Source organism: Talpa europaea (genome assembly GCF_964194135.1).
Source record: "Talpa europaea genome assembly, chromosome: 6".
NCBI lineage: Eukaryota > Metazoa > Chordata > Mammalia > Eulipotyphla > Talpidae > Talpa > Talpa europaea.
Genome location: NC_140072.1, coordinates 57,259,517 through 57,403,695, shown reverse-complemented (window position 1 = coordinate 57,403,695; position 144,179 = coordinate 57,259,517). Strand labels below are relative to the sequence as shown.

The 144,179-nt window shown below is 41.2% G+C and overlaps 5 protein-coding genes across 15 annotated transcripts; 1 reads left to right on the top strand and 4 right to left on the bottom strand.

The window, feature by feature from the left end:
* Nucleotides 1-20,547: 20,547 nt before the first annotated feature.
* LOC311172231 (uncharacterized protein C2orf42) lies at nucleotides 20,548-44,332 on the bottom strand (the record flags this gene model as incomplete). 2 transcript variants are annotated; one of them, XM_084235473.1, is made up of 8 exons in its annotated part: nucleotides 20,548-20,788; nucleotides 30,345-30,507; nucleotides 32,430-32,530; nucleotides 34,317-34,424; nucleotides 38,379-38,483; nucleotides 40,016-40,120; nucleotides 42,426-42,536; nucleotides 43,510-44,332. In XM_084235473.1, the coding sequence occupies 8 exons, from the start codon at nucleotides 44,330-44,332 to the stop codon at nucleotides 20,580-20,582; spliced, it is 1,725 nt and encodes a 574-aa protein (XP_084091599.1). In that variant the 3' UTR covers nucleotides 20,548-20,579. The 2 variants fall into 2 exon arrangements, with proteins under 2 accessions (XP_084091599.1, XP_084091600.1); XM_084235474.1 differs by having other exon boundaries at nucleotides 42,426-42,506.
* An 18,024-nt stretch (nucleotides 44,333-62,356) lies between these two features.
* TIA1 (TIA1 cytotoxic granule associated RNA binding protein) lies at nucleotides 62,357-92,937 on the bottom strand (the record flags this gene model as incomplete). Of its 9 annotated transcripts, none has more annotated exons than XM_084234604.1 (13): nucleotides 62,357-62,483; nucleotides 63,764-63,909; nucleotides 64,761-64,884; nucleotides 66,406-66,490; nucleotides 66,596-66,691; nucleotides 67,069-67,177; nucleotides 73,506-73,581; nucleotides 76,636-76,723; nucleotides 77,969-78,001; nucleotides 78,174-78,228; nucleotides 78,706-78,804; nucleotides 84,121-84,223; nucleotides 92,912-92,937. In XM_084234604.1, the coding sequence occupies 13 exons, from the start codon at nucleotides 92,935-92,937 to the stop codon at nucleotides 62,357-62,359; spliced, it is 1,167 nt and encodes a 388-aa protein (XP_084090730.1). The 9 variants fall into 9 exon arrangements, with proteins under 9 accessions (XP_084090730.1, XP_084090731.1, XP_084090732.1 ...); XM_084234605.1 differs by having other exon boundaries at nucleotides 84,127-84,223; XM_084234606.1 differs by having other exon boundaries at nucleotides 63,764-63,906; nucleotides 84,127-84,223.
* Nucleotides 92,938-93,128: 191 nt separating this feature from the next.
* On the top strand, nucleotides 93,129-111,001 carry PCYOX1 (prenylcysteine oxidase 1; the record flags this gene model as incomplete). The annotated part of the gene is made up of 8 exons (XM_084234844.1): nucleotides 93,129-93,147; nucleotides 93,357-93,416; nucleotides 100,645-100,767; nucleotides 101,870-102,076; nucleotides 103,083-103,257; nucleotides 109,181-109,392; nucleotides 109,748-109,900; nucleotides 110,310-111,001. 8 exons carry the CDS (start codon nucleotides 93,129-93,131, stop codon nucleotides 110,966-110,968), a joined length of 1,608 nt encoding a protein of 535 aa, XP_084090970.1. The 3' UTR covers nucleotides 110,969-111,001.
* A 3,237-nt stretch (nucleotides 111,002-114,238) lies between these two features.
* SNRPG (small nuclear ribonucleoprotein polypeptide G) lies at nucleotides 114,239-122,250 on the bottom strand (the record flags this gene model as incomplete). 2 transcript variants are annotated; one of them, XM_084235346.1, is made up of 4 exons in its annotated part: nucleotides 114,239-114,289; nucleotides 120,466-120,590; nucleotides 121,281-121,303; nucleotides 122,219-122,250. In XM_084235346.1, the coding sequence occupies 4 exons, from the start codon at nucleotides 122,248-122,250 to the stop codon at nucleotides 114,239-114,241; spliced, it is 231 nt and encodes a 76-aa protein (XP_084091472.1). The 2 variants fall into 2 exon arrangements, with proteins under 2 accessions (XP_084091472.1, XP_084091473.1); XM_084235347.1 differs by having other exon boundaries at nucleotides 120,469-120,590.
* A 2,973-nt stretch (nucleotides 122,251-125,223) lies between these two features.
* FAM136A (family with sequence similarity 136 member A) lies at nucleotides 125,224-128,910 on the bottom strand (the record flags this gene model as incomplete). Its single annotated transcript, XM_084234445.1, has 3 exons — nucleotides 128,784-128,910; nucleotides 127,716-127,856; nucleotides 125,224-125,412 (listed from the first exon to the last, which is right to left on the bottom strand). Exons 1-3 carry the CDS (start codon nucleotides 128,868-128,870, stop codon nucleotides 125,224-125,226), a joined length of 417 nt encoding a protein of 138 aa, XP_084090571.1. The 5' UTR covers nucleotides 128,871-128,910.
* Nucleotides 128,911-144,179: the final 15,269 nt, after the last annotated feature.

Here is a 144,179-nt window from a genome sequence, read left to right as displayed (position 1 = left end):
GAGCAGAACAGCGGATTTACTGAAATACACTGCTGAGGGGAGCAGCAGAAGAGACAGGAGAGGTCTGCTGCGCTATATGTGGGTTAGCTCCTTGGCCAGGGATCAAACTTGGACTCTAGCGGTGCTAGCGCTAAGACAACCCCTAGGGAGGCCCACTGGCCAGTCTTAGAGAGGCGATCCTGTTCTGTCTCCCTGCATGCAATTCTAGAAAGTTTCTAGACTATTGAGGGACCCAAACAGGAGATATGTGGTTAGTTAGGAGTAGGGCCAGTGCTGGTGTGTGTGTGTAGGGGTGTCTCAGTTTTTCACCCTCCCTTCCATCAAACTTTGTTTTATTGCATTTCAAAACTCCTCTATTTTTTTAAAGATTTATTTATTTATGCATACAAAAGCTGGGGTACAGGCCAGAGATGTGGGAGGGTGAGAGGATTCACCCCACACAGAGTGGGGAACAGAACAGGCAGACTGACTGAAATATACTGCTGAGGGGAGCAGCGGGCAATACAGGAGAGTTCTGCTTCGCCATGTGGGTTGCTCCCTGCCTGGCCAGGGATCAAATTTGTGCTGCAGAGGCTGCGGATTTCTTCGTAGTGCGGTGCTTAACCCCTTGCGCCACCAGAGAGGTCCCTTAAAACTCCTCTTTTTTTTTTTTTTTTTAAATTTTTTTTTAAATTTTTTTTTTTTTTTTATAGAGGCATGCTTTATTTATTTGTTTGCTGGTTTGTTTGTTTTGTTTATACATGCACTGGGTACAGTCAGAAGCGCGGGAGGGTGAGAGAATTCACCAGAGCCAGAGCGGGGAGCAGAGCAGGCAGAAGGACCCAAGTACACTGCTGAGGGGAGCAAAGGACACTTTTAGGTCCCCAAGTTGGAGAGGAAATTCACAGCCTTTGGTCCATTCAGAAAAAGATATTTATATGTGAAACCAACACCGAGGAAGCCTTCAGTTAAAGTTCAGAGACCAACGTGCCCTGCTCCATGTAGAGCCAGATCCTTCATATGGGTGTTGTCTACCTCCCCCACTCCTTCAGCATTAAAGGAAACCAACACACGTCCCTCACTTTAGTCAGAGAAAGGATAAGAAATGATTCTTTCTGACTCAGAGGGAAGGGCACAGCACCGAAACATGGGTAACTACGTGAGCCAAAAGAGGAGGGCTGGCTTACATGTGGAGTCCTCTCCAACAGCAGCTGCCAGCGTGTGGTGGCTGTAGTCACCCTCTGCCCACCTGGGGCCACGTTCCTGTCACTACTTGAGGTTTGAGAAAAAGAAGACTATGAATGCAAGAAAGCTGAAGGCTTCTTATTTGTCAACACTGCCCTTTATTTTGACAGCAGGATTTATATTATTAACCACCTTTGACTGAAAATCCTCTTTTTAGGGTGGATATATCATCTCTTTTGGTTTGTCCATTCATTTGTTTGTTCAATCAGCCAGCATTCCTTGAATGCCTGTTGTACTCCAGACATAGGGATTAAGTAGGAGGGACAGGAGGGCAAGGTTTCAACCTACAAATTTGTCACTGACAATCTCCCCTTTTCCTGTCTATTCCTTCACCTTCTTCACTGACTATTCTTCCTTTCAGTTTTCAAACATGACATCTCTGGAGTATTATCCTTTTGTCCTTTTCTCCTTCTTCATGTCTTCACTCCACACAACCAATACAATCACAGGACAATATTGCCCCCAGTCTAAAGTTTTCTCCTGATTTTCTAACAACTGACCAGTTATCTCTACCTGGATGTCCCACTAGAAAATTGATTAATAATGTCAAAAACTGGGTTCTCCAACTTCCCATCAGCCCCACCCCATCCCGCCTCACTGATCTACTTGATCACCTTATGCTCCTGACTTCAATGCTTATGCCAAGGGAAATACTCTTTTTCCAAGTACCCAGGATTAAAAAAAGTGTTTGACTCCTTATTTGTGCCTCTGCCCTTCCACGTCCAATCTACAGAGTCTTCTGTGTCCTACAGACAGAAATTCTCTTCCTTCCCTTTCCCACCATCACCCTGGCTGAGTCTCTCCTGGATAGCCAAATAGCTTCCTATTTGGTCTCCAGTTTCTGACCTTTTCTCTTTTTAATGCAGAGCTCCCAAGTTGTCTTTTCATCGCCTGAAAAGTCTTCACAGTCTCATCACTGTCACCAGAATGAAATGTGGAATCCCAAACCTGACATTCAAAGTCTGATCAAAACAACCCTGGGGACTCCCTGGTGGCGCAAAGGGTTAAGCACCCACTATGAAGCAATCCACAGCCTCTGCAGCACGAGTTTGATCCCCAGCCGGCCAGGGAGCAACCCACATGGCGCGGCAGACCTCTCCTGAATCACCCGCTGCTCCCTTTAGCAGTGTACTTGGGTCAGTCTGCCTGTACTGTTCCCCACTCTGTCTCTGGTGAATTCTTCTCACCCCTCGCATCTCTGGCCTGTACCCCAGCTCTTGTATGCATAAATAAATAAATCTTTAAAAAAAAAAAAAAAAAAAAAACCCTGTCCTGGGGCCTCCCTGGTGGCCTACGGGTTGAGTCTCAGCGCTATCACTACTGCAACCTGAGTTCAATCCCTGGACAGGGAGCTAACCCACATGGCAAAGCTGACCTCTCCTGTCTCACCTGCTGCACCCCGTGGCAGTGTGTTTCAGTGGAGCTGCCTGTTCTGCTCCCACTCTGTCTCTGGTGAATCATCTCACTCCCCGTGCCTCTGGCCTATACCCCAGTTCTTGTATGCATAAATAAATAAAAATAAATCTTAAAAAAAAAAAACACCAGCCCTATCCTAGCCCACATTTTCTGTTTTCCTGAACACAGGCCTTGAGCTCAGACATTTATGACATATTTATCAAAAACTACTACTAATTGTAATCTTAGCATTCAATGTATATCTAATTTACAATAAATCTGCATGTTACAGATACATATATATGTAAATTTAAGAATAAGAAGAAAATTTAAGAATAATTTAATATTGAAAACAGTAATTTCTCAACTGTAATAAGCAGTGCTGTGAATATTTTCTAATATATGAGTATCTCTGTAACCATGAACTAGAATACAAAAAAGAAAATCAACATTTTGCACTCCTAGAAACACACTTTATTTTACAAGAATCTACTGCGCCTCTATTTTGGTACACTGAAAATAACCCTTACAGATGTCAATATGCCAATTTATAGACCTTTTATAGCAAAAGAGCCTTTGCTGATGTGGTTAAGGATCTTTGGATGGAGAGATTGCTGTATGTGTGCCTAAAATAAGCACAAGAGTTCTTATCAGAGGAAGGCAGGAAAGCCGGAGAGGAGACAGAGACAGAGAGATTGGTAGCTGGTATCCTCTCGCTTTGAAGATGGAGAATGGGGCCACAAGACAAGGAATCCTCTAGAAGCTAGAAAAGGCAAGGAATCAGATCTTTCCCTAGAGCTTCCAGAAGGAATGCAGACCCACTGACACACTGATTTTAGGACTTCTAATCTCCAGCACTGTATGATAATACATTTGAATTGTTTTAAACACCTAAATTTGTGGCAGTTTATTACAGCAGCAATAGAGAATACATCTGTTATCTGAGAAGGATTCAACACATTAATTTTATTCCCTCTTAACTAAGTAGCTTATTCTTCATGTCCTCTCTGAAGCCCAATGCAGTCTTTCAACATAGAGGCACACAACCCACAACCTTAACAGCATACTGATCTCTCCCCTTTTGAGGACACAGTTTAAGGGGCAGAGAAAAATGTTTCAGGACACCTGAAAATAGCTGGTCATAAAAGCAGACGTTTGGGGATATGAGTGTGACTGAGTGACAAATATTTCCATGAGTTCTTACTATTTTATGTGTTTGTGATATACGGGACCCTCTAAAATATAGATTCCAGAGCAGGGGTCTCTGGTACTAGGATCTAAGCCTTAAAAGTAGATAGGGCAGGGCCTCCCCGGTGGCGCAGCGGTTGAGCGCTGGGTTGCGAAGCTGCCCGCACCTCTGCAGCGCCGGTTCGATCCCCGGCTGCTCCCCGGCCACCGGAGGAGGGTCCCGCATAGCGCGCAGACCTCTCCTGCCGCCCGCTGCTCCCCTCAGCAGTGTACTTCGGTCCTTCTGCCTGCTCTGCTCCCTGCTCTGGCTCTGGTGAATTCTCTCACCTTCCCGTGCTTCTGACTGTGTCCAGTCCTTGTATAAATAAATAAATAATAAATAAATAATAAAATCTTTAAAAAAAAAAAAAACTTTAAAAAAAAAAAAAAAGTAGATAGGGCAGGGCCTCCCCGGTGACGCAGCGGTTGAGCGCTGGGTTGCGAAGCTGCCTGCGGCCTCTCCGGCGCCGGTTCGATCCCCGGCTGCTCCCAGGCCACCAGAGGAGGGTCCCACATGGCGCGCAGACCTCTCCTGCCGCCCGCTGCTCCCCTCAGCAGTGTACTTCGGTCCTTCTGCCTGCTCTGCTCCCCGCTCTGGCTCTGGTGAATTCTCTCACCCTCCCGCGCTTCTGACTGTACCCAGTGCATGTATAAACAAAAACAAACAAACAAATAAATGAATAAATAAATAAAAACATGGCTCTAAAAAAAAAAAAAGTAGATAGGGCAAAAAAAAAAAAATCAGAAAAGAATTTGTTGCTTTATAAAAAGCACCAATCTAGTTAATTTCAATTCTAGAAGAAAAGATAATTGATAGAAAATCTATTTTTTTTCCCATTAAATATATCATAGAATCTTCTTGTGGTAAAAGTTTACAAACAAATAGCCTGGTTCAACTTAATGAAGAAATACTAGAATTATTCTTTTACAGTCAATTCTAGACTATTCGAGTAAGGAACAAATACTCACTGTTTTTTTAAAAGATTTATTCTATTTATTTATGCATACAAGAACTGGGGTATAGGCCAGAGGTGCGGGTGTGTGTGTGTGTGTGTGTGTGTGTGTGTGTGTGTGGAGGGAGTGAGAGGATTCACCAGAGACAGAGTAGGGAGCGGATAGCTTCAAAGTGCTGTGTCTTAACCCCTTGCGCCACCAGGGAGGCCCCATTCAGTAGGTATAATTAAAGAATCCCCTTCAAGAATAAATTCTGACATCCCAGTCGAGGATACATTGTTTTCACTTAACACCACTTTCTCTCTCTCTTTCAAGTTGTTTATATATTAATCTTTTGTACCACTATTACTGAATGGGTAAAACAAATCTAAAACAATCTCCAATTTTCAAATGAAAGCCTAAAGTTAATTGGTAAGCATCAGAAGTGGGATTTATTTTTTTTTATAAAGATTTATTTATGTATGCATACAAGAACTGGGGTACAGGCCAGAGGTGTGGGGGTGAGAGGATTCACCAGAGTCAGGCACAGAACGACTGAAATACAACTGCTGAGGGGAGCAGCAGGCGGGACAGGAGAGGTCTGCTGCACCATGTGGGTAGTTCCCTGGCTGGCCAGGGATCAAACTCATGCTGCAGTGGCTATGGATAGCTTCACAGTGATGTGCTTAATCCCTTGCGCCACCAGGGAGGCCCAGAAGTGGGATTTAAAGGCACTCCTGTCTTTAAATTCTATGCCCTTATTTCTAATTCCAAATGACTGGAAAGAACCAAAATGTCCCTTGGTGCAAATCAGTTAAATTACAGTTCATTCACACTCTGCAAAACTTGGCAGTCATAAAAACAAAAATAAGAATGCTCTCTATATACTGATAAGGAAATATCTCTAAGATACATTGTTAACTAAGTGGAGGAAAAAATAACAAGGTGTAGAAGGCATGTATAGGATAGTACCATTTATGATAAAATGAGGTAAAGAAAAGTATATATACCTATTTTAGTTGGTATATGCATAAAAGCAACATTAGAAGTGTAGACAAAAACCTAATAAACAGGGTTATCTATTTTGGGTGGGGAAACTGGGCAGATCAAGCATCAGAACAAGAGAGAGACTTTTTACTATATACCTTTTCATATATTTTTAGTTTTGAATCACGTAAATGAATTATGTATTCAAAAGTAGAATAAATGGAAATATTTAAAAAGCAAAATAAAACAAAACTCCTATCCTTTGTACTCTTCCACATGCCTCAGCTACCTTCAGAGGGCTGTCTGTGAGGCCCTTCCCACTAGACATGCAAGAAAGCAGTCCTGTGCTCCTCTGGGGGTCCTGAGACTGCGTCTGCACACAGGCCAGGGAAGGCTGCCCTGAGAGCTAGGAGCACCAGGCTCTTTCTTTAGCCTTGACTTAGAAAAATAAAACCAACAGGCAAATCCACTTGTCAGCATTTCTGAAGCCAGCTGTTAAGCCAATCCTCTTTCTGCCCTTTACTCTCCTTTTCTTCCCTTTTCCACAAAACCTGGAAAGTTCCGCAAAACTTTGCAGAATGCCTTATAGGCTCTGGTTGCATTTTTGTTTTCCTTCTCTCCTTTGGTAATCCTCTCAGGCAAGAACTGCAGTGTGGTTTCCTGTCACTTGCTCACTGTTTTGTTTTGGGCTTTATCTTTATTTCCCTAAACCTACAAACCTCAAGTTAGAAGTCATTTTGTCCAACTCCCCACTCAAAGGAGAATATCCCCGTTATAAAATTTAGCAGAGGAAATGTCTTTGGTTTTAAAATACGATCCCTTAGTTTCACTTTGTCCATGTAAGCCTTGGCGTGACAGTGCTCATAAAATATTTGTTTTTGCTAAGAATCCCACAGGCCAATGGAGTCTAGCAGTGCAGAGCCCCAACAAATTTCCATTTAATGATTCAGTGACTATTAATCAACACCAAATATGTATCCATGACTGTCCAAGGCCCTGTACTGGGGACAGAAACAAACCTAAGAACCAGCTTCTGTCCTCAATCTCCAACAACCCTGTCAGGGTACCTCCAGCTCATAAATGTATCTGGTCTCATTCATTTTGTTCTTTAAATCCATTTGCAAGGTATCAACTATATCACCATGTTATGGATATTTTCATGGTTATGTGTGTCAGAAATATGATTTATAGGAATGGCTTTCTTCCCCTTCTCCCCCTTTTTAAAAGTTATAGGAAAACAGCTTTTCTATTTTGAAAAGATCATATCAGAGTTCACAATCTAGTTAATATAATCCAAACAGATTAAACTTTCAGAGTGTTAATTTAATCCTAACAATGTCATAGCTTTCTGCTTTCATTAGTCAGAATTCCTTGGCTAATATGCAGGAAATTTGAGATGTATGCCAGGTACGTTCAATGAAAGGTTTTGTTTAAATCAAATGTGAATCTAAAAGCAAGTCATTCTCAACGACACTGAGCTTGGCAGGGATTCAGGTGTCTAGAACATAACCATACACCTCCCTGGAGAGTGCTGGGCCAGAACAATGGCACGAGCATTGTTAAATGTGCTGGGAACACAGAACAAAAGGCTCCATGGATACTGCATGCTCACTCCCTATTACACACCTACAGCGTCACCAGGAACGATACCGCAAGATTCATCACGTGCTAGCTTATTCTCAGAGGAAAACCCCAAACAGGCAGAAGATAATGAACACCACAGATGTAAGAAGCAGCAAGAAGCTACTGCACCAGTGTGGCTGTCACATAGCCACACAAAACACTCCAGCAGGAAGGAGTGTTATGTTACTCAGGTTTCCTGCCAGGACATCTAGGCTTGAAACAGTTCTGTCACTGAAAAATATAAGATAACTGACAGATGGGAACTGTCAGTTTGTAAAGGAGAGTGCAAAAGCAGGTATGAAAATAGCCAATCCCATAGATGACAGTTTTTCTTCCAGTGAAGAGAAACATGGGAATGTGGGGCATAAACAACTCAAGGAATCTGGCCTAGGGAAGACTCCATACACAGATTCTGAGCAGACAGACAGCCTTGGACTAAATTTTCCTTAAATATGTGACAAATTTGGGGGATAAGCATCTGAATACAGTGACAAGCCCCATTTTGCTTGTGGTTCTGAAGATCATTTGTGAGTTCCCAAATGCTCATGGATTTACCATCTGCATTTAAAAAGATAGGCAGGGCGTCCCCGGTGGGTGGCACAGCGGGTTGAGCACTGGGCTGCAAAGCTGCTGGCAGCCTCTGCAGCGCTGGTTCCATCCCCTGCTGCTCCCTGGCCACCGGAGGAGGGTCCTGCATGGCATGCAGACCTCTCCTGCCACCCGCTGCTGCTGCTCCCCTCAGCAGTGTATTTCGTCACTCTGCCTGTTCTGCTCCCTGCTCTGGCTCTGGTGAATTCTCTCACCCTCATGCACTTCTGACTGTACCCAGTGCTTGTATAAATAAATAAATAAATCTTTAATAAATAAATAAATAAATAAAAATAAAAAGATAGGCAGTTCAGTTCAGCAAAACAGTAGAAGCCCATATATTGACCAGTACAAGCCATCTACTGAGGGGACCATAGGATGAAAGTGAATCCATTAAAGGAAGGATGCAGGCCAGGGTCCTATTCTTTTTTTTTTTTTTTTAGATTTATTTATTTATGCAAGAACCGGGATACAGGCCAGATTTGCGGGAGAGTGAGAAGACTCATCAGAGACAGAGTGGGGAACAGAACAGGCAGACTGACGAAATACACTGCTGAGGGGAGCAGCGGGCATGACAGGAGAGGTCTGCTGCGCCATGTGGGATTCTTGCCAGCCGGCCGGGATTGATCCTGTGTTGCAGAGGCTGCCGACAGCTTCACAGTACAGGGCTCAACCGCCTGAGCCACCAGGGAGGCCCCCAGGGTCCTATTCTTCAGGCTAGTCATGTCAAGCTCTCGATCAGAAAACTCATCCATTCATTCATGTATTCACTCACTCATTCAACAATCATTTATAGAGCACCTCTGGGGTTTCAATCACTATGATAGGTGCTGGAAATGCAAAGGTGAGTAACACTCATTTCCGTCTTTAAAAAGTTCACAGTCTAATGGTGAAAAGCCAAGAAACTCAATAGTTACATTAAGGCACTATGATGGATTGTTCTTGTATATCCTGCTTTGCTTTAAGTGTGGTGGTTCATAGACTGTTGTGAAGAATAACCACAGGCTGCTCTGCCTAAATTGAGCACTTGGAGAGTAAGTAGGAATTAGCCAGGGGAGGTGAGAGAAGGAAAGAATGGTTAGGCCTTGGGACTGACATGTGTAAAGGTACAGTCACAACTTCACATGGTTCAATGTAGCTGGAGAAAAAGAGGTGAGAGTTGGGGAGAAGAGATGAGGATACATGGGGAATCAGAGGGCCTCCCTTGTGGCACAGAGGGTTGAGTACAGCACTGTGAAGCTGTCCACAGCCTCTGCAGCACAGGTTCTTCGATTCCAGGCCGGCCAGGGAGATTCCCACATGGCGCAGCAGACCTCTCCTGTCGCACCCTCTGTTCCCCTCAGCAGTGCATTTTGGTCATCTGCCTGTTCTCCCCGCTCTGTCTCTGGCGAATCCTCTCACCCTCCACGCCTCTGGCCTGTACCCCAGCTCTTGTATAAAAATAAATAAATCTTTTTTAAAAAAATGGGGACTCAGAACCAAGTGAACAAGGCTCTTGTCATGCTAAGTAAAGGGTCTTAGATTTGTTTAGTTCTTCAGAAGGTTCAGAGATGAGTTTATATTAGTTATCAACAAACATTTGAAGGGCCTCCCTGGTGGTGCAAGGGGTTTAGCACTGCACTATGAAGCTGTCCGCAGCCTCTGCAGCACAAGTTCGATTCCTGGCTGGCCAGGGCGCTACCCACATGGCACAGCAGACCCCTCCTGACTCGCCCACTGCTCTGCTCAGCAGTGTACTTCGGTCAATCTGCCTCTTCTGTTTCCTGCTCTGTCTCTGGTGAATCCTCTCACCCCCGCATCTCTGGCTTGTACCCCAGTTCCTGTATGCATAAATAAATAAATCTTTTAAAAAAAAAATTGAAGACAACAAGTAGTGTACTAAAGGGTTTTAAACAGGGGAGTGACGAGACAAGCACTGTATAATAGATGGGCATATGGGGGAAGACCATTAGAGGGAAAGGGGCAGACCAGGTAGACACTTGGAAGTGATCCGGGTAAAAGGTGAAGATGAACTGAATTAAGGCAGTGCCCATGGGAGAGGAGAGAAGGGGGCGGGCACAGGTTCAGCTCATCATACCAGAAAGGGGGTTGTTGGTTTCAGGTCAGAGAATATGGATATTTTTATGATTTCTCATGCAGAAATCTATACCACATGCAGAAAGTGCTGGTCAACTCGCAGATTCTTCAAAACCACAGTCATGTTCTTCTTTCTCACAGACTCAGGCTATAAAGCTCAGGTCTCCACTCCCTATTATTGTATCTGGGTAAAACTGGGTAAGATGCTATTCCTCAGGTACCCATAGAATTTTTCTAGTGCTTATTATTTTCAATGCCTCCTCTGTACAGAGGAAGCAAAAGGGAAAACATTGCTTAGAAAAGGGTGACACCTAACTACCAAACCTTCTACACAAACAGGCTGGGTCACAGGTAAAAGGGCCCCCATCTTTTTCTCTTTACAGAATGTCTAAGCCTGAAGGAACACAGAGGTCAATTCAAGTCCTTCTAGTGCAGAAGAGGAAGCCAGAACTCCAAGAGCTAAGAGACTAGCCCATGGACAGAGACAGCAACAATGACAGCCAAGAATACAAGTTCTTCCCCACTTCCTCAATGCCCTTCTACTTGGAAATCTTTTTTTTTTAAAAAAGGATTTATTTATTTATGGGCCTCCCTGGTGGCACAAGGGGTTAAGCACCGCCCTATGAAGCAATCCACAGCCTCTGCAGCACAAGTTCTGTCCCCAGACGGCCAGGGAGAAACCCACATAGTGCAGCTGATCTCTCCTGTCTCACCCACTGCTCCCCTCAGCAGTGTATTTCAGTCAATCTGCCTGTTCTGTTCCTCACTCTGTCTCTGGTGAATCCTCTCACCCCCCGCATCTATGGCCTATACCCCAGCTCTTGTATGCATAAACAAATCAATCTTAAAAAAAGAAAAGATTTATTTATTTAGGGCCTCCCTGGTGGCACAGGGGTTAAAGACAGGGTTATCAAGCTATCACAAGCCACTGCAGCACTAGTTCAATCTCCAGCTAGCCAGGGAGCAAACCACATGGTGCAGGCCAGAGGTGGGGGGGTGGAGAGGAAGAGAGGGAGGATTCACCAGAGACAGAGTGGGGAGCAAAACAGATGGAAATACACTGAAATACACTGCTAGGGGAGCAGGGGGAGAGACAGGACAGGTTTGCTGTGCCACGTGGGTCAGCTGAGATTTAACCCCTTGCGCCATCAGGGAGGCCCTTGGAAATCTTTTTTATTCCCCACTATCATACCATTAACATGGGAGCTGGGGAGGCCAGGAGCAGAAAGGAACTTACTGAGCCAAGTTCAGCTACCAACCCTACTCCCTTTTCTATTGCACAGTCCCACTCCCACGCTTTCCCCTTTCCAAAGCAAATATTGGTGACCACTGACTCTGAGGTCATGTCCCACATACTTTTGAGGACCTTGTTTCAATGGGTACTATCTATTAATGTTACTATTTGTACTGTCTCACATGTGATCTTTCTCTCCTCAACCAGAAACCATTACTTCCTTCTACATTGAGTCTCATGCTGCTCATAAGCCATCAAAATGCCTCCAGAATGTCAATATTTTTGTGTACCAATTTCATCTGTTACCAAGAAGGTGCATTATAAACTTTAGAGTTCTGAAACTCTTGGTGCAGAAAATAGAGCTAAGGAGCACAGGGTAGGCATGTTTAGATCCAGTCATCCTCAACCTCACTATCTCCAGCCCCATACTTGCATTTGCAAACAGAGAAATGCTGAGGAAACACATGTGGTCTCTGATGATTCCACCAGCCAGGAAGTCTCAAGGCCTGACTTCCTCCCTTCCCCATTCCCCAGTCTCTGCCCAGGGCTGGAAAAGGAGTTGGGAAGGTGCTTAGTTTTCCACTTCCTCTATCATATTTTACCTGGTCAACATTTATTTTCTTAGAACCATAGTGTTTATATTGAGGGGTCTAGGGTGCAATTCCATTTTTTTCTGTCATTGTATCTGACTTTTCCACACTTCAGACAAAATGCTCTATTCAGATACATTGGCTTACTTTTTCCCAGGCAGTGAGTCATATACATAAATTTTATCTTTTGGGCCACAATCTGGTTAACTCTCCCAACTCACAGAAAATGATGAAATTCAGATATCATCAGCATAATAATGAGATGATATTATATTAACTCATACATAATTCATTTGAAATTTGGAGGAAAACCACTTTAGTACATCCACCAACCTCCCAACCTTTCATTTTAATGTTACCCACAACATTTCTAACATACTATACAGTTTTCCAGCTGTCCTTTCCTATCTTCTTTTTTTACTTCCTTCCATTGTCTTTCTCTCCCTCCCCTCACTAGAATGTAAACTTAAAAAAAACAGGGCTTTTGTTTTGTTCATTTTTGTTTTTGAATAAAGAAATTGTTGTCTGAATCATTGATTTTTTTCCTCCCTTCTTTTTCTCTAGGACCTACCTTTTCCCTCTCCTGCCACATTTTTCTTTGACTTACCAGTTAAGAGTTCAAATGACTATATATTTTATATCAGCCCTAGATGCCAACTACACTGAAGTGGCAGTGGGTGTTTCCTCTGTCTCCAACATTTCCACCTACTAAAAACATCCATTTTGCAAGTCCTACCTACCTCTTTTGTGGCACCATCCTTCAACCTTCTACAGTAATACCACCTTCCTCTGAATCCACACTACTCAATGCCTGTATCACTCATCTAAAACTTAGCACTTTCTGCCTTGTGTTGATAACATAATTTTCCTGAGTGTGACTGCAACAGGAAGGTCAACAATAAGACAAGGGCAGTATTTCCCTGGCAAAGCTGGCCTCCTGCCCCAGCTACCTCTCCTCCTACCCCATTCCCACCCCATTCCCACAGGTCCCCATGATGCAGTGCTTATCTCATTGAATTTAAACAAGGACCCAGATCTGGGCTTTACACTTCAGGCAGGTCCACTGTGAGGGAACCCCATCTCTCAAATATCTATTAACCAAGTTCACACTGAGGTCAAGGGGCATACAAAACAAATACCAATATATTGAGTCACACCAAAGAATACTGGACATTCTAGGTGGACTGGTATGCTTAAATAGGACTGACTGGCTGATCTGTTCCTCTTAGGTTAAAGATTGCGTGGTAAATGTGGACTTAGAACAAAAATAACCAAGCTAAAATCCTGTCTCTCCTTTAAGGCAGGGCCCTCTTCCTTGCTGCAGGGGTAGTCTGACCAAGGAAATCAGGGAGATTAGGCCCCCTTAGTCAAGACCTGCCCTTCCTTAGGAAGAACCAGTACTTATTTCTTTATTTCTGAGGATGGCTAAACCCCTACTCTTCAGTTCTCCAAACTGCTTTATACCACAATTAATTAGATATAACCTAAATTACAACCATCTTCCAGCCCTTCTTTCTTGAAATTATTGCCAAATATTTTATCAATGTTATGGGTGTCCGCAAACTTTTAGGTAACATAGTTACAGATAATTTCTAGTTTTACTTTCATGGGTGGCTACTCATTCAATTTACTGGTCTGAAGGCAAACTTGCTTCCTATCCCTTAAGAACACATGCTGTATTGACAAAACAAAAGACATTTCTCCAATTAGACTCTAAGTATCTGAGGCACCATGCTTTGTAGGTTTCAATAAGTATGTTAGCATGAGTTAGGACAGAAGAACTGCTTTGGTAGGAAAGCAGAAGAAAAAAAAAAACCTCATTCTCCATTTAAGGTGACCTGTGTCAGTTAGGCTCATTTGCTCTCTACAAAACAGAAGCTACCTGTCTTGTTCAAAACCAACAAGTCTGTAACCTAGGCCTACAAAACCCTGGACTTTGAGGAACTATTCCCTTATTAGTTTGCCTTACCCTGGGAATTTCTCTATCTTATGCTTTAGCAAAGCTTTGAGATTAAAAATGAAAGGAAGGGAAGAAAGAAGAGAGGAAGAGAGAGGGGGAAGAAGGAAGGAAGGAAATGGAGAGGGGCCTTACCCTTTTATTGCCTTTCTTTTATCTCTTGCATTTCCACATAAAACTCAGCAGTAGGTATGTGCTGTCATTCTCACAACATAATGCAGAGAACACAGCTGTCCCTGGGGTACACTGAATCCAAATTACACAAGCACCACATTTATGCCTTTTGCATTGCTGACTGGCAGATGAGCAATGGTTTGTAGAAGCAGCAGGTGCGAGAAGAGGTGGCTCCTGCCAGATGGTGCTAAAAAAAGGCCCAAGTCTGATACACAAGAGTCCTTTCATTAACCCATCCTTGATCAAGACAAAATGGGGGACGGTTGCCCCTTCTCTATCTTTTGGGGCTTCTCCAGCATCAACTGCTGCCCTTGATCCGTCACTTAACCTGCTTTGATAGAAATGGCAGGAATAGCCAAGAGAATGGGGATATAGAGGGGAAGCCCACAATGTAGCATGTATTCATTCAAACCCTCTAAAATCATCTTGAGCATCTCATACTCTAGAGATGGGCTGACGAAATTCTGCCTTTTTTTGCCAGCACTCTGCAATGTACCTTACTATGGCCCCCAAGAGCCTGATCTATTGTATCTCTGCTGTAAGATCTAAGAAGTGTTATTTAACGTACTTAGCCAGTTTCCTCCTCTATATAAAGGGATAATTCCACCTGTCTAACATCACCCGTGGCAGGAATCATATGAAAGTGTGTGAAGAACCTAATACAGTCCTTGACACATACTTAAATAAGCACTTCACGATAAACGAGTTTCCTTTCTAGGAGAGTCTTGCATTTTGTGTACTGTTACATCAACCTGTATAAGCTACTAGAGGTTGGCTGGTCCCCATGGCTCAGGCCATCCAAGAAAGATGACTGACCATAGTAATATGAGATGAAAGACTCTGGGAAGCAGCCAGAGGAGAAAGACAAGCGAAGGGTGCCCCAAGGCAGAGAGCCCACGCAAGGCTCCCAGCAAGAAATCTTATGCTGAGTTACCTGGTTCTGCAAGTGCAACAGGGTGGTCCCCAGGAAAGGGGGAGGTTCCCTGCCCCACCCAACCCCTCTCCCTGTCCTATAACACAAGTACTGGGGGCCCAAAGAAATTTCCTGTAACCATTCCCTCCCTAAATTACGATCAGACCCAAGGTTCAACTTATTAGGTCACAGGTGCCACCCTTTCTTAAAACTCACTGGGGGCCTCCCCCGTGGCGCAGCGGTTGAGCGCTGGGTTGCAGAGGCTGCCCGCAGCCTCTGCAGCGCCGGTTCGATTCCTGGCTGCTCCCCGGCCACGGGAGGAGGGTCCTACATGGCGCGCAGACCTCTCCTGCCGCCCGCTGCTCCCCTCAGCAGTGTCCTTGGGTCCTTCTGCCTGCTCTGCTCCCCGCTCTGGCTCTGGTGAATTCTCTCACCCTCCTGCGCTTCTGGCTGTACCCAGTGCTTGTATAAACGAAACAAACGAACAAATAAATAAATTAAAAAAAAATGCCTCTATAAAAAAAGAAAAAAAAAAAAACTCACTGGGCAGGCCGTGGAGCCCAGCCTACGTAAAGGGAAGTTTCGAGTAAAAGTCAGTACCCCAAACAACAAAAAAGCCTTTTCAGGGATTAATGCTCCTGCAAACTGGCTCTGAGGACCTGGTGGGCGAGGAAGTGGAAAAGGAACTTCATATTTTGACTACAGTCTACCTCGCGCCAGGCGCAGCCTAACGGTGTGTGAAGTGGTCGGTGCTCTCAGTTTCACGGCTCAGAAAACCGACACTCAGAAACGCCGCACGCCTCGCTCGCGGCAAACAGCCAGTGGCGGCTCAGATCCGAAGCCAGGCTCCCCAGGGCCCCGGTTCTTTCTTTTTCTCCACCAGTTAGGATCCGCCTGGGTCTGAGGGGTGGCCAATCCCAGGGAGCCGGGGAGGCGGCCGGGAGGCCCGAGCCGGTGGGCGCAGTTCCGCCTTCCCCGCGGAGCCGCGCGGTCTGTCGCCGCGAGCCCGCTCCGCTGCCCCCGAGGACCCGCGGGCAGGAGTCCAGACGCGATCCCGCCCGCCTAGGGCGCGGCCGCCCAGGGTGCCAGGAGGTCGGTGCCCGAGGCACGCCCGGGGGCCGGCTAACGACCGCGGGATAGCCTGGCGCTCCGCCGCCGGCGCCCCTCCCCGCCGAGCCCGCCTCGTCAGCACCCTCCCTCAGCTCGGCCCCGGCGCTAACCTACAGTGGGTCACGAGGCGGGCGCCGGAGCGTCCGCGGTGGGCGCGGCCCGCTCGGCCGCGGCGGGAACGGCGCTCGGCGCCCCTCCCCCTCCTCCCTCTTCGCCCGCGCGCGCCACGTCCCCGGCTCCGCCCCCGCGGGCCACGCGGGGAACCCCGCTGACGTCACCACCCACCAGCGCTCGCCTTCCCGCGCTCTCCAGAAAAGACGCGAAACTGGTGACGTGTCCGGGGTCCAGTGCGGCTGCGCGTCAGGAGTCGGCCACTGAACGTCCTGCGGCGCCGCCTGGTGGAAGAAAAGCCGCCAACTCGGCCGGAAGCGGCGTCGCGGGGTTGAGGAGAACGAGGCTGACGTCATTTGGTGGAGGCGAGGGGACGGTCGCCGCGTGACTGCTTCGGTCGCGGCGTCCCGCGTGTCTTTTCTTCCTTCTCTTCTCAGTAGGAGTGTGGAAGCGTCATCCCCATGCCCCTTCGTTTATGGTTATAACCTCCCCTGATTCGAATTTACCAAAATAATGTTCTTAATAGGAATGAATAGCACCCCTCTCCCTTTCATCATGTTTACTTCCACCCACTTTTACGTTCAATTAAATTGTGACCTTGCAGTATAGCTGATAACAGAAGTAGAGCTGCACAGAAAGTCTTAAAAGAAGGGACAAAAAGCACCGTTCGGACCTCAAGGCTAAGTAAGAGGAAGCTGTGAAAGAGGAAGAAGCGAGCACTGCAATTGGGCGAAAGGGTACCGGCTGGCATTTAAGGAGCGTTTCACGCGCAGTGTATTATTTACTATGCACATCATCCAGATGAGGAAACGGGCTTAGAGGGTTACATAACTTCTCCAAGGTCGCACAATTGGGGTTTGCACCCAAGGTCTGCAATCTGGATCTTAGCATGGACAGGGTGCGGGGAGGACAAATGAAAAAGTGACGCTGCGGGGGATAGAGAAGAGACACCGCAGGAAACGTATACGGTTACAAACCTACTTTTTGTAGTGTCCTTGGAACTAGTTGCGAGGGCCAAGACTCGTGCCTCCCTTAGTTGGAGCACCTTCCTGGGAGAGTGCCATCAAGCAGCTGACACCGACTTCCTTGAAACGCCAAGTTCTGAGCTAGCTAGTGCCCTCTCTACTCTTCATAACTGCTCCTCCCTCCCCCATGAGTGGCAATGAAAAATGGGAGTCACAGTAGCAAGTTAGGCATTAGGGCTTGCTAATCAAAGCGCAGTCTGCAGTCTGGCACACTCTGCATCCAGATTAATGATAGAAACACAGAACCTGGAAACTCAGCCCAGGACTTCTGAAACAGGACACGCTTTCTAACAATGCACATTAAATTGTATGGTCGTACTGCTTCATTGGTGAGACAGGGTGGGATTGTCTAGAAATATGTGAAGGGAGCTTGCAGAACTGCATGATGGGAGGGCAGGCTGCAGGGAGCCAGGTCAAAAAGGAGGTCTAAAAAGAGAATCAAGGAGTCTCAGAAAATATCACAAGATGCAAAGATAGACAATCAAGAAATCAGAATGTGAGATTTAAAAAAAAAAAAAAGAGGTAGCGAAATAGACTGAGAGGAGAGAGGGCAGTGGTAAGCAGATCCATCTTAAGAAAATTCACAATTAGTAGACACAGGTCTGCTACCTGAGGCTGCCTTATCTGTATTGTCCCTGGTTTATGCTAGAAAGGGTTTGGTTAATTTAAGGAGCTGGAGGAGGGCAGCCCCTGACCATTCCCTCACCTTCAGCAGGTAAGAATGGGATTTCTGCGGGTTCTTCTAATGAAGGGCAAGTTTTGGGCTCTTTCTTACATGGGAAAATCAGGCTCTGACAGAGAACAGTATCTTGACTGTCACCACAGGTTGCACTCCGTAGGTGGCCAGGGCTGGGGACTGGAGTATGTTCATGTCTATGTGCATATGGGCTACAGGAAAAAGGTTATTGGCAGATCAGACATAACAGCAATCACTAGAAGATGGGTGGACTTAAATGACTTGAAATTGTTGGGTCCAGGGGCCTACAGAGCTGATGACATCTGGTACCTAGAGAGAGCCAGGTGGCAGGCCTACAGACCTTCGTTTAGGTGGGTGGTTCTTGGAGTCAGCTTTTCTGGAGGTCTCCAAATGACGTATCACTCCTTTGAATACTATCAAGCTGTTGAGATGACAGCAGTTCTTATAGAGGCAGGGACATGTTAGAACTAGTGTCTTGGTTGGAGGAATAATAACAGGTTTTTCTCACAATGCCCACAATATTTGGGGCCCGGCCACATTACCCCAGGGGAGGTTTTAGACAGCATCCTCTCTCACCCATTAACACACTCACTGTCTGAGGATGATCAGTCTGTGCAGTAGACAGGAGACCAGATATAGAGGGTTCTGAATACTGTATTATAAAATACAAAATACAAATGGAGACTGCAGTGTGGAATGGCAGCAGCAAGAGGGTACAGTTCAAAGAGCACTGTTCTGGTAGAAGTATCTACCAGATACTCTGGTAGTGTGAGTAGTCTGAAATGAGGTCAACAGTGGGATGCTGGTGGTGTCCCAGAGGTGTCTGGAGTGATGGTGCAAGTTCCATAGGTGCTCATACGCCTATGCTTGACCTGGAAGAAAGGGTGTCATGTTAGAAGAGAGAATCAATATAACTCTAGCCCCCATTCAAGTTTGATGGGCAGTGAAAATGGGCCGGGATGGTCCTAAGTGAAGACCTTAGCACTTGAGTGTGGCACTCTCTGGTAGATTATTCACTCCACCCATGTATTTTATAACCATTGTAGTCTTCCAGGTCAGGCATCTGCCTGTCACCCACAGGTTTGTCTCTGTTGAAAAGCTGTGAATGATGTCCTCAAAGTTCTCAGAATGGGCTAACAATCAGATTTATTTAAGTTTCTTGCTTTTCTGGCAGGCCCTCTGCCTCTAGTTTTAATTTCTCCCCTTCTCCGTAACTATCCAAACCCCTTCCTTTGAAGCCCAGTGCAAGTTTAAAATTGTGAACCTCCTCAGGCTCTCCTCAGTCTTAAGTACCTGAGAAGTATCCATACAAGCTAGCCCTCAATCACACAGATAAACAATTAACTTGTCTACCCATCCCCCTCTTGTAAAGGCAAAACCCCTTTTACAAAAATGCTCAGCCCCCCTCTATTATTTCTTGAGGGGTTTTGCCCATTGGTTCAGGAGGGAGGAATGCGATCTGTCCAGTTCCAGGATGGAAGCCACAATCTCAGGTGCTTCAGGAGCCAGAATTCCTACCATTCTGTGCCAAGAATGAATGAAGACCCAGGAAAGGCAGAAGTGGGATGGAACCTGGCTCCGAGTGCTGAGACCTAGCCTACACACCCACTCTACCCCAGTGTGCTTGTCCAGCCCTATTTTAATGACCACAAACCAGCCGTTCATGCTCATTTTTGCCTAAGCTGGTGAGAGTTGGGCTTTTGTTACTTGCAATCAAAAGACAACCAAGAGCCTACTTCATGCGGATTTTTCTTATCTTCCCAAGACAAGGAATTATAAGGAATTTATATCAAAACAACATGATAAAGTGGAAAGAACATGTACTTTAGGATAACACATTCTTTTTAATGCTGTTTTGGCCTCTTTAGAGAGGCTCTTTCTTTAACTTTGTAAAAGAAGGGTAATGCCTAAACTCGATAATGAGGACTAAGAAATGATTAAGTGAGAATGTAAATGGAGATGCCTGACACATAGTAGGCATGTAGGAAAGGTTCAGTCCCTTCTTCTTTTCTTCAAGACACATTTCTATTTCTGTGGCTTTCAGTAGCTCCATTCTGTAATCAACATATTATCTCAGAAAAAGGAATTCAACTTTCCAGCAGTAAAACTTTTGGAGAAAGCACTTACAAGCATTTTTCTGAAATGTCAATATTCCCTTGATACTTGGATACTCTTTTTCCTATTTCACTATCACCTACATCTCTGCCCTCCAAAATTTATAATTTCATAACCAGGCAACATGAGATATAATACGGAAAAACTAGGGACACTGTGCATTGAGAATAGCATAAAAGAGCGTGAGTTTAACTTTGCCTAGATGGTTCTTAACATTCTCCCCTAACCAGAGTGTTAACTTTCCAACACTACTGGTGTAGGGCAGACTGCTGCTAACTTGTTTACAGAATTGGAAAAGGGTTAAAACAAACTCTAAAGGGGAGCTCTTAAAGGAGGAAAGTGAAGTGGTTTTCTCTGTTCCTTTAAAAACTCTAGTCAGAAATATCACCCAATTTATAATGAAGACTATACATAGCAGCACCAAAAAGGCTATTTACAAGAAGAGTGTTACTTCAACAGAATCCATGTGAACATACGAGAAATTTTATCTTAGCTAAGAGCAGTTCTCTAATAAACAGGTAGTTCTAAGTACCTAACTGGTATTTAAAGTTGTCAAGGGGAGGGGATGTGCAAATTTAGCAGCAAAAGACTTATTTTGCCTCAAGGGAAAGTGATGGTGGTCAGAGGGGCCAGTTCCAAGGACTGGTCCAGGGGGGGCCGCTGGTCTTGGTACTCCGCCACATGGCCATTCCGGTGGTGACCATATTCAAACTTGATCCGCAGCTCACCGATCTTGGACTGGGGAAGGATATCTGGGATCCATTCAATGATGAAAGGTGTTGGTTCCTTTTGATCAGGGGAAGTGTTGCCTGACAAAAAAAGGGAACAATGGTTCAATTTCAAAATTTTAGTCTGGACAGATCTTACTTTTTTTTTAGATTTTTTTTTTTTTTAATAGAGGCATGTTTATTTATTTATTTGTTTGTTTGTTTGTTTTGTTTATACATGCACTGGGTACAGTCAGAAGCGCGGGAGGGTGAGAGAATTCACCAGAGCCAGAGCGGGGAGCAGAGCAGGCAGAAGGACCGAAGTACACTGCTGAGGGGAGCAGCGGGCGGCAGGAGAGGTCTGCGCGCCATGTGGGACCCTCCTCCGGTGGCCAGGGAGCAGCCGGGGATCGAACCGGCGCCGCAGAGGCTGCGGGCAGCTTCGCAACCCAGCGCTCAACCGCTGCGCCACCGGGGAGGCCCTGGACAGATCTTACTTTGTTCAGGAATTAAATAGGAAAAAAAAAGTAAATAAAACCAAAAAACTATATGAGTTGATTGAAAAGCTAATTTGAAAAATGGTGCTAGGTACCACAACAATAACTTCCAAAAATATGTATATGAATAAGAGGGGATAAATACAGCAGCTGTATCTACCCCCCAAAAAGATTCAGAGAATTATTTATTATCTTTGAAAGAATAAATGCTGCACCTCCCCCTGCAGTGACCTTTAGGGCTAACCGTCCCTAGGTCTGGCTGCAGCGCACAGGCGGAGAACAGCAAAACACCCTGAAGCAGAGGAAGTACAGCGGAAGTTCCCTGAAAAGACAGAAGCTTATCAAAAGATAACCACCAGGAACCACTACAAGAATGCTAAAAATCTTATCCCATCTTTCTAGAACTACAAACTTTAATCCCTTATTGTCTTTCTAAACTTCCTTCTTTCTTCTATAAAAGTCATTGCTTGTTATGTAGATCACCTCCCTGATGGTGATAGGCTGAGCCCATGAGCAAGCTAATTTCATTGATATTCATTTTCCCTGTGCTTTTGGAAAACATATATATATTGGACACAAACTCAAAGAAAATTACACTCAGATTTTCACTCTTGAAGTGTGTCTGTTTGTCATTTCTTTCACCAACGCCCTGACCACCCTGCACGCTTCTCTCAACCCTGAGGTGGCCTCATCGTCAACTGCTGTGCTGGTTCGCAGCAAATAAAGACCCATTTTTTTTTAAAGATTTACTTATTTATGCATACAAGAACTGGGGTACAGGCCAGAGGTGTGGGGGGTGAGAGGATTCACGAGAGACAGAGCAGAACAGGCAGACGGACTGAAAACACTGCTGAGGGGAGCAGGCGAGACAGGAGAAGTCTGCCACACCATGTGGGTATCTCCCTGCCAGCCAAGAATTGAACCTGTCCCACAGAGGCTGCGGACAGCTTCAGAGCGCTGCCCTCAACCCGCTGCACCACCAGGGAGGCTCTACCCCAGTTCTTGTATGCATAAATGAACATTTGAAAAAAAAAAAGAAATCAAAACAGAACAATTCCAAATGGACACCAACAGAAGAAGAATTGAGCATAAAGTAAAGGTAGCATTTTCAATTAATCAAAGAAATACAAGTGTATCTTTTAATAAATGAGATGCATTAACCAGATAGCTATGTGCAAGAAAATAAAAGATGGCTGAATCTTACCTTGTTCCTTACATCAAAATTAATTTAAAAAAATCAAAGATTTAAACATGAAAAACTGGAGCCTCTCTGGTGACACAAGGGGTTAAATCTTAGCACTATGAAGCAATCAGCAGCCACTGCTGCACAAGTTTGATCCCTGGGCAGGGAGCTGGCCCACATGGCGCAGCAGACCTCTCCTGTCTCGCCTGCTGCTCCACTCAGTAGTGTATTTCGGTAGATCTGCCTCTTCTGCTCCCCACTCTCTGGTGAATCCTCTCACACCCCCTACCTCTGGCCTAAGCCCCATCTCTTAAATGTATAAATACATAAAAAAGTCTTTTTTTTTTTTAAGATTCATTTTTTTTTATACAAGAGCTGGGGTACAGGCCAAAAGCATGGAAGGTAAGAGGATTCACCAGAGACAGAGCAGGAAGCAGAACAGGCAGACAACAGAAATACACTGCTGAAGGGAGCAGCAGGAAAGACAGGAGAGGTCTGCCGCCCCATGTGGGATTCTTGCCAGCTGGCCGGGATTGAACCCACACTACAGAGGCTGCCGACAGCTTCACAGCTCACCCACTGTACCACTGGGAAGGGCCCAATTTTTTTTTTTTTTTTAAAAAGGTATCAACTATAGCAATTCTAATAAAGGGACTAAACTAAAATTTAAGGAAAATAAAAATCAATTATATAATATTGAAATTATATAATACTGAGATTTTATAAAGAAATTTAAAATAGTAACAAAAAAGTTAAAGAATGCTAAACAGAGCCTCCTTGATGGTGCAGGGATTAAAGTCTCAGCACTACCAACCTACCACCATCCACTGTGACATGAATTTGATCCCCAGACAGGGAGCTAACCTACATGTGCAGCAGACCTCTCCTGCCTTGCGTTGGTCCCACCAACAGTGTATCTCAGTAGATCCACTTGTTCTCTGGTGATCCACTCTGTCTCTGGTGAATCCTCTTACCTGTGGCCTACACACCAGTTCTTGGATGCATAAATAAGTCAGTCTTTTTTTTATTATTAATGATTTTATTTATTTATACAAGAACTGGGGTATAGGTCAGAGGTGCGGGAGGGTGAGAGAATTCACCAGAGATAGAGTGGGGAGCAAAACAGGCAGACGGACCGAAGACACTGCTGAGGTGAGCAGCAGGCAAGGCAGGAGAGGTCTGCCGCACCATGTGGGTTTCTCCCTGGTCGGCGGGGAATTGAACCCACACTGCAGAGGCTGCAGACAGCTTCACAGGATGGTGCTTAACCTGCTGCGCCACCAGGGAGGCCCAAAATAAGTCTTTAAAAAATAAATAGGATTTATTACAGGAGTGTAAGATTAATGCAAAGTTAGAAATTCATTAATAAAGTTCACTATGCTTGGCTCAAAAGACAAGCCTCAATGATAAAAAGGCATTTCATAAAATTCAGTATTAGTTCCTAACAAAATACTTAACAAAGCCTTAACCTAAGCATATGACACTGTTGCAATAGCAAAAAAAAAAAATCTGAAAATAATCAATAGCACTTTATTATATAGTGAAACTTTAGAGTAGTTTTCCTAGAAAAGTATTTTCTGTAATGGTATGCACCTAATAAGTGTTAACTTGTCAAATAAGTTTGGGAAACCTTAGGGTAAGTAAAGTTCAACAGGTATTTTTTTATTTCTGAATCTTTTTTTCTTTTTTTTAGAGGTTTTTTTTTTTTAAAAAAGATTTATTTATTTGTTTGTTTGTTTGTTTGTTTGTTTGTTTGTTTATACAAGCACTGGGTACAGTCAGAAGCTCGGGAGAGTGACAGGATTCACCAGAGCCAGAGCAGGGAGCAGAACAGGCAGAAGGACCAAAGTACACTGCTGAGGGGAGCAGCGGGCGTCAGGAGAGGTCTGCGCGCCATGTGGGACCCTCCACCCGTGGCTGGGGAGCAGCCGGGGATTGAACCGGCGCTGCAGAGGCTGCAGGCAGCTTCACAACCCAGCGCTCAACCGCTGCGCCACCGGGGAGGCCCTATTTCTGAATCTTTTTAACATGCAAATTTATAGGATGGAATCTAAACCTGATAAATTATATTCTGAAGCACTATACCCTGCTGCCTCCCTATTCCAACTGTAACATTTTCTGAGTTCTGAGTGTAACAACTGGGTTGATAACCAGAGTAGTCATTTGGTAGTTTCCTTTCTTCTTCAGGTTTTTGTTTTTGTTTTTTGGCAAAGTTTCTTTCCTCACCAAAAAAATGTTACTCATCTTTAAAGACACATCACCCAAAGCAGTGTTAGTGAAGGCAAAGATAAACAGCTGGGACTACATCAAATTAAAGAGCTTCTGTACAGCAAAAGAGACACAACCAACCAAAACAAAGAGAAACCCCACCAATTGGGAGAACATTTTTGCACACAACACTAATGATAAAGGACTGATCACAAAAACCTACAAAGAGCTGATGAGACGCAACAAAAACAAAGTAAATAATCTAGTCAAAAAATGGGCAGGAGAGCTAAAAAGAAACTTCTCCAAAGAGGAAATGCAAATGGCCAAGAGGCATATGAAAAAATGTTCAGCATCACTTGTAAATGGCCAAGGGAAATGGCCAGGGAAATGCAAATGAAAACCACAATGAGATACCATCTTACACCAGTGAGAATGGCACATATTAAAAAAAAACTAACAGCAGCAAATGTTGGTGAGGATGTGGAGAAAAAGGAACTCTCCTGCACTGCTGGTGGGAGTGCAAACTGGTCCAACCACTATGGAAAGCTGTGTGGAGATTCCTCAACCTGCTAAAGATGGAGCTTCCATAGGATCCAGCAATTCCACTCCAAAGGACACAGAAACATTAACTCAAAAGGGCACCTGCACCCCTACGTTTATAGCAGCACTATTTACAATAGGTAAGCTATGGAAACAAGCCAAATGGCCAAAAATAGATGACTGGATCAAGAAGATGTGGTACATATACACAATGGAATGTTACTCAGCAATCAAAAAAGATAAACTCATGCAATTTGCAGCAACATGGATGGAGCTGGAAGGGATCATGCTCTGTGAAATAAGCTAGAAAGAAAAAGAAAAATACCAGATCGTCTCACTCATAGCAGGAATTTAGAAAACCTAAATAAGGGACCAGGAAAAAGACTAATTATAATAAAGTAAAAATCAAAATCAACAAGCAACTATAAACCAGAGACACACTACAGGGGTGGGGGAGGAGAGAGTAGGATCAAAACAAGGGTGGGGGTGGGAACTGTATGGGACGATAACTAAGATGAAAATGCATACATTGTGAAAAACTGAAAAATGATGTAAAAAATATATAGAATTTAAAAAATAATAAAAAAAATTAAAAAGGAAATAATAAAGTCATGTCAATAATGGGGGAAAAAAGTTGTTACTACATTGAGCACCTTACAGTGAAGTGTCTTTTAAAGATTTATTTATTTATTTTATACAAGAACCAGGGTATAGGCCAAATGTCGGGAGGGTGAGAGGCTTCACCAGAGACAAAGTGGGGAACAGAACAGGCAGACTGACAAAACACATTGCTGAGGGGAGCAGAGGGCGAGACAGGAGAGGTCTGTCGTGCCATGTGGGAACCTCATCTGTGGCCAGGGATCGAACCGGCGCTGCAGAGGCTGTGGGCAGCTTCGCAGCCCAGTGCTCAACTGCTGCGCCACCAGAGGAGGCCCCAATGAAGTGTCTTTTAATATGAGACATTTCTCAAACTTATTTTACCAGGTACTTCTTTTTACACAGAATCTTATCACATTTTCTTCTTAAAGACATAGTAGGGAAAATGCTACACTGGAAGAGCTTTTAGTATAGTCTAAACTGATAATCATGGCTGTTATTTTTATAATTATTCATTGTTGCTCTTGAAATCCTAGCTAATTTAACAAGGAAAAAAATGAGATTAAAAACATGTGATAGGAAACAAAATTACCACTATTTTTTGGGTGATTTCCCCAAAACCAGAGGATTTGAAGCAACTAGTAGGCCAATTTGATAATAAAAATACCAAAACCAGGCCTCCCCTGGTGGCACAGGCAGTTGAGTGCAGCGCTGTGTAGCTATCCACAGCCTCTGCAGCGCGGGTTCGATCCCGGCTGGCAAGTGAGGGTCCCCACATGGTGAGGCAGAACTCTCCTGTCACGCCCGCTGTTCCCCAGCAGTGTATTTAGTCAGTTTGCCTGTTCTGTTCCCTGCTCTGTCTCTGGTGAATCCTCTCACCATCCCGTGCATCTGGCCTGTACCCCAGTTCTTGTATAAATAAATAAATCTTAAAAAAAAAAAAAAAAAACCAAGAGTTTTTCATACATGGGCAATAACAAGTGAGAAACATGTAACAAAATTACATATAGGGATATGTTCACAAGACTCGACAAAATAATTCTACATTTCTCCTAAAAGAATAAATGTACAATTAGAGATATGAAGGGTGCCTGCCAGCTAGAACATAAAATAAGCAATTCAAATTTTGGCTGGCATCATGCATGCACTCATTCATTGTTCACTCAACAAGCCTTTACTGAGAACCTATTATGGACCAGGCACTGTGTTGTCCTGGGGTACACTGATGACCAAGAATCACATAGTTCACAGCCCTGAAATAGCTTATGGTCTTAGACAATGGGAAAATAGGTGAGTTACTAGGTGGTTAGAATGCAGGCTCTGGAGTCCAAAACTGCCTGAGGCTGAAGGCCACCACTTACTTGTATAACTCTGGGCAGGTGACTGCACCTCCCTTTACTGCAGTTTATTCATCTACAGAGTGGGATCACAGACCCTACCTCTCAGTGGGTTGATGAGCAACCAATGAATTAATACACAAAAAGCACTTAACATACTACTTGGCACAGAGTAGGTGCTTAAAAAGTACAGTTGCTATAGTTGTCATTATGATTATTAACTTATGCAAATACCTGAGTTAAAAATAGACAAAAAGTCATGATACACAAATAACCAATATGAAAAGTTTATTCTCACTGAGAGTAATGCAAACTAAAAGAGACAACATTTTTTGCCTATCAAATCAACAAAGTTTAAAAAAAGAAAAACTCGAGCCTCCCTGGTAGCACAAGGTATTAAGCACAATACTATGAAACTATCCGCAGCCTCTGCAGCACAAGTTCGACATCCAATCTCCGGCCAGCCAGGCAGCTACCCACATGGTGTAGCAGACCTCTCCTGTCTTGCTTGCTGCTCCCCTCAGCAGTGTATTTCAGTCAGTAGGCATGTTCTGCTCCTTACTCTGTCTCTAATGAATCCTCTCACTCCCCCGTACCTCTGGCCTGTACCCCAGTTCTTGTTATGCATAAATAAAATCATCTTAAAAAAAAAAGAGAGAGAGACAAACTCTTTCATACATGGTTGACAGGAATAAGCTACACTAAAAAATATTACAATCTTTCTGAAGAGCAGTGTGACAAAAAACAAAGCCCTAAAAATGTATATAACTTTTGACCCTCCAATTTTACTTTTAGGAATTTAACCCTAAGAATATCCTAAATCAGGAAATAATTAAGGATATAAAAGGCTTATCTAAAAGAAGTCAGTTCTAAAAGGAAGTAATGTTTATAAGAGCAAAAAGTTTGAACTTAGAGGATTGATTAGAGCAAGGTTCCTTAAAGAATGAATTTTATGCAGCTGTTAAAAAAAGTATTCCTAACAGGTAAGTCAGAAGCAACCCAATGTCTATCAGCCAATGAAGGGATAAATAAAATGGGGTATATACATATAATGGAATATTATTCAGTCTTATAAAGGAAAGAACTTTTTTTAAAAAATATTTATTTAGGGGCCTCCCCGGTGACGCAGTGGTTGAGCGCTGGGTTGCGAAGCTGCCCGCGGCCTCTGTGGCGCCGGTTCGATCCCCGGCTGCTCCCCGGCCACCAGAGGAGGGTCCCACATGGCGCGCAGACCTCTCCTGCCGCCCGCCGCTCCCCTCAGCGGTGTACTTCAGTCCTTCTGCCTGCTCTGCTCCCCACTCTGGCTCTGGTGAATTCTCTCACCCTCCCACGCTTCTGACTGTACCCAGTGCATGTATAAACAAAACAAACAAACAAACAAATAAATAAATAAAAAAAAAACATGCCTCTATTAAAAAAAAAATCATTTATTTATTTATTTATTTATTTATACAAGCACTGGGCATAGTCAGAGGGAGGGTGAGAGAATTCACCAGAGCCAGAGCAGGAAGCAGAGCAGGCAGAAGGGCCGAAGTACACTGCTGAGGGGAGCAGTGGGCGGCAGGAGAGGTCTGCGCACCATGTGGGACCCTCCTCTGGTGGCTGGGGAGCAGCCGGGTATCGAACTGGCGCTGCAGAGGCTGCGGGCAGCTTCGCAACCCAGTGCTCAACCGTTGCGCCACCGGGGAGGCTCGGAAAGAACTTTTGATAGATGCTATATACAACATGATGAAACTTGAAGACATATACTAAGTGAAATAAGCCATCACAAAAAGAAATATTGCATGATTTGACTTATATGAGGTTCCTTGAGTAATCAAATTCATAGTAAAATGACTGTCATGAGCTGGAAGAAGGCAAGAATAGGGGGTAAGTGTTCAATTGATACAGTTTCAGTTGAGGAAGATTAAAAAGTCTTAGGAGAGCCTCCCCTGGTGGCGCAGGCAGTTGAGTGCAGTGCTGTGAAGCTGTCCATGGCCTCTGCAGCACCGGTTTGATCCCAGCCCGCCAGCAAGAATTCCACATGGCGCGGCAGACAGTTCCTGTCTCACCCACTGCTCCCCTCAGCAGTATATTTCAGTCAGCCTGCATGTTCTGTTCCCCACTCTGTCTCTGGTGAATCCTCTCACCTTCCCAGAATCTGGCCTGTACCCTGGTTCTTGTATGCATGAATAAATAAATCTTTAAAAAAAAAAGTCTTAAGAGATGGATGGTCGTGATAGGTTGCACAACAATGGAAACGCACCTAGTGCCACAGAATTGTACAATTTTTCAAAATAGGTAAAATAATAAATTTTATATTATATATGTTTTATAATAATCAAAAAAGTTAATAGCAGACATAGAAAGCTGTTCATGATATATTTTTAAGTGAAAAAGCAGATGAGGCACGACCCCATGTTTTAGAAATTCTCTTCATGCACAAAAAATTATCTGAAAAGGTAAACACCAAAATTGTAATGGTAATGTCTTTAATGTGGATGGAATTACAGATGATTTTTTTTCCTCCTTTATTTTCTGTAATGAAATCTATGATTTCTCTACAATGAAAATGTGTTACTTCTATAATTTTCTTATAAAAGCACTGACTCAGGGCCTCCCTGGTGGCGCAGGTGGTGGAGCACAGCGCTGTGACCACAGCCTCTGCAGTGCCGGTTCGATCCCTGCTGGTGGCGGAACAACCTACATGGTGCAGCAGACCTCTCCTGTCTTGCCCGCTGCTCCCCTCAGCAGTGTATTTCAGTTAGTCTGCCTGTTCTGTTTCCCACTCTGTCTCTGATGAGTCTTCTCACTCTCCCGCAAATCTGGCCTGTATCCCGGTTCTTGTATAAATAAATAAATCTTAAAAAATATATATTTAGGGCCTCCCCTGGTGGCGCAGTGGTTGAGCACTGGGCTGCGAAGCTGCCCACAGCCTCTGCAGTGCCAGTTCGATCCCTGGCCGCAGGCGAGGGTACCACATGGTGCGCAGACCTCTCCTGCCACGCCTGCTGCTCCCCTCAGCAGTATGATTGTCAGTCTGCCTGTTGTGTTTCTCGCTCTGGCTCTGGTGAATTCTCTCACTCTCCCGCGCTTCTGACTGTACCCAGTGCTTGTATAAATAAATAAAATAAATCTTAAATATATACATATATATTTAAAGACACTGACTCAAATGAAACAAAACACCTTATCCCATGACTACCTTTATAAATGAATGAATTTGTTTGAGGTCAAAATAAAAAATCTAGGGCAGTGTACTGCACATTGTTGATCCTGAAAGGAAGATGTACCAATGAAATCACCAATTCACTTACCAACTTTGAGAAAAGTTTTGAGTTCCAAGGGTCGAAGCACTGGTTGTTTTTCTATACGACCATAGGTTTCTGCTATGCTCTCTACTTCCACTTTAGGGCATTTAAACAGTTCGTAAGTCCCATCCCGGTTCTGGATGAAACTCCGGGTGATTTCCAAGGGCATCTGGACACAGATACCAAGAAACGTGAGAAAGGAAGAACTTTCAAAACAGACAAACATTCAGATGACAACAGAGCTTTTATTTACTCATTCTTTGTTAACTATGCTCAAATTACAACTTCCCTCTCTATTTTCATGTAAATTCTACTAATATATCTGTCTTTTCTTGCTTAAAAGGTTTTTTCCTTCTTTCTCTGATTAGAACTTAGCCAAACCATTAGAAACTGAACCCCACATATTCATGCTTATATCACAGCTGTTGGCACAGATTTGCTCTAAAGTCAGTTTTATTCCTCCCCCTACTGCTTTGCTAGCAGCATTCTTCTCCTAAATCTCTAGCAGCAACACCTACAGCTGATCTCACATCCTGTGTGCTGTCCTTGAGATTGAGCCACGCAGAACTTGAACTGAATTCTGCCTTTGCTACTAAACAGCAGAATGAGCAAGTTACTGAACTTCTCATAGCCTGCTTTTCATCTGTAAAATATAGTGAATGCCAATGTATGGCTAGAGGATTAAATGAGACAATGTAGATAAATAACACACAATGGACAGAAGCCCAATGATTATTAACTCTACTTTCACTTGATTTTGCTCTGGGTTGCATCAGTGCCTCCCAGAATACCCCTTGTTCTAGATTGTCTGAGACATCCTGTGTTTAAAGAAGTTCTTCAGGTATTTTTAGGTGCTAACCTAGGCTTTTTCTAGGGAATACATATAAGTTCTGGAGGTACCAATTTATTCTTTTTCTGAACATAACAATGCCTTGCAATTAATCTTAATGGACTGGGGCCTCCCTGGTGGCCCAGGGGTTAAAGACAGCGCTATCAAGCTATCACCAGCCACTGCAGCAAAAGTTTGATTCCCTGGCCAACCAGGGAGGTGACCCACATGGCGCAGCCGACCTCTCCTGTCTCACCTGCTGCTCCCCTCAGCAGTGTATTTCAGAATAGATCTGCCTGTTCTTCCCCCACTCTATCTCTGGTGAATCCTCTCAACCCCTACCCCCGCACCTCTGGCCTACATCCCAGCTCTTGTATGCATAAGTAAATCTTTAAAAAAAACTTAATGGAGGGCCTCCCTTGTGGTGCAGTGGTTGAGCACTGGGCTGCGAAACTGCCCGCAGCCTCTGCAGCACTGGTTAGATCCCTGGTGGCTGGCAAGGGTCCCACATGGCGTGCAGACTTCTCCTGCTGTGCCCACTGCTCCCCTCAGCAGTGTATTCATCAGTCTGCCTGTTCTGTTCCCTGCTCTGCCTCTGGTGAATTCTCTCACCCTCCTGCGCTTCTGACTGTACCCTGTGCTTGTATAAATAAATAAATAAATCTTTAAAAAAAAAAAAACAACTTAATGGATTACTGTATCAAATCACATTATTCTAAATTTTCTACAACATTCCATTACTGTCGGAAAGGAAAATCCTCAAATTTTCAAAATCTGCTTGAAAAAAAAAAGTATAAAAAATATCTAATATTTCCTCGGAAAAAGAACACATTAATTAGTGGCCATTTCTTTAATGAGAACTAAATTGTGGTTTGGGGAGGAGGGTTTAACTGTGCTGGCCATTGACTTCACAAACAGTAAATCATCTCAAATTATTTCTCTATTTTCTAGTTGCCTGTCAGTTAGTCTAGGGCTCACCACAGCAAGGAGGGGATCAGTATTTAATTTATAGGAAAAATCACCTCTGTTTTCTGATCTCAAAATCAGAGAAAAAGGATATTCTAATTTAAGATATTTTTACAAGTTATCAGAACTACCCATTAAAATCAGAACTACAAAGTTATGAATACTTCTGAATATTAAAATAAAAAGACATTCGCTCTAGTGTCTAAACCTCCAGGAAATGGGTGCAAACATACTTTCCCTACTTGTTTCCTTCTTCCCCTCACAGCCCTCCCACTATTGTAGAGATAAACTCTTACCTCTGGAGTATCTAAAATTTGTTTAACTTGCAAGATATTAGTGATATGCCAGGTATACTTGGAAAAGGTTCCCAAGGGCAAGGCATCCTTACGAACAAAAGCTGAAAAGTAAAAAGGAGACAAAATTTGACTACCCAAAAACAATATTCTTTTTGTTACCCAGTTTCTAAAGATTTCAAAGCACTGATAGTCTATCCTTATAGAATCTCAGCTCTTTTAAAAAGAAATCCCAGGGCCTCCCCGGTGGCGCAGCGGTTGAGCGCTGGGTTGCGAAACTGCGCGCGGCCTCTGCGGCGCCGGTTCGATCCCCGGCTGCTCCCCGGCCACCAGAGGAGGGTCCCACATGGCGTGCAGACCTCTCCTGCCGCCCGCTGCTCCCCTCAGCAGTGTACTTCGGTCCTTCTGCCTGCTCTGCTCCCTGCTCTGGCTCTGGTGAATTCTCTCACCCTCCCGTGCTTCTGACTGTACCCAGTGCATGTATAAACAAAACAAACAAACAAACCAGCAAACAAATAAATAAAGCATGCCTCTATAAAAAAAAAAATAAATAAATAAATCCCAGATACAAAAATATACTAAGGTTTCACAGAAAGTGACAAATCAAACGATATGGGTTATGCTAAATCTCAGATGCTTCGAGATGCTACTTTTTTTTGCTAACTTAAAAACTTATTTGCCAAAGTCACACAAGCAGGACACCATTACAAAACAGTTTCTTACAACCTCTTACAACTTTAGGTACATAAGAAGTTAAATCATATGCCTTAAAATAATTACATGGAGTATAAGCCTGCTAATGTGGTTGCTAACCCATTGTCCTGACTGCAGGATTATAAAGGAGTTCCATTGAAAGGCCTGAAAAAGCAGATAAGGGGTGGGTTAAAATGAATGCATTAGGTCTAACATTTAAAATGGAATAAAGAATCAATACGGCCTCAAAAGTCAGAAGGTAAGCTATAAAGACAAAGATTTTTATGGCCCTGAATATAATGGCTAACAGCTTACACTATTCAAAAGTAGAATTAACAGTCACTATTATATCATCAAATGACAATTTGCTGAAGAAACAGCACTGATTTCTAACTGTAGTTACACTTGGGCTATTTGCCACTGAGCAATCCTTTCTCCCTCTTCTCTTCAGTATTTCCAATTACTTCCTAAGGGGATCTTGAGATTTTTAGTAGAAAGATACTACATGAAACCCTGGTGGTTCAGGGGTTAAAGACAGCACTATCAAGCCACCGCAGCATGAGTTCAATCCCCAGCCAGCCAGGGAGCAACCCACATGGCGCAGCAGACCTCTCCTGCCTAGCCCGCTGCTCTTCTCACTGGATCTGCCTGTTCTGCTCCCCACTCTCTCTGGTGAATCCTGTCATCCCCTGCACCTCTGATCTGCACCACAGTTCTTATACATGTAAATAAATAAATCTTTTTTTAAAAAAAGAAGCATTGAAATGTAATTAAAATGTTCCAATCCTAAGAATTATTCTAAAAATAAAACATTCTTTCATCAAAAATTGAGAATTATGGAAAAAAGTTTTAGTTTTTGTAATATGTTTCTAAGAAGCCAGTTAAACAACAACTGGAATCTGTAAAACTTTCACTGGAATTGTTTCAGATCTAGAAAATATCAAACTTCTTGGTGGGTATTTTTGCTATACTTTACAGCTGCTCTTTAACATATTTGAGCTTTCTGAATCTTTCCAAAAACTCTTAATGGAGTAAGTATGGGGTTTTTGAAGAATGTGATCATTTTTCCAAGAGCTGATTGGCTGAGGCTTCATGCTCTGAGATGACTAGAAGTTCTAATCCTGAAAGTTCTAGATGAGTTTTCCAAACATATTTCTCTAAAGTTAAGACAGCTATTGCTGAGGAAAAATCCCATACCTGTGGTAGAATTGGGGAGCCGTTTTTTTGCACTTCCTATAGATATCCTTTGTTGCAGGGCATCAAAAAAGGACTGTGGAATGTGGAACACCAGTGGCTCTGGTTTGCCTACAGGAAATAAGAAAAACTCATTTAAAGAAACTCTGTGCTCTCTGGTTTGTAGGGAGGAGTGGAAGACATGGGACTGAGCAGTAAATACTAAAAATACCACTGAGTTTTTTTATACAGAGGCTAAAAGAAGGCTTTGATGGACCTTTATGAGTCAAGCACTGTCACCACCCCTACATGTGATCCCTTGCAACTTTAAAAATACACCAGATCTTTGTCATCCACCAAGGATAACTTTTTAAATCCCCTATTTTATAAACATTACCCTGACACAGACGTTTCCTTATGAACTGAGATGAGATGAGAATAATGAGCTGAATTGAGAAGGTAAATTTGATTTACTTCTGGCTATCTCTAAGCACTTGCTATTTACATTCATGTCTACGCAAAGTAAATGCAGACTCACATGGTCGGAACCTACAAGCCAAAAACCACAAAATTAAGACACCATCCAATAAGCATCAATCCTTCTCTCTAAATATAATCTCAAGATAGCCAAAATGCTTGAAAATATTTATCAAACTTCTTAAAGCAACTTGCAAGACACTAAACAAAAATTCAACAGAAAGTGTGCTCATGAAAGGGGTCAAGGAGTTCAGAGTTTTCCTTAAAAATTCTGCCGAAGCGGGGAGGGAAACGAAATTCTCCCCATGGGGCTAGTCCTGGCAGAGGAAAAACATCAACATCCAGAACCACAGGTATAAAACCTATAATTTCTACTGGCCTGGACAAAACCTTGACTGTCTCTTAAAGAAGACTCTTATAGACAATTTAGATGCTTTTTTGAAACAAAGAGTAGGCCAAGAAAAATTAAATGAAAGGTTTTCTAAAATTCCATAGAAAGATAGAATACCTTTAACTGATTTAGCCTCCTTTATTTAATTCAGAATATTAATAACAAAACTGCCACTGCTTTTGAGCCATTAAAATATTAATATCTGGGCAGTTTAGAGAATTCACCACCCCAAGAACTTTAAAATTCTTTCATCCTGAAACTAGATTATGGGCTATTAAATTCATTTGATTCTTTTTTCTTCATTTCAGTTCTAAAACAAGTGCTTACTCACCAGAACTCAGTTGATATGTTAGAGGTTAGGCTTACAGATTAATCTAGAAAAGCTCTCATGAAAGACAGACTCAAATTCTAAGGAAGAGCTAATTCTAAGAAAAATTCTAAGAAACAGTTTCTTTTGACAAAGGTGGTAGTAATGGAGCTAGTGAAGGGGGTGTTATGGGAATGGAAGAGGGGCTATTGTAAATGTTCCATATTCCGTTTGGGGAGGTAAGTTAATAGGTATTTGCTATACTATTTCAAATAATACATAAATATATAAAATTTAAAAGAAAAAATTTTGTATTTATTTTTAAAGATTTATTTATTTATACAAGCATTAGGTCCAGTCAGAAGCACGGGAGGGTGAGAGAATTCACCAGAGCCAGAGCAGGGAACAGAACAGGCAGACTGACGAAACACACTGCTGAGGGGAGCAGCAGGCGCGGCAGGAGAAGTCTGCGTGCCATGTGGGACCCTAGCCGGCCGCCGGGGATTGAACCGGTGCTGCAGAGGCTGCGGGCAGCTTTGCAGCCCAGCACTCAATCGCTGCACCACCGGGGTAGGCCCTAAAAGGAAAATTTAAAGACTCTCCCTTTAACTGCCCTCCCCCCAGCTTATTTTGTCTAAAAAGTAACTTTTGAAGAAGTTTTATTTATTTTAAATTTTAAAAATAAGTAAAATTAAGCATATGTGTCAAGATCGCGTCCTTGCCCCTTTCCTTCACAGTAAGTCATAATTACTTTGAATTCTTCAAAGCTTTTCACTTTCCATTGAGTATCTATACTCAGGTTATTATTCAGTTTTGGTGCTTTAATTTCAAAATGTTGTTCATAAACTGGGGGCTCCCTGGTGGCACAAGGGATTAAGTCACAGCACTATGAAGCTATCCGCAGCCACTGCAGCATGAGTTTGACCCCTTGCCAGGTAGCTGACCCATATGGCACAGCAGACCTTTCCTGTCTCTCCTGCTGCTCCCCTCAGTAGTGTAGTTCAGTCAATCCACATGTTCTGTTCCCCACTCTTTCTCTGGTGAATCCTGTCACCCCCTGTACCTCTGGCTGTACCCCAGTTCTTGTATGCATAAATAAATCTTAAAAAAAAAATGATGTTCAGGGCCTCCCTGGTGGCGCAGCGGTTGAGCGCTGGGCTGTGAAGCTGCCTGCAGCCTCTACAGCGCCAGTTCGATCCCTGGCCACCAGGCGAGGGTTCCACATGGCGTGCAGACCTCTCCTGCGGCCCGCTGCTCCCCTCAGTGTACTTCGTCACTCTGCCTGTTCTGTTCCCCACTCTGGCTTTGGTGAATTCTCTCTCCCTCCTGTGCTTCTGACTGTACCCAGTGCTTGTATAAATAAATAAATAAATCTTAAAAAAAAAATGTTCACAAATTGCAACATATTCAGCAAAGAATATCGAAATTATATAAGGTATGTAAATATGCCATGATGAGTATTTGCAGATCTGTAATGCATTAGCTAGCAAAAGATATATTAAAAGAGAAAATTATCAGGCAGGATAATGGGTATATGTGTGTAGTGGCAGGTTTTGTTATTTGGAAATAGGAGCAGAACTGTTCCATGCAGCTAGAGTGCAGAACTTATATCCACAGAAGTATAAGTTAACGTTTCCACTTAGCATAAGGAAGACCTTCCTCACAGCTATCACTATCCAACAATGCTATGAGTTGCCTCAAAAATCCATGAGTATGGAATATTACTCAGCGTTCAAAAAAGATAAACACATGCAATTTGCAGCAACATGGATGGCACTGGGAGGGATCATGCTCAGCGAAATAAGCCAGAAAGAAAAAGAAAAATAACGGATGGTCTCACTCATAGCAGGAATCTAGAAAACTTAAATAAGGGACCAGGAAAATGAATAACTATAAGAAAGTGAAAATCAAAATCAACAAAAAACTATGAACCAGAGATACTCTATGGGGCGTGGGGGGGCGGGGAGGGGAGGGATTGGGGTCAAAATAAGGGGGTTGCAATTGTATGGGGAATATAAAAATCAAATTATAAAAAAAAAAATCCATGAGTATTGCATTTTGTAAAAATCCTAGGAAGCCATCCATCAGGGATGGACATGAACTGGCTGGTCTACCTCTGAAACTGCTGAAATACCATGAAGGTATGACAATCAACCCAAATCCATCCTGGGTTTTCTAATCTTCCTCAGCATGTACATAATTTTACGCAATTATCTTAGTCTCACAAGTTTAGATTTTGTTTTTTAAAGATTTATTTATTTATTTATACAAGCACCGGGTATAGTCAGAAGCACGGGAGGGTGAGAGAATTCACCAGAGCCAGATCAGGGAACAGAGCAGGCAGAAGGACCGAAGCACACTGCTGAGGGGAGCAGCGGGCGGCAGGAGAGATCTTCACGCCATGTGGGACCCTCGCCCGGTGGCCAGGGATGAACCGGCACTGCAGAGGCTGCGGGCAGCTTCGCAGGCCAGCGCTCAACCGCTGTGCCATCAGGGGAGGCCCCTCACATGTTTAGATTTTTCTCTAGATTATTTCCTCCTCTTTCTTTAAGTTTTGGGGTTACAGTGATATGCTAAAGTTTTAGTATGTCTGTCACCTAACATACATGCTTGCACACAAACACAGATATGAGTGCAGACACAGGAACACCTCCCTTCCCCCAACCCCCCACCAGGATCAAGCTATGTACTTTTATTATTTGCTGTGCTTTTCTACCCCATCCATAAATTCATTTTGCTGGTTCTGCATTTTAATTATTCCTCCCTTTCATTTAGAATTTTACTTTTTTATGGTTCAATGCACTTTGGATTGAAGTCTGATTATTTTTTCTATCAAAACAGTAGAACTAAAATATAATTACTTTAATTTCCCCTACTTCCAGCAACAGCTCAGTTGGGTAACAATACTTACCATCAAACTGATAGTGCATAGTTTGATGTATACGTTCTGTGACACTGGCCAGCCAGTCTTGGAAGGATAAGGTCACTTGTGCCTCATCTAACAGCTGACCACAGGCTGGAAAAAAAAACAAACCAGAAACTGTCCATAACTATTATCTTTTCTTAATGAATAAATAGGTAACTGAAATTTGAAAAAGCTAAGAATTTATACAGAAAAAAAAGAAAAAATTTGAAATTTGAAGAAATTAGACACATTAAGTGAAATGGAAGATTCTGAATTTTTAAAAAAGAATCCATTTAAAAAAATGAAAATCTATGAGAGATAAAATGTTGAAGATTATTAAGCACAGAAAGTATGTAGTCCTTCAACACTGAAGTGGCAATTGAAGAATGGTCTTACAATGACTGTTTATAATGACTGTTTTAGAGACCTAGAAATCAGTGCTATTTCTGAAGAATGCCTACCATTTTATTCTATTTTCTTCTCCTAAAATGTCTTCACAGATGTGGCATATAGCCTCTTTTATAGGGAGATAATGATGCCATTACTACTATTCATTAGAAATTAAAATCCTCATAGGTAAATGCATATATTGATAATTTGAACTAAGTTATTTTTTAACTGTGACAAAGGAAATGATGAAAATTTGTTAAAAACCTGATACTGTTGGGCCTCCCCGGTGGCGCAGCGGTTGTTGCGAAGCTGCCTGCAGCCTCTGCAGCACCAGTTTAATCCCTGGCAGCCGGGTGAGGGTCCCACATGGCGCGCAGACCTCTCCTGCCGCCCGCTCCCCTCAGCAGTATGCTTCGTCATTCTGCCTGCTCTGCTTTCTGCTCTGACTCTGCTGAATTCTCTCACCCTCTCATGCTTCTGACTGTACCCAATGCTTGTATAAATAAATAAATAAAAATAAATCTTTAAAAAAAAAAATCTGATACTGTTGACCTGCTTGCTTCCTGAATCCCCAAAACATTTATTACTAAAACGTGTAAGTTCTGAATTAATTAATATATGATCTTGTATTATTTACTATATACGTACTGGTCTTATCTTCAAAACCAGAGTATGAGGGCAGGGATTTGATGTCTAGTTTTTAATCATCCAGCCATATTTATATGAAAATTAAGAAAATAGTGATCCCCAAATACACAAGTTTAATTGTTCTGTTAAGAGATACATGTCTTTCTATACAGAATAGCTTAACTATACAGAATAGCTTAAGCTATTCTGTCGTCCTTCCTATAAATTCAGAACTATAGATGCTATTGCTTTTAGATGTTTTCAAACATCATTAACTTTGGAGAACAGACTAGATTTGTCTTCTTAACAAATATTTATCACTGCATAATTTCAAAAACCATTTTTCAAGTCTGATTCTTTATACTAATGTTATGTGGGTGATAAGCAACGAGTAGAAATATCCTATAAAATAACTGTTGTACTACTTGTCGTTGTTTTCTGTTGCATTTGTTATTTAAGAGCTATAATTTAGTTCTGAATATAATTTGAGAGCAGTGGGGCAGGACATAACTCAGCTTCAGTGAGTACTAGTGTTTGTCAACAGGCAACATTTGATCATATCACTTTTGGCTTCTTTAGGATGATTTGTCATCTTTTTAGCCTATCCTGAGGAAAGGGAGACTTACCCTGCCTTTTTAGTGAAGAAGCAACCACTGGCTTTTTTAGGCCACTTTTCCTTAGATTACTGCTCACTGCATCTTGAGGCAATAGTGAACTGTTCATCTGTGCACCTAGAGCACAAATCAGTACTGTGTTTAATACATGTCTACAGATATAAATTGATTTGATATTAATTTCTGAGGTGTCTAAAACATAAAAAATCTTTGCTAAATTCTAAGTTAGCTTTAGTGTCTAGAAGAAAGGCTACTGTGATATATTAAGTCTAATGTTATAAGTCCATAACATTTTATGTTTCTACATTCTTTACAGAAGTTGGGGGTGGGAAGGACTAGATGTGAAAGGAAGAAAGCATAAACAATAACACTGTTCCTCTCTCAGGCAGCCATTATTAATTTTCTGATAAACTATCTTCTTTTTTTCTGTATATAATTTTGCTATTTTTACAATTTTGAGTAGCTATGATTATACCAGGATTGCCAGACTTAGCAAAAAAAAATTTATTGAATTTCAAATAAATGAATAATTTTTTAGTACGACTACATTCCAAATAATGCACAGGAACTACATTCCAAATAACGCACACTTAAACTAGAAACTGTTAATTCTTTATCTGAAATTCAAGTTGAACTGAGCATTCAGTACTCTATCTGGCTACCTGAATAATCCAAGCATTCCCAAATTCTTCACAGTCATTTTTAATGACTGCCTGATACCCAATGATACCCAATGGTTCATATGTCTACCCCCAGTGGTTGGACCTTAGTTGTTCCTAATTTTCCTGTGTTATAAATAACCATAAAATGAGCATCTCTGAACAAAATGTTTTTTCCATACCCAGTATTACTTACTTCCTTAAAAGAGGTTATTTACAAGTAGAACTGCTGACTCAAAGAGTAAGAATTTTTTTTTTAATTTTAAGTTTTCCTGGGAAAGATCATTAATTAAACATTTAACAACAATCTATGTTCTTTATTGCTGCCAGAATTTCCTCTCAAAACAGAGAAACAACCAAGTCACTCTGTTTCTCTTTCTTCAGCTTCCCAGTATCAAAACTCCTAAGTACTACCACCTGCTCTGCCTCCAGCAATACCCCATGGGTAGAAATACTTTTAAGGTTCTTAACAGACACTACAAACTACTTTTACTTTTTATGAGTGGTTATAATAACTTACACTGCACTAGTCAAAGCCGAGAGCTGATTTCACCTTCGCCTGTGGTCTTATGATTTAAAAGTTTTTGCTAATTTGGTCACAAAAGATAACTTGTTTTAGTTTTGTATCTCCATAATGTTCACATTTCTCTGGATAGTAGGCAGTTAGGAGTTTGGTTCACATTTGTGAACCAGGTGATATTTTCATTTTGTTTAGAATCTACATCTTTTGGGCCTTCCTGGTGGTGCAGGGAGTTGAGTGCTGCACTGTGAAGCTGCCCACAGCCTCTGTAGCGCGGGTTCAGTTCACAGAGAGCCAGGGAGAAACCCATATGGTGTGGCAGATCTCTGCTGCCTCGCCTGCTGCTCCCCTCGGCAGTGTACTTTGGTCAGTCTGCCTGTTCTGCTCCCCGCTCTCTCTGTTGAATTCTCTCACCCTCTAGCACCTCTGACCTGTATCCCCGTTCTTGTATAAATAAATAAATCTTAAAAAGAATCTACATCTTTTGAAATATATTTTAGGGTACTTACTTCAGTATTTTATTTTTTATTTAAATTTATTTATTTATGCATACAAGAGCTGGAGTATAGGCCAGAGATGACCAAAATACACTGCCGAAGGAGCAGCGAGCAAGACAGGAGAGATCTTCTTTGCCATCTGGGTTGCTCCCTGGCCGGCTAGGGATCGAACTCGCGCTACAGAGGCTGCGGACTGCCTCACATTGTGGTGCTCACAACTCCTTGTGCCACCAGGGAGGCCCCTTCAGTATTTTAATATTGATTTATGAGTCCTTAACTGACACTGTGTTGAACTGTATATATGCATATATGTGTGTATATATATAGTATACGTGTGTGATGATGCCACATGCTGACAATGAAGTAACAAATTATATTCCTAAATTAGTGTGGACAAGATAATTAAATATTGCACATGGTCTTTTTAAGCACCCTGTGTATGAAATCTTCATTATCACTGTACTATAGCAGATTAAGGTAAAAGAGTAGTCTGAATGTTTAAGGGATGAACAAATAACATATAAAAATAAAAGTTGAATTGGATTGGACTTTCTACTTGCCCCACAGAACCAATTCTTAGCTTGACTTGACAAACATCATCAGCTGAAAGTAAAACGTTTTTTTGGGAAAAAAATAACATAACAACAAAATCTATTTTTTGTAACTGCTCAGATTCAGTGAGACACCAAACCACAAACAATTTCTAAAGATAACCCAATCAAACAACAAACCAAACAGCTTCTTACCAGATACTTCATCCTTTTTCCTCTTCTTTGGCTTAGAGGCAGTAGATTCACAAGCTGATACTGTTGATTCTGAATGACAGCCTAACTGGGGCACAATAATCTCTTTAAGACCTAAAATATAACAGAGGTCTCAATTACTAATACTACAAAAGAGTAAGTATGGGCCCCTACATGAGAAAATTTATTTGTAGACATCAAAATCCCTAGAACAAATTAGGGAGTGAGTGTCTGCTTTAAAATAAGTTTCCCGGGCCTCCCTGATGGCACAGGGGTTAAAGACAGCATTATCAAGCTATTGCCAGCCACTGCAGCATAGTTCAATCCCCGGCCAGCCAGAGTGCAATCCATATGGCGCAGCAGACCTCTCCTGCCTAGCTCGCTGCTCCCCTCAGCAGTGTATTTCAGTAGATCTGCCTGTTCTGCTCCTTCCTCTCTCTGGTGAATCCTCTCACCCTGCCACACCTCTGGATTACATCCCAGTTCTTGTATGCATACATAAATAAATCTTCAAAAAGAAATGTTTCCCCAAAACATGCACTGGTTCATAGACTATTAATGAAGGAAGAAAGAAAAATGTAAAACTAAAACTTTCAAAGCTGCTGCCAATTAAAGATCACTATGAAAACAAAAAGCATTTATAAGAAAAAAGCACATTTATGACAACAATAAAATACTTGATGCAGAAACTTTAAAAGGTTGTCTTTTTGGCAAGGGGCTAATTTGAAGAGAAGAAAAAAGCAAGCAAAACAAAACTGATTTGTTTGTTGCTGTTGTTTTTCTAAATATAGGGCATCTTTTGAATAGAGGAAAAAACTGAACTGAAGCTAACTTTGCTATATCCATTGTCTCAATGAAAATGACTAAGTCTCTTAATCAATTTGAACCAACCAACCAATCAACCAACCAACTAACCAACCAACCTTTATGCAAGTTTGTTGACTGGGATTAAAAGAAGGAATGCTTTTCATTTGAATTATCTAGCAACTGCTTCTGAAGGTTGCTAGGACAATCTCCAAATGCCATCAGTAGAACTCTCATTGCCATTTTAGAAAAACAGAGTAACTGTGTCAACCATACTACCTACCGCTGGAATCAAAATTTAGGAAGTCTGAGAATTCCTGAGCCAATGTCTCGTCACTGGCAAAGGCACAGATACAGGCAAAGAAATGAATGCATCTCTGGACAGCCTCATCATTGGAGGCATTCGACTTGTGCGATTTCAGAGTCTGACAGGAGCAGAAGAAACGGCGCTCAGGCAAACTTTTGGCACTGATTTTCTGCACAAATGATGTATGCAAATATCCCAAACTATGCTTCTGGCTTGCCTTGCATTTCACCACCAAAATGTTTTTAGTGATCCTCTGTACCAGGGGACCTGTGGGTTCTGTGGCCAATTGCCAGATGGTTTGTTTAGTCTCAGGGGAGGCCTGCATTGCATTCAGGACTGAGCTCTTTAAGGTGAGAGGGGTAGCCTCTGCCTGGCAGTTCACAGCCAGCTTGATGTGCTGGCACTGGTTTTCCACAACGCCCTGGGTTGCTGCTTTCAGGCATGAGGGCACATAACACCGTCCGGAGCTCAGCTGAGTAATGATTGTCCCATCCACCGTCTGGATTGTTGTCTCTGAAACACCTAGCTCCACAAAGCATCGGTAATCAGGGCCCCGGTCTCTCTGCCTCACTGAGTAGACCTGCAGTTCAGAGCCTGTGATGATTTTGACAGCTTCAACACTAGGCTGCTTCCGTGCACCATAGCGGAATATGGTTCCACATGTCTTGTTCTTACAGCTCAGTCCCCGGGTTCCATTGTATGTGCCACATCTGGGACACTTTCTGATCCCCCTCAATGTGGCCTTCCCCAGATCAGACAAGAAAGCTGGAACTTTAGTCCTCAGAGAGTTTGGTTCCATTTTTCACAGGCCCTAGAAAAAAGCAGGAAGTCAATCTTTAAGTAAGTTTGAGTATACAGTTACATTCACACACACACACACACAGTTAAATCATTTATATTTAGTATAGTAAGCGGAATGTAAAGAAGCTAGTCAGCAATTTCAAGTCATCTCCAAATAGAACATCGATTTAAATGCTCGAACAAAATGGAAGTGGAAGAAACTTTGCCTTTTGTATCTCTCTGTATTTTTAAAAGTCCTACCAAAGAATTTCTCTTCGACAACCTAAATTAGTTAATCTAATCTTTACATTCACAGACATATTTAACTTGAGCAAGGACTAGAGCATGAGAAAGATGAGTTCTTTCCATTCCACCATTTCCCACAAATCTCAGTCTAATCCTACCTGTATCAGCTGCCACAGCATCTGGATAACAGTGCAACCTCAATATATAAGACCTAAAAGGTATCTCATTACTTTGTGATGATCACAGAGGACAGGCGAAGACATAATCATGAGCAGCGTAAATGCTACTGCTTAACCCAATGTCTTCTGAAGTTTGAATTCTAAGGTGTAACAATACAAACATTCTGCTTCTCCATGTTGTCCAGCCAATGGCAATGCTCTTGTCCAATGTTCCACAAAGATTTCTGCTGCCTTAAGTGGAGATCTTGGCAGTCTAAAAGTAAAACAAGAAAAGACAGTACAGTTACAGAGTTACACGATTTCTTTCTCCTAGAAATCAGAATAGGAATCTAAGTCTTTTACAAACATTGAGAAATATTTAACAAATTGTTATGGAAATGGTTAAGTGTTTTGTACTTTCAATTGCAAGAAGGTTAAATAGTGGTAATAACAGAGGGTGTTGTCAAGAGCACCTAAAGCCATGGTAAAGAATTGGTCAAACACTCACCCTTCCTAACAGTAATTCATTACATCATTAGAGCACTTCAGACTTTTCAAGATGATTTCACATTCAGTATTTAATTTCAAATTCACAATATTGTATCCAATTTGAGGTAAATAACAACTACTCTTCGGATTAAAATAAAAAATTAATTAACTTGCCTGAGGTCACCCAGCAAAATCAGAATTGCAGTTTCCACTAACCCAAAGTATCTAAAAGCATGTGAATCTCTGTTTTTGATACCTTCCAATATTATGAAATTTTTTAAACTTAAAAAAAAAAAAAGAATTGTACAGTGCACCTCCTTATTTCCACCACTAGATTCTACAATTAACAATTTTTTTTTTAAAGACTGATTTACCTATGCATACAAGAGCTGGTATACATACCAGAGGTGTGAGGGGTGAAAGGATTCACCAGAGACAGAGTGGGGAACAGAACAGGCAAACTGACTGAAATACACTGCTGAGGGGAGCAGCGGGCAAGTCAGGAGAGGTCTGTTGTGCCATGTGGGTTGCTCCCTGGCTGAGGATCAAACTCATGCTGCAGAGTTTGCGGATAGCTCATAGGTTGCGTCTTAAGCCCTTATGCCACCAGGGAGGCCCAATTAACAATTTTATTATGTTTGCTTTATTATATATCTATCCATTTATTTCTCTATATCCAGCAATCCCTCTTCTATTTTGATACATTTCAAAGCAAATTACAGGGATCAGTTCAGCATGCATAATATTAACTAAAGTTCAATATTTTTAATGCTTTTTTAAAAAGGTAATCTGGGGCCTCCCCAGTGGCGCAGTGGTTGAGCGCTGGGTTGTGAAGCTGCCCGCAGCCTCTGCGGCACCTGTTCGATCCCCGGCTGCTCCTTGGCCACCGGAGGAGGGTCCCACATGGTGTGCAGACCTCTCCTGCCGCCTGCTGCTCCCCTCAGCAGTATACTTCCATCCATCTGCCTGCCCTGCTCCCCGCTCTGGCTCTGGTGAATTCTCTTACCCTCCTGTGCTTCTTTTTTTTTTTTCCTGTGCTTCTGATTGTACCCAGTGCATGTATAAACAAACAAACAAACAAATAAATAAATAAATACATGCCTCTTAAAAAAAAAAAAAAAGGTAATCTGTTTGTAATTTTGAAGTAGGCTGTTATTACTATTTCTACCCCCAGACCCCAAGGCATGGTCTTGATATTTTCCTTGCACATCTTCTATAGTCCACTGATTAACAAATAGGCAAACACAAATAAAAACAGTCTTAAGAATGTTAACATTATGACTGGTACTTTGAAATAATCTCCCAACTATAAATTTGTTGAGTACCTGCTGAATAACTAAAGTTTTGTGAAATATGATATATGAAAGGGTTTTTCCACCTTGGCACTACTGGCATGCAGGGCTAGATAATTATTTCATTGTTGTTGTAAATTGTCTATGCATTGGAGACTGTTTAGTTAATAGTACTACTGTTCTCTACCCACTATATGCCAGCAGTAGTCTACCCTGCCTCCCCAAGTTATTAAAAAAATGAAAATGTATTTAGATATTGCTAAATGTCCTTTGGGGAGCAAAATCACCCCAGTTAAAAACTACTAAAACATTAGTCTGTTTAAAAAGCATTTCCTTCCCAGGCCAATGAACTTCTTTGGTAGATATTCTCATTAAGCCAAATATGGAAAAACACACACACTAACACACGAAAAAGCTTAGCAAAAATTAATCAGTTACAAATCTATGTTGATGATAATAACTTGCATATCACTAAACTAGGAAAAAATAACAAGATCTACCTATCAAGGCAAGAATTGGCCAGCCAATTGTGGGAAAACCCTAAGATGCCACAGTTTAAGGATCTTTGTGGAAATCTTACTCTTCTCTAATTTTTCTTTTACTATTTTGATTATGCACTATAGAGAGCAGATTGTTAGTATCTTCCAAAACTACAAATGCATTATTTCTTCTTAAAAACAACTTTTCAATTTTGAAATAATTTTACATTTATAGAAAAGGTACTAAAAGATCATAAAGATCCTGTAAACCCTTTCACCCACTTCCCCCCAAATTAATGGACATGTGTGTGTATGTGTGTGTGTAACCTTTTTTGACTAGATTCAATATGTTTTCAAGATGTAACCACATTGTGGTATGTATCAGTACTTCATTGTTTTATATTGCGGAGTATCCCACTGTATGAATATGTCATTTTGTTTGTTCATTCATCAGTGGACAAACTAGACTGTTTTCAATTTTTGGCTATTAAGAACAATGAGCTACTTATGGTGCAGCAGACCTCTCCTGTATACCCCACTGCTCCCCTCAGCAGTGTATTTAAGTAGATCTGCCTGTTCTGCTTTCTGCTCTGTGTCTAGTGAATCCTTCCCTCAACCCCGACTCCCCACACCTCTGGCCTGCACCCCAGTTCTTGTCAGTATAAAAAGAACAATATGCTACTGAGAACATTAACATGCAACTCTCTGTGTAGACATGTCTTCATTTCTCTTGGGCAGATACCTAGAAGTCGAATTGCTGGATTGTGTGGTAAATTTATGTTTAACTTTTTAAGTGTTTTCCAAAGTGGCAAAAAAATAGGTAAGTTTGATTTCATGAAATTAAAAATGTATGTGCTTTAAAGGATACCACCGAGAAAGAAAAAATAAAAAATAAAGGATACCACCGAAAATTCAACCCTATACATTGTTGATGGTATTGCAAAATAATGCAAATATTTTGGAATATTGACAGTTCCTCAAATTGTTAAAGAGAGTCACCATATGACTCCTCAGAGAATATATGCTCCAAGAGAACTGAAAATGCACAATAATTTGTACACAAATGTTCACAGTTGTATTATTCATAATAGCCAGGGAATAGATTCAACCAAAACATCTATCCATTAATGAATTGATAAACAAAATGTGGTGTATGGGTACAATGGAATGTTATTTGGTCCTAATGGGAGTGAAGTTCTGATACATGTTACAATGTGAGTGAATGAACTTGAAATAGTATGCTAAGACACAAAAGTCACACATTGTATGATTCCACTTAAATGAAATATTCAAAATAGACAAATGCGCAGAGACAGAAAGTAGTTAGTGATTATCAGAGGCTAGGGGAAAAAGGGGACCTTAAGGGTTCCTGCTAATGAGTTGAGGATTTTTTTATGGGAGTATGTGATGACAAGTTACAAAACTGAATGGAGTAAAATTTCTTAATTATAACACTTTATTTAAAAGAGTAGTTTGTGGGCCTCTCTGGTTGCTCAAGGGCTTATGACGCAACACTATGAAGCTATCCAAAGCCACTGCAGCACAAGCTCCATCCCTGGCCAGGGAGATACCCACATGGTGCAGTAGACCTCTCCTGTCTTGCCTGCTGCTCCCCTCAGCAGTGTATTTCAGTCAGTCTACCTGTTCTGTTCCCCACTCCGTCTATGGTGAATCCTCTCACCCCCTCACCTCTGGCCTGTACCCTAGCTCTTGTATGCACAAATAAATAAATCTTTTAAAAAGAGTAGTTTGTGTTGTATGAATTATACCTCAATAAAATTGTTATTAAAAATAGAAGGAAATTATATATTTTTATGTAATCTATAATAATAGAAGGAAATCTCAGATTTTCATATATTGATAAGGAACATGTATCAAGATACACTGTGGAGTGAAAAAAGGTCTAGTTTATTTCAAGCATATGCTCTTAGCTTAAAAAAGAGACAAATTCAGAAGTGAAGTAACTTGCATTCAGAAGTGAATTCACCAGTGCTAATGGGTTAATTTTCTAAGATGAGTTTTTACAAATCAGTAAGAAAAAGAAACAAACTCACTAGGAAAATGGGAAAGGCCACGGAAAGATACCTTATGAAAAAGAATAAAGATTTTAAACGTGTGAAGTACCATCTCAGAATAAGAGTCAGATAAAAACAAAGAATACTTTTGGCAAAGTGACAAAAAGATAAACATTACCACTGTGTTCATGAACATGTAGAAAAATTGGCACTTACATTGTTACTGGGAATGGAAACAGCAATATCCTCTTCGAATAGATATTGTAAAACTAAAATACACACTTTGATTTAGCAATTTCACCTTGAAGATTTCATGAGTTACATTCTCATATGTACACAAAATATGAGGAGATACTTAACACTGGTTTTACATAACTGGACAAGAACAGAAATAGTCTGAGTTGACTAAATAAACTATGGTGTAACCATATAATATGTTACTAAAGTCCTAAAAAAATACCAAAAAGATCTCAGATTTTCATATATTTATAAGGAGCATGTATCAAGATACACTGTGGAATGAAAAAGGGTCTAGTACTTCAAGCATAATACTCTCAGTTTAAAAAAGAAAAAAGACAACTTCAGAAGTGAAGCGACTTGGCACTTGGAAATAGAGAGTGAGATGGGGACTTACATTTCACTGTTTTGTACTATTTTAATTTTAAACGTATTAGTATTACTACAGATTCTATACTGAAAGCACATACAAGTAATACAACTTGCAAAGAATCTGTATTTGAATCCTGCCTATAAATAGGATTCCCCTTCTTGGCAAGTTCACCAAACAGACTTCTCAACAAGAATGTTGAGGCACTGGTGCTGCAAGATTAAACCATAAACTCTCGGAAGGGGTGGGTTTTCATTCAGATACTATTTGACTACAAGCGATAAGGTATGGTGGTGGGTGCTGTTTAATGCTCAGGAAACACAATAAATGAAGAGAATGATAATTACCATAAATAAACGTAAAATTGCTAACGTTTACAAAGTACATTCAGTTAATCCACTGCCATGCATTTACTTCTGTATTGCTCACCGTGGTCCTATGAAGTAGGTACTAGTTTACCTATATAAGCGATACAGAAACTGGCTTAGAAAGAGTAGCGACTGGATAAACGTCTCACAGCCACCAGAGATCTAACGTGAATTCGGAATCGGATTCCTTGTCAAAAAACAAGTGAGAGAAAAAGGGCAGGCCTGGAAGCCAGGACACCGTAATCCTGATCCAGGGCACTTCCATTAGACCTGCCTCGGAATACAGGGAAACGGCCGAAAGGGTCTCGCAGATACGCGTGTCTCCGACTCCGAGCATCCGGCTGGTAAGCGCGGACCTCCCCAGCGGCTTCCGGGACCCGGCCCACCTCCGCGCTAACACCCTTAGACCTGCTTCCCAGCATCCTCCCCGCGCGGATGCTCACTTCCGGCCGAAGTAGGCCCAAACAGAAGCATCATCGAGTTGGCACCCAGCTCCTTGGACACGCTCTCCGCTGGAATTGCCATTCTAAGCCCTGTCCTACCGCCGCCCCCGACTTCTGTCAACAAGGCCCCCTTACCTGCCCCGCGCCCCAGCCCCCGAGGCCCCGCGGTCCCCGGGCCCCAAGCTGATGACCGCCCTCACCTCCTCTCTCTTCGCCTGCCGCGGCCTTTTACAAACAGGGCCAACTGTTCGCTGTAACGACAGTCGTTATTGGCTAGAACCACCCACGCGCAGCGAGTGCCCGCCTACATCAGCTCGCGTTGTCGGATGGGAGTTGTAGTTGCTTTCTCTCGGAGGCCGCTATTTGCATATTAGAGCGGATGTTCCCACTTCGATTTTTTTGTCGGCGGGAACTAATATTCTTTGACTCCCTCATCCTTGTAGCCAATATGATTTTTTAAAACAGTATTTTCTTAAGTATACCATGTATGCTTTAGAAGAGGTGTGTATTTTATCTGCTATGAATTTGGCTACGTCCTTTAGCTGTGTTGTTTTCTGGATTCTTGTTCAGTGTACTTTTTAGAAGGCACTTGCAAGCAGTACATGCATCTAGAATTTTAGAAATCCAATCTGTTTAATTAGCTTAAGTCCACTTACTAAGATTAGTGCTTACTAAGATTAATGCTTACTAATCTTTTTCGAATGACTTCTACCATTTAATTTTCTGACTTGTGGCAGCTTTTCTTTTTCATCATTCTTTTTGATCATTAGCTCCACTTACCTTTTTGGAAGTAATACGCTGTTTCTGTCTCTTTAGTGATAGTCCTGTATTTTAACTCACGGCCAAAACTAAATAATATCTCTAACATTCTTCTGAAAAGTACAGTGACCTTAGAACATTGTAATCACTTTTATCATTAAAAAAATGGTATTTATTTATATGCTACATCATTTTTCTTTATATATATATATTTTTAAAGATTTGTTTATTTATACAAAAACCGAGGTACAGGCCAGAGGTGTGGGGGGTGAGAGGATCCACCAGAGACAGAGTGGGGAACAGAACAGGCAGATTGACTGAAATACACTGCTGAGGGGAGCAGCTGGAGAAACAGGAGAGGTCTGCTGCGCCAGGTGCCATAACTCCCTTGGTGGGGATTAAACTCAGGCCACAGTGGCTGGGAATAGGTTGATAGTGATGAGACTTTAACAGCTGTGCCACCTGGGAGGCCCTCATCTGCATGCCTTTTTTTTTTTTTTTTAAGATTTATTTATTTACACATTTAAGAACTTGGAATGGTGGTGGTGAGAGGATTCACCAGACTGAGGAACAGATCAGGCAATTGACTGAAGTACACTGCTGAGGGGCGCAACGGGTGAGACAGGAGAGGTCTGCTGTGCCATGTGGCATCGAACTCCTGCTGCAGAGGCTGTGGATAGCTTCACAGTGCTGTGCTTAACCCCTTGTGCCACCAGGGAGGCCTCTCATTTGCATTCTTACATGATTATTTTAGATGGGTTGTTTCTCAGTACATTGAGGATATCCCTCTGAATGCTAACCTATCTTTTTGCTTTTGACAGACATATTTTGTTTTCAGTCTAATTGTCTTATTGTAGCAGTCTTTCATTTTTCTCCTGCTGTTTTTATAATCTCCTCTGTCTTTGATTACTTGCAATATGATTATGCATGTAACTATGGACTTCATTTCACTGATCCTTTTTGGGATTCACTGTGGCTGTTGCATCAGGGAATTCCTACCTTTCAACAATTCTGGAAAAATCCTTAGCCACTATGTCTACAATACTGCCCACTCCAAATTGTTTTTTTTCCTTTGTGGAACTCCATTTTAAATGTATTTTAGATTTCTACACCCTTTCCTCTTTGTACTTTATTCCAATTTGCAGCTTTCTTCAGCTCTAATTTTGTTTAGTCTTTTTAATTTTAGCCATTGTATTTTTAATTTCTAGAAATTCAATTAGTTTCTTTAAAATTCTGCATAATCACCATTACTTTCCTGATATTTTAGTTGCATCTTTTATTTCTAAAGGCATGAAATATAGTTATTACATATTTAATATATGATTATTGTGTTTAAAGTCTTTTTTTTTTTTTTTTTTTTTTAATAGAGGCATGTTTTATTTATTTATTTGTTTGTTTGTTCGTTTGTTTTGTTTATACATGCACTGGGTCAGAAGTGCGGGAGGGTGAGAGAATTCACCAGAGCCAGAGCGGGGAGCAGAGCAGGCAGAAGGACCGAAGTACACTGCTGAGGGGAGCAGCGGGCGGCAGGAGAGGTCTGCGCACCATGTGGGACCCTCCTCCGGTGGCCGGGGAGCAGCCGGGGATCGAACCTGCGCCGCTGAGGCCGCAGGCGGCTTCGCAACCCAGCGCTCAACCGCTGCGCCACCGGGGAGGCCCTGTGTTTAAAGTCTTTGACCCAAATTCCACTATTTTTGTTAGCTCCCTGATAAGGTCAAGGTCAAGCTTCCCCTTTTTTTTTTTTTTTAAGCTTGATTGATTGATTGATTTATCCAAGAACCGGGGTACAAGCCAGATGCGCAGGAGGGTGAGAGGATTCACCAGAGACAGCGTGGGGAGCAGAACAGGCGGACTGACAAGTACACTGCAAAGGGGAGCAGCGGGCAGCAGGAGAGGTCTGCGCGCCATGTGGGACCCTCCCGATGGCCGGAGATTGAACCGGCGCTGCAGAGGCTGCAGGCAGCTTCGCAGCCTGGCGCTCAACCGCTGCGCCACTGGGGAGGCCCCTTCCTCATGTTTTTGATTCTGAGTTGCCAGTTGATTTTAATTTGAGGTAATCCTGAGGATAGTTCATCCAAGAGGTTTTGTGAGTATACAAATTACAAATAGGATCTCTACTAAATCATCAGTCTAATCAAGAAATGTACAAAGTATATAAAATCACATCACAGAAAAGAAATACAGAGCACCGCGCTGTGAAGCTGTCCGCAGCCTCTGCAGCGCCGGTTCCATCCCAGCTGGCGAGCGAGGGTCCCACATGGAGAAGCAGACCTCTCCAGTTTTGCCCCCTGCTCCCCTCAGCAGTGTATTTCATCAGTCTCCCTGTTCTGTTCCCTGCTCTGTCTCTGGTGAATCTTCTCACCCTCCCGCGCATCTGGCCTGTACCCTAGTTCTTGTATAAATAAGTCTTAAAAAAAAAAAAAACACAGAGCCTCCCCGGTGGCGCAGCGGTTGAGCGCTGGGTTGCGAAGCTGCCTGTGGCCTCTGCAGCGCCAGTTCGATCCCCGGCTGCTCCCCGGCCACCTGAGGAGGGTCCCGCATGGCGCGCAGACCTCACCTGCCACCCTCCGCTCCCCTCAGCAGTGTACTCAGTCCTTCTGCCTGCTCTGCTCCCCGCTCTGGCTCTGGTGAATTCTCTCACTCTCCCACGCTTCTGACTGTACCCAGTCCTTGTATAAATAAATAAATAAATATTAAAAAAAAATACAAACAACCAATTATTGCGGAAAATTATAATTTTACTTGCAAACAGGGAAATACAGATTATTTACATGCATGAGATTGGCAAAAATGAAAGTTCATTATTGATCAGCTTTGGTTAAGATAGGGGAAATGGTGCCTTTGAAATTATTTGGAATGTAAAATGTTGCAACCTTTTACAAGTGAAATTTGATATATAAAATACAATTTTTACAATTCACATTTTTAGCCCATCACTCAATTTCTAAGTATCCTAGAAAAACAGTACACACATGCACAAAAAAAAAAAAAATGCGTTCTTTAACTCCAATTTACTTTTTATATGAAAAGCAGTTCATGGCTTTTGCTTTTGTTTTTCGTTTTGTGTCCAAATGAATGGTGGGGTTGTTTTTGGTAGTCATTTACTTTTGTGAGTTATTGTTTACCATATAGAAATTTTAAAAATTGCTTTCTTGGCACAGGGGTTAAGTCTCAGTGCTATCAAGCTATGGATAGCCACTGCAACATAAGTTTGATCCCCAGCCAGGGAGCTGACCCACATGGCGCAGCAGACCTCTTCTGCCTCGCCCACTGCTCCCCTCAGCAGTGTATTTCAGTCAATCTGCCTGTTCTGCTCCCCACTCTGTCTCTGGTGAATCCTCTCACCGCTGCCCCTCCCCCCCTTCCTTCCACAGACAAATGAACCTGGATTAGCTAACTATCCTCACCTCCCATTCTTTAAACCACTACTGTCTGTTTCCCACTATTTCACTAAAAAAATGCTCATTTTAAAGTTATCAATTACTGCTAAATCCAGTTGCCTTTTTTTAAAAAAAACCATTTCTTGTACTTTTCCTCTCTGCAATATTTAATCCTCTTGGCTATTTCTATTTACTTGATTTTTTTTCTCCTCCTTGATTCAAGATGTTAGGACACTCAGTATTTCTCATCTGTCAGGCAACTCAATTCTCCTTTGCAAGCTTCTCTGCCCTCTTTAACACCAATGGACCTCTGATGTTCGCCCTTTGTCTGTTCACTCTAGTGTTTCCCTGGGTGCTTGCCACTTTATGTGGGTGACTCCCATCTCTATATTCAGTCTGAATCTCCCTCCTCAATTTTGTATTACTACCTACTGGATATTTCTACTTGAATGTCACCCATCTCCAAGTACTCGTATATTTTCAATGGTGAAACTCTTTATCTCTCATCTCTTGCCCTCCAAGTAGCTTTTGTCCATACCCTCAAAAATTTCTCCTTTTCCCCAGTAACTAATCCCACCATCCACGTGATTATTCAAGCCAAACACCTAAAAGAACTAAATACAAGTTAAATCAATGGTTTTGTAGGGCCTTTCAGATTAAAAAAACCTTCAAATTATTTAGTATAGCATAAAGAATTGGAAAAAAAAATTGGCCCTCATTTGGTCCTTTGTTTCAGTTTTCTCTCTTACCTTATATCCACTCATTTAGCTGGCAGTACTATTAGCACATGACATAAAGCCATTTGGTCAAAACCAATAGTTGGAGATTACAATTTAATTCATTTACCAATTAATTCAACAAACATTAAGCACCCATTATTTACTATGTATCAGATATATACAGCACTGAAGAAAACGGTCACTAGCTACTAGTGGGAACACATGTTTTAAAGCTATAATACAAATATATAAATAAAAATTATGGCAAATGCTATAAAGGAAAAAGTGTAAGAGAATTTGAGAAAACTATTTATTTACATTGTTGGGTAAAGAAAGGAAGGCCTGTTAAAAGAAGTGACATTTAAGTGGAGATTGGCAGACAAAAGGTGTTCAGATGGCAAGGCCCTGTGATGGGAGTCTCTCAGTCCCCAATCCACCCTTCTTTTGCTTTGCTTTGTGCAACATTTCTCCTTTGTCAGTTAGGCTTTATCAGTAGAACTGGTGGAACAGTGTAAGGTGCAAGTGGCAGGAAGGCACTTCCCTTACAGGTTTTGCTTCTTTTTACTCAGTGTGGGCAGGAGCCAGTGGATCAGTGTATGGAAGACCCAGTGGTGCTTCCCTCAGTGGTTCTTGAGACCTCCCCCTCCTGCAGCTGCTTCCATGGCAGCTTTGACTGCACAATCTACATCGGTCTGTAGGATTAAGATAAAATAGACACTGAAGTTAAATTTGAATTTCAGTTAAACAAATCATTTTTAGTATGAAGATAATCCATGCAGTATTGGGGCTTGTTTTTATTTGCAAAATCTTGCAACCCTAGCTGTTTCCCCACCTGGACTACTTCAGTAGACAAGATCCTGCCCATCTGTGCTCTTTGGCAACTAGGCAGCTTTTGTGGATCAGCTCTGGCCATGCCCTGTGGCTTATTTCTTCACCAGCCTGCCATTCCTTTGATAAGCAAGCTCTAATCTTTAAAGAAGTGGAATCTCTTCAACCCTTAGTTCCTTCATTGTTTACTGTTTACAATTTTTTTTTTGCACCTGCAAATTTTAGTAGCAAACTGCTTTTCACTACTTAACAGCTGTTTATAATTTCCCTTTTCAAATTTCAGTGTTGATCTCCATCTCTACTGACTGGACAGTGACTGATATGATTTATTTATTTAAGAAAAATGAGTGTGGCATGGAAGGGTTTTTAGGACACTGGGGAATGGATTGCTGTGAAGTTGGATAAGATTGCGCTTTAGAAGGCACCACAGGTCATATTAAAGATTTTAGATTACATTCTCATGTAACGAGAAGTAAACAAAGGCTTTCAAGCAGGGGAATGTCATGATCAGAATTAAATGTTTAAAATATTCGTTTGGGCATCTCATTCTAGTAGAAACATGTTAGCACCCTGGTTCTGGATCATTTCACTTCTGGAAACCAGAGAGTAAAGGGAAACGTGACCAATGATGCCTCCTGCCTCCCACAAGTGAAATTGGGAAGACCAAAAATTTATAAATTTCACATTGAAGAAGAAAAAATACAAAAACAAATTTCACATCATAGAAACTTTTGGGAGGCCAATAAACTGTAGTGTGGAATTATAGAGCGAGGAGACTGGTGAGGCAGATCTCAGGAATCATCAACAACTAATCACTTTGTGAACAGAGCTCAACTCTGAGTGCAGCCCGCAGTAAGGACTTGAAAAAGTGAGTGCTGGTGGGGAATGGGGGAGGCAATGAAGGAAGATGCATGAAGTGATAGGGCATCCAGAAGCAACCATCTTTCAGAAAGTTAGGGGATCATCTAGAAAAGCAGGGTCTAGTTCCCTTAAAGGAGCAAGTAATCAAGAGCACTTGGAGCTGGCACAAAACCCCTTCTAAACGGGTGACATCCCAAGAGAAAGGATTCAGCCCAAGAGAAAGGATTTAAAGAGACAATTTATTGCAGCTGATAGGAGATGAGCAAGCTGGACAGGGTTCCTTCTGCTTCGTCCTCCTACTGGAACTTGGTCTAGGAAAATCCAATTGTTTCAAATATGAATAAATAGAAAGGAATAAACACAGAAGCTGTGCAAAGATACTCTAATTAAAAATATGAGGGACTAGCAAAATGCACTTAGCTTCCCCCCGGAAAAGACAAAGAAGAATGTTCCTACAAAGCAGCTGAAAATATACCAACATTCCAATGTGAAATTGAAAAAAAAATTGAATGCAGCAAATGCAGCTATGAAAAACGAGAGCGCCAGGGATGAGATATACCTTAAGTGAAGTAGAAACAGAACTTAGGATACAGAAAGAAGAACAAAAGCATTTCCTAAATGAACACTGAAAGGAATGTGAGACTGGATACCACAGGAAGCACATTAAGGAACAGAGATTAGAAATGACAAACAAAAAAAAAGTCTAAATGATAGAAACAGATGACAGAGATCTAAAATAGAATTGGAGCTGCCAGAGAAAAACCAAAGCAGTAAAAATAGTTACGAATATATGAACTTAAGGCTATTTATTCAGGAACTTTTCTTAGTACATACAGTTAGTTCAGAAGGGAAGTATTTCCTTAATGTTTTTCTTTTGCATTGCCCTTCTGCATTTGCCTGATTTTTTCCCAACATTTAGATCTTCTCACACTCCCAGTTCTGTAAAATGTCCAGATATACAATTATCTACAATAGTCCTGACCACCATTCTGGATTGGATACCAAGTTGTTTCACAGCGGTTAAGCTTTTATGTCACTCCTGTGTTGGTTCCTGTATCTATACACTATGCTCTATTTTTCTCTCGATTTTCTCTATTTTGATTGCGAGTATCCAGTAGCTGAGAACAGGTGAAAGGGAAGAAAATCTTTCGATAACTTGCATGTCTAAATATACCTTTATTCTACTGACACTCATGACCATACACAGTTGGATATACAATTCAAAAGTTTGAAGACAATACGCCATTAATTCCACTTCCAATGATGCTGCTGAGTACTATCCTCAATCCTTTTGGTATATTTCAGAATATAAGGATATTCTGATGTCCTAAAATTTCATGGTGGTATTGCCTTTTTTGGTATCTTTTATTTTTATTGTGCTAATTCAAAAACACTCTTTCACTCGAGACTTATTTCCTCAGGAATATTTTCAAATAAATTCCACCCACTCCCCAATTTTTTCAATGTTTTTTTCCTGGAACTACCATTGGTTATAAAAGAAAGCTCATTAAATGAGTCATAGTTATATATTTTCCATTCCACTTTTGGTTTGGGTACATTTCCTTGTCTTTCAAATTCTCACTGAATTTACTTGTATTTTAATTTCATGTTTTGACATTTTATTAGTATTTTGTTATAATTTTTTGAAGACACTATTCCTTTATCTTAGGATATAACAGTTTTTGTTAAGTTTTCTGCTTCTTGAAAGTTGCTTTCGTTTAGATCTACACTTCACAACCAAAAATTTCCTCAATTTCTGGTAATCTTCAGCTGCCCTTACTTAAAAATGAAGTACTAAAAAACCTGTTTGGAAGATTTTTGTACATAGGCAGAATTTATTGAATGGCAAACTCCTCATGAGGGTTTTAGTGCTCGGTTGGTTTTGTAATGGGGACTCACAAATGTCAACATGTATCTTTTCTCTTGAGAATTATTTTAGTTTTTCCACAGAAGGATCCTCCAAACACTGTCTCGTGTGTATAAGTGGAGATGTTGGGGTTCGAGTAGAACAAGGCTAAGGAGCTAAAGATCTCATTTATCCATTATGTAAATTTGTGCTAATCCCTATTTTCTGTATAGCATCTCATCCTAGTCTAGTAATGGAGTCAGAAGTTTGTTTTTTAACTTTTTATGTTGAATTGCTATCAGAATAAATCCAGCCTCCAACATTAGAGGTCACAGAATACAATCCTATTCAATTAAGACACATTCACAAATTTTATTAAGACTCAAAAAAAAGTTGTTCTGAAGTTACAATTTTTAAGTTCTAAATACAATAGTAAAAAATACAGTGAGTGAAAAGAAGAAAATAATCCTTTGTGGGCAAAAAAAAAAAAAAAACACATACTACTTTTAGAAATCATCACTCTTTCATTGAAAGAGTTTGCTTTTTATTTTCTATAAACACATTTTATTTTTCCAACTCCACTGTAACCTCAGGAGCACCTTACAGCATTTATTAAACCTAACTCTTTTTGTGTATGCAATCTTGTCTTTATAAACTGCCCTAAGCTGTAATGGGACTCTAACACAAATCCAAAAGAAAGAATGAGCAAGCACAGAAAGAAAACAGAAGGAAAAAAAAGAATGTGACTGTAATCTTCAACAGATAACACCAACAAGGAAAACAAAATCCTGGTTTCCTAGTGACTTAAATCTGCAGAATGTCAATTTTTTGTGTTATTAAGCAGTAACCCAATGCAACTATAATTTCTGGAATAAGATAAAAAAAATCTAACAAGTACCTATGTGAATCATACAGCAAAATGGCTAGAAGAAAAAGAAAAAAAAATCTCACACACAATAATCACTGCAAAAAGATCCCACAGGTTTATAGAAAACATAAAGGAACTTTAATATCCAAATAGTCAGGGCAAAGAATACTGGATTAATGACCCATTAAGTGTGAATCACTTCAAGATCTTTACAGTACCAGATGTATTTTAAAATAAAATCTGAATGCATATTGCAGAGAAACCATTCTTTAAAACTTAATTTCCTTACCTGATATTAAGACCAAAATTACTTTTAGATTGAAAAATCTTTAAATTTCTTTTAACACTAAGAGTAAGATTTAAACCAAAATTAGCAATGTTCCTGAAATGTGAATTTGTTCAGTAGTAGTTTTATCATCATGCACAATATACCACTTCTCAAAAAGCAGTCAATGTACATTTTAAGATTTGTGCAATGAGAAAATACACTGGCTAATAAAAAGTTTTACTTGAGATAGTCAAAATGAAAGAAAAACTATACTTTTGCTTTAATTATTTTTGTCCAAATAATTTACCCTGCAGTCCACAGATGTATAGGAAATAAAATATTTTGTAGCAAGTGAAAAATGAGGGTCCTAAATGTAAAAACGTAAACCAGAAGAATCTACAAATAACTTTCCTGGCTTTTTATTTTATTTTTTGAGTATTTCATTTTAGCTGCTTTTGGTTGCATGCCCTGATTTATAAAAGTTAACAAGGAAAAGAAATTTCCAAGTTTTTAAAAAATTTACTTATCTTCCGTAAAGCAACTTTTAATGTATCGACATTTAAAAATACACAGTGACTTAATGAAACGTCAGTACAACTGCATAGAATTGAGCTCCAGAGAATTATACACTTAGGGGCTGTCTTCCTGGGCTCTGGTTTACAAGAGTATTGGCTTAGAGACCAGTTCAGAGTCATTTGCTCCTACCTGGAAGATACAGGCCAAGAAGCTCTAAGATTTCAAAGGCCTTTTCAGTTTCTAAATAAAATGCTAGGCGCTCTCTGAGGCTCTTAAAAACAACCAGCCATCCAAATATGTATAATGGGGATCCTTCCCCTTTGTGAGTCAAGAAGTCGTTTGTGACCTATACTGAAAATAAAACAAAATCTCCCACAATCTTTCTCTTCTAAGAGACTCTGAAATGTACTACAAATTTTAAAACTAGAACAATGCCCTCAAAGATTAAACCTCTTAATGTTCGGAGTCACCCCAAAATAACAAAATTGGGGGACTCCAAGGAAACAGGTACCAGAAGAATCAAAATAATGATTGCACTGAGGATTCTCCTCTTTGAAGGCTGTTTAAAGAGGTAGGATTTTAAGGTTTTTTTTGTTTATCTTTTGGCCTCTGAACATTAAAAAAATGCTTTGCCCGGCTGGTCCTTCAGGCTAACTTTGGAGTTCACAGCAACCCCAAGGCCTGACATAAGGATATTCTACAGTTTCACAGCTATCATTTGTACATATTAAGTTGATTTACTCTTTTTGAGTAAATATGACTAGAAAACGGTAAATCAATATATTCCTTACATACAGCTTTGTCTCAAATTCTTGAAAAACAAAGAGCAGATGACTTTGTATTCAAAGACTACCAAAGTATGTATTTGATATTCACATGCAAACAACTTAAAACCTTATAAATCTCCTGTCAACTCTGCATGATGCCTTTATGAAGGAAATGACATAGAAAGTTTGCTAACTGTGCAAAATATTAAACTGCAAAAACATTTTACATAATGAAATAATACATGTAAATGTAGAAGTTGACACATGACATTAACATGGGTTCATAAGAACTTAATCACATTTTAGAGATTTTCTTTAGTAACAAGTTTTTTGTTTTTATATTTCCTGGTATACTGCAAAGTTTATCACAGAAGATAAAAATCCCTTAAAACAAATCTAACAGGGAATTCTTGAGGCACCTTCTCATAGAAAACATAAGAGGAATGAAATATCAATCCATCTGAGAAAAGTTTTCAATCTAAGTGAACATCATTTTTTTTCCATTTAAGTATACTTTACAGAACTTTAATAAGGCAAGACAAATTTGTGGAAAAAAATGTAGATACAAAAATGACGTAAACTAATAATTTATATTTAAAAATCCCAAAGGGTAAACAGTGGAGAAGGGACAGGTCAAACAATGCCTTTTTCAAAAAACCTAAAACAAAATTGTGCACAAGCTGAAGATTACGAAGAACTTCAAAACTGCACAGTTTTGGTTTTTCTTTCCATTTTCTTTTTTACATCTTTATATTTCATGTTTTAAATCATATCAGGAATGCAAACTAGAACTGCACACTACTTTAGTGGAAAAAAGTTCAACATTGTGCAATTTTCTGCCTCTTAATTTTAAAAAAGTGGCAGCAATCCCTGCATTTATATTTGAAACAAGGATCTGAGAAACTTTATCAAAAAAGGTAATGAAGGCAAAAATTGGCAGACATCCAGCATCTTGTTTCTTTTTAAAACAATGTGGATGATAAGTAATTTCATGATTAAAAAATGAATCTTTTTAAATAAATACATTGTATCTGACATTTGCACTGACTGATTTGATAAATCTTTAAGTAAACAACTGCTTTACTACACTCCCTGTAGCCTCAAGCCACTGGCTTTAGATTCTGAAGTCCTTTTTCACTGGGTTTCATACCCTGCCACTCGATATCCTGCAGGCTGATTAGGCAACATACTGCCATTCTGTCCCGGAGGTGGCTGTACTCCATAATTTGGTCCCATCCATGGTGCAGAAGACTGTGTCTGACTGGAAGAGAATATGAAAGAAGTAGAAAGGAGGGAAAAACCTAGTGATTAAAAGAAAATGTAATGCCAAGAACAACACATACATGGGAAACACACTTTTCTCTTAAGCCCAAATTTAAGAATAAATATTATGCCACAGTACACAAAGGCAAAGGTTTTCCTCTTAAAAGCACACATATTTATAAGATGAATTTGTGCAGTTTAATTCTATTAGTTTGATTACAGCTAAGAAAATACTGTTAGGTGCAGCAGACCTTGCTTGTCTTGCCTGCTGTTTCCCTTAGCAGAGTATTTCAGTAAACCGCCTGTTCTGCTCCCCACTTTGTCTCTAGTGAATCTTGTTATCCCCCCAGCACAGAAGAACTGGGGTGCAGGCCAGACATGTGGGGCATAAGAGGATTCACCAGAGATGAGGAGCAGAACAGGCGGATTTACTGAAATACTCTGCTAAGGGTAGCAGTGGGCAAGACAGGAGAGGTCTGCTGTGCCATACATGGGTTAGCTCCCTGGCTGGGAATTGAAGTAAGGCTTTAGTGGTGCTAGAACTGAGACTTAACCCCAAGACCACTAGGGAGGCCCATAAATAAAAAGAAAGAAAACAGATAATGTTTCAAAAGAAAAAAGAAAAAGAAGAAAAGAAAACCCTTAACCTATAAACATTTATCCTCTTTGAATTCAGGAAACACTTATCATCTCAGAAATGAAAGTTGTACATCAGGGTTATACACATGCTGACCAAGTCACTAACTGAAAGAAACTCAATCATTTTGAGTAAGGACTAACATTTACATTACCTAAAGAAGAAACTGAAAAATTGGCCTATGTAAACATATACATTTTTTCAACACACAAGATTATTTTTACATAAAAAGTGCAAAAGTATTTTAATTTCCAGCCTGTTTTCCAGAAATTTAAGTAAAATTATGTAATTCACGGTATATAAGGCATCAGAATAACTGCATCCAAGCAGGATTAAGTGACCATTTGTCATGTAAAAAGTTTATTAAGTTCTTATTTTCTCACTTTACATTAGTTGATTCATCATCAACCATTACCAAAATTCTTATTACGCTGGTTAAAACTAAAGGTAACATTTCTAGGCAAACTTTTAAAAAGGTTACTATTTAAAACTGTAAATCAAAAGCCACTCTAAATTAATTGCTTCAGAGGTTGAAGCTATGATTCAGACAGAGGGCCATACTGCCTACTACTTAAAATCTCTTTCCAAGTTGTAACCATATTCAAAGGTCAATATTAAAGGAAAAGTGCAAATATACTTACTTAAATCCCTGCTGGTTCCATGCCTGGCCATACATTCCATACGCAGGTACTTGCCAACCATTAGGCATATACTGGCCAATTTGCTGTGCATTTCCATACCACTGGCCCCACTGGCCATAAGCTTGTGGATATCCAATTTGATTCTGCTATTAAGTAAAATTATAACAGATAATTTGGTATTATTTCAAACTTTTTGCATATATATAGTCCTAATATATCACAAAAATACAGCCATGACACATATAGTCACCATTATAATTAAAGTGAAAGGATAAATGAAAGTTTAGAAAGTGACTGCTAAAAAAAAAAGTGAGGTTATGCTGCTGTAATTCTATGTGCTGCTCTCTGAATGGCACATACATTCTTTGTAAGGCAGTAGTAGGTAATGATGCCCTAGTAAGAAATATTTAAACTCAGTATAATGTTTAAGAGTTCTGCAAACTATCCATATGACTGTTTCCTTTAGATAGGGAAGGTATAAAGACAACTTATTCCTATATTCATTCAGTTTACTTCAGAAACTTAGTTTAGGATTTTCTTACTCCCATTTACAGTTTCCTCATAGAAATCTTTAAGGAATCAAGTCTGAATTACTAAAGCTGCCTGGAAAAAAGGCAGCAAAATCTGGAATAGAATGTCAAAACTCTAAATATAGTTTTATTTTTGTTTCAATTGAATCAAGCATGCTTGTGAGTTCTCCAAACAGTGCATGAATAAATCTACCAAGTATTAAAAAAAAAAATTAATACCCTGTTAGGTTTGTCGGAGCATTTTAAAATCCACTGTGGGAGCATGAGTCAATTGAGGCGGTCACATTCATCATGTCACCACTGCACTCCATGAACCACCACTCTGGAACTATAATACATGTAGGAAGAGCCCTTATATACTATCATTTTAGCTAGAGACTTATTAACAAGGATTATCAACAATTTTATTTTAAAATAACCTTAATATGAACCCAGAAATTACTTTGCAAAGTCAAGAACCTTCTCACCTGTTGCACAGGATTTATCATATCAAGAGTTTCTTTGCCCCAATAGCATTTCACAACATGACCTTCAATGGTAGTTCCATTAACAGAAACAATCGCATGTGCTGCACTTTCATGAGAATTGAACCTATTGAAAACAATATTAAGAATCACCAACATAAACTGCTTAAAATACTTATGAATAAAATCTATTTTTAGAAATCAAGCTTAGGCTGAGGTAAAATAGGTAGTCCACATAAATCAATAAAATGGCATATCCTTGGCTTTTTCTTTTCTCAAAGGTCTTATAGTTCTGGAGAAACTTTTTTTTTCCCTAAAGATTTACTTATTTATGTATACAAGAGCTGGGGTACAGGCCAGAGATGTGGGGGTGAGTGGATTCACCAGAGACAGAGTGGGGAACAGAACAGGCAGATTGACCAAAGTACACTGCTGAGGGGAGCAGTGGGAGAGACAGGAGAGGTCTGCTTCTCCATGTGGGGTGCTCCCTGGCCGGCTGGGGATTGAACTCGTGTTGCAGGCTGCCACTGCTTCATAGTGTGGTACTTAACCCCTTGTGCCACCAGGGAGGCCCAAGAAAGTTTTTTTTAAAGATTTATTTATGCATACAAGAACTGGGGTGTAGGCCACAGAGGTATGTGTGTGTGGGGTGTGTGTGTGTGAGAAGATTCACCAGAGACAGAGTAAGGAATAGAACAGGTGGATTTACTGAAATACGGGTGAGAAGAGGTCTGCTATGCCATGTGGATTAGCTCCCTGGCCGGGGAATGAACTCATGTCACAGTGGCTGGTGGCAGCTTGATAGTGCTGAGACTTTGACCCCTGCATCACCAGGGTGGCCCTTGGAGAAACTTCTTTTAAGAAAGGATTTTTTTTTTTTGAAGATACATTTATTTATGCATACAAGAGCCGGGATGTAGGCCAGACGTGCAGGGGGTGTGAGAGGATTCACCAGAGACAGAATAGGGAGCAGAAGAGGCATATTGACTGAAATACATTGCTGAGGGGAGCAGCAGATGAGACAGGAGGTCTGCTGTGCCATGTGGGTTAGCTCCCTGGCTGGGTATTGAACTCATACTGCAGTGGCTGAGGGATAGCTTCATAGTGCTAAGACCACTGGGAGGCCCAAGAGAGGAATTTTTACTGGTTTGTGTTAGAAGGGATTCTATTAAAAAAAAAAATGGTAAATATATTCAATGTCAGAGAAATTTCTATTTCTTTATAATCAAGGGGAAGTTTTAAGAAAACAACTAAGTTACATGTTCAAAAATGACTTTAAGGGCCTCCCTTAATGGGGTTAAGATGCAAGGGGTGGTACAAGGGGTTAAGACACAACCTATGAAGCAATTTGCAGCCACTGCAGCACAAGTTCGATCCCCAGCTAGGGAGCTATCCACGTGGTGAAGCAGACCTCCTGACTTGCCCACTGCTCCCTTCAGCAGTGTATTTCAGTCAGTCTGCCTGTTCTGTTCCCAATTCTGCTTCTGGTGATTTCTCTCACCCCTAGCACCACTGGCCTGTACCCCAGTTCTTGTATGCATAAATAAATAATAAATCTTCAAAAAAACAAAAAAACAAAAATGACTTTACGTGGAAGTTTCTTAGCCCTCCTCTCCCCTGCCAAAACAACAACAAAAACCACCCCTACCGAACAAATGAATATCCTTTATCTGGGAAGACTCGAATTTCCATTATTTGTCCAAATGGTGAAAAAGTCTGACGCATTAGTTGTTCTGTTAAATGAGAAATAAAAATACACTGTTACACTAAAATCCTACACGTATGCTTTTCAGCTTAAAAACTAATCTCAAGATGCCACAAAAGTAAAGGTCCCATACCTGTTAGACCAGAAGTGACACCTCCACAGTACACAGTGCAGTTGCTTGGACTAGATTGATTTACAACTTCATCGTAAGATAGCTGTTTGGTGTTTGCTGGGGAGGTAGAGTTTTATAATTTTAATTCATTAAATAAAATGTTCAGAAAGAAAAAGGCAGCATTAACTACCCTATTATAATAATATTTACCTTAACCAAAATGCTTATATAAAATATATTGCATTTGAGAATTAAACCTCCCCCAAGAATATCTAATTATTCATTGTTCTCTACTGAATAGGAGACTTGACATTGATAATACCATTTATTATTTAGAATTACAAAAATGAAAACTAAGTACATTTTTGAACAGTAGTCTTGATTTGCTTCTCATCTATTTCTGCAATAAGTCTCCGGAAACAGCTCTAACATTTAAAATCTAGTGTATTTTTCTCCAAAATTCCACATTTCCTTTTCTTCTCCAATACACCTACACTCATATGTACTCTTTGGAGCTGGAGGCTTTCGGGTTGCCCAGTTAGTTCTGATTTGTCTTCCACCAAGCCACTGGCCACCCATCTGTTGAATGGCGTTTTCAGCATCCTGTTCCGCACAACATTAGAAACAACAAAGTCACCATTAGTTGATATTAAATAACTGTTAGATAAAAGTCATGTTTGTCTTTCATAAATGTTTTCTGAATGAAAATGCTTTATGAAATACATGGTATATAAGTTTTCCTAAAATAAAATGGTGCTTTCAAACTCTTTATATTTCAATATTAGATTTTCAGAATGTTAATCCATTAACCTGAAAAGGGGATAACGTCTAAAAGTCTTTATGAGGATGCTACTATAAAGTTTATGCAAGAACTCTGAATATTATAGATGAAAATCTCATTTCATAATCTAACAAGTTTGTTACTGTTAATTGGTTTCTCATTCATCCAAGTAAATACTAAACAGCTATCATGTTCTTGGCAATAGGTTAAAGGCTAGGAATACAATGATGAATGAAGCAGATATGGCCTCTGCTGCCATGCAGCTTACAATCTTTAGGGGGACAAACCAGGTAATTACAAATTATGGTAAATGCCATGACAGAAGCAAAAGGCTGAGATAAAGAATGTGGGCATGGATGTCTACTTTAAACCACATAATTAGGGAAGGCTTCTCTGAAGTGATATGCAAGCTGAAATTAAGAGGAATAGGAGCTGGCCAAGCAAGCCCTGGTAGAATATATTAAGCACTGCAAAGCATATTAAGGCAGGAAAGAGTTTATTATGCATGTGAAAGAAGCACTTGAAAGATCACCAGTTTCAATGGAATCTAATGAGCAAAGAGGGTAGGATGCCAGAGGGAAGTAAGATTTTAAGAGATTGTCATGATCTGATTTATATTTTAAGAAGGCCATTGTTAGTACTACAAGTCAGGTGAATAACAAAGGTAAAAAGACACTTTATGAGTCTAAAGCAATATCCAGTTTTAAAAAAAAAAAGGTGGCCAGGACTGGTGGAGTGGCAATGGGTATAATTTAAAAAACAGTGGAAAGAAGTGGGGGGCAGGTGGTGCACTGTAAGTAAAAGAAGAGGAATCAAAGATAACATTTAGGTCTTGCTTGAGTAGTAGGGAGGACGATACTAGCATTTAATGAAATAAGAATCCAGAGGAGGAAAGGAACAAGTTTGAGGACTAAACAAACTTCCATTTATCACATTAAGTATGAGAAGTCTGTAAGACATCTAAATGAAGGGCCTCCCCGGTGGCGCAGCGGTTGAGCGCTGGGTTGCGAAGCTGCCCGCAGCCTCTGCAGCGCTGGTTCAATTCCCGGCTGCTCCCCGGCCACCGGAGGCGGGTCACGCATGGCGCGCAGACCTCTCCTGCCGCCCGCTGCTCCCCTCAGCAGTGTACTTCGGTCCTTCTGCCTGCTCTGCTCCCCACTCTGGCTCTGGTGAATTCTCTCACCCTCCCGCGCTTCTGACTCTACCCAGTGCATGTAAAAACAAAACAAACAAACAAAATAAATAAATAAAACATGCCTCTATTAAAAAAAAAAAAAAAGACATCTAAATGAAGACAAAGTAGTAAACAGAACTGGAAATACAACATTCAAGTCATGAACACTAAAGAGTAAAGAATCCTGGGACAGAGCCCTGAAAAACAGCAAAATCTGAAAACTGCATAAAGGAAAAACTGCTAGTAAAGGAGAACAAGATGGAGTATTAGTAAGTGATGAAAAATGAAGCCTGCTGGAGGCCTGCTCCAGCAGAATGTCGTGTCAGGGGTCCCCAAAAGGAAAGGACGGCGTCGGCGAAAACTTGGGGGGCTGAGGGGAAGTGAGGTGAGGCAGACATAGACTGCCTCTTATATTGGTGCAAGTCTCTCTTATACAGACTCTTGTCTCAGGCAGGCCTTTATTTATACATCAAATTCTTTATGTGATCATTACATCATGCAATCATGTGATTTCACTTTTACATTGTTTCAGAACTTATTTTTGATTATCAATCAGTGCCCAGACCTTTCTTAATTTTCCCAGTATATGATTAACTTGGTTGATTGGTTACATTAACTTGGTTACATATTTTCCTAGGTGATGTTATGTTATTCAGAAAATAGAAACAGGTGCTACACACAGCATGATTCAAGCAGTCAAGCTAGGTAACTAAAACAAGGCTAAGAGGGCATTGTAAAATCACAGGCAGCTTTCTATTTCCTATATAGAATCAGGGGGTCCCTGTGTCATGGGAACAACATGTGGTGTGTTTTTGTCGGATCCCTTTGTCTCCCGGGGCATCTCAGGGGCTTTCCCTTGTGGGGGGACTTTTGCCGGGCTCGATTCCAAGAGCTCTATCAAGCATGGCTTGCTAGAGAACTCAGTGTTACTCATAGTATCAGAATTATAAATTGAGGGGCGTGGAGAGTTGTTGGGAGCCATTTCATGTTAGAAAGTGCTTTTCTCAAACTACTGAAGTGTGCATTACTGGCACTAATGCCAACACTCATTGTGTTATTTTGAAGCTTATAGAAAATTTCCATGGTTTCAGTAACAGCTACAAACAAATGAAAGAAAATAGCAGGAGCCAGCTATGGAGCTTTCTGACTTTTCAGAAATTTCCCCCATGCCCGGACCTTGTCAGACAGCATGGGTAGCATAGCCCGCGCCAGAAGCCCACAAAAGTATACAGAGCCAAGGAAGCATAGGTCAAGAGATGAACTTGAAAAGGGTGAAAAGCAAAAACAAAAGCCAGTTTAGAGTACACTGAGAAGTAAATGGGATGCTGCTTTGGTTTTTGTATGTCAACCATGAGCACAAAAGATCAGGCAGATTTAAACCTAATTCCTGAGACACATAAAAAGAAAATGCATATTCTTTTTTTTTTTTTTTTATAGAGGCATGCTTTATTTATTTATTTTACTTGTTTGTTTGTTTGTTTATACATGCACTGGGTACAGTCAGAAGCGCGGGAGGGTGAGAGAATTCACCAGAGCCAGAGCGGGGAGCAGAGCAGGCAGAAGGACCGAAGTACACTGCTGAGGGGAGCAGCGGGCGGCAGGAGAGGTCTGCGCGCCATGTGGGACCCTCCTCTGGTGGCCGGGGAGCAGCCGGGGATTGAACCGGCGCCGCAGAGGTCACGGGCAGCTTCGCAACCCAGCGCTCAACCGCTGCGCCACCGGGGAGGCCCAGAAAATGCATATTCTTAAAAGGAAACAAATATTGTCCTTCATAAGATATCAAACTACTACTGAACTGTCCCCTCAAATTGATATGAAGTCCTAACTACCCCTTAAGCTCACAAAAATATTAGGATTTGCTAATAGGGTCATTGCAGATGTATTAGTAAAGATGAGGTTATACTGGATTAAGATGGCCCTAATTCCATTATCACTGATGTCCTTATAAGAAGAACAGAAGCCAGTGTGGATACACACAGAAGGCAGAGGGCCATGTGAAGATGAAGAGTCTGGAGTGAAGCAGCTACCAGCCAAGGATAACAAAGATTATTGGCAACTACCAGAAACTAAGAAGGAGAGAGAGAGAAGGATTCTTCTATAGTTTAGTTTATTTTTTTTTTAAAAGATAACTAGCAAGTTTCACCTTTTTTTAAAAAAGATTTATTTATGCATACAAGAATTGGGGTACAGGCCAGAGATGCAGGGGGTGAGAGGATTCACCAGAGACAGAGTATGGAATAGAACAGGCAGATTGACTGAAATACATTGCTGAGGGGAGCAGCGGGCGAGACAGGAGAGGTCTGCTTCACCATGTGGGTTGCTCCCTGGCCAGCCAGGGATTGAACTTGTTCTGTAGAGGCTGCGAATTGCTTCACAGTACAGTGCTTAACCCCTCGCATCACCACCAGGGAGGCCCTATAGTTTATTTTTTCAAAAAGATTTATTTATTTATGAACACAAGAACTGGAGTATGGGGTGGGGAGGGTGCAGGAGGGGTTAGAGGATTCACCAGAGACAAACCAGAGAGCAGAACAGGCGGATTGACTGAAATACACTGTTGAGGGGAGCAGCGGGCTAGCCAGGAGAGGTCTGCTGTGCCATGTGGGTCACCTCCCTGGCCAGGGATCGAACTTGTGCTGCAGTAGTTGCAGATAGCTTCATAGTGCTGAGGTTTAACCCCTTGCGCCACCAGGGAGGACCCAATTAATTTTTTTAGATTTTATTTATTTTTTTGCATAGAACTGGGATATATAGGCCAGAGGATTCACCAGAGACAAAGTGGGGAGCAGAATACCCTATTTACTGAAATATATTGCTAAGGGAAGCAGTAGGTGAGAAAGGAGAGTTCTGCTACATTATATATGGGTCAGCTCCCTGGCAGGGATCAAACTCAGGCTGCAAAGGTGATAGCATGATAGCACTGAGACTTGACCCCTATGCCATCAGGGAGGCCCCTATGAAAAACTTGCATGGGTCATTCTTAGACACTCTTGCATAGAAAGTACAGTGTCTCTGTACTTACATTGGTAAACAACAGTCATAACATGGAGGCAATACAATAAAACCCAAAGGTTAATGAAACATTGTTGTATACTTCAAGATTAGTGCCAATATAAATTCTTCCACTAGGGGCCTCCCTGGTAGCACAAGGGGTTAAGTCTCAGCACTAGGAAGCTATTTGCAGCACGAGTTCAATCCTTGGCCAGGGAGCCAATAACCCACATGGTGCAGCAGACCTCTTCTGTCTGGTCCACTGCTCCCCTGAGCAGTGTATTTCAGTCAATCCACCTGCTCTGCTTCCCACTCTGTTCTCTGACCACCACGGCCTCTCCCCACTCACACCTCAGGCCTATACCCCAGCTCTTGCGTGCATAAATAAATCTTAAAAAAAAATTCTTCCATCATTTACTTCTGTATTTTTTGGACGTGCAATACCCTCCCTGACATTTAATTATCCTGAACCTTGTGCTACCACATTAAAAGAGTTAAAATTATTTATTTGAATTTGAAGTATTTTTACAAGGTTCACACATCAAACAATACAATGTAGAAGAGAAGCTTCCATCCTTCCTTCAGCTGCCTAACTCTCTTTACCTACCCCTAAACAGGAACCACTGCAACCAATTTCTCATTTATCCCTATAGGGGGAAAGAAGACACAGACACAGACACTGCGCAAATACTTTTCCTTCCTTTTTACTCAAGTGAGGGGCTTCACCTAACAATAAAACACCATGGAAATCTTCCTATAGTCAGTACTCACAGAGTTTTCTTATTCCTTTTTTAAAAACAATGGCACAGTATTACATTATACAAAGGACATGCCAAATATTTTATCCAACTGTCACACTAAATTATGAGTCTTGGGCCTCCCTGGTAGCCCAAGGGGTTAAGACGCAACCTATGAAGCCATCCGCAGTCACTGCAAGAACAAGTTTGATCCCTGGCCAGGGAGAAGACCCACATGGCGCAGCAGACCTCTCCTGACTCGCCCACGGCTCCCCTCAGCAGTGTATTTCATTAAATCTACCTGTTCTGTTCCCTACTGTCTCTGGTGAATCCTCTTACCCCACCCCACACCTCTGGCCTGTACCCCAGTTCTTGTATGCATAAATAAATAAATCTTTAAAAAAAAATTATGAGTCTTTTCCTTTATATACCCTTTTCTCACCTGTCATTTGACAAACTGTACTCTTTCCCTTTTCGCTGCAAACTCCAGTAGTTTCAAGTTCTTATAAGCTGGTGTTCAATAAATATTTGTTGATTGAAGGAAATGATGAAACATTTTCAAATACATTAATTATTTTAAAAGTCCCTGCCTAGGACCGCCCCGGTGGCACAGTGGTTGAGCGCTGGGTTGCGAAGCTGCCCGCAGCCTCTGCAGTACCAGTTCGATCCCCGGCTGCTCCCCAGCCATGGGAGGAGGGTCCCACATGGCACGCAGACCTCTCCTGCCGCCCGCTGCTCCCCTCAGCAGTGTACTTCGGTCCTTCTGCCTGCTCTGCTCCCTGCTCTGGCTCTGGTGAATTCTCTCACCCTCCCGTGCTTCTGAATGAACCCAGTGCTTGCTTGCATGCATGCATGCATGCATAAATAAATAAATAAAACAAATCTTAAAAAAAAAAAAAAAAAAGTCCCTGCCTACTGGAAATTTTATTAGCTGCTTTTAAATTACCGTTAGAATATAAAATAGATAGTTAAACACATAACTGTGATTTTCATTATCTAGCTTTGGTTGATAATTTAAACATCTCTAATGTCTTTATTTTGAAAAAATTTTATCAGTACTCTTCCTGCATTACGTGCTACATAAATGTTGAATAAATATCCAAATAGGAGAAAGAAGGTATTCTCCAGTGAGGGTGTTAATTACCAAAGAAATGAACAAGTGGCAAATAGAAGAAAAGTAATAATTAAAACAAGTATTTTTATTCTTTACTCTTAAAGCACTGCATATGCACTTTTTATTGAGCTCACCCATTTGTTGAAAAAGGACACAAAGCCATATCCCTTAGACTTTCCTGTTGCCATGTCTTTTACCACTCGGGCATCTCTGAAATCAGAAACAATCAGAAGTTTAGGTTTGCAAACTCTTCTCTGAACATCAAGTGAGAATTTATATACAACTCATTTTCATGTTTCATCTTCATTAAAATGAACCTTTAATGCAAATTCACCTTTCAGTCTTTTAAAATTTATCATGTATTAGCAAATGTGCTAATTTTATAAACATGCAAATCAATAACTTCCTAAATATAGATGTATATGTACAAACTGCCTCCCACTTCAAAAAGTTTTTCAAACTTTCAAATATTAAACATGGTGAAAGCAGCTATTCACATGAATTAACCACTTATAGGGTTTAAATTAGATGAATGGCTTTCTTTAACCATGCAATTTTTAATTTTCTGTCTTACACCATATACTACCTAATCATTAAACAATTAAAACAGAAAACTGGAAACTAAAAGAATAAAAAAGTTCTATAGTTCCTAAATTAATTAAATTATTTTATTTCCTTAAATCAATTCATACCCCCCTTTTGAGCTATGGATAAAGTTTGAGAACTTGACATTCTCAGAAATGCTAAATCAGTGATGAAAAATAGACACACACTTTAAAATTTATAAGAAAAGATTTTATACTGAATTTTAAAATAACAACCATGTAAGATTGATTGGAAACTACAAGATATAAAGGTAAAATTTTAAAAAGTCAGAAAGTAAAAAAGCACGCCAACATTTATCCACTGTGAACCGTAGCTTGTAGTTAGCCAGGGCAATTCTGTCCATTCTTCAGAGATACTCTGCAAAATAACCAGAGCCCTATTATTTGAGATTGAGTAAAAAACCCAGCCATGATAGCTAAAACTCCATACCTCAAAAAATTGGACTCAAATTGTGCTTCACAGGCAATCTGCTTTTAAGTTTAGCCAGGTATGTCACAATGCTTGTTCTCTCAGGACACATGAACAAAACAGGCACTTTCACAACAAAAACCCAAGTCAGAAAGCCATGCAATATAATTTTATATTAAACATCAGCATATTTTGATCAATTTAGGAGTGATTCATTAAGTGTTTAGGGTCGAAATGAGAAGAAGTGGTGAAAGGGAAAACTAATACAAGTCACTTCTCAATATGTAAAAATACTTATCAAATTATCTGTAAGTATACATGAATTTAACTTGGTAGCTGATTCATTTCTATACCAAGTGTGCTAGACTATCCTACTCAAGAATGGGAAGTTTCAACTATATAAATTAAAAAAAGAAGGCACTATATTTTTTATACAAAATATTTTAAGAGACCACCAACTACTGCACAACTCTATAAATTCAGCATTGTTGTAGAAGCACTACAAAGAGTATCTATCATGAAAACTTTTCAACATACAGTTATCAAACTTATCTCCTTTAAACAATTAAGAAATGATGCTACCAACTGAAAATGGTTATCTTAAATTTAGAAATGCCAGCTTCTTGGATTCTAAAGTTTAGACATTATGCATAACCCTCAAGTGAAAATTACAAAATTTAAAGACCTTACCCAGAAAAAAATAATATATACATCACTTATGTATTGACCATAAGCAAATCTGAAAACTAAAACTATACCAATATCTTTAACAAAAGAAAGTATTAATCTATTATTAAAAGTCATGAAATCACTAAAATTTGAATATCATTTATCTGGAAACTCATTGTTTAACAATCTTTTTCCAATCCAAATGAAATTCCCTTGTTTTCAGAAAAGTTACTTTAATCAATATCAAACTATTTAATAAAATAGCTATTTAACCTGTCAAAATGTTAGGAAATTTTTTTCTTCTTAGTTTCAGGAAATATTAGCTTTGAGATATACTGAACTCTTATTTATTTCTGAAATTAATTCTCTAAGGAAGCTGCAACAAATATCTAGACCTGATTCTTTAATCCTTTTAATGGAACTATGATTACTCTGAAAGTAGGCTAAAACTCATAAAGATCCCCACATCAAAATGAAAACAAACACAAATTTTGTATACAGACATTTATAGAGCCTTTCAAGAGGCCAAAGATTAAGACCCTCCAGTTTAGATATTTAAAAACAATTTAAGCATCACCAAAATCCTAAGATAGAGTAAAAGAAATAATCAAGAAATTAGAACTGATTTTCCTAATCATTTTCACAAAGAAAAATGTCATCTACAGAAGATTACATTCACTTGCATTTTTATTTTCCTACCAATGAACTATAACTCTTCAAATGAAAACTCCCAAAATTCATCATCAACACTACTGGTATTTGCTTTCTAGTTGCCTCGCCTTCTCACCTCTGTTGTTAGTCTGTTCATCAAACCAAACCAAAGCTAGTGTTTCTTTTTTACTACTCTTCTTGAATGAACAGTAATAAAAGAACAAGAAACACTAAAAAAAGTTGTTTTCTAAATTCAACATTACTTCTTAAAAAAGTACTACAACCATTTTATTACTTTTACTCTAATATGGCATGCTTTTCAAAATATCAAAGTTCTTTTGTGATGAATAATATTAACTTGAGTATGGTATTTTCAAAGAACCTAAAATGTATGATTAATAACAAATGCAATCAAGACAGTGCTTCATAAAAAACTAAAAAGCATTATTATCATTATTATTATAACAGCAGCAGCAACAACAACAAAAAGGGTCGTTACCTGGGAAATAACCTTTAATAACTGCTTTTTAGGTTGAATTGTTAATGTTTCCTTTTATTAAAATATATTAACACAAAATGCATCATATCACAGACGTGCCCAAAGGGTCTAAATTCCTTAGTCACAGCACACGTTTACTAGAGTATGACCAAGCTAGCAAGACACTTATTTAAAAATTAAGTACAGCAGCAAATTTATCCCTTAAAAGCTAATGCTAATTGGAAAAGGGTGTTAAGATCAATGGAGGCCAAAGATTGATTTATAACAGGAAAACAATCTTTTGTTGTTAACTGCTTGGATAGTCTCTAAATAATGTAACATTATATTTAAATGTTAAAATTAAAGCCCAATATTCACAACAGATTTTCAAATTACTTTTATAAAAGATTGTTTCTAATTAAAAGCATTTTAAATTTATCTTTATTACTTACGATATTCTTCCAAAAGGTGCAAAAGCAGCTTTTATATCTTCAGTTGTAATTTCTGGACTGAGATCACCAACAAAGACATGGAAATGATCTTATAAGGGGAAGGAAGGGGAAGTGAAAAGAAAAATAAAATTTTAGAATTTAAAAAATACTAAAATCTATTTATAAAATATTCTTAAAATAATTTATGGATTACAGTAAAGTATAAGCAAAACACTATCCTATATCTATATAAATTCTATCAATTTTTAACATTACAAATCAGGGTGACAATACAGTAAAGATTCTCCTAAGGGACTGATATATCTAAATCGAAACTGACAGGTATATTTCTACTGACAGCCAATTATTATACTGGTCTATGAAAATAAACTAGTATCATATAACAAGTTTTGCAAAAAAAAAATTTAATGATTTAATTACCATCTTAATAGTAATTATTTACATTTATTCAGTTTACCACTATATTAAGGCTTTACAAATTGAAACAAAATAGTGGTACTGTGAATTATGTAGTCTAGATTTGCCTCAGTTAAAACAATTTACTGAAGCTAGCTACATGATATACTTGGTTTAACCATATTTTTTGAAGAACAATCAAAGAAATACCTTGCATTGCAACAGTTTGATGTTAAAGTATTTGACAGTTTTCTCAAAAGCCAACAGTTTTGGTTGCCCAGACATTACACCATTCAGTTTATGTGAATCCATGTGCAAGTGAACTAAGACTGAAGGCAACAGAATGAAAACAGTAATCCCTTCACTTTATAGCAGAACCATTAAAAAAAGCATTGGAGAGAAATAATGATCCCCATGTGTTTTGCTTTTTTTTTTTTTTAAAGACAATGCTCAAAAAAAGAAACACTTAAAAAATACACAACAGTGGTTTCAACATTTTTAAATGTACATATATATCAATTTTGACAAAGTATATTTGGAAAGAAAAGTTACCCCTAGTTGGCAGGCCTTAAGCAACATATTGGGTTGTCATTTGGGAAACACAGTTTCAGGATCAACTCAAGCAACCGGAAGATCTGGGTATGAAGCACAGATCGTGACCTCAAGGAAGCAGGGAATCTTGCCCTTTAGTTGGTGAAAGTATTTCTAAGGCATCAGCTGCTACCAAGGGGGTCAGAGAGCTTGAAATAGCACCAAAGTAGTGGACAAACCACACTTGGTCAACACTGGGAAGAAGGGGGAAAAATATTGCCAGAGACACAAACAGAAACATGACCTCCTCCCACCCACCTCCCCCAACATCAAACAAAAAAACTTTAGGTGGTTAGTGAATACCCTTTCAAGAGATTTCATTTTATGTTTAAGAAGATACAATTACCTTGTGAACGCTGTGTGCTGACAACGGTACTACCTGATGACAAAGATTAGATTTGTTCTTAAATTTATTAACACAAACACAGTCAATCATATCTTAGGATAACGATCAAAACATTACTGCAAACATGTACGATGTTTATATGCTTTACAATAAAACTACTGTGTATAATAAAAATAAATGTTCAAAAAGCATAAAATATACTTACTGCTTGTATCTTTCTTTTGACTGCTGGGGGTTGTTGCCCAATTCACTTTGACTTCCTAAAAAAATGTTTCTATGTTAACATTTAAAAAAAAAAAAAAGCTCAAAATCAGCTAGTACAACAATTCTCTGAACAAGTGGGAAGGTATATGTTTGAGATGAAACATTCAAGAGGGTACCAACCAGTTCTAGTCAAAGTTCCAAAACTTATCTTCACAAAGAATTTTTACAAATTATAATTTTACATACATCTCTTTAACATTCCATTAGCCTTTCTCATCTAAAATACCAATAATTTCCTATTTATTCTTGCCCAGTAGTAATCTATGTTCTCAGATGGTTTATGCAAACTTGTGTAATTCAAAAAATATTTTAGTATTTACCATGTGAAGGTATCATGGAGAAAACTAATGTACACTTGCCCTCTAAAAGCTTTATCCTACCTTTTTAATATAATACTTCTAAAAAGAAAACAAAGCTGTATGCAACTTCACATTTTCAAGTGCAAGTCACCTTCTTTAATTAGGATAGCTTACCTTACCCATTATCTTCCGCCCATTCATAGCAGCTAGTGCTGCAGCTGCATGACGATGCTCATAAAACTCCACAAAACAATATGGATCATTTCCAGCTGTCTGTTGAAAAAGAAATACAAAAGTTAATTTTAAGTTTTATACTCCCATCGCCTTAAGATTATGTAGTTTTTATATTATCTCAGTGATCATCTCATGGAGAATAAAGAATCCATTCACAAGTAAATATTCAGATAAGGAAATGAACTATTAAAAATTAACTATTTTTTATTGGACGCTATCTTCTTCAACAAGTTATACTATACGACTACATTTAATCTTTTAAAGAACAAGAGTCTGATTTATGCTTGTGTGTATATATGTATATATAATAAACTTTTTTTCCCTCCCCATCATTTCTTTAAGCTACAGAAGTATGTTTGACCTCTCAAATCTATGGTCTGAAGTTCGCAGTGTTGACTAGATTTTTAATGATTTTTCTATGCCATTCCTGTTAAATTTTTATTGCTATAAATGTACAAATGTCCTTGTTGATTCTAACTTGCTGAAGGTAGAAAATCTCAGCCAATATGCTTAAACCTGCTTCTAAAAAGTAAGTAGATAGGTTCTGAAAACTAAAGAGGTTGTCTGGTAACTAAAGTTTTAGAACAGGTTTTATTTTATTTTTTTTTAACGTTTTTTCTTCTTTTTAAGGTTTATTTATTTATGCATACAAGAGTTGGGTACAGGCCAGAGATGCCGGGGGGGGGGGGGGGGAGTTAAGAGGATCTACCAGCAACAGATGGGGGAACAGAACAGGAAGATTGAAATATACTGCTGAGGGCCTCCCCGGTGGTGCAGCGGTTGAGCGCTGGGTTGCGAAGCTGCCCGCGGGCTCTGCGGCGCCACCGGTTCAATCCCCGGCTGCTCCCCGACCACGGGAGGAGGGTCCCACATGGCGCGCAGACCTCTCCTGCCGCCCCCTGCTCCCCTCAGCAGTGTACTTCGGTCCTTCTGCCTGCTCTGCTCCCCGCTCTGGCTCTGGTGAATTCTCTCACCCTCCCGCGCTTCTGACTGTACCCAGTGCATGTATGAACAAAACAAACAAACAAATAAATAAAACATGCCTCTATAAAAAAAAAAAAGAAAGAAATATACTGCTGAGGGGAGCAGCGGGCAAGACAGGAGAGGTCTGCCTCACCCTGTGGGTTTCTCCCTGGCTGGCCGGGGATCGAACTCATGCTGCAGAGGCCGCGGATTGCTTCAGAGTGTGGTGCTTAATCCCTTGAGCTGCCAGTGAGGCCATAGAATAGGTTTTAAATGTGGACTTTCTAGCATCACTTTTCTGCCTGCTAAGAAATCTTTTAGGGGGCCTCCCTGGTGGTGCAAGGGGTTAAGCACTGCACTATGAAGCAATCCGTAGCCTCTGTAGCTCGAGTTCGATCCCCAGCCGGCCAGGGAGCAACCCACATGGTGAGGCAGACCTCTCCTGCCTCTCCCGCTGCTCCCCTCTGCAGTGTATTTCAGTCAGTCTGCCTGTTCTGTTCCCGTTCTGTCTCTGGTGAATCCTCTCACCCCCTCGCATGTCTGGCCTGTACCCCAGTTCTTGTATGCATAACTAAATAAATCTTTAAAATAAAAAAAAAGAAATCTTTTAAAAATTTCCTCCTTTTTTCTGTTGGCATTCCAATTAGTTAATGAAAGTGAAGCCTGAATGTTTTATTGTAAATTAAAGGAGTATTAAAAAAACCCCAATATTTCACACCTATCAGTGCAAAATACCAAATCACTTGTTCATTTTAATTTTTTTTTTTTAAAGATAGGTATGCTTCACCAACTTTATTTTAAAGATTTATTTTTATTTATGCATACAGAACTGGAGTGCTGGCCAGAGTTGCAGGGGAGTGAGAGGATTCACCAGAGACAGAGTGGGGAGCTGAACAGGCAGATCCACTGAATTACACTGCTGAGGGGAACAGAGGGCAAGACAGGAGAGGTCTGCCTTGCTACGGGGGTTAGCTCCCTGGCCAAGGATCAAACCCATGCTGCAGTGGCTGCCAACAGCTTGACAGCGCTGACTTTAACCCTTGTGCCACCAGGGGGGCCCTCACCTTGTTCATTTTTAAATGAAAATTTCATTTTTAAATTCTTTCCCCAACCTTCTAAGCAGATGGTCAAAACAAAAAAAAGAGAAACTAATTCAAAGGGTTAGATTGATCGTAGAATAAAGAAACACACGAGGCCTCCCTGGTGGTGCAGGGAGTTGAGCATAGCGCTATGAAGCTGTCCACAGCCTCTACCACTCGAGTTTGCTCCCTGACTGGCCACAGAGAATCCATAATGCGCAGCAGACCTCTCCTGCCTCACCCACTATTCCCCTCAGCAGTGTATTTCTGCTGTCTGTTCTGCTCCCCACTCTGTCTCTGGTGAATCCTCTCACCCTCCCTCACTTCTGGCCTGTACCCCAGCTCTTGTGTGCACAAATACATAAATCTTAAAAAAAAAAAAAAAAGAAACACACTTTATTCCTGAGTGCAATGAATAGTTTAAAAGTCATTGGGAATGATTTTTAGGATTTTAGAGCAAGGAGACCACAAAATTGATGATGCTGAGACCATGACTTAAAAATAACCTAATGAGGGCCTCCCCGGTGGCTCAGCGGTTGAGCGCTGGGTTGCGAAGCTGTCCGCAGCCTCTGCAGCACCGGTTCGATTCCCAGCCACCGGGTGAGGATCCCACATGGCGCACAGACCTCTCCTGCTGCCCGCTGCTCCCCTCAGCAGTGTGCTTCGGTCCTTCTGCCTGCTCTGCTCCCCGCTCTGGCTCTGGTGAATTCTCACACCCTCCCTTGCTTCTGACTGTACCCAGTGCTTGCATAAATAAATAAATAAATAAATCTTTAAAAAAAAAAAAAAAACCTAATGCTACATTAATATAAATTCTACAACAAAGAGCAATGTTAACTGGTGTCAAAATGGGTGGTTAGAAAAAGTAGCTTACACTTTAGAGTAGAACAAGTAGGGGCCTTGCTGGTGGCACAAAGGGTTAAATCTCAGCACTTTGAAGCTATCAGCAGCTACTGTAGTATGAGTTCAATCTCTGGCAAGGGAGCTAACCCCACAGCAGACTTCTACTGTCTTGCCTGCTGCTCCCCTTAGCAGTGTATTTCAGTACATCTGCCTGTTCTGCTCTCCACTCTGTCTCTGGTGAATCCTCTTACCCCACACACCCCTGGCCTGAACCCCACTTCTATGCATCAATAAATCTTTTAAAAAAACCCAAAACATTATTAGCTTTATACTCTAAGGAGTATAAAATAAATATGAACATAAATGTATATAGACAGAAATTTAGACTTTTAATAATCATAATTTTAAAAATATGTTAATTTTAAGCCTTTGCTGATCAAAATCCAAAATTTATACAAAGTGGCAAAGGCTTCTTTTCTGTTCAGGTAAGGCAGTTAATAACATTTTGCCTAATGATTTTCACCAGGCAAACATCTGGAATGACTCAGGTAAGGAGAGAATAGTGAACTACAAACTTGTAGAGACAATTTATATTCAGAAAGATCCTTAGTTTTGTCTCATTTCTGCATATATTAAGTGAAAATAATTTATATTGTTTCTATTGAGCATATGTGATAATGCATTAGCATTAAAATAACTAATAGGTAGCAAGCATTCCATAAATGCTGGAAAAAGGAAGGAGACCCAGATTATGGAAAATTGTTATTAAATTCTCCATCATTTCCCTTTCCCTATGGGTACAAGAATCTTTTCCTCTTTATCAAAAAGGCACACACAAACTAAACATGATAAGAAAACACTTAAAAGAGTGTAAAGGACAGGGCTGCCCCTAGTGGCGCAGTGCCGGCTTGATCCCCGGCCACCGGCGAGGGTCCCACCAAAAAAAAAAAAAAGAGTGTAAAGGACAAAAACCAATTCTTGAATCCACAAATGTCATGTGGATGACCCTGCTTCATAAGAATAAAGGTCTGAAAGTTTAAAAATCTAAGACAACATGCTAAAGTCAAATGGTAAACAACTACTTTTTTAAATAACTAAGTAAAAAAAAGTTAAGTTGGAATGCAAGAGAAAATAGAGTAGCAGACACACACATACTCTCCCACTCTCATATAAGATTTTTTTTCTTAGGAGGAATAAAAGAAATCAAAAGCTTGAAGGATAATGGAATACATAAAAAGATTTCTCTTCAGTACTGTCTTTCCCATCAAAAAATCTTTAGTCTTCCATACAATTCCCACCCTCTCCTTATTTTGACCCTAATCCCTCCTCTCCTCCCCTCCCCCAAAGTGTGTCTCTGGTCTACAGATGCTTGTTGATTTTGATAAAAAATCTTTAGTCTTTTTATACATCTTATAATTCAAGGTTAACACCAATTAGATGAATGAATTCATGTTTTTCTATACATTAATGTCTGATAGATGAGAATGGTCTAAATGCAAGAAAAACTTGAATGACTTTAACAATAAATTTAAACACTTCCACAATATTAAGTGTCTATTACTTTTGACCCAATTTCCTAATCTAATTGTAAACTGATTTTCTAGATTACCCCATCAGGTGGCACATAAAAAAAATGTACCTTGATGTACCTTAAAACTACAGGTTAGAGGGCCTCCCTGGTGGCGCAAGAGGTTAAGCACTGCACTATGAAGCAATCCACAGCCTCTGCAGCATGAGTTCGATCCCTGGCCGGCCAGGGAGAAACCCATATGGTGCAGCTGATCTCTTCTATCTCACCCTCTGCTCCCCTCAGCAGTGTATGTCAGTCAATCTTCCTGTTCTGTTCCCAAATCTGTCTCTGATGAATCCTCTCACCACCCCCCCACATCCTAGCTCTTATATGTGTAAGCACACCCTAGCTCTTATATATGTAAATAAATCAATCTTTAAAAAAAAAAACAAAACCTACAGATTAGAGATAGTCCTCATCCACTGTAGAAATGACTCTAGAAACACTCTAGAAATGATTCTAGCTGCATTTTCTTCTTCCCTTATTTAGACAAATTAATCTCAAATGACAAAACTGAATTCATTACAAATTCTTGAAAATTCCTGTGAATTGAGACCGTATAAACTAACTTCAGAGTTCTTGAAACTAAAGGATTTATTTCTTTTTTAATAAAGATTTTATTTATTTATGCATAGAAGAGCTGGACGTAGGCCAAAAGTGTAGGGGGTGAGAGGATTCACCAGAGACAGAATAGGGAGTAGAACAGGCAGAATGACTGAAATACACTGCTCAGACGAGCAGTGGGCAAGACAGGAAAGGTCTGAGCTCCCTGGCTGGGGTTTGAACCAGTGCTGCAGTGGCTGTGGATAGCTTCATAGTGTCGATACTTAACTCCTTGCACCACCAGGGAGGCCCCCTGAAACTAAGGATTTTAATAACATATTAATTAAGTAAAAATACCCTTACATCCATAATCATTTTGCAGTTTTTACAAGGTCCAATCTGGCTAAAAAGCTGGAGAATTAGAGCTTCTGTCACATCTCTGGAAAGGTTACCGACATATCTGAAACATAAAGAAAAAATTTTAAATTTAAATTTGTTTCTTTTGTATCCATTTCTAAAGTTGCTTACTTAAAAATTAATTTTGGGAATAGTTAGACCTTTGCCTTAAAATGACACCATTTGATAATAGCATACAAAAGCTTGCCAAAAGCGCAAAATCTCTTTCTAAACAGATGCAAAATATTATTTGCAAATATATTAGAAAAGCTTATAGAAAAGCTAGTGTGTGCACGTTTAAAGTTTTGCAAATAAACCTTATATTGCTTCTAAGTCTCTAAGGCTAATCCTAGAAAGATATGCTTAAAAAACTCTCAAACGCGTCATTAGATATATACATCTTATACAATTTCAATTCTGAGAAGCTGCAATTATTTTTACTTCTACTGTATTACTGAGAACATTACATTTTCCTCAACTTTTAACTCACATGATTCCCCTAACACTATCCAATTTAGGTATATTTCGGTTTATACTATAAACATATTTTTGAAAATTCATTAATAAATCATATACCAGATATTACATATATTCACAAAGGAATGGGAAACTGTTAAAAAAAACTATCACCAATCAGTGGAAATATATGGAGCAGAATGATTCCAGAAGAGATTTTTAACAAATAATAAAGAGTGGTGACTATCAAAATTGGTGTAAATAGCACATTATAACCTCACTTGAATGGGATGATCTTCATTAAAAGGGCTTATAATTAAGTTTTCAAAATGGGATTTTGAAATGAATATTATCTCTAGACATGTTAGAGATTTGTCACTTCGGAATCAGAGAACAGTCTCCAACAATCATACTTTCTCATTTGTCTGCAAGAATCCTTCAGAGAACATGATGAAAATAAACATCTACACATGCCATAAAATGTGGATTCATTTTTTCCCTTCCATTTACCCATTCAACAGACATATACTAACTGCTGATTACAAAGGCACTAGAATAGGTTAAAATGGCAAAGGTAGAAATGCTACGTTCTTAAGCAAGAAAGAGCAACTAACTTTAAAGGTCAGGTAGAAAAATGATATTCAAAAAAGCAACATCATCATCTATCTGATAGCAATTTTGCCAGTACCAGAGGTTATTACTGCACCAAGTCCTTACCTTAACAATCCGTAATTAAAAGGAATCAATTAACCATTTATCTTGCCTTTTTCAGAACAAACTCCAGTACAATATAATCTAATAGTTCTATTTGATGAGGGAAAAAGCTCTCTTTACAGAAAAATGCTAGTCAATGGATGCAGAGAGACAGTATTAAATTCATGTGTTAGACATGTTGAAATAATTGATTCAGGCAAGAATTACTAATGGATAAAAAATTATCAGATGAAAGCATGGTATGAAAACATTTGTAGGGTGCCAGTTATCACAAAATTACTTACCTGCGAAGGGAAAACTCTTAAAGCTTTAAAGTGAGAGTGCTGTGTGTTTTACCACTTTTGACCAAGTTATAAACTTTAACTCATTTTTTAGATGGACAATGAACCATTATGTGTATGATACGAATTATACAGTATCACTTATGAAATATTCAAATCAAAAAGGTCTAACTTGAATCTAGTGAAGGTTAAGTTTAACCAAAGTTGATAGGATATTGGACATACCAGATGTGGGATAATGTATAAGATCTGTTTGATCTCTTAAAAAAAATTGTCCTAAAAAGAAAATCAAAAAAGAGAAGACTGTTCTTTATTAAATGAGATGTAAAAGACATGCTAAATACATTGACTAGTCCTTGACTGAATTGGGAAGGTGTGAGATGAAATAGTTTTTTCATGTAGAACTCATTAGTGATGATGGAATGAGGAAATCATTATTCAAACACTACAGAAATAATTGCTAATGACAAGATACACCCATGGCTATCTTTTGTGGTTGGTAAAATCCTTAGCTTCAAGTATCTACTATAGACTCAAAGTATCTCCTCTAAAAAATATTTAGGGGCCTCCATGGTGGCACAGTGGTTGAGCACTGGGCTGCAAACTGCCTGCAGCCTCTGCAGAGCAAGCTCGATCCCTGGCCGCAGGCGAGGGCCCCCCACAGGGCGCGCAGAACTCTCCTGTCTTGTCCGCTGCTCCCCTCAGCAGTGTACTTCATCAGTCTGCTTGTTCTGGCTCTGGTGAATTCTCTCACCCTCCCGAGCTTCTGACTGTACCCAGTGCTTATATAAATAAATAAATCTTAAAAAAAAATTTATTGGTTATTTTTTTGTTGTTTTTTAAAGATTTATCTATCTATGCATACAAGAGGTGGGGTACGGTCAGAGGTGTGGGGGGGGTGAGAGGATTTACCAGAGACAGAGTGGGGAACAGAACAGGCAGATTGGGGCCTCCCCGGTGGCGCAGAGTTTGAGCGCTGGGTCGCAAAGCTGCCCGCAGCCTCTGCAGTGCCGGTTCGATCCCTGGCTGCTCCCTGGCCCCGGAGGAGGGTCCCACATGGCGTGCAGACCTCTCCTGCCACCTGCTGCTCCCCTCAGCAGTGTACTTTGGTCCTTCTGCCTGCTCTGCTCTGGTGAATTCTCTCACCCTGCCGCGCTTCTAACTGTACCCAGCGCTTGTATGTATCAATCAATCAATCTTAAAAAAAAAAAAGAACAGGCAGATTGACTGAAATACACTGCTGGGGGGAGGAGTGGGCGAGTCAGGGGAGGTCTGCTGCGCCATGTGTGTTGCTCCCTGGGTGGCTGGGAATCGAACTTGTGGTACAGTGGCTGCGGATTGCTTCATAGGTTGCATCTTAACACTTGCGCCACCAGGGAGGCCCCTATTTACTGGCTTTAACTAATGAATTGGTTGTTATAAGTAGAACTTAATTTCCTTCTCCTTGAGTGTGGGCTAATCTTAGTGACTCAACTCTAATAGTGTGTGCTGAGAAAAAAGCAGGCCCTCTTCAAAAGTGCCATGGTCATGAAAGATACCTCATGTCAAAGAAGTGATCTGATGACTAAATGTAATGTGGTATATTGGTTAGGCTCCTGGAACAGAAAAAGTGCATCAGTGCCAAATGGGGAAATTGCAATGACACTTAAAGTTAATAGATAGTATTGTAGTTAATAAATAGTATCAATGTTAATTTTTTAGTTTTGTTAACTATACAGTAGTTATATAAAATGTAAAATAAAGGAAAAGTTGGGTGAAGGTTATGCAGTAACACTCTGTATGTACTATCTTTACAACTCTTCTATGTCTCCTCACCTGACTCCAGTGCCTGCAAGTTATTCTCAGGATTGCCCATGCCTATATGAAATAACAATGTTTTATTCTTTTGAAAATTGAGTTCTAAAATCTACTTTGTTAAAACTAAATAATATGGTGACAAGCAGAAAGTATTTTAGAGAACCTAAATGCTATCATTTAATTTTTGCAAAACTTAGATCTTTACGATAGGACTTTGTTTGAATATATGTAATTTTTTTTTAAAAAAGCTACTTTTAAAAGTACCAGGCTCTGTATGGCTTTTAAATCTGTTCACTTATTATGGTCTATTATGTACTGTAAACCCCAGAAGCTTGCTTTCAGGTGACTTACATAGAGCTGTACAGAGAAAATCTCTTCAAAGGAAGTTATACAAATAACCTACTTTTGAACTATTAAGTAGTTTACAAAGAACTACAAGTAACATTTATATAACATTTTCATATCAAAGAAATCAAATCCTAGCCCAAATAAAAATAACCAATATGGGATTAAGCCAGTTAGTCTTTTGCTTTTTACTAGTAAATTAATCACTGAGTCCAAATCTTTAAATTTAATGTTATCACTTTACAAGTCTATTTGAGACAGAAAGCCCAAACTTGAAATTTGCAGATTCTTTTTACACACAAGATACTTCAAAAACAAACAAGTTTCTTAGGTTGCAGAATGCTCTATACTTTACATGTACTGTTTCTAAATACAAAGGGATTTCCTATTAGTAGTATAAGTTGTATGTGTAATTTTTTTTTTTTTTGCTGCCAAATATCTTCCAATTTTTTAGAGAAATCTTCATCCTATGGCAGAGTCTAATTTCTCTACAGAAGCTAAACAGGTTAGATTATTTTTCCCTCCAAAGATCCATTTTTATTCATTTATGTATATAAGAACTAGGATACAGGTCAGAGGTACGGGGGGAGGCAGGAGAAGAGGATTCACCGGAGACAGAGTGGGGAGCAAAACAGGCAGATCTACTGAAATACACTGCTGAGGGGAGCAGTGGGCAAGACAAGAGGTCTGTTTCACTCTGTGGGTTGGCTCCTTGGCCGGGGATCGAACTCATGCTGTAGTGGCTGGAGGTGGCTTTACAATGCTGAGACTTAACACCCTGCGCCACCAAGGAGGACCTTAGAGATTATTTTATAATATCTCTTTCACCTGATTTAGGTCAATTAGATACCAGTCATGAAAACGGAAGGCAAAGCTAGGGCTTAAAGGAGCAGAGATTCAGAGGATCCATTTTGATGGCAAATAGCAGTGGAGTCCCATGTAGCATCCTGGTTCTCAAAGGATGTGGTATCATCCTTTCTGGGATTGTCGATGGCTTGATTAGGACTATGGGCCTGACAAATTATCTCTCCTGAATGTCTTCTAAGGCAGGTGTCATAAACAAACTTCCACAAATTCTAGGAGTGTCTAACATTTTTTTTTAAAGATTTATTTATTTATGCACACAAGAACTGGGGTGCAGCCCAGTGGTGTGGGGGTAAGAGGATTCACCAGAGAAAGAGTGGGGAACCAAACAGGCAGATCCACTGAAATACACTGCTCAGAGGAGCAGAAGGTGAGATAGGAGAGGTCTGCTGTGCCATGGGGGTCAGCTCCCTGGCCAGGAATCGTACTAGTGCTGCAGTGGCTGCTGATAGCTTCATAGTGCTGAGCCTTAACTCCTTGCACCCTCAGGGAGGCCCTGTCTAACATTTTTAATAAATCCTTTGTATACTGACTCTTTTTTTGTTGTTCGCATTTCAGAAAATTCTGATTAATAAAGTGGTATGGTAGCAGTTACAAACCACAGTTCCCTGTCATGTCTACTGAACAACTAAACAAAAAGGTAATTTTTTTATATTTATATAATTTTTATTTTTGGAATTATTTTATCAATACTTTGGGGAGAATAACGTTAAAATACCCCCTTTTCAGTTGTTCCATAACTTCTTGTTCACAGTATGGTTTAGTGTATCCTATGTTGGGCCTCTGTGGCGGCACAAGGAATTAAGACGCAACCTATGAAGCCCTCTGCAACCTCTGCAGCTCGAGTTCAATCCCCGGCTGACCAGGGAGCAAGCCACATGGCGCAGCAGACCTCTCCTGACTTGCCTGTACTTCGGTCAATCTGCCTGTTCTGTTCCCCACTCTGACTCTGGTGAATCCTCTCACTCTCCATACCTCTGGCCTGTATCCCAGTTCTTGTATACATAAATAAATCTTAAAAAAAAAAAAAATAGAGTATCCTATGTTGATACTTAAATTGTATTGCAGTTATATAAGAGATGTCCTTGTTTTTAGGAAACATATTGTAAAGCAGTTAGGCCTGCAGTACTGTCTTCTCAAGTGGTTCAGCAAAAAAAGAATTTACATAAATAAGACAAATTTGGCTATTAGATACTGATAAATCCACACGAAAGGTACTTTTTAGTGTTCTATTTTTGTTACTTCTCTGTACCTTTTTAATATTTCAAAACAAAAAGCTATCTGAGATGATTCAATGGAAAAAGTCACTAGTGCTGCTAGTGAAAACCTGACAGTTCTGCCAAGGACAGAATTTCATATCAATTTAATAGATATTTTGGAAGCTAATAACAAAGTTCACATACTTATAAATTTGGAGTCTAGAGCATTTAAGATGTTCATTTTTATTAGCACAACTCTAAAAAATTGAACCTACAAAAATAAAATAAGAAAGCAGAGTGCTCTACTGGGTTTGTTTTGGCCTACAATCATTGCATTAAAATGCAGAATTTGATCTGAGGCCTCTGAAAATTAGTATGAATAGGCTTTCTAATAGTAAATTCCTTAAGTGCAGAGATTTTTACTTTTATCCATACTACAAACCTAAAACATCAGAAGTTGCGATTAATATGTTTGTTACAGAGGTAACTATATTCTCTCAGAATTACTTTGACTATTTGCAATTTGTTAGGAAATGGTCCCATTTTGCCTAAGTTACTATAGAGGGAAAGGTCTGCTGGAATAGTAAGTGTATATACACCGTAAACCTATCATAACCTATTATTTAACAACAGTCTAATCCTACAAAAGATAGTCTTTTGCATGGCAAGGGAAGCCCTCTTATTTAATTAGGTAGCACCTCCTACGCTTGAAGATTATAGACTATATACATAAAACAATTTGAACAAACATAACTAATACTGAGCCCATAAACATTCTATGCTCTTCAAATCTGTTTTAATTACACTTTGCAACAAACTACCATTTTAGATGACTGATACTACACATTGGTAAATAAACCTACTTAGTGTTGATTTCATTCTTACACCCCACATCCAATCCATTGGTAATTAGTCTATGGCAAATGCAGGCATTTCCTCTCAGTCACTTAGGTACTCAGGTGATCCTGAGGTTTTTGCCTTCAAATATTTGTATTTTGCCATCAAGAAAGTAAGTAAAATCTTGATTCACTGCTTGGAAGTGTAGCAGTTTTAAAACAAATTTATCGCACCTTTGCCATGCACCAGACTCTGTGTAAGACCACTTCAAAAGCCCTGACTTTGAGAGTCATTAAAACAAACAATTTACATTAAAGGTAAAAACATTGTTGGAAAAACTCAGGGATTTCCACCTAATATTTTATCAATATTTGTCTGATTGGAAGAATGGGAGTTTTGGTTGAGAGAAAGAAGAGAGGTGATGCTAGAAAATGTTAGTGCATGGACAACTTTGGGGGAAAAGATTCTTGGATGGGGTGTTCCGGTGAGTGATACAAGATAGAGTATGAGCCATAAACTGAGGACCAGAATTCACAAAAAGATGTATCACCCAGGGTGAGTTTAATTTTGTTTTTTCCTCAGCTGCAAAATGAATCAATTTACCTCAAAGTTCTGGCAAGAATTTTAAACAAACATTCAGTATCTGTTGACTCGAATTTCCTCCACTACTTTTCCAGCAGTGATTGGTGCCCTGTTCTCAACCTAGTACTATTTAACTACCTGCTCTGGGGGAAAGTTGAAGTTATCTTCGTTACCTTATATTCCCAAATCAACGTACTTTTAAAATGGTTAAATAACTTGGTATTTCCAGCAGTTTCAGAAATTAAAGATTTCAAAATAATACAAGACTCTTAAGCATTAAGACATTATCAAAGACAAGCAGTGCTCAATCCACTATACTGCTGGCTATCATACTTCTAGTAAAAAGGCAAGGGGAAAAAAGGGTTTTCATAAACTGAGACTAATAGGTTTTTAGGGAGTATTTATCTACAGATAGAACCTTGCAAAAACAAAGATCAGACACTGATTGCTGCATCCTATTAAACAGATACTTAAGATAACTAACAGGTTATCAGATAAACTAGCAAAGTTTACTAATTAAGGTATTAAGATAACAAGTATGAACTACATTTCTCAGATAGATTGCAAAACGGAAACCTTTGGGATGAAAAAAATTGATTACACTGTACTTCATAGCTAGTATTTAGGGAACTGCAAAAAGAAAGCTAAACTTGTATTCTTAACGTGGACTTCACAAACTGCCAGTAGCCTAAGTATAAAAACAAAAAGCTATGTCAACTCATCCGCTTTTTCTTTTCAAGGAAGGCAACAAAGGCAGGCTCGCCTCGATTTACAACACTTTGAAAAACAAAGGAGAATGTTGGGGGCGGGGGGGGGGGAATCCACACAAGGAAAATATCCTAAGCTGAGATAATATAACGATAACCTTAAAAATTCTCAGAGGTGACTTAAGGTATTTATCAACTGTTGCTTCATAAAAACTGCCCGCGCATTCAGCAACATGTCAATCACAATAGTAGCAAGCGAAGATAAAAAATGTATCCACTCCACTTCTCCTCAGTCGATATATACCTCCGAGTGAGAGTTCCATCTTTTAAAAAGTAGTTTCAAAATCCTTAGGGTGTCCAGTTTTAGGCTTTTTGGTCGGGAGAGGGGTGCTACAGAGAAGTAAAGTTAAAGAAAGGCTAAAGAAAAATATTTGGCTTTCTTCCAGTTGGCAACAGCGGGAGTAAAGTTTACCTCACTGCAAAGGAGTACAAACAGCTTCGAGAGCAAAATTCCTATCAAACAGAAGAAAATGAAAGGACGAATTTCAGGAGAAAAAGCAAAGTAAAATTAAAGGGTGACGGCCGTAAAGATCAAAAAGAGGTTAATCAACAAGGAGGGGGCGGGGAATAAAGGAAAGCATGGGACAAAAAGGTTCGCCGAGTTCTACAAAGGTTTGAATGAAAAAGTCTTTTCTCCAGGCCGAAGATCACAGAGGGCCCGAGACGAGGCCAAAGGCCACGCAGTGGTGCAGTTCAGAGGGGATTCATTTTAGAAGGTTGAGCCCCCTCTCCCTCCACCTCGTCGTCTCACAGCCCAGTTTTCGTCCCTAAGCATCCAGCGTGTACTATGGACAGGAACCACGGTATTTCGGCGTCCACGGAGAACAATGGGCTGGGGAGCGGCGCAGGGCCGAGGCCTCCCTCCGGCACGACCACCTTCCCGCCCCCCTCATCGTTGCCCCAGACTCACAGAGTCTTGGGCATCTCGTCCTCCATGGCTGCTGCTGTCGCGGCGGGGCCTCCGGGTCCAGCTCCCTACCCTTTACTACCTCCCAAATCGTGTGAGCCGCTATGGCTGCGGAATAGCGGGGCTTGTCGGCTGACCAGGGGGTTACTCCGCCTCCTTCTTCGGCAGCAATTACACTAAACCGTCCGACCCAACACGAACAATGAAGCCCCAATACAAGATGGCGGCGAGCCGGGAGTGTAGGAGCAGCCAGCTAAGTGACCCAGACCGCGCAGGCGCAGAATAATCTAGCACTTTCAACCTCCCGGCCGCCTGGCTACACCTCAATCCATAGGTTCACTTGTTGCGCAGCCGCTCTGCCACCCTACGGGAGGGCTCTTCGCACTGCGCAAGCGCAATGGTTAACTCTTGCAGGACTCGCATAAACTTTTTTGCCTTCCTGCTCCAGGTTCGAATATTTCAACAGTGAATTATAACGAAGAATGCATCGGCATGGAAAAGAAAAATTGTAAGTATTTTCAGAGGAAGAAAAGTTAGTTAACGATTCTAGTTATGTTAGGCGAAATAAAATCACTGCGCCGCCCGGGAATCGAACCCGGGTCGCAAGAATGGGAATCTTGCATGATACCACTACACCAGCGGCGCTGTTGGTAAAGAGGTGCACCAGAATCTCCTAGGACTAAAAGCCAGCAACCATTCATTTCCGTAGATGATTTGTATATTTATTAAAAATAAAGTTCATTCACGATTTATAATGTTTTTCATTGATATAAGAAATGCTTTATCTTCCCTCATTACGATACAATTGATGAGACATTCTTTTTCTGTACAGGAAAATGAAGTTAATACATTTTTACTCAAAAAAGGAGGAATCTTATTAAGACTTTGTCTTGGTGGTGTTAACCAAAATTTTGAGAGTCAGGAAAATATTTCCAGATTTTTGCGAATTTTTATTCACATTTGCATTGCTTTGGTATATCCGGTGTACGTGGGAAAGTATTTAAGAAATATTTTATGCAAATCGATCATAAGTATAAGAAAACCCAGTGAGTCACAAGATAGATACATTTCAGTTCTCTTCAAGGGGCAGAGAAATTGGAGCTCTGAAGTGTGGTTCAGTGTCCTGATTATGCAGTTTTATGAAATATTCTTTTTAGGCATAGGAGAATGTACATGTTCTCTTTGAGGTAATTCCTTTAGCCTAGGATACATTTTGGATCTCTATTTTTGGAATTGTTGTTAGAATCTGTGGCATTTTCTTTGGATTGTATTCAAAGATATCAATAGGATATTTTTAGGATAATTAAACCAGCTTTTAATAGTGGATAGTACTTTTTAAAATCCTTTTAAGCTATAATGCACATGTCCTATAATTCACCCTTTTAAAGTTCAGTGGTTTTTAGTATTTTCACAGACATGCGTCGCCTTCACTATAATCGATTTCAGAACGTTTTCATCACTCCTAAAAAGAAATTCTTATCAATTAGCAGTCATTCTGATTTCCCATTCCGCCCTAGTCCACTAATCATCTCTTTGCCATTATAGGTTTGCCTATTCTAGACATTTCATATAAATGGAATCATATGTGTCTCCTTTAACATTATGCTTTTATGGTTCAATAATCTTGATGTATCACTACTTCATCTTTTTATTTATTTATTTATTTATTTATTTATTTATTTATTTATTTTTGCCAAGTAAAGTTCCATTATATGGCTATAGCTCAAGTATTTTTTTAAACTCTAAAAACTTTTTTTTAATAATAAATTTTATTTTTATATTCCCCATACAATTGCAACCCCCCCATTCTGATCCCAATCCCTCCCCTCCCGCCCCCCACCCCCCCAAAAGTGTCTCTGTTTCATAGTTTTTTGTTGATTCTGATTTTCACTTTCTTATAGTTATTCATTTTCCTGGTCCCTTATTAAAGTTTTCTAGATTCCTACTATGAGTGAGACCATCCGGTATTTTTCTTTTTCTTTTTGGCTTATTTCGCTGAGCATGATCCCTTCCAGCGCCATCCATGTTGCTGCAAATTGCATGTGTTTATCTTTCTTGAATGCTGAGTAATATTCCATGGTGTATATGGACCACATCTTCTTGATCCAGTCATCTATTTTTGGGCATTTGGGTTGTTTCCAAAGCTTAGCTATTGTAAACAGTGCTGCTATAAACATAGGGGTGCAGGTGTTCTTTGGAATTGATGTTTCTGTGTCCTTTGGGTAAATACCTAGGAGTGGAATTGCTGGATCATATGGAAGCTCTATGTTTAGTAAGTCCAGAAATCTCCACACAGCTCTCCATAGTGGTTGGACCAGTTTGCACTCCCACCAACAGTGCAGAAGAGTTCCTTTTTCTCCACACCCTCGCCAACATTTGTTGTTGCTAGTTTTTTTAATATGTGCCATTCTCACTGGTGTAAGATGGTATCTCATGGTAGTTTTGATTTGCATTTCCCTGATTACAAGTGATGTTGAACATTTTTTATATGCCTGTTGGCCATTTGCATTTCTCCTTCAGAGAACTTTTAAAAATCTTTACTATTTTTGAGCCTCCCTGGTGGCTCAGAGGTTAAAGTCTCAGTACTATCAAGCTATCATCAGCCTCTACAACATCAGTTAGATTCCCTGTCAGGGAGATAACCCACATGACACAGCAGATCTTTCCTGTCTTGCCCACTGCTCCCCTCAGCAGTGTGTTTCTGTAGATTTGCCTGTTCTGCTCCCTACTCTATCTCTGGTGAACCCTCTCACACACACACACCCCTGACCCCCAACCCTCCCACCTCCTCCCCCTCCCCGCACCTCTGACCTACTTCCCAGGTCTTGCATGCATAAATAAATAAAATAAATCTTTTTTTAAAAAAAAGTGTGCCTAGGGCCTCCCGTGGTGGCGCGGATGGTTGAGCACTGCTCTGTGAAGCTGTCCACAGCCTCTGCAGCGCCAGTTTGATCCTGGCTGGCCGGGGATGTCCCACATGGTGCCACATGGTGCGGCAGACCTCCCCTGTCTTGCCTGCTTCTCCCCTCAGCAGTGTATTTCGTCAGTCTGCCTGTTCTGTTCCCGGCTCTGTCTCTGGTGAATCCTCTCACCCTCCCACGCATCTGGCCTGTACCCTGGTTCTTGTATAAATAAATAAATAAATCTTTAAAAAAAACCAAAAAGTGTGCCTATAGTCACCCTCTCCCTACCTTAGTGGACATGGGTTCAGAGGGCAGTAAGGGGAGCCAGAGCCTCCTCACAGAGCCCTCACTGTTGGGGTATAAGAGCAGGGGAAAGGAAGGGAGGAGTCTAGTCTGCCTTGGGGACTGATTCCACCTCTGTGTAACCTTCACTACTGTGGCGCTCTTTGCCTGCCCCTTTGTCCTCTCTTTCCTGCCATAAAACCTAAAGGTGGACTGCACACTCAGGGATGTTCTGAACAAATCTGAACAAAATACAAGAAGTGGGGTATAGGCCAGAGGTGTGTGTGGGGGGGGAGGTGAGAGGATTCACCAGAGACAGAGTGGGGAACAGAACAGGTGGACTGACTGAATACACTGCTAAGGGGAGCATTGGGTGAGACAGGAGAGGTCTGCTGGGCCATGTGGGTCACCTCCCTGGCCAGGGATGGAACCTCTGCAGTAGTAGCTGCGGATAGCTTCATAGTGCTGATGCTTAACCCCTTGCACCAGGAGGGAGGCCCCAGGAGATAGGTTTTTTGACCAACACTCCTTTGAATTAATGCTTGATTTAGTATCTTATTATTACATTTCATATATATGATAATGTTTCCCCCTTGATTTCTTTTTGTTTTTAAAGATTTATTTTTATTTATTTATGCATACAAGAATGGGGGTATAAGCTAGAGGTGCAGGGGGTGAGAGGCTTCACTAGACATAGTGTGGGGAGCAGAAGAGGTGGATTGACTGATGTACACTGCTGAGAGTAGTAGACAGGAGAGGTCTGCTGTGCCATGTGGGTTGGCTGGGCATGGAACTCATGCTGCAGTGGCTGCTGATTGCTTGATAGTGCTGAGACTTAGCCCCTTGTGCCACCAGGGAGGCCTTCCCCCATGATTTCTTTAGACATTGTTTGGGTTTCAGTGGCAGTATTATTACCCAAGTGAGCCCTCATAATGAAAAAACCTTAGGGCCTCCTCTGATGGCTCAGGCGGTTGAGCACAGCACTGTGAAACTGTCCGCAGGCTCTGCAGTGAAGGTTCGATCCTGGCTGGTCACGGAGATCCCCACATGGCATGGCAGACCTCTCTTATCTTGCCTGCTGCTCCTCTCAGCAGTGTATCTCAGTCAGTCTGCCTGTTCTGTTTCCCGCTTTGTCTCTGGTGAATCCTCTCACCCATCAGTGCATCTGGCCTGTACCAAGGTTCTTGTATGCATGAATTAAATAAATCTTAAAAAAAAAAAAAAAGAGGGCCTGCCTGGTGGTGCAAGGGGATGAGCACTGCATTATGAAGCAATTTGCAGCCTCTGCAGCAGGAGTTAAGTCCCAGTCCAGGGAAAAACCCACATGGCGAGGCAGACCTCTCCTGTCTCTCCCGCTGCTCCCCTCAGCAGTGTATTTCAGTCAATCTGCCTGTTCTGCTCCCAACTCTGTCTGTGGTGGATCCTCTCACTGCGTGCCCCCCCCCCCATCTCTGGCCTGTGCCTCAGCTCTTGTGTGCATAAATAAATAAATCTTAAAAAACAAAACAAAACAACAAAAACCTTTGCTTTCTCCTGCTGTGCAGGCCTTTTGTACTCTTTGCACCGGGTATTCTCTTTTCTAGGTTTCAGTATTAGAAATGAAAGTTTCCAAATATGACACTTGTGTCAAGCTCACTAACATGGTCAATTCTAATCAACAAATATTTGAGGCTCTATTAAGCTTAATACACTCAGGTGTGGTAGTCACAAATCAGTTTGTAAAAAGAGAAGTAGTTTAGGTCTTTCTTTGTGAATTTCTAAATGTAGTGAAAAAGGGTATTTAATCTTCATATTTTTGTGTAGAAGTGTTTATTTCTTATACTCCTTTTTCTTTTTTTTATATTTTTTTTTTATAGAGGCATGTTTACTTCTTTATTTGTTTTTGTTTGTTTTTTCTGTTTACACATGCACTGGGTACAGTCAGAAGCGCGGAGGGTGAGAGAATTCACCAGAGCCAGAGCGGGGAGCAGAGCAGGCAGAAGGACCGAAGTACACTGCTTAGGGGAGCAGCGGGCGGCAGGAGAGGTCTGCGCACCATGTGGGACCCTCCTCTGGTGGCCGGGGAGCAGCCGGGGATCGGACCGGCGCTGCAGAGGTCACGGGCAGCCTCGCAACCCAGCGCTCAACCGCTGCGCCACCGGGGAGGCCCTCTTATACTCCTTTTTCATTAACACTTTCATTCTCCCTTTCTCACTCTGCTCCATAGGCCTTCTTGCTGTTTCTCGAACACATGAGGCATTCTCTTTGCCTATAAAACTCTTTCCCCAGATATTTGCATGGCCTACTCCTTCAATTCCTGCAAGCTTTTGCTCAATGAGATCTACTTTTTACTATCCTATTTAAAATTCCAATCCAGGGCCTCCCCGGTGGCGCAGCGGTTGAGCGCTGGGTTGCGAAGCTGCCCGCAGCCTCTGCGGCGCCGGTTCGATCCCCGGCTGCTCCCCGGCCACTGGAGGAGGGTCCCACATGGTGCGCAGACCTCTCCTGCCGCCCGCTGCTCCCCTCAGCAGTGTACTTCGGTCCTTCTGCCTGCTCTGCTCCCCGCTCTGGCTCTGGTGAATTCTCTCACCCTCCCGCGCTTCTGACTGTACCCAGTGCATGTATAAACAAAAAACAAACCAGCAAACAAATAAATAAAAGCATGCCTCTATAAAAAAAAAAAAAACAAAAAAAAAAAAAACAAAAAAAATAAAATTCCAATCCATTCCCCATTCCTTTTACTCAAGTTGCTATAGGATATTATTTACTTACTCTAATTATATCTCTTTCCACTAGAATGCCAACATCTTTAGAATGAATATACAAAAAAATCTATTTTGTCCAGTGATTCTTCTCATGAACATTGCCCTTCACTTAAAAAGAACTCAAAAACTATTTGTCCAAAGAACGAATGCTTTTTGCAGTGAATTTTCAGTTCCTTTCTCTGAGTTCGACTTTTCTTTTTTCTTTGTCTTTTTTAATTTTGAAATTCTTTTTTTTAAGATTTATTTTTTTATATTTCCCATACAATTGCACCCACCTTATTTTGACCCCAATCCCTCCTCTTCGTTCCCCTCCCCCCATAGTATGTCTCTGGTTTATAGTTGCTTGTTGATTATGATTTTTTCTTTATTATAGTTATTCTTTCTCCTGGTCCCTTATTTAGGTTTTCTAGATTCCTGCTATGAGTGAGACCATCCGGTATTTTTCTTTTTCTTTCTGGCTTATTTCGCTGAGCATGATCCCTTCCAGCTCCAACCATGTTGCTGCAAATTGCATGAGTTTATCTTTTTTGATTGCTGAGTAATATTCCATTGTGTATATGTACCACATCTTCTTGATCCAGTCATCTATTTTTGGGCATTTGGGTTGTTTCCAAAGTTTAGCTATTGTAAATAGTGCTGCTATAAACATAGGGGTGCAGGTGCCCTTTTGAATTCATGTTTCTGTGTCCTTTGGGTAAATACCTAGGAGTGGAATTGCTGGATCACATGGGATCTCTATCTTTAGTAGGTTGAGGAATCTCCACACAGCTCTCCATAGTGGTTGGACTAGTTTGCACTCCCACCAGCAGTGCAGGAGAGTTCCTTTTTCTCCACAACATTTGTTGTTGCTAGTTTTTTTAATATGTGCCATTCTCACTGGTGTAAGATGATAGCTCATTGTAGTTTTGATTTGCATTTCCCCGATTGCAAGTGACATTGAACATTTTTTCATATGCCTGTTGGCCATTTGCATTTCCTCTTTGGAGAAGTTTCTTTTTAGCTCTTCTGCCCATTTTTTGACTGGATTATTTTCTTTGTTTTTGTTTCAACTTTTCTTTCTATCCAACTTACTTTCCTTCTTCCATGCATTCTTCAAGTTCACATACTAGTTTTTCTTTTCTTTTGGTTTATGATGTTTTAATTACAGAAATGGAATCATATAATACCTATTACTCAGCAACCTGTTTTTCTCACTTAACAATACTAGACGGGAGTTAGAGAGTTTAAGTTCTTTTTAATACCTGCGCGATGTCCCATCGTATGACATAGATACATAGCTTTTCTTCATGTTTGTCACAACTTTTCTACTTCATTCACCCTGAACCACTCCATTCCCTGTCTCCCTCATTTTTCTTGCACGTAGCACCACTGACCCTTTCATCTGGTGCCTAACCCAACGTTGTCACTCAGTAAGTGTTACTCCACAGGTCTGTTTCTGACAACTAGCTACGTGCATTCTTTGAGAGGGCACTAGTAAATAAAGTGCTTCATCAGAATAGATGAGAAGGAAGGAGAGTTGGGGTGAGCCTCCTCCGCTACCTTTGGTGTCTTCCTGAAGCAGGGTGGGCTGTGGAGGGCCGTGGCGTGGCGGATGTGGGGGACCGAGTGCCCCTGGGCTGCGAGCTCGAGGACGGTCCAGAGGACCGGGGGTGCTAGGGCCCAGGGCGGCGGGTCGGACCTGGGCGGGGCCGGGAGAGCCAGGTCGGCCGGGGGCGGGGCGGGGCGGGGCGGGGCGGGGCGGGGTGGGCGGAGCGCGCAGATGCGCAGCGGCTGGCCGGCACTGGGGCGCTCCTGGCCGTCTGCTGAGCTGGGGGAGCCAAGGGGCGCACCGCCGGGGAGATGGTGTCGTCGCTTCTGGGGCTGTGGCTGCTGCTTTGCAGCTGGGGGTGCCTCGGGAGCGCCGAGCGGCGGGCCCCGCCAGATAAGATCGGTAGGCGAGAAGGGGGCGGCGCGGGAGGGGGTGCGGTAGCGCGCCCCGAGCCGGGCGGCTGCGGTGTCGGGCACCAGGCCCCGCAGCCGCGACGCCCGCCAGGCCGCGCGGGACCGGCCCTCGTGTAGGTCGCGCTGTTCCCGGTTCGCCCCGCAGGTTTCGCTGCCGAGGGCTGGCGGTGGAGATGCGTTCACTTGAGGAATAGGCAGTGGAGGGGAGACCCGGGTGGGTAGGGGGCTGGCGTTAAACGTCCCTGTAAGCCTGGATCTCGTAGGCCTATGGTTTCAGGGAGGCCGAGGTCCCTTCGCCGCCTTCCCTTGCTGCCCTTTTGGAAGGCCAGGGCTCTGGTCGCCGTGGAGGGGGCCGGGCCGCCTCTGCTCTGCAGATGACAGGCGCACACGAGCCCAGTACGCGGCAGTGCAAACAAGCTGACCCGTTCTGCTTCCCTGGAAAGGCTGGAACCCCCAACCCCCGCTCTGGTTTTCTCAGGTCGGCCTGCTTTCTGAGGCTTGCACAATTGTGGCTTGCACAATTGCTCTGTTTAGGACGACTGCATAGCCAAAAGAATCTACTTTCCTTGCAGTTGCAGTCTTCTTGGCTTTTTTTTGCTGCCTGTTTTGTTTTGCTTTGTTTTTTATTTCCCTTAAAGCTGTGCTCTCCAGGACCAGTAACTTAGCTACATTAATGAGACAGAACAAATCCAGACAAAAATGGCGGCCACTTTATTTAAATGCGTGCTGGAAAGGCCCACCTCCTCTGTTTCCATGCTTTAGGCACAAAGAAGGATGTGTAGGCCCAATGGTGCTTCGACAAAGAACAGAGAATTTTTGGGCATGTGGCAAAAAAAAAAAAAAAAAAAAGAAAAAGAAAAAAGTAATTGATGTCAGTTTGTAATGTAATCTAATACCACTTTTGTCTGGAGGCAATGTCTGTCCAGAGAGAGTTGTGTCTTAGCAGCAACTGTCACTTGCCTCTTCCTCCTCGGGCTTGGTTAAGTTTTTGACAGTAACCTTAAGTAACATCTATTATTGGTAAGTGACCTTTGGAAACAAAGCAGAACTCACAGGGCTTGGTAAGAGAGATCTTTTTATTTCTTCCACAGCCATTATTGGAGCTGGAATTGGTGGCACCTCAGCAGCCTATTATCTGCGGCAGAAATTTGGGAAAGATGTGACAATTCACCTGTTTGAACGAGGAGAGGTGGGGGGCCGTCTAGCCACCTTGTCTGTGCTGGGGGAAGAATATGAAGCAGGAGGTTCTGTCATCCATCCTTTAAATCTGCACATGAAGCGTTTTGTCAAAGATCTGGGTATGTTGTTTGTCCTTAGAGCTAAGCAGATTTGTGTGTAACCATCCATGGATATTTTTATCAGATAGGGAAGTGAAACTTTCTGCCTTGTTAATTGTCTTTTACAGAGAGCTTTTCCTCACTTTCCTCTAGCGATTGGTACTGCCTTAGGAGCCACTCTCCTGTAATGGGACACTAGTTATCTGTATCTTCAGTTATCTGGAATTACAACCATGGGAGGGCTTGGGGCAGGGTTGGTTGCAATTGTTAGTTCTTAAATCTCTGGGTTCCTGGTGAAGGGTAGTTTACGTTAGCAGAAACCTAGTGTGCTCATTTTATAGTTGGGGAAATGAGGCCGAGAAACCTGAATTGTCTGGCTTAGTCATACAACTATAGGCACAGACATGTGCCTACGACTTGGGATAACTGACTGCTTCTCTCCCAGCAGAGCTGGTCAGGTTATGGGGGTTGTCTGGCAGGCCTCTGCAGGTCCTTTCCTTGGGGAAGATGGTGTCATTTTGCCCACTTTCCAGTTATCTGAAATACCAGTTCTGCAAAACAGGATCTGTATAGAAATGGGGAGGCCTCCTTTTTCTTGCGCTGTCTTCTTCATCCCCTGTGGATGCTTCCTGGATTTTCCTTTCCTCCTTGAGGACATTCGTTTGCCAGGGACAATTTGTGCAGCAAAGAGTGATGTCTGACACTTCTGTTTTTAAGTTCTGTTCAGTTGGTACTCTAGTTTTTCCTTTGACTTTTTGTTTTAAAAATAGCCAGTCCAATTTTGATATATCTGCATGATCACGTGACCCATCTTTTAGATACTCTGCTTTTGGACAATGTGGAGAGTGTATAGTGTAATTATATCACACGCTGTTCTAAAGATAGAGCTCCTTTAATATGTCTCCTGAGAACTAGGGGAAGCCCAGAACTCACTCACTTCTGAATGTCTGGGATAGCTTCAGAGACCTTCTTTCATTTGATCAGCACAGAAACCACTGACTTAGCTACTTTTTCTCTGTTTTTGCAGGTCTTTCAACTCTTCAGAGCTCTGGTGGCCTAATGGGAGTGTATAATGGAGAGACTTTGGTGTTTCAGGAGAGCTCCTGGTTTATAATTAACATTATTAAACTTATTTGGCAATATGGATTTCAACCCCTCCGTATGCACATGTGGGTAGAAGATGTGTTAGACAAATTTATGAGGTAATTTTTTTTTCCTTTTCATTTAACCTAAGATCTTTTAGTTAGATGATCTTTAGGAATTAATGTTTCTTGGAAACATTTCTCTAGGTAACTGCAAGACCTGTTTAAAGATGCTAGGCAAGATGTTTTGCATAAAATAGACATAACACTTGGAAATTAAAAGGGTAGTTTATTTTTGCTTCTGAACATGTCATTTGCAAATGCTTATTTAGTTTTGCCAGCCACTCTTTTAAATGTGCTACAAATATTAACTCCTGGAATTGTTATGACAACACTCTCTGGTAGGTACTGTTATTAACTTCTGTGTACAGATATGGGAGGCAGAGGCAGAGAGGTTTCAAGTGTGCAAGAACTGGGTACAGTTGGAGTTCCTGCCCAGGCAGTCTGCCTCCAGAGCCCTCACTCTTAATCTCAGTACTGTGCTGGTATTGTGTAGATGAATGAGGTAATGTCTAAAAGAGCTTGAGAAAGGATTAAAAGACTGGGCCTCCCTGGTGGCGCAGCAGTTGAGCGCTGGGTTGCGAACCTGCCCGAGGCCTCCGCGGCGCTGGTTCGATCCCCGGCTGCTCCCCAGCCACCGGAGGAGGGTCCCACATGGCGCGCAGACCTCTCCTGCCGCCCGCTGCTCCCCTCAGCAGTGTACTTCGGTCCTTCTGCCTGCTCTGCTCCCCGCTCTGGCTCTGGTGAATTCTCTCACCCTCCCGCGCTTCTGACTCTACCCAGTGCTTGTATAAACAAAAAACAAACAAATAAATAAATAAACATGGCTCTTTAAAATTAAAAAAAAAAAAAGGATTAAAAAACTTAAACGAACTTTGATTGTGACATGATGTTTCCGGGAGCCAGCAGGCTGAAGTAGAGCTTCGGTTCTGTACCCCACCAATTGGAATAGAGATAAATTCCGGTACTGTCTTGGGTAGTGAGTATACAGGTGCCTCTTTTTCTTCTTCTTCTTTCTTTCCTTTTTTTTTTTTTTTTTAAGATTTGTTTATTTATGCATACAAGAACTGGGGTACTAGGCCAGAGGTGTGGGAGGTGAGAGGATTCACCAGAGACAGAGCGGGGAACAGAACAGGCAGATTGACTGAAATACACTGCTGAGAGGAGCAGCGGGCAAGTCAGGAGAGGTCTGCTGTGCCATGTGTGTTGCTCCCTGGCCAGCCAGGGATCAAACTTGTGCTGCAGAGGCTGCGGATAGCTTCATAGTGCAGTGCTTAACCCCTTGCGCCACTAGGGAGGCTCTGGTTTACAATTTTAGATGCTGGAGAAATTCAGCTCGTAAATGCTAGTGGTATTTTATCACTATGACAGTGCCAAACATAATAAAATAAAGTAATTGATAAATGGGTAAACTTCCATGTCGTTTGACCTAGCACCGAACAAGGCCAATATGAGTTGCTCATATTGTAGTTACTCAATATACTGTAGTTTCTGTAACTAAAGGGCGCCTCTTCCCTTGCACTCCTCAGTTCCTCAGTTCCTACAACTCCGTCCCCTGTGAGGCTGCACCAGGCAGTCTTTGTATTAGCTTCTGTCAGCACTGCCTTATGCAGCTATTCTTGGTCATACAGCCAACCCTCCCTTCATCCACAATAAAAAATGGGAGACATAGACCGTAACCCCCCCCCAATTCAGGCAGTCTCTGTGTTCTGTAAGTTCTGATAGTTAGGGATTTCTTTCTTTTCAAACATCATTCTGGGGTGATGTTTGCCTTTCCTTCTGGGTACATTAAGTCAAGCTACAGTGCATATTGTTTTTAAGTAGTCATTCATTCATTTGTTCATTCATTCATTGATTCATTCACCAAATATTGAATGCCTATTCTGTGAGAGGCACTAGTCTAGGTCTTGAGACCATATAACCTGCTCTCAAACAATATACCTTCTAGGAGGGAGGCAAGCAATAAACCAATAACTAAGAAAATATATAGAATTTGTATAGAGTCAGCTAGTCACTTTTGAGAGAAGGTGGGTGGCATGTGGCTCAATGCTCAGCAGGAAAATCAAGTTCAGATGAAATCAGATGCAGCCCTGTCTGTATCAATTTTCTTATCAGGAAATTGTGACTTGAGCAATTAAGAAATAACTTTTGACATGAATTCAAGGTATTATAGAACTGTGACAGGGCCCAGTGAGGGGAACCATAAATTATGCAATTTTTAATTTTAGAAGAAAATTCCCAAACTTCATAGGATAACTGCCCCACCTCTGGTCTAACTTTTTTTTTTTTTTTAAAGATTTATTTATTTATTTATGCATACACGAACTGGGGCACAGGCCAGAAGTGTGGGGGGTGAGAGGATTCACCAGAGACAGAGTGGGGGAGCAGAGCAGGCAGATTGACTGAAGTACTCTGCTGAGGGGAGCAGTGGGTGAGTTAGGGTAGCTGCACCATGTGGGTAGCTCCTAGGCCAGGGATCGAACTTATGCTGCAGAGGCTGTGGACAGCTTCATAGGTTGCGTCTTAACTGGTTGCGCCACCAGGGAGGCCCTGGTCTAACTTTGATAGTTGACTGTATGGTACTGACCGTGATGTTGTTTAAAGGGCATGTGCTTGGGGCCTCCCAGGTGGCGCAGCGGTTGAGCGCTGGGTTGCGAAGCTGCCAGCAGCTCCTGCAGCGCCGGTTTGATCCCCGGTTGCTCCCCGGCCACCGGAGGAGGGTCCCACATGGCGCGCAGACCTCTCCTGCCGCCCGCTGCTCCCCTCAGCAGTGTACTTCGGTCCTTCTGCCTGCTCTGCTCCCCGCTCTGGCTCTGGTGAATTCTCTCACCCTCCCGCACTTCTGACTCTACCCAGTGCTTGTATAAATAAATAAAAATAAATCTTTTAAAATAAGGGCATGTGCTGTACATTTTCTGTTTCTTTCAATAAATCAGGAACCTACAAATCTTATTTTGAGATAAGAGATCTCATGATCTGCCCCATGAGACAAGAGAGGAAGCTGGTGTTCAGCCAGCATGTGCTAGTTATAGAGGTGAAACACTGCTGAACTGGGGCGATAGCTGTATCTGTGTGTCCACTCAAGGCATTTGCCTCCGTTAGACAGTTTTTACAGGTATATTTATTTTATTTTTTAAAAGATTTGTTTATTTACGTATACAAGAACTGGCGGACAGGCCAGAGGTGTGGGGGGTGAGAGAAGTCACCAGAGATAGAGTGAGGACAGAACAGGCAGACTGACTGAAATGCATTGCTGAGGGGAGCAGCGGGCAAGACAGGAGAGGTCTGCTGTGCCATGGGGGTAGCTCCCTGGCCTGCAGGGAGGTACTGTTAGGTACTGTTTTAACTTCTATTTACAGATATGGGAGGCAGAGGCTGCGGTTAGCTTCGTAGTGCTGTGCTTAACCCCTTACCCCACCAGGGAGGGCACTACAGGTATATTTATTGCTTTTATGTAGAAGCAGATTTTCTGACACCCTTACCTCACCATTCTGAAAGTGCTTCATAGACCCTCCCCACCTTACTTTTTCTGTAGTGCTTCCTGCTCTACTGGATCTCTCTCTTTTTTTTAAAGATTTATTTATTTATACATACAGGAGCTGGGGTGTAGGCCAGAGATGCAGGTGTGTGTGTGTATGAGAGAGAGGATTCACTAGAGACAGTGGGGAGCAGAACAGATGGATCTATTGAAATACACTGCTGAGGGGAGCAGTGGGCGAGACAGGAGAGTTCATTTGCGCCATGTGGGTTAGTTCCCTGGCTGGCCAGGGATCAAAGTCAGACTTGTGCTACAGTGGCTGGTGACAGCTTGATAGTGCTGTGTCTTTAACTCCTGCGCCACCAGGGAGGCCCATCAACTGGATCTCTTCTTCAACTGCACTGACCTCATGGATGCTTTGCACCTCAGCTGATATATTCAGGAGAGTGGGAGGGTGCCCAGTCTCCCATACTACATAGCTTGCATCTTTGTCTTCAGGTCTTTGCCCAGATGCCCCCTTCTCAGCCATGCTTTCCTAGACTACTTATTTTTTGGACCATCTTATGTAGAATTGCAACCTTGCCAACTCCAAGCTTTCCCAAACTCATTTTTGATTTATTTTTCTCCTTAATACTTATCCTCTAATCTGTTATATAAGTCACTTGCATTTATTTTTATTATCTTGTTTCCCCCAGCTAGAACATAAGTTCCGTTAGAATTGGGATTTTTTCCCCACTGTTGTGTTGACCTCTGCATCCTTAGCACCCAAAATAGTTTCCTACTGAAAGTTGATGCTCCATAAATATTTGTTGAATGGATGGATGAGTAAGTAAATGTATAAATATTAAGTACTATACAATATAATTTAAAAAGAAATTATATACTACACTGTTAGAAGATAATACTAAAATGGGTGTCACGTTGTTCTTTGCTCTCTAGAAACTTAAAGTATATGTTGAGTAGAAAGTTTATATAAAAACTCTCATGGTCAGTCATAGAAATCTTTCTTTGGTGCTTGTTTCTTCTTTGTTTTATATAGTAATCTGGTCTCAATATGCAGAGCATAGAGACCGTGAATGGGTCAGGTGTGTGTGTATGTGAGGGTGTTTGAGTTTGAGGGCAGAAAATCCCATTTGTGCTTGAGCCTTCCACTTACTATTTGACTTAGAGAGTTGTTTTTACTTCTACTTTGTTTATCTGCAATTAGAGCACAGGAGATAGACTTGATGAGTTTGACTTTAAAGTCCATGATTATTTTTAATGATAGGACTTTATTTAGTAAGCAGCAGTAAAGGTTTTCTAAAATAAGTGAATGAATGACAAAAGATATTTTAGGGGGCCTCCCCTGATTGTGCAGGCGGTTGAACACAGTGCTATGAAGCTGTCCGCAGCCTCCGCAGCGCTGGTTCTATCTGGGCGGCTGGCGAGGGTCCCACATGGCCCAGCAGACCTCTCCTTTCGCGCCCACTGCTCCCCTCAGCAGTGTATTTTGTCAGTCTGCCTGTTCTGTTCCTCGCTCTGTCTCTGGTGAATCCTTTCACCTTCCCGTGCATCTGGCCCGTACCCCAGTTCTTGTATAAATAAATAAATCTTTTTTAAAAAAGATATTATAGGGCTTCTGGGAGATTCATAAATTTTAAAAAAATATTTATTTTTATTTATTTATGCATACAAGAGCAGGGGTGTGGACTAGAGTTGTGGGGACTGAGGGGTGAGAGGATTCACCAGAGACAGAGTGAGGAGCAGAACAGGCAGATCTACTGAGATACACTGCTGAGGGGAGCAGCGGGCCAGACAGGAGAGGTCTGCTGCGCCATGTTGGTTAGCTTCCTGGCTGGGGATTGAACTCATACTGCAGTGGCTGGTGATAGCTTGATAGCACTGAGACTTTAATCACCGTGCCACCAGGAAGGCCCCTTCACAAAAGTTTTAAAGAAAAAAAAAACCTAGAAGCAGGTAGCTCAATTATTCATTTGAATAGTTTGAATATAAATTTCTGACTTAAGATCAGAAACATAAGAATAGAACAAGAGAGTTGTTCGAAAGCTCGACAAAATTCTCTTGGGTAGGAGAAGCAGAAAAGAGAAGTAAAAATGTTTAAATTTTAAATGAAATGAACTGAGGATGACATGTAGGATAAGAGTAGTCAGGATGGGGCCTGGGGGAAAATAGATGGAGAGGACCACTCCTGGTGGAAAGATAAAATTTAATTTTAGACATGTCTAAGTGCTGTTGGAAGATACAAGTGAATGAAAAGACATACACATTTCTTTAAAGACACTCCCGAGAACCATGTTAATGCAGAAAACTATGTACAAAGGATAGTGAGTTTCCAGAAGAGACAGAAGGAATAGGAGTCCAAAAACTTCCGGGAGACTTAGGGAGGATGGTGACTGAAATTCGCCTGATGTGGTAGGGAGGAACTCATCAGAAGGAAATGCGAAAGTCAGTTTGCTGTTTCCCTTCTTTCTTGGTATTTAATGGCATTTCTCTTCTTTTCAACAGGATCTACCGCTACCAATCTCATGACTATGCCTTCAGTAGTGTAGAAAAGTTACTACATTCTCTAGGAGGGGATGAATTCCTTGGAATGCTTAACCGGACACTTCTTGAAACCTTGCAGAAAGCAGGCTTCTCTGAGAAATTCCTCGATGAAATTGTTACTCCTGTCATGAGAGTTAATTATGGCCAAAGCATGAACATCAATGGCTTTGTGGGTAAGCCAAGGCTCGAAACAGTAATGGACATTTGGTTCACAGTGGGACTTGTCTGACATTATGGTGGGTCTTGACTTTAGATATGCTTTGGAGAAGACTTCCCCTCTTTCTGAAACCTCAGAAAAGAAACACATTGTTGCCAAAATTGTGTATGTGTTGATGTGCAATTTTATGGGGAGGATGTTAATTGAATGATTCTTGGGGATGGGGTGGGGGTGGGTGATTTGCTCACTCCTAGGGCTATTAGGCAGTGTCTGGAGACATTTGGAGCAGAACTAACTTTATTGGGTAGAGTGGGTAGAGTGCCTCTCATAGAGTTAGAATTAAAATCCATTTTTTTCCCTACCACTGACAGGGGCAGTGTCAATGGCTGGTGCTGATTCTGGCCTTTGGGCAGTAGAAGGTGGCAATAAACTTGTTTGCTCAGGGCTCCTTCAGGCTTCCAAAAGCATTCTCATAACTGGCTCAGTAATGTACATAGCGGAGAAGACAAGGACCAAAAATACAGGTGAGCTTGGACTTCCATTTTATTGTTCCTAATTTTTCCTGTAGAATATAGTTGCTTGGGGGAAAAACAACCTCTCTTCCTGCATCTCACACAGTTCCAGTTGATGGAATTTTAAATTATATTTGTTATGTCAAGTAGAAATATTCTCCTAAGTGCTCAAGTACAGTGGCATGACTCCTTGAATTTGGAAAATCATCTCATCCTCAAAAAAAAAATTCTTATTTTGTACTCCAAATAGGAAGTAGCCTCAGTGTAATACAATGCAAGGGATGATTATATTAAGGGATTCAACTTCTTGAATTTCTTAGAAGTATAGAAAACCAAGAGGGTATAGAATTATTTTTAGAAGGTATAAAATGCAGTATGGTAGAAACACTAAAGGAATATATGCTTCCTTCCTTACCTCTAGGAGATCCCACAAAGATGTATGAAGTGGTTTACCAAACTGGATCTGAGACCCATTCAGACTTCTATGATATTGTCGTGGTGGCCACTCCATTGAATCGAAAAATGTCCAATATAACTTTTCTCAACTTTGAGCCTCCAATTGAGGAATTCCATCAATACTACCAACATATAGTGGCAACTTTCGTTAAGGGGGAGTTGAATGCATCTCTCTTTAGCTCTAGAGCCTTAGATAAGCTTGATCTCACAACAATCTTAACCACTGATAATTCAGATTTGTTCATTAATAGTATGGGAATTGCGCCCTCAGTAAGAAAAAATGATAATCCTCAACCATCAACAGATGGGACCTCTGTTTGGAAGATCTTTTCCCAAGAAACTCTTACTAAGAAACAGATTTTAAAGCTCTTTTTGTCCTATGATTTTGCTGTGAAGCAGCCATGGCTTGCATATCCTCGCTATAAACCTCCACAGAAATGCCCCTCCATCATACTCCATGATCGACTTTATTACCTTAATGGCATAGAGTGTGCAGCAAGTGCCATGGAGATGAGTGCCATTGCAGCCCACAATGCCGCTCTTCTTGCCTATCATCGCTGGAATGGGCACACAGGCATGATTGACCAAGAGGACTTATATGAGAAACTTAAAACTGAGCTGTGAAAGACCACCATCTCTTTTTTCCCCTCCTGGTTCCTGATGGAAATTCACTGGCAAAAAATACCATCTGAGCAAGAGTGATTTTGAATCAGATATTTTGCCATTATCATTGCTTAACAAAAGTAAAACCCAGTGAGTCATGAGAAAATACAAGGTTCTAATTGTTGTGGTGTAAGTATTACATTTATGCCATCTCCAAAATTTAACTCCATATCCATCAGTGTTATTTCCCAAAACTTTCTGCTCATAAGAATCATCTGGACTTTGTTAAACAAGGAGTCTCTAGCTCCTCTGGAGAGTAGGACCTCAGTAGATCAGGTGGCGGAGCCCTGGGTTTTGAACCAAACCTTAGAGCATTTTAAACTGCACTTGAAGAAGAATTTAAAGACCTGCCTTATAGTTGGGGGACTAGTTCATTTGTGCTTCACAGCTGGATGTGTTCTTCAGTCATGGTACTACTATGGGGACTGGTATTTGACACTTGGCTTTAATAATTTATACCCTTTTCAAAGTAAATGTGCCTGAAGCTTTGACTTTCAGAATGTTCTTTTGATTGCTTTTCTTTTTTATTAGGGGTGAAATTCAGAAATCTTAGTGTAACCTTAAGATGTTACATAAAAATCTCTAGTAAAATGAAAAGTATAGGTTTTTGACTTAAGAACTGGCATTGTTATCATCTGAGGTTATAAAAATACTGGTAGACTCCCCGCCCCCAATCAGAGGTTCTGATTTAATAGATTGATGCTAGCACCTCAGTATTAGAGCTTTTCAAAGTTCCTAATGTGCAACCTGGGTTGAGAATCAGATGATGGGGGTTTAAGGTGTCTGCAAATGGTTTTTAGTGCCTTAATTCCCAAGAAACCCAATCTATTATCAAAGCAGATCTAATTTGTGAAAGATTATTTCTCCCAATGAGAACTCTAGTAATGGATCTTGATAAGAAGCACTGGCAGTCTAATAGCAGAGGCAACTTAGAGCAGTTGACACTAGTGTTGTATATTCAGAATGATACCATGCTTGATCAGATCCAGCATTGTTCAATCTGTTAAGTGCTTCTAAAGCTACTGCAGCATTTTGGGTGAGAAACTGGTTCCTGAAATCTTGTTTTAAAAGTGGTAATTCTCAACTTTGGCTGCATGTTGAAATCACCTGTAGGACTTAGAACCTCATGAAATGATTTTACTGTGCAAACTTGAGGACTAGTTCTGCACGTACTGTACAAAGGTCACAGCTGCGTAAGTCATGGTGGGACAGAACAAGTAAAATCTTGTGACTTTTATAAGTAACTGCAACCAAATTATTGTTAAAAAAAAGGAAGTCCTTTACCAGATTATCGCAGTAGCAATTTAGCAAAAGTGTTGAGAGTATCGATTCTTACTTAAAATGACTTCTCTCCCATAATTGTGAAGATTATGCCAATAGAACTGCTGAGATAGTGTACAGGCAGGGATTAAACTTAGTTTGTCAATGGGTAAGCTTTTTTCTGAATTATGTTGAGGGTGTTTTTTTCCTTTGTGATTTAAGTGAGGAAAATATGTAGGGAATGTAATAATGTGTTAACACGTATATGCTAAAGATGGAAAGGACTAAGGGCTAATGAAAGTTAACTTAATTTCTACCACTTGTAGACTTGTTTTGCAATGGGATGTATTTTTACTTAAAAGAATACCAATTTTAAAAGCTGCTATATCACACCTACTGATTCTTTTCTAACAGGGCATCTGTGATTGCTTCCTCAAAGAGCAAAACAAGTTATCATTATGGCAAGCAAGTTTGTTTTAATGTAGTATTAAATTTTTTTTTTAATTGGAAGAAAATACTATTAGAGTCTATACTCCAGAGATCACCCTAGTTCATCTTTTTTACGGGAAGAGAATAAAAATTATGAAGGAGCTGAATGGAAGCCAATTCTGCTCCAGTGGTTCTGTTATCTTGGAATTACCTGCAGGGCTTGTTAAATAAACCATTGCTGGGTCTTACTCCCAGAATGTTTGAACAGATTTAGAGTGGGATATAAAACTTGCATTTCTGTTAAGTTCTTAGGTGATGCCACTGGTCTAGGAAACCACACGTAAGAGAACTATTCCACAATTCTGTCTTAGTGATTTTGAAAAAAGTAAGCCTGTGTAAAATAGCTGTTAAGAACAGGAATGTATTGGACTTCACATTAACACTCCTCATTGCAATTAGCTATTCCCTGTTTTGCTGTATTTTCTATAACTAAGAAATACCACTTTAGAGACATTAATTCATTGTGTTTTGTAAAGCACCATACACACTAGTGTGTACACCATTCTCTACAGTTGTGATTCAGAGTTTGTGGGCTTTTTATCAGATCACAAAAAGAATAGGCCTAAGTTATTGCCTGGTAGTTTTCTTAAGATTAGATTTATGATACAACCATCTGTAATATATGTCATCTGAGTTTGTGTACCTTAATTTATGAACTAGATGAATATATTAAGGGCAGCATTATCACTACCCTCTCAACTCCATAAAGAACCACAATACACTGGAATGTTTTTCTCTGGAATTCTATTTCTACTCTTGTATTCAAAAAATTTTCCCACTTGTGTTCAAAATAAACAACTACATCACTACATCCTGTGTTTTACTTCTGTTGTACTGAGAGGTAGATTTGTTTCAGAGTACAGAGTACTCTGAAAGTTACAAGAGTTTTGACACGGTTAATATTTCAGAAGAAATCTACTCAGGGTAGCAGCTGTTTTTGGGTCTGTTTAGTGGTAAAAGATGGGTGGAAAAGGCATCCTTGCCATTTTCCATATTTAATAAGACTTCTAATTTAATGCATTAAAAACCTTTGAGGTAGCCTCCCTGGTGGCGCAAGGGGTTGAGTGTCAGCCCTATGAAGCCATCCGCATAGCAGATCTCTCCTGTCTGGCCCGCTGCTCCCCTCAGCAGTGTATTTCAGTCAATCTGCCTGTTCTGTTCCCCATTCTGTCTCTGGTGAATCCTCTCACCACCCCCCACCTCTGGCATGTACCCCAGTTTGTGCATGTATTAAAAAAAAAAAACACCTTTGAAAAAAACTGCTCTGAAACGAATAGCTCTTGATAGAAAAAACTCTGAGTGCCAATCTATTTTCTTTGTTCAGAACATCTGAGAAAGCATTTTTTGACTATTTCAAAAGTTTATTTAACAAAAAGTTCAGTAAGAAAATGTACACGACCCAATTTTCATATCATTGTAAAAAGATGCTGTGGAAGCGGACATGGGGAAGCAACTGATTTCTCTGGTGAACACAGCCACTGCTTATACTCGTTCCAAGGCTTCTAACATGATGATACTATTTCCTCGTATTACCTAAGAAAGAAATATAAATTTGAAAAGAGAACAATTCATTTAACAGACACCAATGATGATAAAAGAATTTTCACCAAACCATATGTTTTTTAGTATTAAATGCCAGTTTATCAATCTCTTTTCAACTTACAGAAACACAAAATATTTTTAAATTATGACATAAAACCACTAAGTGCTTTGTGAGATGCACATCAAGGTCAAAGGCTAACAAGTATCTTTTTGAGATGCCACACCTTCTACTAATCATTTCCCCTTCTCAACTACAGCACTCAAATGGAACATGCCTATCCCTGCCCCTAAGGGACTCATAAATTAATGTGAAAAATAGGTACTATAGACTATATCAGTTTATGTAAAGTCATTCAAAGAACAAGCTAGGATGAAACCGGCCAAAAGTAGGCTTTATGGGCCTCCGATAAAGCAAGGGGTTAAGACACAACCTATGAAGCTACCCACAGCCACTGCATCTTGAGTTCGATCCCCAGCCAGGGAGATACCCACATGCTGCTCCCCTCCCCAGTGTATTTCAGTCAATTCACCTGTTCTGTGCCCCGCTCTGTCTCTGGTGAATCCTCTCATCCCCCACACTTCTGGCCTGTACCCCATTTCTTGTATGCATAAATAAATCTTTTTTTTTTTTAAGTAGGCTTTATGAAGATATTGTTTTAGCTGGGTATTAAAAATTGGGTAGAGGGCCTCCCCTGGTGGTGCAGCGGTTGAGCGCTGGGCTGTGAGGCTGCTCCACAGCGCCGGTTTGATCCCCGGCCACCGGCGAGGGTCCTACATGGCTTGTCTTGCCCTCTGCTCCCCTCAGCAGTGTATTTTGTCAGTCTGCCTGTTCTGTTCCCCGTTCTGGCTCTGGTGAATTCTCTCACCCTCCCGCGCTCCTGACTGTACCCAGTGCTTGTATAAATAAATAAATCTTTTAAAAAAAAAGGGGAGATTTTTTTTCAATTTTATATATTTTTTACATCATTTTTCATTTTTGCACAATGTATGCCTTTTCATTTTGGTTATAGTCCCCATACAATTCCCACCTCCCCTTATTTTGACTGTAATCCCTCCTGCCCCTTACCCCCACCCCATGGTATATCTCTGGTTTATAGCTGTTTGTTGATTTTGACTTTTACTTTATTATAATTATTCTTTTTCCTGGTCCCTTATTTAGGTTTTCTAAATTCCTGCTATGAGCGAGACTATACGGTAAAAAATTGGGTAGAATTTTAACAGGAAGAGGGGAAATCCTAGACAACAGAGATGAAACAGTAAAAGGGGATAAGGAAAGAATCTAATCTGAATACAATAAAAAGTTATGGGGAGAAGTGGGGAACAAATATAGTTGACATGCAACCACAGAAGGTCTCAAACACCAATCTTAAAGTATTTGGAGTCATAATGAGTTAAAGTTTCACCTCTGGGGGAATGACTGGCAACAGCATATAAGAGAATAGGAGAGCTTAGTGGCAGGAAGGGAGGTTATAAAGAAAAGGCTCTAGAAGCACAGTGCCTGACATAGTAAATATCCATACATGAAAACAGAGGTGAAATGGCTGGTTAACTGGGTTTAAGAGGGGTAGAAAAGAAAGTAAAGCTGGAAAGGGTATTGTGAATAGGAGTTGCTGCTGGACTGCAGGTCATGATGCAATCACATATCAGAGCCAGACAGGTGAAAAAATGGAAGGGGGTGAGAGGAAACAATTGATTAAAAAGGGAGGCATTCTGAATAAGATTTGAGTAGAGCAATGATTGTAGGCAGCTGGTCTAAAAACATTTATAACTTATTCTCCCTGCCCCCTGCTTACATATTTATTCCATACCCTATTGTTTGTCATCCTCACCCAAATGTCATTTTTATGAGGGGAAGGACTTTCTTGGTGTGTTTAGGAATACTGTCAATTTCTTTTCTTTTCTTTTTTTTTAAGGCATGTTTTATTTATTTATTTATTTGTTTGTTTGTTTTTGTTTATACATGCACTGGGTACAGTCAGAAGCACGGGAGGGTGAGAGAATTCACCAGAGCCAGAGCTGGGAGCAGAGCAGGCAGAAGGACCGAAGTATACTGCTGAGGGGAGCAGCGGGAGGCAGGAGAGGTCTGCGCGCCAAGTGGGACCCTCCTCTGGTGGCAGGGGAGCAGCCGGGGATCGAACCGGCGTCGCAGAGGCCGCTGGCAGCTTCGCAACCCAGCACTCAACCGCTGCGCCACTGGGGAGGCCCAGGAATACTGTCAATTTCTATAGTGGCAAGCTCAATAAGTATCTGTAAAATTAACAAGTGAACCTGCATATGATTAGTGCAGCTGACAGAATGGACAGGTGAAGGGTGCCTTGGAAGGTGAAGGGTACCCTGGAGTCTGACAGAGACTAACAGCAATGAGTACGGTGAGGAGATGGCAAAGAATTAAAGAGCTTAATTAAAGAAATTAAAAGAGAACAATGCCCTGAAATAACAGTGGGCTGGAAGACTCTATAGAGTTTATAGAAACAATGAAAGCTAAACAATATGCTTAGCTAGTTCTCAGTTTTAAACTCCTGGCTTATTTGCAAGCAGATGATGATGAAGAACATAACACCTCAAAAGTATGAAAAACTTGCTGTCTTTCCTAGTTCTCTCCTAAACTTGTCCATTTCTGACATTTTCCTTAGAAAAAGAGAATAGTGTAAAGAAGTTATTTCAGATAATTAAGGTTTTCAGAGCTGAGGGCTTTTTCTTTGTGGCATCATTAATAAACACATTTTCTAAAATAGTATGGCTGCCTTACTAAGAACATAAGGTTAGTCAGTGACCACTCTTGTCCTGTAGTGCTCTTCCGTTTTTCCCATTGTGTTTGAAGTCCAATTCTCCAATCTGGAACATGAGCTCCAGAATTCCAAATGCCTTCTTCTTCTTTTTTTTTTTTTAAAAGATTTATTTATTTATGCATACAAGAGCTGGGGCACAGGCCAGAGGTGTGTGTGTTGGGGGGTGAGAGGACTCACCAGAGACAGAGCAGGGAATAGAACTGGCAGACCAACCAAAACACACTGCTGAGGGGAGCAGCGGGCGAGACAGGAGAGGTCGGCCGCGCCATGTGGGCCGCCCTGGGATGGAACTCATGCTGCAGAGGCCGCTCCATATGCCTTCTGATATGCTTCAATACTAGTTGCAAAGTGATGCTCAGGCTTTCCGCCTCTTGAGAGTGCCCAGAGAATATAAACCCAAAATGGAGCCACCAGAAGCACAATGCTAGCAAGAACCCACAAACTAGGCAGCATCATAAACATTAGAAATTTTTCCTACAATCTTAAGGGAACCCGAGGGTAGAGTTACAATCTTAAGGGAATAAGACAAATGTGAGAGACTTCTGTTCTAGCATCCTGCCTAGTAAAGCAGTAATTAGCCAAATACTTGGTGGCTTAATTGAAGCCAAATCTGCCACTCCAGAAATCCAAGAGATTGCTAATAAGGTTAAAGTACAGCTTGAAGAAAAAAAAAATTAAAATTGTGAAGAATGTGAAGCAGAAGAATGTAAAACTCAAGTAATTCCTGAAGTAAATTACTACATTAAAGAGTAGGTGACAATTCCATAGTCACCTGGAAGTATTCAAATGTCTTCAACCATATCATTCTTTGTCATTTTCTGAGGTTACCAGATGGATAAAGCAAGATTATGAGCTAAAAGGCTTTTAAGGGCATGTTCAAAAGAGGTCTGATTTCTTCCACTGGCTGCTGATTAATCACTGCTAATAAATGTAACTGTGAATAAAGAAGCATTCTTTTTCCAATAAATTGATTTCTTCAACTAAGACATAGGTGTAACTACTGACAACTCTGTGCCAGCCACAGGGGAGGCTGGTTGAAGCATGAGGTAACTATCCAGCTGACAGATGCCCAAAATTATCTCCCCTTCAAAGCATAGACATTCTTAATAGGTCTATGTAATCTCTATGCTCTCAATGGGTAACTGACTTGGAAAAGAGAATAATGAAATCCATGTAACTACTACTACTTTGGGGAACAATTTGTGAAAAACGTGTTTGTATCCCTTCTTTCAACCTCAGGAAAAAAGCCATTCCTGCATATTCTTTACAATGTCTTTTCATTAAAGACAACTGATAGGTTATTTGATTTGCATTGTTCACTTAGCGCTAAGACTTAAGTCTACTAATACAAACTTTTTATAGTCCATAAATCAGAGCTGGAATAGCAGTCTGCCTAACACAGTAAGTAGGTGCTAATTACTTAAATGAGTTGGGATGACACTGTTAATCAATTTCTGTGTAAAGACAATTAAGCCTATCAAAATTTTGAGGAAAACTTTTGAGAAAGATCCTTCTAAGGTTCAATCCTTCTTTGATAAAATTCCCATGTCACAAAATTCTCAAAAAGCTTATCTTCACAAACTTGAGCTGTAGATCTCAAGTCTGTCTTGAATCCTTTTTAAACTAATCTGTTGAGCTATAAACACTAAATAGAGTCTACACTCTATTACAACAAAGATATCTTAATCTGCAAAAAGGAGGGTTAAAATGAAAGCTGAGGGTATTTAAAAACTGATTTTCAAAAGAATCGGGCTGCCAAAGAGTCACCAATTTTACTCAGTTTCAACCTGAAAGGAAAATGGTCAATTTATAAGAAACTTGGTTAAGATATGGAGGCATAGTCTCATATCTAAACTTTACGCTGTTTTTCCAGTCCCAACCATAAATTTGCTTATGAAAATATAGTACTGTAAATACACTTGAAATGAACATTAATAGAAACCTTGGAAAGAACTCAATTCTGAAAAAGATACTGAGGCAAAAAAATTAGGGCTAACAATTAGGAACTTTTACCACCTCCAAGAGGTCATTATGTGCCATGAGTTGCTAAAGCTACATTATCCTTTTTGATTTACCTTTTCTAAGAAACTTGAACTTATCATTTACTGGGGATACTGTCAGTCTGGGTCTGAAAGACAGACATCAAATGCTTTTCTTCAGCAGTTATACCACTATGGCCTAGTAAATGTAGAAATATTTACTTCTATAATTAATTCAGCATTTGATTTGATTTTATTCTATGTGAATGACTGACACTGTAGTCATCCCTTGTGACTTTTACCTTGATTACATTTAAATTTGGGTGTGATAAACCAAAATATATACACTATTAAGAAAAATGTGATTTGTGGGCCTCCCCGGTGGCGCAGTGTGTTGAGTGCTGCACTGTGATGCTGTCAGCAGCCTCTGCAGCGCGGGTTCGATTCCCAGCTGCCCAGGGAGAAACCCACATGGCGTGGCAGACCTCTCCTGCCTCGCCTGCTGCTCCCCTCGGCAGTGTCTTCAGTCCGTCTGCCTGTTCTGCTTCCCACTCTGTCTCTGGTGAATTCTCTCACTCTCTCGTGCCTCTGACCTGTACCCCAGTCCTTGTATAAATAAATAAAATCTTAAAAAATAAAAAAAACAAAAAAAAAATGTTAAAAAAAAAAAGAAAAATGTGATTTGTAGACTGGCACATCTATATCAAGTGGGTACTTGTTAGATATGCAAAATCTCCAGCTCTACCCCACACCCACTGAAGTAAGACCTGCATTTAACAAGATCTAGGAATTCATTCGCATGCTGATTTGACAAGCAACTTTCATTTTTTGATAAGTAAGCTTTTAATCTTCACTAAGGATTAAAATTACCTAAAATTGTCTAATAGAGATATCATCACTGTGATATAGTTTCAGTTGCTTTGGGGTGGACTTCAGACATAGTTATTATTTATTTTTTTGGTAAAATTCCTCACATGGTCATAAATGCTCTAGCTCAGTGGTTAATCTTTGCCTTATAAAAAAAAAAAAAAAAATCTATGCTGCATCCAGTCTAATTTGATTCTAAGATGCAACTATGACTGAGAACTATTACTTTAACAAAGACTGACTATGTGGTCTCTACCATAGTAAAACTTAAGACTTATTTTCAACAGTTATTTCAAGCCCAAAGACCTCAGAGAATTCTGTATTAGATTCAGATCTCACCTACATGAAACTAGGATATTATCACAGCTGATGAATGACTATTATATATAAAACTGAAAGGTAAATGGAAGGTCTAATTTTGCTTGTAATTTGCCTAACTTCAATTTAATGTGGGAATTTGACAGAAGAGACATAAATGCTTATTCCAAAAGAAAAGTGAAATCTGTAAAAGAAATCTTTCATCTTTACTCACCACCATTCCAATATTGTTCTGTTGCCCACTAGTTGCCATCTCCACACACTCATCTATCACAAGATTCATAAAGGGATCAAATCCCCGTAGTATTCCTTGGACATGTCTGCCACCATTTAATTTCACTATAAAAAGAGAAAAAAAAAGTTTTAATAATCCTGACCAATAACTATTGACTTTCCACTAAGTTAGGTAGGCCAAAAATAAGAGAAGAGCAAATTTTACATGAATAAAATCTAGGAAAGTTGAAAAAAAAAAAAATAGGGAGGATAAAACCCAGGCACTTGAGATGTAAATCCACTACCCTTACTGTATGCTAAGCACTGGGCTAAACATTTTACATTTACTTCCACATTATAAAGAATTATACTAATGTTTATGAGGAAACTGAAGTATAGACTTTTCAATTAGTTCAAGGCAGTATATCTATTGTGAAGTAGAGCTGGGATTCAAATTGAAGGCTGCACACTTCTAAAGCCACAGTCTTCACTGCTATATACTTCAAACACTGCACAGGTCAGATTTTTAGTCCTTGTATAAACCCTCTGCTTAAAGGAAAAAAGGCTGCTATATACCCAAATATCACAAAGCAGGAAAATCCTGTTAATTCTGTAAAAGTGTGGAAGGGCTTGTATGAAACTACGCAAAGTGTCATTGTGAAATTCAATAAATATCAAAATTAGTTAAATAAAACTAAGATTTTGACAAAACCTGCTTAATTTAATGATGAGAGGGTCTTTGTGCTTTGTACTTTTGTGAAGTTGTTGTACACATACTGTCAAGATGTATAAAGTAATCAATTAAAAAAAACTTACATGATAACTTTTTGTCCATAAATCTGAAAAAACAAAAGGGATCAAGATAAGGTAACTAACTTAAGCATAAATAAGCACCAAAGTAGACAGTCAATAAAATTTGCTAAAACTTACAAAGTAGAAATAAAATTTAAAATAGTAAAAACCTCAGATACAGTCAATAAAATTTGCTAAAACTTACACAAAAAATAATAAAATTTAAAATAGTAAGAACCTTACACAACGTAAAGGACTAGAGGGTGATGGGCTGCAACAGCACTTATACTAAGAATGTAATTTGGGAAGGGCAGGATAATAAACAAAAACGGAAGGGATTTAGAATATATTAACTACCTCGGGTCATCTCCAAAATATCCTACTTTCAGCTAATTTCACTGGATGCAGGAGAAAAACCTCACAAAAACCTAACCTTTGATAAGAAAAACCTATTTTCTCTTAGCTCTGATAAAACAGCAAGATATACATGCCACGCAAGTACAAAAAAGCAAGAAGAATGGGATTTCTAAGTTAAAGATCCAAGAACAGCTGCAAACACTCTACGATTAAGGATGTTTTTGGTTCCTCAGATACCATCAGACATTTCCAGCCCACCCACCGCCGTAGTTCCTTACAGAAACCCTCTCCAGCCACCTTATCTAGAAATGATGCTATTAAAAACGTTCAACGAGGATGCCACTCCAGATATTCTGGTAACGCGGGAGCGCCCGGTGGGGCGGAGCTCGAGCCCGGGCAGAAGCTGGCGGACAGAGGCGCCGTCGGCGTCTTCGGTAACCACGCCCACCCGGCCGAGGGGCCACACTGCGCGGGCTTTAGGCCCCAAGAGCGGGACCCAGGCCGGGGAGTCGGCGACTACGCACGCCAGCCGCGCCGCCGGACATAGAGGGGGCACTGAGAACTCAGGGCATGCAAAGCAACTGCTTCTCGGGCGCTCCACTTACTTTTTCAACTCGGGAGGGTGCGCTTTGCTCATGGTGTCTACTCCCCGGGCTCAGAGCTGCCACCACACGAAATCCACTCCCGCCGTAGGCCCGGCGTCCTGCGTCTGACGTCACGATCCCGTTAGCCAATGGGTGGGTAGCGGTCACATCTCGCCTCGCGATACTTAGCTGAAGCCGGACGGATCCGTCAGCCCCGAGCTTCCGGTGGCATGGCCCGCCACCGGGCGGGTGGGCGGTGCGGCTCGGCGAGACGGCTGCGTGAATGGCACTGCGTTGTCTGTAAAGTTGAGACCGCGGTCCTGCCTCTAGCATCGTTTGTCTTACGCTTACGTATCAAACGAAAACGAAACTTTGGAGCCTACGATTTCTTTGGCTTGTATTCCCACAGCTTGATGGCATTGTGAGCCAGGGGTTCTAGTACATCTCAGTGACCAGAAGAGCGCGGGGAGCAGAGTGCCTAAGAGTTGGAATCTAGAGCCCAAAAGTATATTCCTGGCGGTGTTCCTAATGGTCTTGCAATTCTTGTATCACTGGCCCCAGAGCCCCGCTTCAGGTGCCTTACCCTATATTTAAAAGTGAAATGCCACTCAAGCCAGCTTTAATATAAAATAATGATTTTCGGGGGCCTCCCTGGTGGCGCAAGGGGTTAAGCACCGCACTATGAAGCATCCCGCAGCCTCTGCAGCACAAGTTCGATCTCTGGCCGGCCAGGGAGAAACCCACATGGCGCAGTAGGCCTCTCCTGTCTGGCCCGCTGCTCCCCTCAGCAGTGTATTTCAGTAGATCTGCCTGTTCTGTTCCCCACTCTGTTTCTGGTGGATCCTCTCACCCCCTGCATCTTTGAAAGAAAATATTGATTTTCAAGTCAAGCAGTTAAATGTAAAAAGCGGTCTCTTTTTTTCCCAGTTGTTACCCCAATTAGTAAGATCCACATTTACAAATGAAATGGGGATTATACAATTTACGCCAAAATATTGGTAAGTCTTGGCGATTCTAAATAGTAGATGATTTTCCCAAATTCAACTCATTCCTAATGTTCACAAAAGACTTAAGTGCAGGGCCTCCCCTGGTGGCGCAGCAGTTGAGTACTGGGCTGCGAAGCTGCCCGCAGCCTCTGCAGCGCCGGTTGGTTCGATACCCCGCCTGCCAGCGAGGGACCCACACGGCGCGGCAGACCTCTCCTGTCTCTCCCACTGCTCCCCTCAGCAGTGTATTTCGTCATTCTGCCTGTTCTGCTCCCTGCTCTGGCTCTGGTGAATTCTCTCGCCCTCCTGCACTTCTGAATGTACCCAATGCTTGTATAAATACATAAATATTAAAAAAAAATACTTAAGTGCAAATGGTAGTAAAGACTGACCTAGACTCATCCAATGTTTTATACTGTCTTTGTACTCAAAATTCTAGATGTTGGGCTTTCTCTAGAGGGGTCATAATTTTGTAACTTTTTCATCTCTGTCAATTGAATTGTTAGTTGAAGCTGGAGACTGATATGGATATTTAGCCTTCTAGACAGTTTCTGACTTTTTATATTAATGGGCTTAAAAGCCATAGTGTTCTAGTCTTCTCTCAAGTTTTCCCACTTACAGTAAACCAGTTCTGCATCTGAACTGTAACACACAACTCTTTGGGACCTCTTAAGAAACTTATTTCATGTATTACAGCAAAGCATTCTGAGAAAGTTTTATATTCACTGCTCAGATATGAGGAAAGAAACAAAATAGTTGAGGAAAAGTTAAATCTTATTTATTTTTTAAAACCAAACCACTAGGAAAATATATCACAGCCTTGAAACAGCAGACACAGGCTATATTATCACTTCAAGTAATAAGTTGGTAAAAAGACTAGGTCTTTATCAAAATAAAGTGCCAGAGCTGGGATAGAACACTGCAGGATGCAAAGGGTCCAGGCATAGTGGTGTTTGGTCATGGAGGGGATGCCCATCCTTTCATGAAAGGAATCACTGCTGCTCATGGGTACCTTAGTTTCCCTGCCTTGACCTTCCTATTGCCAAAGGATTGTGTCATCAGCACTTTAAAGGTGGTTAAGTAAAAGCAATACTGGATTTAGGTTTTCACTGCATTGTTCTGTGAAAAACAGGCTTATCTAAGTCCAGTATTTCATAACTTTTAATTAACCAGCCAATAGTTCCGCTTTCATGTTCATTTTCAGAATCTGGCATACAGCACAATCAAAATGCCTCTTTCTTCAGGGGAGAGTGTCGCTGCAAGACTGTCCTGTCACTCTGTTGTAGGGTGCTTCCCGGCAGCCATTGAGAGGGAGCTCTGCTTCCCATACCCAGCAGGACATCACCTCTCATGTTTTTGCAAGGTCTCCAAGGTGAAAGATGTATATGTGAGAATTTCAAGTAATAAACATCCACATCTCCAGGGCCAAAATAAATCCATAAGAACTTTTCAAAGTTCTTATCTGAACTACCCTCTTTCCCAATTCCATAGCTTAAATAAACTTCATGACCTGGTATATAAAACTAAACCAAGCAACCAAAGATATAGAAACCTTTTTTCTCCCCTTCTAAATTAGTGACCTCATGGATTTTGTTTTATGTGTTGTAGTGATCTTTGTGGTAAATGGGAGGTTGGCAAGAAACAGATATACCTCTCCTCACACTCCACCAGATCACAGGCAAGTTAGAGAAGCTGTCAGATTAGAAGTACCTGTGCACTATCAATATGTGGAGGGCTTTGGCTTGGTGCAAGGGAAATCTCTCCTGCCAGGACAAACACTTGCCACATGATATATGGGCTCTCAAAACCACTCCTGTGCTAGTTCTGATCCAAATTTTAGCACCAGTTTTTTTCTATTTTACTTTATAGGATTAAAAGGTAGTGTTAAGAGACCAGTGTCCAGAGGCAAGTGACATGTGCCTTAAATTTGCTGATGTCCTCAATTTCTTCATTCAAAACTTCACTTAAAAGATCAAAAGTCTCATTCCTCTTTTTAAATAGATTCTTGCCTTCAGCTCTAATGGCCAATGGCAAAGACTTCTATTTCCCAATAGACGAGAGAGACTCTTTCATCTTCTTGGTCATGGTTGGGATGAGATGCATGTGGTCATCCACACACTTGGTCACACAACTTTCCAGCTGCCGCTTGACCTGAAGCTCTTTACTTCCTGCATCTATTGAATCTTTGGCTTTGTCATTGCAATGCATGGTGCACCGGGCCAGGCGGTCCTGTGGCAAGAAGGTAGAGAATGCTGAGAGGCTTCCTTTTACCAAGTGCATACCACACACCAGGTCCTGTGCTACATATTTTGGCTCGACATCTATTATCTTGATTAATTAAGGGAATGAATATCGTGCAATTAACCAAAATTATCCTGATCAAGACAGAGTGGCACTAGAAAGGTCCAGACAGTATTATTAGAAAGTAGGTGAATGACAGAATAAATGGTATAGAAGCCCTTTCTAGGAACTGAGAAGTAACTAGAGGTTACTGTTACTCAACTCTAAGACTTATACACATCTTGATTCTTCAATGTCTGTCCTTGCTATCAAAAAACCCTCAATCCCACAAATATTTGTTGAGCATCTACTATGTGCTGGATAGTCTCCTTATGTTGGGAAATATAATAGATAAAACATAAATTCTGTTCATATGTTCATATGTCTTGAGTTGGACATATGAATCTGGAGATCAGAACTAAAGTTGGTCTAGAGATATGCATTTAGTTGGTCTAGATATGCATTGAGACTAGAGAACACAGTAGAAAAAGGAAAAGGTGTAAGGATAGCACTGGGCACTCCCATACTCAGAAGCTGAGAGGAAATAAACCAGAAAAGGAGGTCAAGAAAGGATGGCTTGAGAGGGAGGTGGAAAACCAGGAAAGTGAGGTATGCAGTGGCCAACTGAATCATGCTTCAGGGATGAGGTGAGTGATCAACTGTGTCATTGTTGCAGAGAGGTTGAGTAAAGATGAGGAATCAGAAATGGTCCTTGGACTTAGCCCCATGGAGGGTGTGGTAAGTGCTGTTCTGGCACAGTGAAGAGTAAGTCTGACTGGGCTGAAACGTCAATGAAGGGAGAAAATTATAAAGCAATTTAAGAATCAAAATTTAAAGACCCGAGTTACAAAATGAGCTGTCAAAATGAACATAAACGTCTTGGAATTCTGTAATGGAAAAGTTAGTCCTAATAGTATCAGTAATTTTGAAAAATTTTGTATAGCGAAATGTCAAAACTGTATCACATTAGATACAATTTTTCCATGTGAGCAGAATCTCTGTCTATGAAAAACTGGTTCAGAAGAAGACTCTACTACCACCAAATTCCAGAAAAGTATATTCAGAGGAAGGGAATAAAATAAAGTTGTAGTTACTCTTTGCTCAGGAAGCTTATGAGGCAGGCAGGAGCGAGCCAAGAGTAACAAGGCTGCCTATAAATGACCGATCTTTAGTGACTCCTGAGTGGTCCTCCCAATGTAGCCAGTAGGGACTGTCCTGGGCAGGTGTTGAAGTCCACAAAATGACAGCAGGATCTTGTCCTAATCTACTATCCTGAGGATTCTGCTAATGTAAGAATGAATTGACATGTTTATGAAAGCTTTATTCTATGTAGTATACATATTATATTTGATGTGTATGGCAAAAACAGCAACAACAACAACAAACTCCACAAAAATCCATCGCTTGGGCCTCCCCTGGTGGCGCAGAGGTTGAGCGCTGGGTTGTGAAGCTGCCAGCAGCCTCTGCAGCGCCAGTTCGATCCCCGGCCACCGGCGAGGGTCCCACATGGAGCGCAGACCTCTCCTGCTGCCCGCCGCTCCCCTCAGCAGTGTATTTCGTCAGTCTGCCTGTTCTGTTCCCTGCTCTGGCTCTGGTGAATTCTTTCACCCTCCCACACTTCTGACTGTACCCAGTGCTTATATAAATAAAATAAATAAATCTTAAAAAAAAACAAAACAAAAACCATAGGCTTTATGAGTGCCCCTTGTAGTTCTCTTTTACATCACTGTTTCTTTTCTTTTCTTTTTTTTTTTTTTAAAGATTTATTGTTTACTTATGCATACAAGAACTGGGGTGTAGGCCAGAGGTGTGGGGGTGTGTGTGAGAGGATTCACTAGAGACAGAGTGGGGAGCAGAACAGGCTGATCTACTGACATACACTGCTGAGGGGAACAGCGGGCCAAACAGGAGAGGTCTGCTGCGCCGTGTGGGTTTTCTCCCTGACCGGGGCTTGAACTCATGTTTCAGTGGCTGGCGATAGCCTGATAGTGCTGAGACCTAACCCTTTGTGCCACCAGGGAAGCCCCTTATAGCATTGTTTCTATGGGAAATATAGAAATGTTAGGGAAATGCAGCAGTTAACCTCCAGGATTTCTTCCAAAATTTCAAGCCCTGTGAAGACTGGTTGGTCATAGGATTGCCACAAATATTAGCAGAAACAAGACACTAAAGCCAATAGTTTTGAATAAATGCTTCTCATCTCCTGCAAAAGAGCAACAGCAAGGACTAGAGTTCTCTGGGTTATTCTTTACCTGGAACTTCTCCAACTCACTGGTCACCAGGGCCTGAGCTTGAGCCAGAGGCGCATGGCAGCGCTCAATGCACTGGTGTACCTGCTGCATGGATGCCTGGCTGTCGTCACAACAGTTGGCACTGCACCGGAACATAAGACCCTGAAGAAAGGGGGAAGCGTGAAGTTAGGTAGGACAGCTTCCTGGGACAGAATGACTATGGAGTGACTATGGAGTACAACAGAGGAGCATTTATATTTGTACATCTCCATAGAATAGACATCAGAATCTTCAAACCATTAATGGGAAATACCCACCCCGCCTAGCAGTGTTTCAGGGCCTTTTTGCTACTAGCTCACCGGCATTTGTTGCATTGACAGCTGGGTGGATGGGGAAGGTGCGGTGGGTCAGATGAACCCGAGGTCTAAAAACTCGGTGCCTACGCCACAGGCTTCTGAGATCAGCAGCCTAGTCATCTACATTCTACCGGGGTCCATTAATCAATGGATCCATTGATCCATTAATCAATGACTCAAGAGGAATGACAAGGGGAACCCACAATCCGGTTAGGGAGGCAGGGCCAAGAGCCACAACACTTTTAGGGGTTCAAGGGAGAAGAGACTATAACTAAACCAGTACGATGTGGAGCGGGGTTCGGGGTAACACAACACGACACGATCTGCCATCGAAGAGGCTGAGCACTTTGGCCTTTCCGGTCTTTCACCTTGACCGTGCCCTTTCAGGGCCTCGGGCTGCTCACCTGCTGACAGGGTGGCGCAGTGTGGGAGGACGATCGCCTCACACCAAGGGTTTTCTAACCCCTGGCCCTGTGGACCTCGCCTCCCCTGCGTTGGCCTAAGTGGAAATTGGCCGTGCGTGTGGCTAGGGCGCACGGATTTCATCCGCTCAGTCGAGCTCCAGAAGTTGTGTGAGCAAAGGGCGAGTGCCCCGCGGCGACCCCGGGACGCCCGACTTGGGTCCGCCGGGCGGGAGGGAGACAGCGACGCGGGGCATCTCGCGGTGGCGGCGGGAAGGGTCTGGAAATCGAGGCCAGCCAGAGCTCCCCCCGGGCGGGCACCCGCCCTCTACCTGCATCTTCCGGATGTTCTCCTTCTCCAGGCTCTTCACCATGGAGTCCACCGCCTCCTGCACACGGAGCTGCTGCAGCTCCGCCATGGCGACCCCGCGCTGCTCCCCGCCGCGCCGGCGCCCACATGGACTCCCGCGCTCGGGCCCGCCCCCTTGCCACCGCTTCCCGGGTCACCACGGCCCGCCCTGCCTGGGCCTACGCTGCCGCCTGGCGGCCAAGAGGAGCAACTGCACCGGGCTGCCGCCCTGCCGTCTCGCTCCGGTCCCGGCTCGGTCCAACCCGGTCGTCGTGGCCTGGGGCAGGGGAGGGGTCTCAAACGGATCTCTCAGCGACTATGGTCCGGTGCCTGCCTTTGCGGTGCGAGCACTACGGTGGCCTTTCAGGCCCCCACTTTTCCTTCCTCCTTTATATTTTAAAGAAATAATAAATATAATTAACATATGGATAAATGCCCAGATTTTAGGTGTACAGACTGACAAATTGTAACAAACCTTGCCCCTTCGCCTCCTATCCCCCGCCCCCCCACATCAGGCAACAACTTTCTTTCGTTTCCCGTTTCCTTTTTCTCTTTCTAGACTTTCATATCTTTGTTCTTTTTCAGTGTGTAGTTTTTTGTGGGTGTCTGAATTCTTAGCCTAAGTTTTTGAGATTGAACTGTGTCATCGGTTTCTTTTTTCTGCCAAATAGTATTCTATTGAATGAACATACCCCATTCACTTTTCATTCCCCTGTTGATGGACATTTGGGTCTTTTCCAGTTATTAGATTTTATCATCAAAGAGGGGATTATGAACATTCCAGAGCAAGTCTTTTATAGACACAGATTTCCATTTCTCTTGGATAAAGTACTAGAAGTGAACTTGATAGATGGTTCGTTGATAGATGTGTGTTCATGCATTTGTTTCTAGTCAAAATTATTAACCTCAGAGGCTGTGCAGGGGCTATAGATTCAATAGACACAGAAGCACTTACATGCTAGCAATACCAGCGTTTCTGAGCTGGAACAGCGCTTTCTGGAATGGCCTTGCTCCTGCCCCCTACTTTACTACAATATACATTTATTTATTGAACACATACTGGGTGCCAGCAGTCATGTGGTTCTGTGTTAGGGGTGGGGGCTCCCAGGGGAGCATCAGTGAAGGAGAAGGGGGCAGACATGTGCTATAAGAGCTGGTTTTGCTGGGGAGAATGAGGTGAGCCATTTAGGTGTCTACTTAGGGAAGCTTTCTTAGAGGAGACCAGGAGCAGCTGTTTGCCTGGCAGACAAGAGGATGAAGAGAATGCCAGGCACGGAGAGCTACTTTGAACAAATGGAGTATAGAGAGCATAAAGCTTTTTTTTTTTTTTTAAAAGATTTATTTATTTATGCATACAAGAGCCGGGGTATAGGCCAGAGGTGTGGGGTGGGGGGGCGGTGAGAGGACTCACCAAGACAGAGCATGAAGCTTTGAGGAAGCCAAGTGGTTCTATTGTCTGGGAGCCTAAAATAGAAAAGGAGACTGATGAATGAATGGACAAAAGGAAAGGGGCCCTGGCATTGGGATTTAGGCATTTGCTGCCTTTGGGCACAAGATGGCAGGAGCGCTCTTGTTTGAGAGCAGTGGGACACTTGCCTCAATCCAAAGTCCTCTGGAGAAAATTAAGTCCCAGACCTTCTTTAGTTCACCTGCAGGCATCCAAGACCTAGCGGTTCAAGACAGCCTTTTCACAAGTCAGGTGACTCCCAGCAGTTGCTGGAGCCAGGCGTGATGCCAGCTATTATTATAATGTGTGATATTTTTTATACGGTTTCTCTTGTTTAATTCCCAAACAATACTATCAAGTAAGTGCTTTGTTATTCACTTTTCTCCCTCTAAGGGCAGAAAATAGAGGCTTTGGGAGGCGAAGTCACTTGCCAGGAGTTGCACATTTAGAAGTTAAAATTGGTGGAGCTGGCATTTCAATCCAGATAAGCTGACCCTACATACAGAAATAGGAAATCTCTGTCATTACTGATTTAATGTTTATATTTATGGCTTCAATCTAACAGAGTTCTTTCTTTCTTTATGGCACAAACTAGAACTCTTCACATTTACCTGATATTTCTAAAATATCAGACTGAATCTCTCCAGCAAGTCCTACCTGTTGGAGGCCAGTTTATCACGATCAAATGAATTTAAAAGTGCTTGAGTAATGTAACCTTGTTAGTGTGTGTGTGTGTTTACACAATGAGTGATTCTTTAGGGACTTATGAAAAATGATTCCTGATGGCAGTTGTCTTTGAAAACCAAATAAGAATCATGGTGGAGAGAGTTAAATTTCATTTTAAGAAGCTCATATACCTGTTTGTGTTGTTATTCTTGCTTTGGGAGTAGAAAATGAGGTTGTGGGGCCTGAGATCTTGTCTAGCCCAAGCCTTGGCTGACTCACTGGTAACAAATCAGGATCCTGGGTGGTCATTTACGTAGCTGGATCCTTCCCCACTTCTCCTGCACCCCGTACTGTGAACTCAGCGCCTTGTGGTGGCCAAGAACAGCCAAGCCACTCTGCCAGAGACTAACAGTGGTGCTAGATAGACCAGGACTCTTTCCTATTTACTTACACACAGGATGTGGGTGGGAGGAGTGGGGCCTGGGACGATGATCCGAGGAAGTGAAGTTTGTTCATTGCTGCCACTTTGTCTTAAAATTTCTGATTAGCAATGCATGACAGCCAGAAATCCAGCTATGGCCAACCCTGTTTGAGGAGTTACAGATAAACCTTTCTGGAACAAACAGATGATTTAAAAAGCAGTTCTTACCTTATCACTTTTTTTTAATTTCTTTTTTTTTAAAGATTTTATTCTTTATTTATACAAGAACTGGGGTACAGGTCAGAGGCGAGGGAGGGTGAGAGGATTCACCAGAGACAGAGCAGGGAGCAGAACAGGCAGACTGATGAAAAACACTGCTGAGGGGAGCAGTGAGCGCGGCAGGAGAGGTCTGCCACGTCATGTGGGTTTCTCCTTGGCCGGCCAGGAATCGAACCCGCGCTGCAGAGGCTGAGGACAGCTTCACAGCACGGCGCTTAACCCGCTGCGCCACCGGGGAGGCCCTGCCTTATCACTTTTTAGTCATCATATTCTTTTAGTAGATTAGGAAGCCTTGCTGGGAAAAAGAATACCATTCTCTAAAGAATGGAGAATTCAGTTTTTCGGAGGTCACCAAAACGTTTATTAAAATACCTTTGAAGCTTTGGTGGAATGGTTATTTTATATATGTTTATATTATTATTATTAAAATAAATTTCCCATATGTGCACATTTCATTTACCCTCCACCAAACTACCCATGCATTTTTATCTTATTAAAAAAAAGACAAATGTTTTATCATTATTAATAGCCTAATAATCTATTCTCATCTCTCTACTCAATTTTTAGTACCACCACCATTATTATTATGGTTATTGTTATTAGCCTAATTACAGTACACATTCCAGTTGAGTGGTATATTCCTTATTGGTCTATAGAATATAGTTTCATAATGAGCTCCTTGTTATCTGTGTGACAAATATTTCTCCTACTTGGTAACTTGCCTTTTCACTTTTAAAATACTATTTACTGGGCCTCCCAGGTGGCACAGCGGTTGAGCACTGGGTTGCAAAGCTGCCCGCAGCCTCTGCAGCGCCGGTTCAATCCCCGGCTGCTCCCTGGCCACTGGGTGAGGGTGCCACATGGCACACAGATCTCTCCTGCCACCCGCTGCTCCCCTCAGCAGTGTACTTCAGTCCTTCCGCCTGCTCTACTCCCTGCTTTGGCTCTGGTGAATTCTCTCACCCTCCCGCGCCTCTGACTCTACCCAGTGCTTGTATAAATAAATAAATAAATCTTTAAAAAAAAATACTACTTACTGATGACAGAAACCCTTAATTTAAATATAGTCCTTTTTATAAATTTTTCCTTTTTGTGGTTTATTTAAAAATCTCTCCCAACTTCAAGGTCATGAAGTATTCTTGAGTTATTATAAAATTATATTTATTTGTAGTCAATCTTTTTTCTATGTTGTATGTTCATTTTAAGGCTATAAATGTTCCTCATATACTGATTTAGCTACTACCACAAATTCTGATATGTTATTTTTGTTTAAACGTTTTAAATTTCCATAATGAATTCTTTTTTTTTAAAAAATGATTACCTTTATTATTATTTTTAAGATTTATTTATTTATGCATATAAGAACTAGGGTGCAGGTCAGAGGTGCTGGGGGCTTGGTGAGAGGATTCACTAGAGACAGAGTGGGGAGCAGAGGAGAAGGATCTACTGAAATACACTGCTGAGGGGAGCAGTGGGTGAGACAGGAGAGATCTGCTGTGCCATGTGGATCAATTCCCTGGCCAGGGATCTAACGTGAAGCAGTGGCTGGGGATAGTTTGATAGCACTGAGACTTAATCCCATGAACCACCAGGGAGGCCCCTCCATAACGAATTCTTTGTCCATGGGTTATTTAGAAATGGATGTCTTATTTTCCAAAACTATAGATTTTTTTGGGTAACTTTTTTGTTATCAGTTGCAGATGGGACTGTATTATGTACAAAACGGATGTGACCTGCTCTATAGCCTCAAAAAAATAAAAAACTTTTTCCAAATGCTCCCTCTCTACCCCATAAATTCCTCTGTCATATATTCTCTTAGCACCTCCAATTGTCTATGACAGTGCCCTTCACTGCTGCTATTAACTTGTTCCGTATTTGTTTTCTTTGCTAGATTAAAACCTCTGTGAGGACCATGACAATGTCTATCTTTTAGTTGCTTTTCCTAACTTCTTTACTTAGTGTCTGGCACATACCAATCACTCATAAAGGTTTGTCTAATGAGTGAATACATTTATTTATTTTACTATATGTGTAATTAACCAAAAAATATTTGGAAAGCAGAGAAAAGCAATAATAAATAAATGAAAAATTTAAATCTGTACTACTATCATAGTATTTTAAATACCACTGTTGACATTTTATTTTTTTTTTGCTTTAAACATGATGAACATTTACTTCTCACATATCATTTAAAGGTGAGAATCTGGGATTTATGTGGAAGATAGCTCCAGGATTCTAGTCATCATTCAGGGGAATGGGTTCATACCTTTTCAGATGAACGCCCCCATACCACATCCACCACCAAACCACCTGTACTCCTTCACCATAGACCCTTGAGCCTGCTCTCCCCTTTGTTCCCCACCCCACCCTCCCTCGGTAGTCTAAATGCTTCCTGGGTTTGTTTTGGTTCCGTTTTGTCTGTTCTTTTGTTTTGTTTCTCTGTATTCTACAAATCAGTGAAATCATCCAGTATTTATCTTTCTACTTCTGACTTATTTCACTTGGCATAATCTCTTCCAGTTTCATCCGTGTTGTCCAAGTGGCAAGATTTCATCTCTTTTTATAGCTGAGTAGTATCCAGTGTGTGTGTGTGTGTGTGTGTGTGTGTGTGTGTGTGTATCTATATATGCATAGTCATTCGTCTGTGTTGAACACTTAGCTTGCTTCCACAACTAGGCTACTGTAAACAGTGCTACAATGAATACAGGAGTGCATATGTCCCTTTGAATTAGTGTTCTTGCATTCTTTGGATAAATACTGAGAAGTAGAATTACCAGATCACATGGTATATCTATTTTTAATATTTTGAGGAACCTTGATATTGTTTTCTATAGTGCCTGGATCAGTCTACATTTCCACCAACAATATGAGGGTTTTTTTTCTCCATAACCTCACCAGCATTTGTTGTTTCCTTCCTTCCTTCCCTCCTTCCTTCCTTCCTTCCCTCCCTTTTGCTATAATCCATCCTCACAGGTGTGAGATAGTATTTCATTGTGGCTTTGATTTGTATTTCTCTCATAAGTGATGACAGGCATTTATTCATGTGCCTGTTGGCCATCTGTATGCCTTCCTTGGAGAAGTGTCTACTTAGGTCTTCTGCCCATTTTTTTTAAAGATTGATTTATTTATGCATACAAGAGCTGGGGTACAGGACAGAGATGTGGGGGGTGAGAGGACTCACCAGAGACAGAGCCGGGAACAGAACAGGCAGACTGACTGAAATACACTGCTGAGGGGAGCAGCAGGTGAGATAGGAGAGGTCTGCTGTGCCATACGGGTTTCTCCCTGGCCGGCCGGGGATCGAACTTGTGCTGCAGAGACTGTGGATTGCTTCATAGTGTGGTGCTTAACCACTTGCGCTACCAGGGAGGCCCTTCTGCCCATTTATTGACTGGGTTATTTGCTTTCTTTTTGTTGAGTTGTAAGAGTTCTTTGTAGATCTTGGATATTAATTCCTTGTCAGATGTATGATGTACAAATATTTTCTTCCCCTCGGTAGGATGTCTTTTCATCTTAACGATAGTTTCTTTCACTGTGCAGAGGCTTTTTAGCTTGATGTAGTCCATCTGTTTATTTTTACTTTTGTTTTCCTGCTGTTAGTGACAAGTGCCCATAGACATCACTGAAGTGAGTCAATGTTGTAGTGCTTTTCCTATGTTTTCTTCTACTTTTTTCTAGCTCCTTGTCTAGGAATTGAATTCATGTCAAGAGCGTTGAGACTTTAACCCCTCTGCCACCAAGGATGCCCCTTAACTTTCCTTTTTAAAAGAAAATAAAATTCCACTTCATCAGGAAGAAGCAGTTTTAGAGGTTAAGTAAATTGTCTAAGGTCACATAGCTAAATCAGTGGAAATGAGATCTAATGGACTCTAAACCAGACACATTCTACTTTACTATATTGAACTAACTTAGTGTTAAAATTGTATCAAGGCTTATGTCAATGGGATCATTTCTTACAGCATATGGCACTCTGCTGGGTAGGTGTACCTGCGAAATACCTAGTGAATTAATTTGTCCCAATTTGCAGGAGGTGGTCAGGGTAGGGTGTGGGGTGAGTGGGTGGGATCATCACTGTTGGATAATTTAAAAAATGTTTACAAAATGCCATTTTAGTTAGTTTATTTTTTTTAAAGATTTATTTATTTATGCATAATAGAACTGGGGTACAGGCCAGAGGTGTTGGGGGGTGAGAGGATTCCCCAGAGACAGAATGTGGAACAGAACAGGCAGATTCACTGAGATACACTGCTGAGGGGAGCAGCGGGTGAATAAGGAGAGGTCTGCTATGCCATATGGGTCACCTCCCTGGCCGGGGATTGAACTCGTGCTACAGTGGCTGTGGATGGCTTCATAGTGCTGTGCTTAACCCCTTGTGCCACCAGGGAGGCCCCCAAAATGCCATTTTAATATTCATTTCAACATAAGAGTTTAAATAGACTGCATGCTTCTTTTGTTAAATATCTATTTCTTTCCATCCCCCCCCCCCCCGCAATTTATTTCGAGAAAATTCAAACTTTGATTGATATCTGTGAGATATCCAAGTGGATTAAAAGTGTGAGATTGAAGCTCTGGAGCTCAAAGTAAGTCTCATATATGGAAAATCTTAGAAAAATATTTCTTTTTTTTTAAAGTTTTATTTATTTATGCATACAAAGACTGGGGTACAGGCTAGAGGTTTGGGGGGTGAGAGGATTCACCAGAGACAGAGTGCGAAACAGAACAGGTGGATTGACTGAAATACACTGCCGAGGGGAGCAGTGGGCAAGTCAGGAGAGGTCTGCTGCACCATTTGGGTAGCTCCCTGGCCCCAGATGGAACTCTGTGCTGCAGAGGTTGCGGATAGCTTCATAGGTTGCGTCTTGACCCTTTGGACCACCAGGGAGGCCCTGTTCTACATTTGCTCTCTCTTTCTCTTCACATATTCTCTTTTCTAGACTACTTGAAGTGTCAGACAGTATGACTTTCCCCCCAATTACTTCAGTAGAAGTATTATTTAACAGGATCCATTGGTATCATCTGACAGGAGATCACAGTAAAATCTCTCATCATCCTCAAAAATCTACTTTGTGTGGGCCTCCCCGGTGGCGCAGCGGTTGAGCGCTGGGTTGCGAAACTGTGCACGGCCTCTGCGGCGCCGGTTCGATCCCCGGCTGCTCCCCGGCCACCGGAGGAGGGTCCCACATGGCGCGCAGACCTCTCCTGCCGCCCGCTGCTCCCCTCAGCAGTGTACCTTGGTCCTTCTGCCTGCTCTGCTCCCCTCTCTGGCTCTGGTGAATTCTCTCACCCTCCCGCGCTTCTGACTGTACCCAGTGCATGTATAAACAAAACAAACCAGCAAACAAATAAATAAAGCATGCCTCTATTAAAAAAAAAAATAAAGTTAAAAAAAAAAATCTACTTTGTGGGTGGGTTCTTTCTTTTTCCAGTCAAAACACAAATAAGGATCACAGATTGCTTTAGTTATTATTTTTTTTTTGGTATCCTTTAATCTGGAACAGTCCATCACATTAAATATCTTTTATGACTATGACTTTTTTTAAGACTTAAGACTATTTTTAAGACTATTTCACAATCAGCATTTGCCTGTGTCTGCATAGGATTCAGGGTAAACATTTTGGGCACAAATTCTACATATGATGCTGTGTACTCCGGCTCTTATATCTTAATCTCACAAAGTTGACTCTATATTAATTCTTCTACTTTTATTTGCAATTTTCTTTCTTCTTGTTCTGTTAGAAACATTTGGTCCTTTCCCTTTAGGATGCTCTTTTATCGCTCTTTTGAAGATCTTTTTTAATCTTTGGGTCCTAACTCACTAGTGTATAGAGAAATACATTTAGGGGAGGCTCCCTGGTGGTGCAAGGGGTTAAGATGCAATCTATGAAGCTATCTGCAGCCTCTGCAGCACGAGTTTGATCCCCAGCCAGGGAGCTACCCACATGGCACAGCAGACCTCTCCTGACTTGCTCGCTGCTGTCCCCTCAGCATTGTATTTCAGTTGATCTGCCTGTTCTGTTCCTCACTCTGTCTCGGGTGAGTCCTCTCAACCCCCACACCTCTGGTCGGTACCCCAGTTCTTGTATGCATAAATAAATAAATCTTAGAAAAATACATTTAGGGGATTGTCACTAGCAATTTAAAGAATAAAGAATAGACTAGAATGAAAGAGAAAATATCAGAATGTCTCATAGAGGGTAAGTTTTTTTTGTGATCCCTTATAGATACATATATGTGTGTACACACACATTCATATACATATACATACATACATTTATATGCATAGATGATACATAATATCATATTTCTTTTTAAAAATTTTTTTTAAATATTTATTTTTATTTTTTATTTATACAAGCGCTGGGTACAGTCAGAAGCGCGGGAGGGTGAGAGAATTCACCAGAGCCAGAGGGGAGAGCAGAGCAGGCAGAAGGACCGAAGTACACTGCTGAGGGGAGCAGCGGGCGTCAGGAGAGGTCTGCGCGCCATGCAGGACCCTCCTCCGGTGGCCGGGGAGCGCCCTAACCGGGCGCTGCAGAAGCTGCGGGCAGCTTCGCAACCTGGCGCTCAACCGCTGCGCCACCGGGGAGGCCCAAATCATATTTCTTACTATGGGTAATGGTCAAAGAGTTTGGGAAGTCTTGCACTGAAGCATTGCGTAGGACTCACATCTAGGTCTGTTGAAACACAAGTCTACAGTCTTAGCCTGAGGATCAAACTCTTCTGTGTTCTCATCTTCTGTATTTCAGTGAAATCATGGACACAGTCAATCCCCCTTTTCCCTCTTACCTGCTCCCTTTTATCCATTGTGTATGATACTGTTAGCTCGCAGGGGTGTGGCAGCTGGCTGTGAGTTAGTGTTTTGAGGTATGAGGTAAATAATTATTATTTTTGGGAATCCTGTATTTCCCTCTCTCCCACTCTTATTACTGTGGTTATCATAGCAAAAACAACAATAATAATGACAATAATAATAATTTGTGAAGCCTACTGTGGGCCGGGCTTTGAGAGCAGGAGTGCTAAGGAGCTCCCGCAGGAAAGGCCTCTGTAAGGTGGTCAGTTCAGCCTGGAGGAGATCAAAGTCATGGGGTCACACAGTTTATTTATTTATTTATTTTAAAGATTTATTTTACTTATGCATACAAGAACTGGGGTGCAGGCCAGAGGTGTGTGTGTGGGGTGAGAGGATACACCAGAGAGAGCGGGGAGCAGAACAGGCAGATCTATTGAAATACACTTCTGAGGGGAGCAGTGGGAGAGACAGGAGAGGTCTGCTGCACCATGTGGATTGCTCCCTGGTCAGCCAGGGATCAAACTCATGCTGCAGTGGCTGCCTATTGCTTGATAGCACTATCTTTAATCCCTGTGCCACCAGGGAGGCCCATATCACACAGTTTATAACCCAAAATGCTCTGTTTCTCTGATTGTGGATACTTTGATTGAAAATTTGGAACTTGCTGATCTTAGGCTTTTCTTTCTATAGTTTCTTTACTAACAGTAGTGGGATTGAATTAAACCCTCTCTGTGGAACATATTTTAAGTTACCCCAGGAAGAAATCTAGATTTCAGTTAAGAAGGCGATGAAGGAAACATGTAGTAAAGAACTTGACAGTCAGGGGCATTTATTATACAAAAAGTGAGTTCTCGTGGCCACAGAGGAAAAGTTTGGGAAAGAGAAACAGAAAAAGCTGAATAAGGGAATGAATAAGGGCATGGAAATCCCAAGAGGTAGGGTGAGGTGATGACATTACCAGAGAAAAGAGATGGCAAGTGCTGTAGAGTTACGCAAGTGAGGAAGAGTGAGCTTAGCTGGCCGCTGAGGACAGGACACAAACCCAACAGGTTCTTGAAAGTCCATATTCATGGGGAGCACTGCCTGGTATGAAGCCCCTTGGGCGGTGTGTGTGCCACCCATTGCAGCTATAGAGAGGTACCCTGAAAACAAAGCAATTCACAAAGGCTACAAATAAAAAGGCAGCCTGGCAAAGGCAAACTAGCAAACAATAAACCAGGGATTGCACTATTAGTACCAGCAAAAGTGAATCGAGATATTAGACCTTCAAGGAAAACAGAAGTCCCATCTCTAATAAACCCAACTCTGATTAGCTGATGTTACCAAGGGCATTTATTCATGTCATCAAAGCAAAGCAAGAGGGCCTCCCCAGTGGCGCAGCAGTTGCGCGCTGGGTTGCGAAGCTGCCCGCAGCCTCTGCGGCGCCGGCCGGTTGGATCCCCGGCTGCTCCCCGGCCACCGGAGGAGGGTCCCGCATGGTGCGCAGACCTCTCCTGCCGCCCGCTCCCCTCAGCAGTGTGCTTTGGTCCTTCTGCCTGCTCTGCTCCCCGCTCTGGTGAATTCTCTCACCCTCCCACGCTTCTGACTGTACCCAGTGCTTGTATGTATAAACAAACAAACAAATAAATAAATCTTAAAAAAAAAAGAAAAAAAAAAAAGAAAAGAAACAAAGCAAAGCAAGAGCCAAAGACAGAGCTAATCTAAGGACCCCAGGGAAGTCTATATGCTTTCCCTTCTCGTCTCCCCATCTCTTAGGATGTTGGGCCCTCCTTCCTTCCTTCCTTCCTTCCTTCCTTCCTTCCTTCCTTCCTTCCTTCCTTCCTTCCTTCCTTCCTTCCTTCCTTCCTTCCTTCCTTCCTTCCTTCCTTCCTTCCTTCCTTCCTTCCTTCCTTCCTTCCTTCCTTCCTTCCTTCCTTCCTTCCTTCCTTCCTTCCTTCCTTCCTTCCTTCCTTCCTTCCTTCCTTCCTTCCTTCCTTCCTTCCTTCCCTCCTCTCCCCCCACCCCCGCACATTCATTCTTTCATTCAATTGAGGTAACATTGCTTTACATGGTTGTTTATGTATTTGAACTATAGGATCTTCCCCTGCAGGTGTTGTTACCACACTGCACCCACCACCATTGTCTCCCTTCCCGCCTTGCTCTGCTCCTCCCTTTCGCCCTCCCCCTCTGATAGCCTCAGTTCTACGTTGCCTCTATTTTAGCCTCTGCATGAAGAACATGGATTTAGGCAACTTGAGGGCTCCATCCTTCCAGATTGTGACCAGAAAAGAAAAGAGAGCTGACCTGTTGGCTCTTATGAAAAAAGTCCAGGGAATGAACTCTGGGCTGGCTTGGGTGGCAGGTAAGCCCTGGTCCAGTGCCTTCCAGAGGTGACTGAGACTCAACTCAGCCTCAAACATGTGCCCTGTGGTCAAGGCTGCAGGGTCTCTTACCAGAAAAGGGGTGAGAAGAGGGTGGATGGATAGAAAAAACAACCACTACCATAAATAAACAAAATAACAACACATTGTTATTAAAAACAAGACAGCAATTCAAATAGATACCACAGTTAGTCCCATACAGATAAAACAGGAACTTAATCAAAACAGTAATCAAAACAGGAACTTAAACATAGATAAAACGGAGAACAAAAATAATTAGGAGCCTATTATGCACAATGCTATGCCAATATGTTTTAAAACCTTGATAAAATTTTTAGGATAATATAAATTATCAACATGTTCAGGAAGCTTTTTTTTCCATTAAACTTTTATTGATTTGCCATTCATTTACAAGCAAAACATGTGGGAATGCAACTTTCCATTATAACGCGTATACATGCTTCCCTTGCCTTTCACCGAAAGTCCAGTGCCAGTACATGATTACCTTACCTCCTCTGTGCCCTCCCCCGGCCCTGCTCCCTGCGGAAACTGCCACTCACAGAGTCTAAGAGTTATTTTTGTGTTTTGCCAGTTTATTTTCTTTGGTTATTTATTGTACAAATGAGATAAACTATCTGGTAACTGTCTTTCACTTTTTTTTTTTTTAAGATTATTTATTTGTGCATACAAGAGCTGGGGTACAGGGTACAGACCAGAGGTGTGGGGGCTGAGAGAATTCACCAGAGACAGAGTGGGGAGCGGAACAGGCAGACTGACTGAAATACACTGCAGAGGGGAGCAGCGGGCCAGACAGGAGAGGTCTGCTGTGCCATGTGTGTTGCTCCCTGGCCAGCCGGGGATCGAACTCGTGTTGCAGAGGCTGTGGATTGCTTCATAGTGCAGTGCTTAACCCCTTGTGACATCAGGGAGACCTTGTCTTTCACTTTCTGGCTTATTTCACTTAGCATAATCACTTTAAGGTACATCCATATTGTCCCCCAAATCACCATTCCATCTTTTTAAATAGCTGAGCAGTATTCATTGTGTATACATACCACAATTTCTTTATCCAGTCATCTGTTGGTGGGCATTAAAGTTGGCTCTGTATGTTGGCTGTTGTGAATAAGCTCCTATAAAAAAGGGGTGCATAAATATCTTCATAGTGTTTTCATATTCTTTGGATCAATACCTGGGAGTGGCATTGTTGGATCATAGGGTATTTGTTCAAGAAGCTTCTTGAATAGTTGAGTTATTTAAAGTTTTCAAAAGAAAAAATTTCCATAATATATAAAATGTTAGGTAGCAGATAATTTTGTTACATTTTACAAATTTAGCATGATTCAAAGATAGAAAGGAAAACAAAACATCCCCCAAACAAATAAAGTGGTAGCAAACTGTAGGCTAATTTAATAAATGAATCTGGATACAAAACACTAAGTAGAATACTTTTAAATAAAAACAAGGAGTATATTTAAAGAATAAGTTCTGTGTTCAGGTAAAGTTTATTGCAGCAACAATGCGGACATAGTTCAGCATAAACAGATTTATTAATGTAAATTATTCATTTCATTACAAGAGCAGATGAAAGGTAGAAAAGTGGTCATTTCATAGTTAATATATATATATATATTTAAAGATTTATTTATTTAGGCATATATGTATGGAGCACAGGCCAGAGATGCAGGGGGTGAAAGGATTCACCAGAGACAGATTGGGGAGCAGAACAGGCAGACTGACTGAAATATACTGGTGAGGGGTGCAGCAGACGAGTCAGGAGAGGTCTGCTGTGTCATGTAGGTAGCTTCCTGGCTAGCCAGGGATAGAACTTGTGCTGCAGAGGCTGTGGACAGCCCCATGGTGCTGTGCTTAGTCCCTTGCGCCAACAGCAAGGCCCTCACAGTTGAAATATAATCAAAAGAAGTTCATGCTTAAAATCCAATCTTCCTATTACATTACTTTGAATATAAGACAAAACTCCTTAGAACTCAGGTCCTGTATGGTGTGCTGCTCCTCTTTCTATAAGCTGATCTTCTTTGGTGCTTTGCTTGGAGGACTGTGCTCCAGTCCCACCGGTCTGTTTTGTTTTTAGTATGCACCACACTGCCATCCGTCACAGAGGCTTTGCACACGCTGTTCCCTCTACCCTAAGCCTCCCTGGTGGCCTAGGGGTTCAGTGTCAGTGCTATAATTGTTAGGGGGAAAGGATGTTCTGAGCTAATCCATACAGGCTTTGTGGACTCCACCCCGACTCCAGACCAAAGCCATCAGGACATTGGGAAAGACAAATCCTATCACCATCAAAGGGAAGGTGGCAGGGACCTGAGGGTGGAGTTAAACAGCCAGGGTTGTTACAAAAAAACAAACACGTGGGCCTTGGAGGGGTTTGCTCTCTCGCTCCCTCCTGGCTTCACAGTTCCTGGCTCGCGGCCAGCTCTCAGAGTACCATTTGGGATTCCAGATTGGCGGATCGGGTAGGACGCATTTAAAACTTTGTCTCCCACTTTTCTCCCTGAGTTGTACATTTCCTCATTTGCCCTTCCGTTGTAAATAAACCTTTTATTAACCTTTCGTGTGTGCCTGCAGTAGAGTATTGATAAGTCCTTTTAAGTGCGCGGGTGAGGACCCACAGTCAGGCAACCTGTTTTGTATCAGGGCTGCCCTATAACATTACCACTAGGGCCTGAGTTTGATCCTCAGCCAGGGAGCTAACCCACATAACTCATTTCCACCAGCTCCCCTACCCCCCTTTGACTTAGTTAATACCTCTTCTCCCTTCAGATCTAAGTTTATTCAGTATTTCCTCAAGGAAACTTTCCTTACTTATCTAATCAGTCAAATCCTCCCTACTCTTGTGCTTTTCAAACTGCAGTATACAAATACAGATTCTGATTTGGGAGGCCTGGAGGGACTGAAGATTCTGTATTTCTAACAAGCTCCCAGGTAAAGCCCTTGCTACTGTAACAGGGTCGTCCCCAGGAAAGGGGGAGGTTCCAGGTTCCCTGCCCCACCCAAATGGAGGGTGGAGCTTAGCAGGGAGAGGAGACTGAGAAGAAAGGAAGCAGGATGGAGAGCCTGGAGGAGGCACATGGAATGGAGAGACATGTGAAGAAACTGCGCTTGCCTCTTGGTCGTGGACTGGGTGACACAGATGTGGGTGAGACCCGTGGAGAGGAGACAATGGCAGCTTTTATCTTGATTTTGATTTTGCTCTTTTCCTTCCGGGCTTGTCTGGTTGTTTCTGACCCTTTTCTGTGGGTCCCCACTGGAAGATGCTTTAGCTTTGTGGCAGGCTTTGGGGCCTTGCTCTGGGCCAATCCCATTTGGATGGACTTTTACCCACAAGGGGACGGGTAATCTTGGGTGCTTGATTTAGAAACTAGATTCTTTGCCTTTCCTGTCTTGTTTCCTAGTTGTAT